General features: G+C 38.3%; 5 protein-coding genes and 1 long non-coding RNA gene across 10 annotated transcripts; 4 read left to right on the plus strand and 2 right to left on the minus strand.

Moving 5' to 3' along the window:
• The first annotated feature begins 20,853 nt into the window (after positions 1-20,853).
• Positions 20,854-42,329, plus strand: fscn2b (fascin actin-bundling protein 2b, retinal). 3 transcript variants are annotated; one of them, XM_058621596.1, is made up of 8 exons: positions 20,854-21,016; positions 21,400-21,463; positions 27,498-27,596; positions 28,549-29,275; positions 39,824-39,980; positions 40,686-40,807; positions 41,255-41,422; positions 42,124-42,329. In XM_058621596.1, the coding sequence occupies exons 3-8, from the start codon at positions 27,504-27,506 to the stop codon at positions 42,327-42,329; spliced, it is 1,473 nt and encodes a 490-aa protein (XP_058477579.1). In that variant the 5' UTR covers positions 20,854-21,016; positions 21,400-21,463; positions 27,498-27,503. The 3 variants fall into 3 exon arrangements, with proteins under 3 accessions (XP_058477579.1, XP_058477581.1, XP_058477580.1); XM_058621598.1 differs by lacking the exons at positions 20,854-21,016; positions 21,400-21,463 and adding an exon at positions 26,282-26,378; XM_058621597.1 differs by lacking the exons at positions 20,854-21,016; positions 21,400-21,463 and adding an exon at positions 26,394-27,251.
• A 5-nt stretch (positions 42,330-42,334) lies between these two features.
• On the minus strand, positions 42,335-50,781 carry faap100 (FA core complex associated protein 100). 2 transcript variants are annotated; one of them, XM_058621595.1, is made up of 9 exons: positions 50,522-50,781; positions 50,304-50,422; positions 48,641-49,521; positions 48,281-48,431; positions 47,298-48,213; positions 46,632-46,754; positions 46,254-46,340; positions 45,255-45,397; positions 42,335-42,451 (listed from the first exon to the last, which is right to left on the minus strand). In XM_058621595.1, exons 1-8 carry the CDS (start codon positions 50,675-50,677, stop codon positions 45,266-45,268), a joined length of 2,565 nt encoding a protein of 854 aa, XP_058477578.1. In that variant the 5' UTR covers positions 50,678-50,781; the 3' UTR covers positions 42,335-42,451; positions 45,255-45,265. The 2 variants fall into 2 exon arrangements, with proteins under 2 accessions (XP_058477578.1, XP_058477577.1); XM_058621594.1 differs by lacking the exon at positions 42,335-42,451 and having other exon boundaries at positions 45,143-45,397.
• A 386-nt stretch (positions 50,782-51,167) lies between these two features.
• Positions 51,168-53,386, plus strand: birc5a (baculoviral IAP repeat containing 5a). The gene is made up of 4 exons (XM_058621600.1): positions 51,168-51,360; positions 52,297-52,406; positions 52,899-53,016; positions 53,142-53,386. The coding sequence occupies exons 1-4, from the start codon at positions 51,253-51,255 to the stop codon at positions 53,232-53,234; spliced, it is 429 nt and encodes a 142-aa protein (XP_058477583.1). The 5' UTR covers positions 51,168-51,252; the 3' UTR covers positions 53,235-53,386.
• A 1,270-nt stretch (positions 53,387-54,656) lies between these two features.
• Positions 54,657-61,906, plus strand: tmem235b (transmembrane protein 235b). Its single transcript, XM_058621985.1, has 4 exons — positions 54,657-55,103; positions 56,080-56,160; positions 56,515-56,652; positions 61,132-61,906. Exons 1-4 carry the CDS (start codon positions 54,923-54,925, stop codon positions 61,389-61,391), a joined length of 660 nt encoding a protein of 219 aa, XP_058477968.1. The 5' UTR covers positions 54,657-54,922; the 3' UTR covers positions 61,392-61,906.
• A 649-nt stretch (positions 61,907-62,555) lies between these two features.
• On the minus strand, positions 62,556-69,265 carry LOC131449041 (uncharacterized protein C16orf52 homolog B-like). 2 transcript variants are annotated; one of them, XM_058621988.1, is made up of 4 exons: positions 69,113-69,264; positions 68,518-68,881; positions 64,842-65,054; positions 62,556-63,614 (listed from the first exon to the last, which is right to left on the minus strand). In XM_058621988.1, the coding sequence occupies exons 2-4, from the start codon at positions 68,621-68,623 to the stop codon at positions 63,430-63,432; spliced, it is 504 nt and encodes a 167-aa protein (XP_058477971.1). In that variant the 5' UTR covers positions 68,624-68,881; positions 69,113-69,264; the 3' UTR covers positions 62,556-63,429. The 2 variants fall into 2 exon arrangements, with proteins under 2 accessions (XP_058477971.1, XP_058477970.1); XM_058621987.1 differs by having other exon boundaries at positions 68,518-69,265.
• Positions 65,049-68,609, plus strand: LOC131449042 (uncharacterized). The gene is made up of 3 exons (XR_009234250.1): positions 65,049-66,220; positions 66,928-67,126; positions 68,483-68,609. It is a non-coding gene; the product is annotated as an uncharacterized LOC131449042 (long non-coding RNA).
• Positions 69,266-105,128: the final 35,863 nt, after the last annotated feature.

The following is a 105,128-nucleotide window of genomic DNA, read 5'->3' on the forward strand; positions in this document are numbered from 1 at the left end:
AGACAGCCAGCGATATAATTGCACCTCATTAGCCGTACAGATTGGCGCCTTCCACTCCCTCTCCATTCCCCTCCGCTCCGGACGACCCCATAGGACGACTGCCACTGCGAGGAAAGTCATTAACCAATCACAGTGTGGCGTTTGTCACTGGGGGGAGAAAATAATGATAATCATAATCCTTATAGGATCTTCCCAGATAACTCGTTTATTTCATTTAAAAAGCCAAATTACGGTGCTCGAATGCGGCGCGGGCCAAAGAGGCACTCGAAGCCGCCGCCGCCGCCGCCGCTGCCGCCGCCGCCGCCGCCGCCGCCTCGCGTCAGAGAGGAATGAGCGACACGTGGCGTCTTTATTAACTGTGCGAGAGGGAACTAAAGACTCGGCGCGCAATTAATGCAACATCACAGCGCTGGCGTTTATCTCGCGCCCCCACACACACACACACACACACATACACACAGAGACTGCTCATTACGCCAGTGCAGGTCTGGTCTCCATGGTCTGGGTGATGTGATGGGGGCTTTGTGAGCAGCCTCTGACACACACACACACACACACACACACATCTAGCTTTACCTGTTATAAGGGATCCGGATGAGGGAAACCTCTGATTCACCACCTTTTATCTCAGACACACACACACACACACTGTCTCTCTCTCTAACACACACACACACACACACATGCAGTGGAGTCATATCTTGATTAGGCGGCTTAGGTGGTCTCGGGGAAACACACTCGTCTCTGTCTGTCTCTCTTCCTCCACCTCCTCTGGCATGTTGTTATCTACCAGGGTCCAAATGTTTGGAGATATCTTCACACACACACACACACACACACACCTGATGGCAAACAACCTCAGTCATCTCCCCAGCCTGTCCTCCTCTTCCTCCTCCTCCTCCTTCTTCCTTCTAACGGGCTCCTGCAGCCTTGACTGGACCCCGGTTACAAAGGGTCGGCAAACATGCTATTTAGCCTTGTTTGTCAAAACTGGGAGAAAAGTAAAGGTGAAGGCAGAAGCAAAGGCGCTGAGCTTGAAACAACCACAATCCTCTGGAAAATTGGATTTCGGACCGGCTGAGAGACTTCATTTACATTTTTTTTTAAGGTGTGTAAGGAAAAGAGAGAAACCACTGCTGTGCTATAAAATGAAACAAGTTAAACCCAATTGTGTTACTGCAAAAATAAAATAACTCTCCTCATTTTTCCAACACGTTTGGAGGGGAATGTTAATGTTTAAAGAGCAGCTATAGTATCTAAGATGCGTAATGTCGTACTGGGTGTGGCCCTACTTTTAATATTGGATTTTTAAACACTAGAGGACAATTACTCTAGATTTCAGTCTCGATCTGGCCCTCCTGACAATCGTGGGTGTCTTCCCAATTTTAGGCTGGTTTATAGAGATTATCTGGCCAAATTATCCTGTAGTGTGAGGGATTAACAGACGTTGATTCCATCTTCTCAGCCATGACGTCACAGTTGTTGTTTTTTTGTGCATTATATTACATTACATGTCATTTAGCAGACGCTTTTATCCAAAACGAATGTTGACTCTGGAAGGTTGTATGTTCAATACGTGGCTCTGCTACTGAACTATTTGTACTTTGTTGCAATTGCTGTATTCACACTGTTTTAAGTAGATGACAAAACTGTCAGTCCACACAAAGAAAAAGTTGGACTTTCCAAAAGACTTAATTTGACCGGCAACACCATCATTAATCAGTCGGTTTGACAAACATCAGAACACAGATCGCCGTTGCTCCCGTTGAACGTGTGAATGATGATCCACAGATGTGTAGGAACAGATAATACAGAAATAAACGAACAGTATATGCAAAACTGTCAGAACGGGTTCCGGGGGTGGGACAGCCGGCTGATTTACAGTCAGGTGTGTTTGTGCAGGGAGGTGTTTCTGTGTGATCAAAGGAAAGTTTAGTCGCGCCCCCCCTCCCACCACCACCATGTGAACTTTTAAAAGATCATCAGACAACAGAAGAGTTGTGTTCACATGAAATGAGATGATTGTCTTTTATTTATTTAAGTTTTTTTTATGTACTCTGTGCAGTAACTGTCACGTTACACTGCACCTTGTGTTTATTCTTCTCATATTTGCGTTTGTTTTTGGTGGAATACAGTTTTTAAGCTATAGGTAGGAACGTGTACAGAGACATGGCCAAAATGTTTGCTCATTATATTACTTACCAGTGACAATAGGAGCACTCTTTGTCACCTGTGTATTTACAAACTTGCACCTGAAATGTTTACATTCACCTGCTTATAGCTATTACTATCTTACTGAAACATGACGACTTTCATCCTGACTTGTTAAAATGTCGCTGAGATAGATAGATGTGACTTGGTGTAACCGTGTTAGATTAAAATTGCCACCAAATCCATAATCTGGATCAGAGCCGCATGATACTTGGTATGTTGGTAGAGTGGCTGATCCTACATGCAAACACCAAATTTCGTTCAAATCCGAAAAGTGTTAACAGATATGAAAAGATACGTCAAAAACTGTAGACAGGAAGTTGCTACCAGAAGGACAAATATACAAGATTAGGGTTAGAGTTAGGATTATGGAGATGGTATGTGATTGTGATGTGAAACTTGTTGGTAGAGTGTCTGGTCCAATATAAAAATACCAAATTTTGTTCAAGTCTGACGATTTTTAACACATATATAGGTTGTTGTTTTTTCCTAGTTTTGCCCATTATAAAAAATGGGTATTTCTTGAAAATGTTACCATTTTGTAACATCATCAGTGGGTAGATTCTTACCGAAATTGAATGGAAACATATTTGGGTGAACACCTATCCATTGCAAAAAATTCAGATTAATCCATCAAATACTGTTGCTAACAGAAGGACAGATTTACCAGATTAGGATTAGGGTTATGAAGATAGTAGGGGATGCGGCGTGAAATTTAGTATGTTGATAGAGTGTGTGATTCTACATACATATTCCAAATTTCTTTCAAATCTAACAAGTTTTAACAGAGTAAGGAGTTGTTTTTTTTTTTTACTGTGATCACCTACCCATTGCATTGAAATGGGGATTTCTTGAAAATGTTGTCAATTTGTGACGTCATTAGTGGAGTAGATTCTTACCAAATTTTAATGGGAACATACTTGGATGATTACCTACTCATCACAAAAAAATCAGAATCATAAGGCCAAAATTACATAATGATTTCCTACATTGTTGTATTTGCATCAATATGCAACGTTCATATGGAACGTACATGAATTCTAAATACACACACCGTTTCATATTTCAAAACAGAATATAGTGTCAAAATCTGTTTTTAAAAAGCCAACATTCATGTATCCATCAAATATCAATGATAAATTAGGCAGCAATAATTACGGGTGTTTTTTAATCACATAATGAAGCAATTACAGGACACAATAACACAAACATGTTTCCATGTGAAGCTTTTCAGATCACAGCGTCAGCGTTCAAGGCTGAGCGAGACTTGATAGATATACAGCTCGTTATTTTCACAGGACACAGGAATTAACCTTGACTACCCAACCATAATCCTCACTGTAGGGTACACACACACACACACACAGCTGTGTGAGACTGTAAGTAAACGAGGGTGAGGAAAATTCATGCAGCAATTAGACGGAAAGATGAGTGACATGAGTTTATACACACACACTTCTTTTCATATCTTCGTGAGGACGCAGCATTGACATAAAGTATTCACTAGCCCCTTACCCTAACCTTAACTATCACAATTAAGTGCTTAAACATAAAACCAGGTCTTAAAAAAAAGCCCTTTAAAGTTGTGGGAGCAGACAAAATGTTCCCACAAAGATAGTTCTGTACCTTTTTTGGGACCTCACACAGATATAAATACAAGTATACGCACACATTCACGCACACTTGTTTTTATATCTTAGAGAGGACACATGCCTAACCCTTAATCTGACCCTAAAACCAGTTCTTAACCCTACAAAAGCCCTTTAAAGTTTTAGGGCGCAGACAAAATGTCCCCACAAGGTCAGAATGTCCTCACAGAAAACACATAGGTTTGTGCAGGTATGCTTTTAAGGACTCTGTGTTGACTTTCATTCATTCATTTGGCCAACCAAACCTTAATGACAGAACTTAACCTTAACCAACAATTCAAATCTGAGTCCTAAACTTAGACCTAAACCAGTTCCTCTGAAAAGGGGTTCTGCCCCATTAAGACCGAGTTTTGGTCCTTACAAGGTTAGTGTTTATGCCAGAAAAGGTCTTTAAGAGATAACAAATACGAACACACACACACAGACACAAGTATGTCAACTTTGCAGGGTTAGAAAAATAAAAGTGTGTGTGTGTGCGCATGTGTGTGTGTGTGTGTGTGTGTGTCCGAAAAAACGATTGCAGACACGTTTGAAAGTGAGTTTGAGGAGGAGATGTTCAATTTGTCATCTGACTGGCTGTTGAAAGCCTGAGCTGCTTGTGTAAATACACGCAAACACACTAACATGTTCATCACACACACGCACACAATTATGAAGCTTTTTTTAATAAGTACTATTCACGTACACATTTATAAACGTAGGGCCCAGGTCGCAAAATACCGGAATCCCACCTTTAACCAGTTCCTCAGAAAGGAAGTTCTGCCTCTTTAGGACCAGCTTTTTGGTCTCCAGGAGGACTACTGGTCCTGACAAGGTCAGTGTTTCTGACAGAAACTGTCTTAAAGAGGTTACAGATACAAAAACACACACATACACAAACTCAGACTTGAAGAAATTTGCGCGACTTCATCCTCAAATTTCACACACAAACAATGACACAAAGGCACACACACACACACACACACACACACACACAGGAGGAGGTATATCATACATTGTGGGTCTACAGTGCCGAGGCGTTCAGTAATTGAAAACAGGGCTGAATAATCTGAGAGAATGACAGCCCTGAAAGATTATGTGAACTCAAACATTAACACAATTAAGTGTGTGAGCAGTGGAGTGTGTCGCAGCCTCAGACACCGTCTTAATAGTCCCCGCAGCACAAAGACAGAGGAATGTGGGCATATATATAAATGTGTGAGTGTGTGTGTGTGTGAGAGAGAGAGACAGTGCATGCGTGACAACTGATTTCACCACGGCACCGTGAAATAAAGACCAGAAGCAAAGCAGTGACTTTGGTTAAAGAGCTCAAATGTTTGCAAAAAGACAAATGCCGCTTTAATTTGTTTACAAAGACAGAAACACAGCGATAACAAATAGTCCCCCCCGCTTTTTTTTTTTTTTTTTTTTTTATACAACAGTGATCTGGTTGTTAAAGACAGATGCTTTATCCGACAGTGAGCAAATGATTCAATTGTCTCCCCGGTGATTCCACGCCTTAGCAACAGCCGCCGGGTCGTTTCGTGGCGACGGCCCAGTTCTGATTTATCTCGCGAGCCGGCGCTCAGGTGCTGTTTTGTTAACAGGATTGCAGCCATTTATAACTGTGTTTCATTACTGTACTAAGAGCCAATAAGATGATCACTCACGCAGTCGCACACGCAGTCGCACACACACAGGCGCTAATTCAATCCGCTGACAGCCAAACATGGCAAACAACATCCATTATGGCCCCGGAGCTAATTGGTAATGGTGGAGGGAGGATGGGCGGAGGTGAGAGTGGAGTGCTGGGTGCCAGGGACCCGGGGTTTTGTGGAAGGGGGGGGGGGGGGTTCAATGAGATACACCTTTGGAGAATATTTCCCTCTCATTTCCAACACCTATTTACTGTAATTATTCACCACCATTATTTACCCTTGTTCCCTAAGTCTAAGATGTCTTTTTTTGACATGAAACTTGACCGATCAGTCATCTGCACCAAAGTCCATAGAGAAAATCATCGTTTTTAGCTCACAGGAACTCAGGAGGCGCTAGTCTACTGCTGCCACTAGAGTAAGTCCAACTGAAAGATTCAGTTTCCAGCCAGAATATGCTTTTATGCTTTAGGAGATAAAGTGGTGAACTTTTACTCTTATGATGTTGTAGAGTTAGACAGGTGTAGATTTGTATCAGGTGAGCCTTTTGTAATGTGACTGAACTCAGTTTTTCCTTGGTTTTATGAGGTACCGACACGAGCAGGTGTACATTTTATTAGTTCTCCCTTATTCCCTAAGTCTGAGATATATTAAGAATGTGCTTGCTGACTCATCACAGCATTTTTTTGGCGTGAAACTTAACACATCGCTCATCTGCACCAAAGTCCATAGAGAGAATCAACGTTTTTAGCTCACGGGGACTCAGGAGGTGCTAGTCTACTGTTCTGCTGCCTTATTTGGTACGTTTGTGTCACTCAAGTAAGTCCGACTGAAAGATTCCAAACACAGAAATCATAAACTGACACATTTTTATTTCACTAGTGGAGGCAGCAGTGGATCAGTAACTCCTGTGTGCCATGATGCTAAAATTGCTGTATTTCTCTATGGACTTTGGTGCAGGGAATGGGCGATTTACAAAAAAATGACTTTGAACGGTGGAGATAAAGTGGTTAACTTACTCTTAAGATGTTGTAGAGTTAGCAGGTGTAGAATTCATCTAAAATCTGTTTTTCCTTGTGTGCCACTATCTCTCTCCCAGACTTTGCTGAAAGCGTGTCAATACCTCATCAAAACCTGAACTTTAAAACAGTGTAGGGCCTTTTCTTAGTACATCTTTCCTCCTTTCCTTCTTCCTCTCCTCTTACCTTGCTGCTGTGAGGTAAAGTGAAAATGAAAATGCCTGCCAATGTACAGCAATCACACGCATCCACGTGACCGGCAGCAAAACAGACATAAGATGGCATCTTTGCCCCGGGTGGCATCACACGACTGGTGACATTTAATAATTCCCTCTCTCCCACTAACCCTCTACCCTCCCCCCTCCCTTCTCCTCCCTCCCCCTCCCACCTGACTCACTACCACAATTGGAGATAAATCTTCTCCTGTGGGCAGAGGGAGCAGGTACAGAGAGACAAGGTAGTGATGAATTACCGTCATTCATGCAAAGACAAGATCTTTTAGGATTCCTGGTTTTGGCTCTGTTTATTTACCTCCGTCACTGCACCACATCAGCAACAGATCGATGGTAGACAGATGGGAGTCGCGGGGGGAGAAATAAATAACGCCACTCGTGGTGTTTTGAGAAACGGAGAAGGGGTAAATGTTTTTTTGTTCTTTTTTTTTAGAAAATGACAGAGGGGGAAGAGGGAAGAAGAGGATTTGAATGCCCGGGGAAGAGAGAGGCGTGTGGAGACAGAAGAGGCAGAGAGCGATGGATGAGCAGATTTAGAGGGCAGGAGATGAGAAGAGAGATAAAAGCATGGAGGAAGAGGAGGAGGAGGAGGAGGAGGCTGCAGCGGCATGCAATGTTTACATGCACCACTACGTTGTTAAACATGTTTGCTTACTTATGTCATTAACCTGAGCTACTGAACACACATACACATACACATACACAGAGGAGGAGGAGGAGGAGGAGGAGAAGTGAGAGTGATGTACAAAAGTACTTGTTTTAGCAGGTTAGTTACACCCCGTCCACGTCCTAATCCTGTAACTGTCAGTTTCTCACTGTCCTAATGAACAAAGTCGACACTCTCATAAATCCTGACATAAAAAATAATAAATAACAATACATTTTATTTGTAGGCGCCTTTCAAACACTCAAGGTTTACTTTACATCTTATATACGAAGATAAATCAAACATGAAAGATGAAATAAAACATAAAAACATACACAGTTATAAAGAAATACAAAAATAAGTGTATTATTTTATCTTCAATTACTGCCAAATTAAAATGCCAAATTAAAATTGCCCTTTAATCAGCATTGTGCGGACTCATATGATTGTTTAAAAGTTGCACATGATTTTTATTTAATGACATATTGGCCTTAAACAGTTGAACTCAGCTGTACCTAATAATGTGGCCACACTAAAACCTTCCTCGTATAATCTATAATCTGCGAAATAAACACTGCATGTTCTTGTGAACAACTGGAAGATCAATCAATGTATGGTTGAGGACAGTCGCATGCACTAAGACCATGGTTCTCAAAGTGTGGTGTGTGTACCACCAGTGCTACGCAGGCTTCTTCTAGTGGTACTGCTCTAATGCGTATACCAGAGTGTGTGTTTGGAGTGGAGCTGAGGAACTTGGTGCATAGAAAATGAAACGAATAACAAAATTATCATAAATTAGACTCACCATATCTCTCGCTCCATCTTAATCTAATTTCATGATACCAGGGTGAGAAGTATATGTGAGGAAGATGAGGATGACGAGAGAACAAATTATCTTATTGGGAATAAATAAATCTGCCTCCTGTGAAAAGTGTGTAACTGACTTTGCTCGACCTATTTACACCACTGTATTTTAACATTGGTGATAATGTTGTTACTTCAAGAGCTCAGTATTTTCCTCAGGTGGTACCACTGGTCTAGAACATCTCAGATTATATTGTATCATGTGTAAAGACATCACTTTCACCAAGTTTTTTTGAACATTTTCTGGACCGAAAAACAATTACAACAATTACAACAATAATAGTGTTACATTTTGGCTGGATTAAGGATTTCCACCACCGTCATGAGAAAAGCGAGTGAGATGGACGGAGCTGAACGAGCTGAAAGTCAGTGTCTGAAAAACACTCACTGGTCCCGGAGACCATAGCTTTCATGTCAGTTTAAAAAGGACACTGATGTTACAGAATGAAATAAAACCGCACTTCAGAGCCTGGACAGGGACGATTTATCACCGCGTGTCACAAACAAAAATGTGACCTGGCTCTGGCTCGTACGGCCCGCCACATTTTCAGGACGGGGGGGACGGGACGGGCGAGGGGGGGTTACAGACTTTTTGGCCGATTTGGAACAACAAAATCACTTTGGTCCAGATTCATCAAGCGTACCTGAGCCAATGCTGTCGCGACATTCATCACCTGCTGACACAAATCTGGCAACCCACCTGTCCAGATTTACACCACAGCTGGGGAAAAAGAAACACCTCGCTTCATGTTATAAATAGCAGATAAGAGAAAAGTTTTCGTGACACTTTTGTGCAAAGCCATTATCACTTGAGGCAACTACTTACTTAGCTGTGAAAAGAAAAATTGTGGTAATAATAATAATGATGATAACACATTTTATAACATTTTAGTGGAAGTTGTAATTGATATTGTCCATAGCAATTCTGTCATATTTGTTCCACAGTAAATCCGTCGTACACATAGTACACGTTACATTTTTATCCGTGCATATGTTGCTATGCTTATGCTATATTGATAACCATGGCTAGCCCAAGATATGTTTGTATTTTTTTTTTTTTTTTTTACCCCAGACTTTTCAACTAGAACGCAGTCAACTCGCAATTCGTGATGTAATTCCCACTTCCAGCCTCTGAGTTACGATTTAAATGGAACACACCATTCTTAAGTCTCACCATTAGAGGTCACTAATTCTTTCACAGTGGACTTTAGAGGTTAGAAATTATGAAAGGATTAAAAAATTCACTATGTTGAATTGTGGCTGTGTGGGCATAGAAAACAAAAAAAACTTCTGTCACCAAGACACTTAAATCTTATGTTTCTGATAATATTACTTATTCATACGTTAATAAAACTTACTTTCCATCTCTCCCAGTTGGTACTTTCTCAATGACACCACAGTATTTGACACTGAAATTAACTCATCTGATATTTCCTTACATTTTAAATTAATTTGTGAGAAGTTATCTGTAAAATGCAGTGAGGAGTGATATAAAAAAAAAAGTGTTCGACCAAAGGAAAGAAATGTGACTCAATTTAGATAGATAACAAGATAAACCAAGAAATTAATTACACTTTTAACACCAAATGTAGAGTTGCTGATTGAAAGATGTAATAAGAAATTTTCACTTTCAATTGTTTGATTCATTCTGAGTTTAAATTCCTCCACAGGATTTGCATGACAGAACTATTCTCTCACACTGCTTCCTCTGCTCTTACACAGTACCTGAAAAATATTTGTGTTTTAAAGTGGAAATATGCAGGACTTTTACCCTAATATAACAGATTCAGAGTCAGTGTGATGGTTAAATGTCTGAGATTGGGGGCTGTCTCTACTGCCCCCTATTGTCTGTTAGCAGAAAACCAGCCTTGCAAAGGTCAGGGCCTCCGACCTGGACTTGTCAGAATCAGGAGGTCTCGCAAATTGCTTCACAGCACTACACTCTGGCTAGGTACCGGCTGTAAGATCAAGGTAGCATGCACAGTTTAATCAAGCTAAGGCTGTAGTCCGACTATAGGCAATCGGACAACTTGCAGAGTCTGGGTATATTTGGGTATACTAGAAAAACCTTTTTATTGGCTGTGTACCTCTGACTCCACCTCTGTAGGTGGCGCTGTATCTCGCTAGTTATACACTAGTGCGTTTCATTCAGTTTCCTGTTGACCTTTACGTTACAGAAAAACAAACAGAGAACAGCTAGATGGACGTGAGATGGATCGTGCTGTGGTTCTGTATGTTTCGTAATTTTTGTTGTATGCACAGAACACCAAGTCTGACTCTAATCCGACTAAGCATATAGTACATGCAGGAGTAAGCGGACTAAGACTAGCTCGACTTTAGTCGGACTAACGTGTCCGGGCTAAACAGAATTATTGTCTTAGTCCCACTTAAATCGGGCTTTTAACATGCATGTAAGTGAGGATAAAGTGGTCGACAATGGATAGATGTTTACGGTGGTGTCGTAAAAATAGACTCCCCCTCCGAAACTGTAGGGGGAGCTCCATAGAGAAAAAAGACAAAAAAAGAGACCAGCTTTGCAAAGTTGTGCTCTATATTTGGACTTGGGATAACAAAGCCTCCTGTTCCCTGAGACATGACAAAGACTGATGTCCACACTGAGACTACAAACAGATGGATGGTACTCATGAATCCATTCTTCATTTTCTTCAGGAGAAATGATGCACTTAAACGCCCTTGTATTCTTCAAGGCAGCACTGGACTCTGCTGCCGACTCCCATTCCACCTATAAGAGAAACACGAGGACAGTCGATTAGATCATCTTACTCCTGTCCATCGCTTGAGGCTCCGGGGTTTTTGTGGCCCGTGCACCGGCTGCGTCTTTGTGTGTTGGCCTCGGTAATGGGCGTCTTGTGAATGCCAGAGCTGAATACCAGCTTTGTGATGCTCGCGGTGCACACTGTCGGTTGACACCGTGACACAGAAGGGTTGAGAGGTTGATTAAAATCTGCGGTCAGTTTTGACACTGTATTTCCTCTGTTTAGCAGCTTTCCTGTTGCAATAAATGTTTGCGGCTCAGCTTTGACCCAAAACCACTTTAACTCTTGGCCCTTTCTTCCAGTAAATAACTGCGTGTAGGAATTTCACTGCTGCTGTGAGTGCTGTGCGGGCAGTTATGAAAACCTCAGCAATCATCAACTCTCAACATGGTTTTAATTTATGAATGACTTATTATTGGGTTTTGGAAAAACTAAGGTTTTCATGCTCAACTAATAGGGAATAGATTTAACTCTTTAAGTAAAGCACATTTTAGTTTCATTTATCAGATAATTCTTTTCATATTACTAAAGTTTGAGTCAGGGATTAATCATATCCATTCAGACAAGCACATGGCAGCAACTGGGTGCATTTAGGCATGTAGACGTGGTCAAGATGACCTGCTGAAGTATTCCAGAAACTGCTGATCTACTGATATCAGACTCAAACTGTTGTTTCGTGATCAGATTGTATTTGTATTGTATTTCAAGTTTGCCATTTCCCCAATATCCAATGCAGAGATTTTCAAACAGTATCTGACAGATAATTATGCTGCATTCCATTTGTAGTCTCGGAAACTCTGAATTATCGCGATCAGCGTGCATTCCTGTAGAGGGAGCACCTCCAGAACTCGGATTTTAAAAATCTTGGCACAACATCATGTACCCCGAGTTACAAAATCCAAGACAAACAACTTAATAGCACTTCTGTCTTATTTGTTTTTACAGTAAATAAGTCGTATTTTTAACCATAGACATGTTGCTATGCTGTTTGTGGGCACAAAATACCACGTAGGGTGCAGAGCCGTAGCAAGGGGGTGGCCAAACCAGGCAATTGTCTATGGCCCTAGATACCACCAAAAGGGGGCCTTCACTAGTGTGTTGTCGGAGTCAAGAGTCTGTGCTAGTATATCTATGAGGACAATCTATGTTCGTCTTTGAACTGTGGTGGTAAAAAGAGGGCCCCCAATGTCTCTCTTTGCCCCCAGAGACCCTAGGAACATCTCTGGTAGAGCATTGTTATGGACTGGTATTGCTAACAATAGCTAGCTTGAAATACTTGAATGTTTCTGACTTCTCAACTGGAACACGGTGAATATTACTCCCAATTCCAGTTGTAAATGGAATGCTGCATTTGTACCTCTAATAAATGGACACATCTGTCTGTTACCCCTCTTTGTGTCCTGAATGGTTGGATCCAGGTGTGTCCTCACGGCACTTTGGGCTTATTCACATCTACAGAGCTTTAGCAACAGTGATCCAATCACTCATTTCAATTCAGCCAGTGTATAGTGTGATGATGTAGCGTTGGCACGCACAGCAGCTGATGATGCACACACAGCGTCCTGTCTTTTACACGGTCTAACCCCGGAGTGGTTTCAATTAATTACTGTGTCAGTGTCCCACATTAACCCACTGGCCAGAAAACAAAGGTTCCTGCGCAAACAAATAAAAACCAAGAATAAACCATTGAATTAATTTATTCTTGGGGCGATGGCAAAGTCAAAGCCATGAAAACAGAACCAAACGCTAACCATTATTCGGAGCAGGAGCTTAAGCCATCTGGTTCGAGTTTATATTCCGATGTGCATGTAATTTGTGCTGTAGTTGTTTCCGAGTTCTGTGTAAACACATTTTAATACACTTCGGGGGGGAAAAAGAGAGGGAAGAACATCAGGAAAGAGTGGAGAAATGTGTTTCTCCCTGTCTTTCCCTCCCTCTCTTCAATACTTCTGCAATGTTGATGGATAAAGCACACTCAGCAATATTTCAAGGCATGATAGAGGTGCAAAGGAGAGAAAGAAAAAAGGCCTTTCACGACAAAGCAAACAGGCTTGGAGCTGCTTATGGGCTTGTGTTGACAAATGGAGAGGCAGCATTAAGTACAGTCAGAAAATGGCAACGTGAATCCCCCGAAGAATAGAGAGGGGGAAAAAAAACGGACTACTTGGTTAGACCATAACCATAACCATAAGGCCGGGTGCGACGCAGAATGTCATATACACACATCGTACAAATGCATGCGGGCCTTAAAAGAGCCAGAGGCCTCGAGGGAATAATGGTTAGCAACCTGAAAAATGCCCTGATCACAAAAGGCCTCCGACGGTAATAAATGAAATAGTTGAACCACGCACATTAATCCATGCCAGTTCTTCTGTGTGTGTGTGTGTGTGTGTGTGTGAGAATGAGAGAACGTCAGAGAGCGAGGGACGGGAAAAAGCTGCCGTGTCCCTTGTAATTTAAGAAAGTGAGACTCTGTCAGAGCAAATTCTCCGTCTGTCTTTCCGCTGAGATAACGTGGGAAACTGTGATCACGTGTTGCGTTCCCTGACAAGCCAACATATAAAACCAGATTAATGACGCCACCTGCATCAGCGCTGAAAACTCGTCTTTCATCGTTAGGCATAGTTTGACATTATAAAACCACAAAACCTCTTATTATAAAAACTGACAAACCAAGTGTGTGACTTTGGCACAGTTTGTCGTTTGATCTGGTAATTTTTTTCTTTTCTTTTTTTTTTTTTTGTTCCTATTTGCCTTTAACAAGCAACAGTTTCTTTTGTCCATGACCACAATCTTTCCAAACATAACAAATTTGTTTGACGTGTTTGGAAGGGGGAAAAAAACCAAACAAAAAACCGCTCATTTGCATCTGTCAGTTAGATGATAAGACGGATTTGTACAGTAAATATAAAGCTCTTTTCACATATTATTTCAGAATAACGTCCACAGAATTGGGTGTAGACATCGTCTGGACTTTGACATTACATTCATGAGGCGGCAGATTTGATTTGTTTGCAAAATTTGTGTTTTTAAAAGTGCTTTATAATTACAGTTATTGCAGTTATTGCTTTTATTACTTTTTCACTCGCTGTGATTTTCCCCACTGCATTTTCACTTGGACATTATCCAGAGATTTGACTGGTTAGCTAGCAGGACACGTTTCAGTGGATGTCTACAGCAATGTTTACAGTTATTTGTGTTCTCTTATACATCCACTAGCATGTTTGGACATTTAGCACATGTCTGAAAGCAACCAGCCAGTGAGCAGCCAACTGGTTTAGCTGTTAGCTGCTTTTAAACATGCCCTAAAAGCAGCTAACAGCCAGTTAGCTTATCTTAGCATACATATCAGACAACTTGCTTGGGTCGGTACTTTCCGGTCCATTTATTTGAACTATTTTCAGTACCGGCAGTATTATTAGTTAAGGTTATCTGTCCAATTTATTATTGTGGCCCAGAATAATAATTTTTCACATTTTTTATGTGATGTTCAGAGAGTTTACTGTTTGTTTTTAGTGTCTTTAGAGTTTTTATTTTTACTGTTAAACAAGAAAAATATCTATCAGATATTATTGTAGGAAATGTTAAGGAAAATGTGTACAAAATGTGTAACATAGGTCCAGTTTTTAGTTATTCTAATATAGACTAAATATTTAAATAAATCATAAACATCACCGACCTCTTCTGGTATCTTTTATTTACTGAAAATGTTCATAATTTAGTGTTTAATGATTTAGTAATACAGACAGACAGACATGCCTCATATGGAATTTTTTTTCCCACTTCACACACTGGTTTTGTCTAAAATAAAGAGTTTTAGGGTGTGTTTGCTTGTACCTACCTCTCTATCTATCTATCTATCTATCTAACTAAAGCAGATCCAAATCAGCACAAGTTAAAACACAACACAGAGCGAAGTGATGGTTTCAAACATCACAACAATTTTAAAACTAAATAATGCGTATAAATTGCATTAAATAAACAAGACTTTGGCAAAAACCAAAACAACACACAAAAAACAATAAATCCTGAAGGACTGTCACCTTGGTCAACATGGATTTTTATGAGGCCATTTTTTTTTATTATTTTGTCATATAATTTTCTTTTTACTTCACTTCTGGGAGTGTAGATGATTTCCAGTACTATATATTTTTTTTTATTCTAGCTGCTGTAATTACCCCAACCATAACAACAAAAAAATTCAGCTTTTGAAAAATGATGTGCACCTGTGACCTGTCTCCTAATTACCACACTCTTGGACTCAGTGGCAGCGTCTTACTGAGTCACTGATGAGTCCAAAAATTTTACTCCAAAGGGAAAAAAAAGTCCCATACACAGTGTCTTTTTATTCGTGAGTAAACCCATCCTACATTGTGTGGACGGTGTCCAGTTGCAGCATGGGTATTGTCTTGGATTTCCTGCCATATCTATTATATTATAATACACTGCGCACTGTTGTCTTCCTCGTTTTTCCCCCTCAACTCTTATCGCTTTCCAAACTGTTTACATTTCACACACAACTGTGTATTTTTAGTCTCCATTTGGCTCACCTTGTTCCTGCATTCATTCCCTCTACCTTTGCTCTTTGTCTCTCCCTCTCCAAACTGTGTGTATTTGGGTCTGTCTGTGGGGAGTCAGAGGTCATTATTAATCTTGCTGGCTCTCCTAGCTTCAGGCGTAACAGCAGGGCAGCATCCGTGTGTGTGTGCGCGCATGTGTGTGTGTGTGTTTAAGTGAGGGAAAAGAGTGGCTTCAAATGAGTCAGTTACGCTCTTTGAGTATAGGTGTGGAAGAACATGTTTTTTGTGAGTGCACTGTCTGTAAGTTGTTTAAGTGTGTGCGTGCGTGTGTGTGAGAGAGAGAGAGAGTGCGCATGTGTGTGTGTGTGTGTGTGCGTGTGTGTGTGTGTGTGTGTGAGAAGGAGAGGGAAAGTGCATTTTGCCATGATGGATCATGAGAGACCCACATTCTTAATGCACACTCGCACAAGACAGACACCCATGAGAAATGAAGGGGAGAGTGAGAGTGAGAGAGAGAGAAAGAGAGAGGGGGGGGGTGAGCGAGCATGGAGGGGTGGGAGGGAGTGAGAGTGAGAGAGGTGAGGAGGAAACAGAGTGAGAGAGAGTGACAGAGAACGGAGAGGGAGAGACCCTGTTCCTCCTGAACTCATTAACCGTTGTCCTCTCCGCCCTCCCTCCCGCACTCCCACAATGCCAAGCAGCGGCGTGCATCAATAACGCTGGTGACAGCACGAGGGGGGGACGGGTCAGACAAGCAACCGCCATCTCCCTGGCAACCACCACTATGGCCACCATCGCCACGACAACAATTGCAGAGCACACGCAGGGGGTTTCCCCCCTCCTTTCCCGCTGGCTGCAGCTCCCCTCCCGCAGTCGTCACACAGCGAGGGCCGCCGCGCCTGCTGCTGCTGGATCAGAAGAAAACTAAATCCACAGCACGGCTCCGGCAAAGGATGAGGCACGGGGGGGGGGGGAAAGAGAAAGCTGAGTGATCTTGATTCTGAGGTTAACTGAATGGACAGGAGATTCAGTCTCGGAGGAGGAGGGGTATCGTCGTAGGGTGTGTGAGGCCCACAGAGCCACTACCTGCACAGAAGACACACATTTTCAGATTGTTGGGCTGTGTAATTTAGGCCTCATTCACATTAGTTTCCTTTAAAGGTACAGTGTGTAACATTTGGGAGGGTTTACAAGAACTGGATTTTGTACCTGGTCATTGAAACAGGGGAAGCTCAGACTTCCCTCGCACAATCCCTCACACAGGACTGAGGCAGAAAAGGCTCCGCTGTTGTCGTGTATGTTTCTTCAACGCTGTCAATCAGAAACTGGCTCCACCTTTCAGATACTTCCTCCAATCATCACACAGAAGCCCAGCACCCGCACCCGCCCCCTGCTCCAGTGACTCCCAGAGAAGCTGAGCTTCCGTGGAAGTGACGTTTTTGCCACATTTGTCCAATCACCGTCTGGCCGACGGCAAGTATGTGACCTCATCCGGAGAATCCAAACACAATTGACGCGTGGTGCCGTTAGCACAGTTTGCGCCGCTCAGCCCGGCCGACACTTCTGTTGCTTGCTTCTACTCACATCTGTGTATTGACTTTGCATGTAAAGTATCTCTATCAGCTGACAAACAACAGGCTTGTTGATCCTTGAGTCCTAAGTTTTGCCATCTCACCATTAGATCAGTCACTAATTCCTAACCAAAAAAAAACGAATTTCTTCTCCATTACCTCGGTATTTTAGAGCTTTGAAAACAGAGACATTTTAAAATGCTGCTGTTTGTGTTCTATTTTGAAAACTCAGCGGCGTTGTGTTCAGTTTAACCGGTTCAGAAAATGATCATTTTGGAAACAATGACGCAGCTACCCGTATCCACTTCCTGACTCGTTTCTATTGGCCACAACTCAACTAGCTGTGAATAAAAAAGCTCCATCAACACTAACAAATTCAGTTTCAACATGCCTCGTAATAAAACATCCTGTTCAGGTTCTTTTGTACTTCCTCGTTCTTTCTTTTCACCGTCATTGTCTCTTTTCTGCAACAATGAAACGACTGCAGATGATTCATGATGGTTTACTTTGGCAGGTACACATGCTGAGTGTACCTGAGTGTTTACCTGACGTGCATTTTCAGGTGTGTTTGTACCGTCTATGCAGAACGTCTCGTTCTGAGCTGAAACACTCATCCAGACAGATCTGAAAAATGCCGTTTTTCAAATAAAAACATGGCTGTAGCGTGAGGTCCAGGATACAGTTGGAAACAAATGTGTTTCCTATTGAAATACGAGTCATATTTGTTGTTTTGTTGACGTCGCATGTTTTTGTTAATGGTTAAAACACCATTAGTTCGAGCTGTTTGAAGTGAACAATGTCTGGAATTGCTGTGTAATGTGAAACAGGTTACTCGTGGTGCTAAAGTCATGGAAAAGCTATTCCCATCTCTGCAGATCTCCGAGGTTTTGACCTCTCTTAGCTCTTTGGTTTCACTAACCACATCTTACCTCTGTGGGCTGCTCTGAAAAAAACAGAAGCTCTGATAGACTCTACACTGAGCAAACGGCAAAAACTGAAAGAAAACCATTTGACAAGCTTAAGGTGCGTGCAAGCACGTTCATCAGGTGACCAAAAACAGGCTTTTCTTAAGCTGGGGACACACTACAAGATTTTACCCACGATCCACGGTTGTGTGTGAGGGGAACAGACCCGAACTGACCTCAGTCGCAGTCAATAAAACATGTTTGGATTTTTGGAGACGACTCTGGACGCATTCAGGTCGTGTGTACTGATTACCGACACAACTGCAAACACATGTTTCCAACAGCCAATGAAAAACAGGAGGTGGGACACAGGAAATAAGGAAGTGATGAAGTAAGGAAGTTTGTTGTCCATGTTTGTTTACACTTTAAGCCAGGTGGCATGTCCAAAGTCTGGCCCGCAGGCCGATTTTGTACGGCCGCAGCTTCGGTTTTATAATGGTTCGCAACCCAGCCACGATTCATCTCCTTTTATGTTATTGTCTGACTCCAGATGTGAAAAAAGGCCGAATTGTTCACTTTTTATTTGCTCAGATTTGGTTACATTACCATTTCAAAATGATAATTGTGACAATGAAAATAAAATGATTATAAAACAGTGCATTTGTATGTAGCTAAAAAACCTCCGAGTTCCAATGTCAATTGAACGCAGCGTCAACTACACTATGACGTGTTGGTTTGTTTTGTTATTTCTGCCCCCTGGTGGCAAAACAATGTCTCACTTGATCATGAAAAAACTGAGGACAAATTACCTCGCCTCCACCTTTTGTCCATTTTTAGAATCGCACCTCCTTATAAATTATTAACAAATTGTAAATTGATCAATGCTATATGAAAAATTAAGTGTTAAGAAGAAAATACAGAATAAGAGGAGGAGAAAAGATGTTACAAATATGAAGAGGAGCCAAGCAGAAATGGAAAAAGTTTTTTTTTTAAAAATGGACAAAGAGAAATGTTGTTCTCTAACGTTGTTTATTACAATGTTTTATTGCAACTTTTTCCTTAAAAGTTGAACATTGGGTACCTTAATTTGGACTTTTAGATGGACATTTAGAGATAGATAGATAGATAGATAGATAGCTGGGGCCACAGGCTATATTCAAACACTAAATTTGATTTAGCTTCCTTGCCTGTTCATCTTTAGTAATATAATTGATTCATTAAAGGTTAACGGTCCTGCCATTGCAATATGTGACTGTAGACTGTGTGTGTGTGTGTGTGTGTGCGCTCATTTTTGTTACCTCTATGACATTTTCTGGTATAAACACTCAGTAAGTTTACACAAGGTTAGAAAAAAAAATCCAATTAATGTGTGTCAGACTTTTAAAATACGCGTAAATATGTTAGTCTGACTGGAACTGTCCTAAATCAAAGTCATTTAAATAGTAACTAAAAACCAAAAGAAAAGAAAAAAAGAAAGGGGACATTACGCCACCTAGCATAATAGAGGGACACAAAATTAATTGAATAAATTGTTGCTGTGCTATGTTTACTGGGACAAGGACAGTCGTCCAACTGGACCAATAATCCTAATGAGGCAGAACCTCATTTCCGAGGCTCTGGTTAAAGTTAGAAGGGATTAAGTTAAGGGGTTAGACAGTCCAAATTAATGGGTGTCGATGCAGTGTCCTTAGAAGAATAGCTGCGCAAACCTGTGTGTGTGTACTTGTATTTGTGACATATTTAGGACCTTTTCTGTCATAAACACTGACCTTTGTCAGGACCTGTAGTCCTGATGGAGTTCTGATGGAGACCAAAACCTGGTCCTACTGAGGCAGACCCTTATTCCCAAGGAACTGGTTAAACTCAGATTTGAATTGTGGTTAGGTTAAGGTTAGGTGTTAACTGGTTATGGTTAGGATAGTGCTTTTAGTCTGTCCAAAATGAATTAAAGTCAATGCAGAGTCCTAGGAAGAATAGTTGTGCAAACCTGTGTGTACTTGTATCTGTGACATCTTCAGGACCTTTGACAGGACCTGTAGTCCTCATGGAGACCAAAACCTGGTCCTAAGATTTGAATTGTGGTTAGGTTGACTGGTTAAGATTAAGTTTAGGGATTGTGCTTTGTTCAGACGATCCAAATAAATGCAAGTAAACGCAGAGTCCTAAGGAGAATAGCAGTGCAAACCTGTGTGTGTCTGTGTGTGGCGTGTGCTCCCTTTATGAAGAGAAAATGAAGAAACACAGAGACAGACAGACTGAACATCTCGGGGAAAATTGGCAGTAAAATGAGTGGAGGATCTACTGTCGACATTTCCACTAATGTGCGCTTTTATTTCACGTGTTTTCGTGCCGTTAAAAGGATCGGAACGTCAGATGTGTGTCCGCGCAACTCTTGATAGACGTGAAGCGGCAGCGGCGGCGGCGGCGTCGCGGCAGTCCTTGCTGCGCCAGCCTACGGAGCTCGCGTGAGGGATATTTCCTGTCCTCGCGGACGGAAAAACAAGGCGAGGAGAGGCGGAGATGAAGGGGGAGGAGCTTACAAAGGCGGTTCGACCAATGCAGTAGTGGTAGCCTCGGTGGGCGGGTTCGCAGCGTGAAGTCTCAGCCAATGAGAGCGCTGATGAGCCCCTGTGGTTCCACGTGGGTGCTGAGCTTTGAGCGACAACCACGGCGCACCGGACCAATCACAACCGCGCGAGGTGTTAATCTCACCGCTGATTGGCTGCGTGCTGCTCACTGAGCCCCTCCCTCCTCCTCACTCATCACGTTCAGCTCGTTTGTTGTTAACCCTTTCCTACCACACACACACACACACACAGGAAGCAGCAGCCGCTGAGCCCATAAAACACAAGCTCGCGCTGTAATGTAACAGCAAAACGTGAATTAATGAATGATTCAGAGGCGGTTTGTTTTTAGAAACGCGATACATCAGTTAATCCCGACTGTTTCTAAGCGTCGCTTCTGACAAAGTTAAAAGAAAAGCGAAGGTAATAATAATATACTGCCGAACTGTAGAGGAGCACATGGGGCGACCACAGAGAGCAGCTTTTTTTTTAACTACGTGTGTGTGTGTGTGTGTGTGTGTGATAAAAACACAAACCTACACATTTTTATACCCGCATTTTAAAGGTATACTATGTAAGAAATGCAATACGTCATAAAACAGCCATTATGTGTCATCAGAGATTAAGGAAACATGTTAAATTTAAATGCATGACTTCTCTGATAACAATGGTTCAGCCATAGAAATGTTCTTTAATGTCCAAAAACTCATGTCATACAGCCCTATAACAAAGCTCGTAGCACTTCAAACACAGTGACGCCGCAGTTTTAATGTGACCAAAACTGAAACTCAAAGGCCTCATTACAGAAACATCTGAACCAGAGGAGAAGACGCCTGAAAGTGCCAATGTGGATGATTTTCACCTGTAAAGGTAAGCAGTTTAGCTTTAGACAAGATCTCTGTCCATGTTGTTGGTCAATATACTGCACATGGTGCGTTCCATTTACACCAGAACTCGGAAGTCGGAACTGTTGAATCGTCATAACCCTCCCCCCAATTCCCCCCGCCCTGCCTTTACAGTGCCCCTGTGTGTGTGTGTGTGTGTGTGTGTGTGTGTGTCCCTGACCATAATCAAATCAACATGCAAGAAAACCAATGAGATTAAAAGCACATGATGAATGCACACAGTTAACAGTGAGGTATAACCCACATTCACACATGCAGCAGCCTCTAAAAGTGTGGCTCGGGCTCTTGCTTCTGTTTCATGGCGGCCGCCGCCACTGTCACTGCCTGTGGATGATTGAAGCGGCCCCCTCTCCTTTTAATTGTGCTGATGTTTCAGAGTTGATAAGGCTTCACGTGTTGTTGACGCCTTTCAGTTTCTGCAAAAGTCCCCCCCCACAAACACACACACACACACCACCACCACCACCCTAAAAAAAAGAGAAGACATTAAAAGCAGCCATTTTAAATAGCACCAAAGTCCTTCCCTCCTACGCTATGCAGTCACACAGGCACCAACAACGTTACACCAAGCATCAATCTTCTCGCTTTTTTTAACCTCCAAAAAAAAAGAAATATATATATAGGCAAACGTCCCATAAGGGAGCCGGAGAAGAAGGCTGATGTCGCCCCTTAGTGACGGATTTGGGTATTACAGCTCTCCAGCATGAGCTCGTCCAGGCCTGACACCAGGAGAAAGCGACTGAGGGTGGTTTTAAAAGTAAATGTGAATTGTAAGATAAAATGAACTATAAAACATTTTTAACATTATATGAATATACGTAGGCTTCAAACATAATTGATAGTGACACCAGAATTCTGACTGTTCTTTCTGTAGCTTTTGAAAGTAACTACAGTAGAAAATTGTTGTTTTCTTACATTATTTACAACATTATTATTTATCCTTAAAAGGAGAGGCAGGGTTCATTTATGAATTCATTCATTTATTTCGAAATAATGTACTTATAAAGAAAGGGTTTGCACAAACAACAATATCAACTGTTAATTAGTGGCTTAATAGTTCCCCTTGTTTTGGATTTCTCATTAAAATATAAAGTAATAAATCACTTTGTAATGTAGTGTTTTTATTGTTTTATTGTTTTATTGTTTTTATTATTGTACAGTCATTTTAAAATAACAAAAGGTTCTATTACGGTCTCTGTGGCGCTTGTAATCCTTCTTTTACATGAACTATGATGTGTTCTTATACTTCAAAGTCAAAACAAAAAGGATCCCCTGAGGTTTGTTTTTGCCCCGTGGTCCCCGAATTCCCTTGGAAAGCCCCTGGTTTCTAATGATATTCTAATGACGACTATGATTTCATGTTTTCTCTTGCGAAAAAAATGTGACAAGGTGGTTTAAAGATGCTGCTTTGTGCGCCAGGTTGTTCACATATATACATATAAAAAACACAACAGGATCCTGATGGGAGAGGAGATATTTGGGTCCTCATAGAAGTTGATTTTCACTGAAATACATTTACAATTTGGCCCGGGAAACGAGGGACAAAAGCAGGCAATGAAGTGTAAGATGGCACTAAAAGTATATTATACAGCTTGTTTTTTCTGCATGATTTTTATAAGAGCAACTATCAGTGAAAACACTGATCTCTTCTTCATTTAGTTCCCATCTTGTTGGAATTGAAGACGGGGGAGACGGAGAGAATGAGAAGAGGAGGAGAAACACAAATACAGGGGTGGGGGGGTGACAGGAGGAAGAAAGTGAAGAGGAGTGAAAGTGTGTGTGTGTGTGTGTGCGGGGGGAGGGGAGGGGGGCGTCACTGTGGGGTACGAGGCAGCACCCTGCAGTCCCAAGTAATGGCAGAATAGAACTTAATAGGGTAGAAAAAAGGCTGGAGGCTGTTAACTCAGAAATGGTCATTTTGAATTCCCCATTCTCTCCCTCTGTCGCTCCCCTCTTCCCCTCCTCTCCCCCTCTCCTCCTTCCTTTCTTCCGTGCATGTTCTATGTATATCTTTAACTTGGTTTTCCCCCCCTCCATCACCCTCTGTGTCATTTACTGATTTCCCCTCCATTTCCCTCCACCCTTAACCTGCGTCTGCCGCCATTCACCTTTCAGCACCCTCTTCACCTGCTCCTTTCCCTCATCTCCTGTCTCGCAGCCTTGCCTCCTCCGTCCGTCCATACATCCTTCCCTCCTCCTCCTCCTCCCTTCCCTGCCTGACCCCCCCCACCCTTTTTCCCTCCTCCTCCTCCCTCCTCTGTGTCTTGGAGGAGGTGTAATGATAGCTATTTGAGTGTCATCAGAGGACCGCTGTAATGGCTTCTAAAGTACCATCCCACGGTTGCCACGGTGAACCTGGCACAGCCGCGGTCCCAGAAGAAGGGGTGGGAAAAAGGGTAGATAGATGGAGGGAGAGAGAGAGAGGGAGAGAAACATCTGGTTGGCCGTGGACAGGCGTCACCGTGCCGATGGCAGCAGGAGTGCTGGCACATCAGCAGACGATGACGCAGCCCCCGGGGGCCACAGAGAGCGAGCTAATGATGCGTGGGATAGGATACATATGAGGAGGAAGTACAGTAATAGTGATAATAGTGATGCTAATGAAAATAATAGCACTGATAACAATAACACTATATGACTTTTTTGATTTGTGAACAGTGTGTGTGTGTTCGAGTGAAAATGTGTGGTTGAATTGAAGAAAAAGAGACAAATGTAGGGAGAGATAGTGTGAGCACACACACACACACACGCTCTCTCTCTGTTCTGTTTTAACGATAAGGAGTGGCGGCCACTTTATTAGGTACGCCCATACATCCAACTGCCTGTTCACATCAATATCTAATCAGATTGTCACATGGCAGCAACGTAATGCGTTCAGACGTGTAGACATGTTCAAGACGAGCTGCTGAAGTTTAAACTGAGAATCAGGATGAAGAATTATTCTGTCATGTTTTGTTTGGTCCATGAAATGTGAAAAAATGTTCATTGATGTTTATCACACCTGGAAACGATGATGTTCTCCAATGTCCTTGTTTCATCCCACAAACCAAAATGATTCAATTTTTAATCAAAATCAGAGAAAAATCAGGGAAACTTGTTTTAATTATTGAAAAAAATAGATTACAAAATAGTTGACAATTAATTTAGTAATCAATTAATAATCTTACCTTGTATGTATTATGTGATTTCTTTGGAGAAAAAAGGTTTGCTTGTTGTTAACCTTTAGAACACCTTTTACAATTACTATGTTAAAACATATATACAGAGGCTATAAGAATGTGCAATGTAGTGTCATTTATATATATATGTGTATATATATATATATATATATATATATATATATTTGTGACTTTTTGCACAATAATTGCTACTCTCGTTTTTTGCGATTTAAAAACAAGTCATAACTTTGACTCAACAACACATAAAAGACACATTTTTTTAGTCTGACAATGTGACCCACACACTCCCAGCATGTCCATGAAAGCAGTAAGGGTTAATATAAGTATACAGGAAGTGTCTTGGGGGACAATTACAACACATGTCATGTCCTTCAGTATCAGTGTGTGTGTGTGAATTTGTGTGTTTGAGGTCCCCAATTTTCCTTCTGCACTTTATTTTCAATTCCATACAATTTTATTTATATAGCGCCAAATCACAGCATACATTATCTCAAGGCACTTTAGACAACGTTACACAAAGCAGAGAAACCCAATAATTCACACGATAAACAAACACTAGGCATCAGTGGAGAGAAAAAAAAACTCCCTCTTAACAGGAATAAATCTCTGACAGAACCAGACTCAAAGATGTGCATCCATCTGCCTAGACAGGTTGAGGTGAAAGGAACAAATTGGGGCACAGAGGAGAGGCAGGGTAGAGAAAGGACAAGAGGGAGGTGAGATAGAGACAGAAGAAATAGACCAGGCACATTTAGGATTTCTGTCCCTAAATGACATGCTGAAATTGTCTTTTCTCTTGTGCACTTCACCTGTAACTGCCATCACACACAAGACGATCTTAGTTAGCACACACTGCTCAGTCATGATTGCGTCAAGATCCAATACCTGGCTCCCACATCAGTTGAGTCCAAGGCGTCCGGTGCTCGGCCTCAGCGTTTGAGATTTAGGCATTTTGAGCAACTCTGAACTCCAACCCTGACACAAAAAACACAAATATTTTGAGGAATTTTGTCACTTTTTAAAGGCATGTTTGCTCCAGATAGCTCACAAAAAACCACATCCTCACACTTCGTTGCTCCTCCTCCCCATCCTCCCCGTGTTTATCACATTTTGCATTAAAAACACTGCAGTTCAAGTCTGGGTCAGGAGGAGTAAATCTTTGGGCGGGAGATGTTTACTATGAACCCCCGAGACCCTCAAATGACCTTTCCCTCTGTGTGTGTGTGTGTGTGTGTGTGTGTGCAATGACATGTATATTGCTGTGGGTCAGCGAGTCTTTGTGTGTGTTTATGGCCATTGACAAGAATAAGAGGGTGGGTGTGTGTGTGTGTGAGTGAGTGAGATGGTAGATTAGCCAGGTTGGGATGATTGGTTTGAGGATTAGATGGATTCAGGAACAGACATGTCTGTTTACTCTGCAAAGAAGACTTATAATAGGCTGATTGGCGAGGTTTATTACACACACACACACACACACACACACATGCCAATCCACTCACTGACCACACACACACACTCATCCATTCACAACCATCCATATGTTGATTAGCTCATTACCGCCACCCTTTACAACACCTGCCATCGTCGTCCCTTTGCTTTCTTCCTTCCACATTCAGACACTGAAGAGAAGTCCGAGGTCCTTCAACCTCGCAGACACGTTTCCCATTCGGCTCTGACCCAGAGAGTGTGCAATCAGAGAAGGTGTGTAACCAAATCCCCCAGCATAGGTACGTAAGAGGAGCTGCACTCAGGCAACTACCCCAAACGCAGTGCTCTGGTTACCCCCGGGCCACTGTTTGCGTCTACTTACCTGTCTTTATGTGTCACATAAGAGGTGAAGTGCAGCACTGAGGAGAGGCAGAGAAAGGTGGGATTATATACATGGCAGGTTAAAGGCGCAGACAGGGAGGAAGGAGGACAGGATGGGAGGAAAAAGCGACAGGGAGAGGCTTAAGATTACAGAGGAGAGCTTCCCCTTTCTTGCCCAGTTCGGTTGTGATGCCTGATAGTTAATGTTCATGTTCATGTTCAGAGTCTCTTGTAAAACCTCCAGGATGTTCTTCCACCACTGATCAAACTCTCGCCTGAGAATCGAGGAACCCCCAGACTTGAAGGAAGGTGACGCAGAAGTGACATCCAAGGACTGGTGGGCAAACAAGAATCCCAGAGAAATCTAATCTGGACATGGGACCAAGAGATTGAGTCCCAGCAAGGCAAACAAGAGCAGGTGTGAGGCCGGACAAGTGTTCAACAGGAGAGCAGAGAGAGAGAGAGAGAGGGGAAGTGGCAGATGGTGGACAAACAAAATTAGCAGCCAGTGCGAGAGCCTGTACCGAACAACTGAAGAGAGATCAAGGTCGCTCCTTCTAACCTCATTAAAAGAGAGGTGCGTAGTCGTTGGAGGTTGATCTAGGAGACCCGATCAACAGAAGAGACGGAGAGAGAAGGGAGAGAAGGGAGAGAAGGGAGGGGAGAGGAAGAATTACAAGAGGGCGCATGTTGAAAGAAGCCTCTTAAGTCTGGGAGCAGGAATTAGAGCCACAGAAACGACAGAGGGGAAGCCACAAAACCACAGTAAGTAAATTAGGAGGCTGTGGTTGGAAAACTGTATAATAAAGCTTCAGGCCGGGGGAAGGAATTTGTGGTTTTATATACTGTACCTTAATGAATTGATTTCCCGTCTTTAAAGCGCTTACATCACATCGTTCTCCATGACATCAATCTTTCCCCACACCTTTTTTATTTTTTTTAACGCTTTGTTTCACTCTGCTGCATGAAAACCCCTCATTTCTTCTCCATATGTCTCCTCTGAATCCACAGGTGAAGATGCCGGCCAACGGGAATCGTCCTCTGAAGCTGCAGTTTGGTCTCATCAACCACGAGGGTCGTTACCTCACAGCCGAGGCCTTTGGCTTCAAGGTACAACCAAATAATCTAATATAAGGAAAAGTGATATTTGTTTTGGGGACGAATTCCCCTAGGGATTAAAGTCATCTCATCTTTTTCACTTATTTAACACTTAACAACATTTTTGAACACATATTTAACCTTTATCATGACAGTTTTAGGGTATTTTGGTTCTCAAAAGTTAAACTTACAGTTTGAGTGTGGTGGTGTTGGTGGCAATGGTGAAAATTGGCATCCGCACCCCTTCAAAAAACTAAAAAGTGAAGCCAGTGATATTTCTATAAAACTGTCATAATAAAATTGTAAATGTCATAAATGTAAGTTTGTTTATTTTAATATTTTAGAATACATTTTATGTGGAATAAATGTGAGGTAGAGGCAACTGGGAAACTTGCAATTAAAAGTACAGATGATGAAAACTTCTGAATAGAATCAGAATCTATGAAACGGTGTACAAGTAGACGTGAAAATTTGCACAGAAATGTATATTTTTCTCGTTAAAGTTATCTGGAAGTGTTTGTTTGCTTGTCAAATTATAGCAGTTTTAAACAGCAAACAACTAAACTGTCTTTTTGTGAAATGATATGTATCATCAAGCTTAGTTTAGTGACATTTTTAAGCAGCAGGTGAACCTTTAGTGGATTATAGGGCTGCAACTAATGATCATTTTCATTATGGATGAATCTGTCAATTTATTTTTGATGGTTTTTTTGTCCTTAAAATGTCAGGAAATGTTGATCTGTGTTTCCCAAACCTTTGAAATAACTGTTCTCAAATGTCTTGTTATTCCATTTAAATGATTCCTTTGTCGTATGGAGCAAAGAACCCAGGAAATTATTAACATCTAAGAAGCTGAAAAATCAGAGAGATTATTTTAATTAGTAACAAAAGCACTCAGACTGATGAATCGTCTATGAGAATAGTTGACAACTGATCCATCATCGCACCTCTCTTGTTTTCTCAGGTGAACGCGTCTGCTGTCAGCCTGAAGAAGAAGCAGATTTGGACTCTGGAGCACGACTCCCAGGACTCCCAGGTCATCTACCTGCGCAGCCACCTGGGCCGCTACCTGGCCTCCGACAAGGACGGCAAGGTCACGTGTGAGGCTGACGGCCACAACTCCGACTGCCGCTTCCTCATCGTGGCTCAGTCGGACGGCCGCTGGGCGCTGCAGTCTGAGCAGCACCTCCGCTTCTTCGGCGGCTCGCGGGACTACCTGTCCTGCTTCGCCCAGGTCATCACAGACGGCGAGCTGTGGGCCATGCACCTGGCGCTGCACCCGCAGGCCAACATGCTGTCCGTGGCCCGCAAGCGGTACGCCCACTTGTCCTCAGAGGACGGGGAGATTGCCGTGGACATGAACATTCCCTGGGGGGTGGCGGCGCTCCTCACTCTCGTCTACCTGGATGGGAAGTACTGCCTGAAAACCTGCGACGGCCGCTTCCTCGGCAACGACGGGAAGCTGTTGACGCAGAGCGGCAGGTCCACGGCATACAGGCTGGAGCTGAAGTGCGGGAAGTTGGCCTTTAAAGACTGTGAGGGGAAGTATTTGTCTCCCATGGGGCCCACGGGAACACTGAGGTCAGGACGCTGCTCCAAGCCGGGCAAAGATGAACTGTTTGACCTGGAGGAGAGTCACCCGCAGGTGGTTCTGATGGCGGCTAATGGGCGATACGTCTCCATACGACAAGGTAGGACAAACACAAACACAGGTTGCCTGGTTTTTCCGTTCATATGTATCATACATTTTTACAGAATTTAAACAAAGAAAATGCACATTCACATGTGTTTCTATCTACCGCTCATAAGCGAATGTTAGGAGTCTATTGGAGGATAGGAAATAAAGAGTAAACAAAGAGCAGCAGTAGCTTCAATCTAACATTCTACTTGTCTTTTCTTCTTGTATTAAGTCGAGGGATGTTCTCTCGGCTCTACTCTACTCAGTTCACATCGTTTTCCATTACGTCATAGTTCCTCCTCAATGTGGGTGAGGTCGTCATAGCACAAATGCGCAAAACTGCCGTGACATGGTTTTATACACCCAATAACACAAACTAGTGTCTTGTAAAGCAGTTTTCCATCTAACTGAATCATTAGAATCAATTAATTGAAAAGATTTGTTCATAGAATGGTTCAGTACTTCCTGCATGACCGGAAGAACATGTCACTGAACTGAAATACCACTCAACCGGTCGTGATTCGGCTTATGATCGCCGGCTTTCAGCAGCGCTATCGCTAAATACACCAGACTCCAGCTCGCTTGGCACTTTGCCTGAGTAGAGTTGAGCCAAGTCGTGTTTTCATCACTTTTCCTTTTAGCAAAACGCCGACTTGTCCACCTCCGTGTCTTTTACTTTAATTTTGTGTCCCATATATAGTACAGGGTTTTTTTCTAACACGGGGCACTCTGCCCTCTGACTTTTCTCATGCAGACCTATTTAGTGTTAGATGCTATTCATTACTCTACTTTAAACAATTTTCCTATTTACTGGAAAATTACTCCAAAAACACCCAAATCCTGCTAAATAGACAGTCAGACGTCTTAAACAGCTTTGAATTCACGTAAACTCCGCTGCCCCCATGTTGTGTCTTTGCTATTTGAACTTACCCTCTCACCTTTAAGGAAAAATGCCTTAGAATGGCCATTTTTCCACCTCAAATATTTAAAAGGAGACCCTTGCCCTTATACTTATATCACATTTGCATCTTCTGTAGCATAAATTAATTTCATAGAGTATATATATGTACATGTGCCAAATAAATCCCAACAATAAGGCAATGGTATGAAACAGAAGCAGAAGATTGTTGCTTTTCTCTAAATCACATTGTGTTTTTAAATACACAAATTAAAAATGTGTACAAAAACAGACCCCATATTAAAACGACACAACATTTTCACAGATTTATTTTAACCTGAAGCTGAGTTTTACATGAAAACTTTAAAAATAGACAAAGTTTGTCCTCAGGTGCCACAGAGTGTGCGGTCACACAAGCCTTTATCTGACATATATTCTGACCTGCACACATGCATAATGAAGCTCAGACCCAGAGAATACTACTACAGTGACTACAGCTACTACTACTGTCTCACATACATGTACATGTCCCGAGAAAACTGAGCTCACGATTCACAGGAAGTAACATTAACATGTGGATCTGCTGAATATGCAGATGCCCACGTTAAAGAGAATGGGCCACTCTACGGTGATTGACAGCTGATAAGAGGGCTGCATGGTAATTATGGGTAATGTATTCCTCGCATTGGCGTGCGCTGACATCTGATTGGACAGTTGGATGTCATGAGGGAAGCAGGACAGACGAGGCTGACATGGGAGACTATCAGCCTCATCGGGGGGAGAGACCTGAGACGAATGTGTTTCGAAGGCTGCAACTGATTTGGGTTGGACCGCTGTCCCTGCAAAGCTTTGTCCTCACAATTTAATGTTTTTTGTGTGTCCATTATGAGAAAAAGCCATGAATGAGGAAAATTAAGGTTTGTTCATGTAGGGTTGTGCATCTTTAATGGCCACATGAGTGCAATTAACAAATTAAGGCACTCTAAAGTAAACAGTCCCTACCAGTTTCATTCGCAGACGTCGCTGCGTAATGTCTCCTGAGGGTGGCGCTGCTCGCATGAATGAAGGGGAAACTTGGGTGGAAGTTATCTGGCTGAAGAAGAGGGAGTTTACAGTGCAACTAATGATTATTTTCATAATCGATTAATCTGGTAATAATTGATTCATCAAGTAATTGTTTCAGCTCTAGTTAAAAGATGCTCCATCCATGTTCAATACATTGTGAATAAACAGTCAATACAATCATTGTATTGTGATATTATTGGTGTCATGGACCATGTATCACGTATCGTATCATGAGGTACCCTTTGACTCCCACCCCTAATTCACACAAACGGATCTGTTTTTGAGATGAAAAAAAAAAGTTGCATAATTTCTGTTAACTCGCACCAAACGGAGGCGGAATAATAACATCAACAATAACAACAAAAAACATAAAAAGACGCACTGCACCTTTGAACACACATCTACTTTTTCAACCATTTTAAGCAGTCAGATAAATACTCCCCTATTATTATAAATAATATTTTCAACTGGAAAATCAAGCACCTTTATGTCCAAGCAGGTGTTTCTCTTGAAATAGTAAAAGCCTTGTTATAAAAATGCAGCAAATTTATCAGACAATATGTTGTTTTTCTTTCACTTTTTTCATGAAATTGCGTGTCATAAATAGTGATAAATGAGGAAAAAAAAGCCTTCTTCATTGCTTCTCAGATGTTCTCCCTGGCTTTGCTGGGTAATGTTCACACTTTATGTCTTTGCCCCATGGGCCTCACTCAAACAGCTGCTTGTAACATATACACGCTGTACAGTAATGCACTGTTGATACTGTCTTATGTATTTACTCGTCTGTCTTGTGATCGCGGGTCTGTGGGGTTGGGTTATTTGATCGGCGTGACATCACAGCACTGACGGGCGACACCTGCTCCACATTACAGCTTCAAAGTTGTTTCCTCTTAAATATGACGTTGGGTTTCTTTGATCGGTTTAATATGAAGTAGAATAAATGTCATCGTATCGCGTTACCATGAAGTACCCTGCAAGTACTTGCCAAGATATTCAATTGGTGATGGAGGAAAAGGCTTTGCTGGTCTGATTTGAAAATGGATTTAGGGTGGATTAGTCTACAACAGCAGTGCTTGTCAGTGTACTTGGACGTGGCACCCTAGCACAGGCTGCAGATTCTTGTCTGCGGGGTCGAGTTTCTGCGGCACGCATGTAATTATGTTCAGACTTTAGACACCTCTTGTCAAATATTATTTTGTGTCTTTGCTTATAATTGTTTGGTTTATGCAACATTTATAATCCACTTAACAAAAGCTAGCGTGCTAATATGCTATTGTAAATGAGTTGTTCAACAATGTTAGCTGTTGCTGCGATTGGTCATAACAAATAACAAATTAGCACGTGCCATCATATTAAATCTAATTTGCTAATGTTACCATGCTAACATGCTAATGGACAATTTGTTGTTCAAATATGTTTGCTGTTGCTGTGATTGGTCGTAGTGGTTGACCAAATGTCGCATAACATCAAATCTTATTTGCTAATGTTAGCATGCTAATGAACATTTAGTTTAGCTTTTGATGTCTTTGGTTATAATTGAGCGCCAAATATAATTTGCTGATTTTAGCATGCTAATATACAATTCGAATTTGCTATTGTTAGAATGCTAAAATGCTACTTTACAATTTGTTGTCCAATATGCCATCATATCAAATCCAAGCTAATATGCTAGTGTGCAGTTACTTGTTCAACAATGTTAGCTGTTGCTTTCTTGGATTATAATAGATGGCCGAAGATCTCATCATATTTAATCTAAGTTGCTGATTTTAGCATGCTAATATTCTAACATACAATTAGTTGTTCAAAAATGTTAGCTGTTGCCGTCTTTGGTTACTGATGACCAAATATATTATAATATCAAATCCAATTGGCAAATGTTAGCATGATAATATGCTAACATGCAATTAGTTACTCAATGTTAGCTGTTGCTGTGATTGTTGATTGTGGTCAACCAAATATCTAATCCTATCTAACATAATTTGTTCATGTTAGCATGCTAATATGCTAAAATATGTCCTCTTTTTAAAAGTGTTAGCTGTCGCTGTGATTGTTGATTGTAGTCGACTAAATATCTAATCATATCTAATTTCATTTGCTAACTTTATCATGCTTATATGTTAACGTTAAATGGATTAGTGGACAGCAGCAGTGTTTGTCAGCGTTCCTGGTCGTGTCACTCGTGCGCAGGCTGCAGATTCTTGTCTGCGGGGTCGGGTTTCTGCAGCACGGGCCCCGGGGTGCTGTAACTGAATCTCTATCGCCTCATTGTTCCTGGTTAGCATTGGGAGCTTCAGGAAACCAAAACGACTGACAGGAGAAGGATAGACATGGCGGTGCACGCGCAAACCACACATACACACCATGAAAAGGGTCATAAGGTATACATGTATACAGCGTCATTTCTCTCTCTCTCTCTATCGCTCTCTCTTCCCACACTCGTTCCTGCACAAACAAAAAGCTTTATCTTCTCCCCGACACACTCGCCCACTCACACAACCATGCCGTCCGTCCTGCTGCGGCGAGTGCTGAAGTGAAGTGTGTTGAATTATTGATGAAGTTGGCCCCTGTTCCTGGAAGGCAAGGGGGGAGTCTGCTTTCAGAAACCCAAGCTGCTTCTCACCTGGGGCATAGATTCTAACCCACTAATCTAACCCGCTAACCCCAGCCTCGCTCTGTGCCTGCACATACATGTGCTGCTGGAAAATCAACAGAACAAACCGTCAAACTGAGTCAATATCCTGTATTTAGATACATATCATACTGCAAAATACATCATTACATTCGCACTTTACAGTATTATCAAAGAAGGATATCAGAGATTAACTCACATAATCTGCACCCTCCAGACAAACAGAATATTTTATATTTAGAATAAAACATCAACATGCCAGATTATAGCTAGTACAAACATACAGACACAACATGAAAAAGAAAAGGAATTATTAATGTTTTTGTACCTTCATTACTATATATATTACATTTTTTGTTGACTAAGTAATGGTCACCATGTCAAATATAACACATTAGCTCACCTTCCATGGTTTGTCAATATCCATATATATATATGGATATTGACACATATATATATATATATATATATATATGTATATATGTATAAGTATATATATGTAATGATAATCATTCACAACACAGAAAAAGAAAATCTATATTTGTGAATTGTTGTTTGACTTAAATTGGTGTCAAAGGTTAAAGATTTAGATGCCGGTGTTTCAGAATTGTTCGGTACTTGTGAAAATACACATAATTAACTTCTGCCTCTGGGTGTGCCGTGATGAGTAAAGGTGAAGGAGGAGACAGCGGAGAATTTGGGACACAGTCAGTACATGTAAATTATCACCACCACTGTTCATGATTGCAACATTTAGTGCAGTCATTTTTTCCAGAGAGTGTTGTTTATTTTGGGTCGCTAATTAAATTTGCAGAATTTTCTCCAGCCATTTATCTAACTCATTTCTCATGGAAATGTCTGGTTTACCCATTCAAATTTTATATATTTTTTATATATATATATTTATTAGAAAATTTGCTATTTAAAGATTTAAACAGTAATTTAGTGAAGAGGAATTACCCTGTTGATATTCTAGACAAATGTGCAAACCCATCTAAGTTGTGAGGATCAGACAAAATGTCCTCACAACTTTAAAGGGATTTTTAAGACTTGAGTTAAGACTAGGGTTAGAATTATGTTTATTAAGTTTGTATGTACTTGTATTTGTATCTCTGTGAGGTCCAAAAAAACATACAAACCCATCTTTGTGGGGACGTTTTTTTCTGGGCCCCACAAATTTAAAGGGCTTTTTCAAAGTTAAGATTTGGTTTAGGGTAAGGGGTTAAGGGATGCCTTATGTCTATGATGTGTCCTTACTAAGGTATAAATAGTGCCATTGTATTTATATCTTTGTGAGGTCCAAAGAAAACATACAGACTGATATTTGTGAGGACATTTTGACCTTGTAGGGCCATTTTATCTGGGCCCCACAACTCTAAAGAGCTTATTCAGGGTTAAGACCCGGTTTTAGGTTTAGAATTTGGTTTATGGTAGGGTTAGGCATTTAGTCGTAATGGTTAAGGTGAAGATAAGAGGTTAGGGGATGCATTATGTCTATGATGTGTCCTCACTAAAATAAAAACAAGTCTGCGTGTGTGTGTGTGTCAGCGGTCTTGGTCGTATGAATGTAGATCTATCATGACATCGCTCATCACCTCCTAGTGTTCCTCTGGTCTAAGTGGTCCACTCTGCCCTGAAAGGGGAGACAAGATAATTGTACTAAGATGTATACTTTCCAATAACACAAATCCATATACACACATCTCGAGAAGAGATAAGGGAAAATAAAATTAAAGGAATTAATAATAAAATACAAAAAAAATAGGGGAAAGTGCAGTTGTGGAGGGGGAGGTTTGGGAGAAGCATCTGAATGAGGAAGATGGGGGGACAGTGGCATCTGCTTACACTTAATAATAGATGTCAGAGCCATCAATCGCTGATGGATTAGTTAGGCCTGCCCCAGGCCTGCAGGTGGGACAACACCGGAAAGCGGAGCTGGATCTGGGGTCCGATCCAAAATGTGGCACCACCGGAGGTACAGTGTCCACTGCTGAATAGTTCATTAGCAATCATGGCTGTGGCAACAACAACAACAACGACGCTGCCTTATTTTGTATGCGTGTCAAAGATTGTCATCAACAACACAGCCGTTAATATCCGCACATTGGCTGGCATGGATTTCACTGTATCTAATCTCCGTCTACGCCCCCCCGTTCTCCCCTTCTTCCTTTCTCTCCCTTCATCCTTCTCCTCTTCCTCTGTCTCCGTCCCCTCTCATCTATCAGATAACGGTGGCGAGGTCCCAGCTGAGCCCCATCTGAAGATCATTTCTAGGTTGAATTAGTGTGAAATGGACACATAGACTAGGTAGACAAAGCATGACATTGAGATGGGATGAGAGAGAACGAGAGCGATGGGCCCCCAGGCGTCGGTGCCGAGTCGAGCGGCTGAAATTTATGCTTCAGATGCACTTAAGATCAATGATGATTTAACCAGTTGTAAGACCTTGTGATACCTATTTTATTGGGTGTGAATAAGATGTGATTAAAGCAGCAGTAACCATGACATCTTTGTCGCACGTCATCCCCTTTTTCCTCCCATCCCTGGTCTCTAGATATCAAATTAAAGAAGAGGAAAAAAAATCTAACAGATGGGATTGTCTGTTTTAAATCATCACTGAAGCCTGAACAGCCATCAGATAAAAAGAGATATGCAGGACAAGCAATATCAAATGTTGTGTTGTAACAAGGCCCTTTTTGAATCTGTGTTAGTGTTGGATTATGCAGATGTCATTTATATGCATGCATCCATCCATCAGTGGCCTTAAACCATTAGAGTGTAGCACAGGTTTAGGATTAGTGATTTACCAGGATCACATCACCATGAAAACATGTCACGTACAACAATGTCTTTGTCAGCCATTGTATTTCTGCTCGTATCAAAAATCCTGGACGTTTCAGACATTAGCAAACCATCCTTATGTCAGATATTTATTATGGTTTTTGTTCTTGAACTAGTTTGGTTTCTGACCAAATATCTAATCACACATGAATCTAACTAGCAAATGTTAGCATGCTTATATGCTACAGTATGAGTAGTTGTTCAATAAAGTTAGCTGTGGCTGTGATTGGGTTGTTATGTTATTAACCTGCATATCTTATCTAATTAGCAAATGTTAGCAAGGTAGCATGCTAATATGCAAAAATACACTTGGTTAACAATGTTAGCTGTTACTGTAGACATGTTAGCTGTAGCTGTGATTGGTCATAATCATAAAAGTTTACTAAACTAATTTGCATTTGTTAGGTAGCTAACATACAATGAGTTGTTTAATTATAATAGATGTTGATGTGATTGGTCATAATAGGTTTGGTTTATGACCAAATATCTAATTATACTTGATCTAACTAGCAAATGCCAGCATGCTAATATGCTACTGTTGCCGTGGTATGATTTTCTCTTACAACCAAATACCTGCGTATCCATTATTAGCTTTAGCCATGCTAGCTGTAGCTGTGACTGGTCGTAATACTTGACCAAATATCAAATCATGTGACATCTGATTTGCAAATGTTAGCCAGCTAATATGCTAGGGAAAATGTGTTGTTTAACAATGGTAGATGCTAAAGTACGATTATTTGTCCAGCTTTTGCTTCAGTTTGTCAAAATACTTTTGTGTATGACCAAAAATCTAATCATATCTAATATGCTTTAGTGTCTGAAGAGTTGAAAACAAAGTTAGCTGATGCTGTGAGCATTAGCAGTGAAAATTACATTTTTTTCTTTTTTTCTTTTTCTTAGCTAAGCAATTACATCTCCGATGAGTTTAATTAAGTTGTAATAACAAAACGTGAACGGCCCATTGATTCTTTGGTATTGCTGTGGTTTAAGTGACCCTTTAATTAAAATCCAACAACTTTATTGTCATGGTTCAAGCAGACACGACCACATTACACAAAGTGCTCCTCGTCACATTGAATCAACAAAGGAAAATGCATTAATAATGAAAACTAAATGTTATTGTTCAGTAAAGTAAATATCAAGCCCATTCTGTATATATTCTGGTTACGTCTGTAAAGTTTATTCTAATCATTTTAATAAGCGTAATAGTCAATATCTTAAAAATACATTTTTTACATGCATGTTTATCATCTATTACATTTACTATCTTTGCTTTTGTGACACTGTGAAGTTTCCCCAATTGAATGTAAAATAAGCAATAACTCCCTTCATGGCTGAAATAATAGCATTACAATGCTTTGTCTTCTAATATTAATAATCACTGAGTTTTCTGTCAATAAGCTCAGATTCTTAAAGGCAACACTGTCGTTCTAGACCACATATTGATTTTATCAAAATATGTTTTGTTGGGTCTTTTAAGCTATTCATAATTAAATTTTTTATGATTTGTTCTCACTCTATATTGGATTATTCAGGGTCTGAGCGAGGCTGGTAATTATCTGTACATCCTGCTAAGTGTGGGCCCTCAAATCCTCGGGTCTTTTCCGGTTTTTCCTTTTATTCTTTTATTGAGGGGATTGAGGGATTGGGCAGGAGGCTCTTGAAAGCTGATTATATCAGATCCCTGCAGTGAAGAGGGCAGAGAGCCAGGGCCGGAGGTGGAGCGTTAGTGGGGAGCGTTTTTTTTTTTTAGGGGATCAGGGGTGTGGAGCGGAAGGTGGAGAGGGATGACCAGAGGAGGGAGATGGGTGAGGAGCGTTGTTATAGGATTAAGAAGAAGGATATTCTGTGAGGCATCTAATGTAGGATTTATCTCTCTGCAATCTGTCTGTTAGTGGAGTTACAGCAACACATGGGAGAAAAATTGTCCTCATTAACTACAAAGGCATCTACTGTATGTATGTGTGTGTGCAAAAGACTGAGTCTGGACACGCAGATTTTTAGCAGGTCAGCTAAATGAATTCTAATGATTTCAGAGGATCTGCAGTACAATTCTGAGCCACATGAGGGAGCTTGTTCATTTCCCACCACAGTAATCTTCAATTCAGCAGTGGGACACCAGAAAAGGATGCTTGGTGCAGCTGAAGAAAAGATGACAACTTAAGTTAAAGTAACATAAGTTTGATTTTTTTGTTTTCATAAAAGATAATTCACAGCAATCACAGACCAAAAGCTGCACCCGAGATGTATTTGGTCACATCTCAGGTGCACATTTTGTCCATAAAATGTCAGAAAAACATTAAAAAGTGTTATTCAGTGTTACCTGAACATTTTGTTTTCGGTTTTGTCCACAAATCAAAATAATGCAGTTTTAATGATTTCTTTGTTATATATATAAAATTTCATGCACTTTAGGCCTCCAAATGTGCGATTTCTTTCACGTTCCCAACATTTTTCGCAATGGCTGACGTGTTTGCAATATTTCATGACTTTTTATGCACGTTCAGAACCTCAAATTTGTGATTCTTTTGGGAAACATCAGAATATTAATCCCTTCAGTTTTCAATAATAATGACTAATAACTAATAATAACTCCTTCACTTATGGACCCAAACAAAAGTGAGTGCAACATGAAAACTGTAATCTGTCAGACAGACAATAACGAATATGGAATAACTGCAACATGGAGCTGTGCAATCTGACAAGACAGAAGCATTTATTTGACCTCAGGAAGGTGTTTGTTTGTTTTCCACATCAAACCAAGGTCACAGATTTGGATGCATTAAAAAAAATAACCCATAATCCTGAGTTTAAATGTGATTATTAACTGTTTATTATGAAAATTACAACCTGATCAGCAGCTGCAGGTTTCTAATCCAGAGCAGAAGTAACAGATTAACAGGTTCCATTATTATGAGGATTTAACACTAAATTAAATCAGATTTCTTAGTAAAAGGCACATAATTCACTTCACTGTTGTATCGTCAGTGTCACTGAGCGAAAAGGAAAGTAGCTGATGAATGCATGAATGCATGCATGCATGCATGGATGGATTTCTCCAAACACTAAACAGTCCTCAGGTTGTTGTGTGCTGTGCTCAGGTATTAATGACAGGATGTGCCCTGCAGGGGTCAGCCTCGCGGCCAATCAGGAAGATGAGACGGACATGGAGACGTTCCAAATGGAGATTGACAAGGAGAGCAGGAAGTGCACTTTCCGAACCAGCCAGGGGAATTACTGGGCACTGGTGGCTCACGGAGGAATCCAGAGCACGGCCACGGAAGTGTGAGAGAAAAACTCTTTATGTTATGTTATGTTTTGCACTAAAAGTCTCCAAAACCTCATGAGTTGACACCAAATAAATGATGCAATACCTTGTTACATTACAGAAGATGCCGATTATTTTACAGCTGTTTTTAAACAATGAAATCTGTTATGACGATAATTTGTTAAATAGTTAAAAACCTAAAAAATATTCACATTAAGAAGCTGAAAAATCTGAAAACTTGTTTTAATTATTTAAAAAAAAACAACACTAAAACTGATTAATTTATTATCAAAATAGTTGACAATTAGTTGTCGGTGTTGCAGCTTTAGTTCATACCATATATCAACATTGCATTACATGACGTATATGTTATGACAGATTAAAGTTTTCCACTTTAGCTGCATGCAGATTTCTGCTCAAACGCTCAAATTCAGGATTAAATCAAAAAGTTCAAAAGTATTACATTAACGCATTAAAAGGTGTGCAATTAGATGTACCTTTACTGATATTTAAGCGACTTTGATTTCAACACAACAGAACAAAGAAGAAGCAGAAATTAAAAGGAGAAATAACTGTAAAAATAATAATAATATAGAGAGATAATGTGAACATGTTTATATGTAAATGCACGTGTTATATGTCAGTAAATTAAATATATGTCTCTCCCTCTTGTTTAAAAAAATGTAAAAGCATCTTCTTTGTTTCTTTCTTCTTGACTGCAGGTCAGCAAACACTATGTTTGCAGTGGAGTGGCTCGGCCACAAGGTGGCGTTAAAAGCCAACAATGGAAAATACATCTGCACCAAGAAGAATGGACAACTGCTGGCTGTTAGTGACTCCGTAGGTGAGAGACATTTTTGACTTTTTGGTTTTTCTCTTTATTCCACTCATGAATCTCATCAGTTAAAACTCCTCTTTATTTTATTTCTTTACAAATGTTATTGTTATTCTAACAAGACAAAAAAGCAACAGGAAACTGATTCAGTATGTTTATAGAGAGATACTCCACCGTCAGACGTACAAGTGCAAGTTGTCCGATTGCCTGTCTTAGTCGGACTATGGCCTTAGCTCTATTAAACATGTACCATGTAAGCGTACTGGCAAAAACAAGACCAAAGTTAGTTCTTGCCACTTCAAATTTCTGCCCAGATGATGTGTCTTCCAAATGACGGAGAGAGAACAAGTCTCTCTGTATGTATGTACAGACCTCAACTTCTCTCATGCTCCACCCTGAGGTGTCTTTCATGTTTGTGTGTGTGTGTGTTTGTTTTGTCTCTGTCCGTGTCCTCAGGTGAGGACGAGCTGCTGACCCTGAAACTGATCAACCGGCCCATGTTGATCCTGAGAGGAGAGAACGGCTTCATCTGCCACCACAAGAACTCCAACACGCTGGACGCCAGCAGATCGGTCTACGACATCTTCACCCTGCAGTTCAGCAACGGCGCATACCACATCAAAGGTCAGGACACGCCCACTCTCACAGAATCCTCACAACTGTCAGGGCCCCGAGCGCAAACGCTAGGGGTTGTAATGGCTCCTGGCACGAATTTCTGCAAGGAGCCAATTGTTTTCCTTCAGATTAATGTTATTATTCTGTGCAGCCATTTGTGAGCGGGTTAACGTGCATAAAAATCCTTGAAACCTTGCACTGAGATCAGGTCTTGCGAAAATGAAATATTGGCATTCGACTCGGACCCCTGTGTTGCACCAGGGCTCTAAAGCGCCCCCTAAGGTGAAACGTGGCTGGAGCAAGGCAAGATTAAGTTGTACCGAATTTCACGAAACTTGGTGGGGACTTGTATTTGCCCAAGACGAACAAAAAAATCCATCGGGACCATGGCCTCAACTCGACAGGAATTGAGCCATTTTGTATTTTGGCGTCCATCTTGGCAATGTGCAAGCCATTTTGCCATGAAACAGGAAGTGCCCTATAAATTGGTCGACTGATCTGCTCGAAACTTTATACGTGAGACCAGGGGCCCGTCCTATGTATTGCTGCATGCCATGACCTGCACAAAGGAAGTAGGTCTTTAAAAACCGGAAGTGACCTGTAACTCGCCTAATAAATGAACAAACTCGTCTTAGGCAAAAGGTTTTCATTTTCTATTTATTTGACTTTTGGACTTTTGTGATGATGTGTTTGTGTTTGAAATCCTGCAGGGGTCACCGGTCACTTCTGGTACGTGAACAGCGCCGGGCTGGTGTGCGCGGACGGGGAGGCCCCGGAGGATTTTGCGATCGAGCTGCTCGAGCACGGTCGCCTCGCTATACGCGGGAAGAGCGGCAAATATCTGCGAGGAGACCAGGGAGGGACGCTGAAGGGGGACGGACTCAGCCTGAGCGGCTCGGCTCTGTGGGAATATTAGAAAACAATCCAGGGGCTGGACTCTTCGTCACTGAGGTGATCTGACGTTCATCACGACTCATCTACAGTTTTTAAATTCACGTCCACGTTTGTCCTAGTCGGTTCTGCTGTAGCAGAAATAATCTGGAAAAAGACACATGAACGTGGATTATCAGATGAGAGAATTCTTTAAGACTTTGTGTTTTTGTCCAGGAAAAGTTTGCTGCAAGAGGAAACTATTTCAATTTCAGAACGTACATCCATCAGTGTGATATACAGTCAGGCTGCAACGATTAATTAACAATTATTAATCAATTACTTCATTAATCCTGAACTATTTTGATAGTTTGAGTGTTGTTTTAAAGGACTAAAACATGAGAGCACATTAATGAGCACTGAGCCCAAACTTAAACAGATATGAAGTGTTAATATGGGAAGAAAATCACATATAACATAAGACACTTTCATTTTAAACTAATAATACTAAACAAGCGCAATAATGGCAATAAAATTAGGATTAAAGTGTAAGGTTGCAACTTGAATCGTCAACTATTTTGATAATAGATTCAGGGTTTGAGTGTTTTCGAAATTATTAAAACAAGTTTCTCTGGTTTTTCAGATTCCTAAATGTGAATATTTTCTGGTTTCTTTGCTCCGTTTAACAAAGTGATTAAAAAGTGGATCATTTTGGTTTGTGGACAAAACAAGATATTTGAGAACAAAATTATTTTGAGATCAACATTTTTATGGACCACAGATTACAACAGATTAGGACAATAATAATTGGTTACATTTTGACCAGTTAGATATTAGTTAGGCTGGATTAAGGATTTAAAGCAATGAATGGACAAATGTGTGTTTAAATTACGATTATGGCTCCAAACAATTACAAAAACAAAAGAATCGAAACAAAATGTTAGTACAAAGTGAGGGCTTTTATTCTGAAACATAGGCTTTTAATGTTGTAATTGTGTTTGACTTCCTGTCCAGCAAAAATAGTGGAATCCCTGGGTTAAATACGCAATTATTTAGTTATTTTGAGGTCAGTTCAAAAGGTTTGTTTTAACATTTTTAGTACATGCAATAAATTTAAATTATTTCAAGAGTTAAGGTTATTATTATCCTTTTTTACATAATTGAGCAGCCTTAACGTTGACAAAGCTGAAGAATCATCTTCTGAAAAACATGACATCGGAGAACATCATCGACAACTTGTGCAATTTAAGGTGAATTATGTGACAGAAAATTAAATCAGCAATAATCCAAAAGAAAAAATTGGAAATGTATTCTATAAACTCCCTTAAAAGTGCAGGATAAAATGTACCTTAACTAATTTTTAATGGAAGTTTGACTTAAACACAGCAGAACAAAGAAGAAGCAGAAAAACTGAGATCACAGCTTTTAATGGACATTTTGAGGACACATCGTTTTGACATTTTCTGACATTTTATGGACCAAACGACTAATGGATTAATCAATTGTGGGAAAAAATCGTTAGCTGCAGCCTTATTATCCCATATTCATCTTCCTTCCGCGCCTTCTACAGCGAGTTAGTATTGCAGGTGTCACAGTGTTAGTGAGTGTAGGCGGTGACTCAGTGTGCCATTTGAGACACAGACATACTGTATGAGTGAGGTCACCGTCGTTAACATGGTGTTTGCTGCCGGACGTTGTTCATGATCACCTGAACAAAACAGTAAGACAACACTAGAGTTTACATGTCACCCGTAGTAATAGCATCATTTCAACCTGTTAAGTGTTATTTCATTCCAATTTTTCCACAGGATCCTCTGTTAATAATTATATTTTTCTCTCTCTTTATTAGCATGAAAATGTGGTAAAAAAAAATAAACATGTATGGCTGGTAATGTTGGGTTTGTGATGCTCATTTAATTTAATCCCCTTCTTTGTAAAATTCTCCCAGGTTTTATACATGTTAACAGGTTTCCTGTTAATTGTTTTTCTGATTTTCCTCCTCATACCACCAGAGGAAGCTCACGTACCACATGTACCATAGTTTGAGAACCATGGGGGTTAGAACCTATAGCTTTAATGGACGTTAACCACAAAATAGATTTGAAGGTTTTCTGCAGTAGCTGGTAGCGACGGGACTTGCCTGGCGTCTACTTCTGATCCGCTTTGTTTGAATAGCCCAGACCTATGGTTCTCAAACTGTGGTATGTGTACCATTAGTGGTGCGTGAGCTTCCTCTGGTGGTACTTGGTATAAAAAGTTTGAGAACCACTGGCCCAGGAGCATAATATTGGATTAGCCGCGCCCATTAACGGCAGCTCATCTCTCATGATTCTGGCTTAACTTTGAATCGTTGGGCTCTGAGCAGCTGTCAGGGTTAAATGCCACTTTCAAGCAAGCTTCATCTGAATATTTAGTCGCCAAAGGGTTAGTGACAGTCATTTTTAAGCACGCTAATTGGTAAAATTGTGCAATTTGCAGGCTCACACCTCTTTCAACAAGTGGTTTCCAACATAATTAACACTTACAACCCACCTGCCCTTTAATAAATGATAATATTAAAGGAATAAACTGCCACTTTATTAGCTACACTAACAGGCTGTGAGAACTGGAGAATGCACCATGTTTCAGAAAGGTCCTTGTACTTTCTGGATCCGTATAGAACTTTACCTGCTTTTAGATGTTACAATCTTACATAAACATGGCAAAATTCATCGTCGCTAAGATTTACACATCTGTTACATTTAAACTGCCGCCATTTTGTGTCTCTTTCTTTACCTCCTGTGAAAAAAGAAGTTGTTTATAATGTCATTGCATGTAGATCATTAGGTAGTTTGTAAAATTAAACATTGAGCAAAATAATGAGGATAAAAATGTGATTTATTTTTACAGAACCGGTTTCAGCCTTGGTTTACGTAACACAGAGCAGAGGGTTAAAGGGTTAAAGGCAGAGCTGCGTGGGTCGGGTTTGAACCTTCGAATGTTTTAAAGGATGAGTAGAGGGTTTTTTCTCAGTTCTGTGTAAATGGCGAGAAGAGACGCGGTCGTCTGCCCCGAGGACACGCCCACACCAAACGCTCCCGAGACTCGTGTTTGCTGGATCTGATGCAGCAGGCACTGATGTGAGAGGAGGAGGGAAAAAACAAACAAGAAAGGGACGTTAGATTAAAGCGGAGTAAAGTACACTGTCCTTCAAGTAAAGTCCTGAAGGTTCATTCATGTGGTTCATTTAATGCAACTGCTTAATTTAAAAAGAAAAAGAAATATCAGTATGTATTGAGAGTAAATGTCAATTAAGACGCAAGCATGTCCTCAAATTTAACCAAATATGTTGTTATTTGTTCTCACAGGAAACATTTTTTGGACAAAAAGTGCAAAAAAACAGGTGCAGAAAAAGACCCAGTATGACAGAAACTCCGTCTCTGGGGACATCCTTGTCTCTCAATAGTCATTTTGTCTCTTTGACAACATTTTGTCTCCGAGGACACCCCTGTCTCTTCATAATTTTTTTTTTGTCTCTGACAACATTTGTGTCTTTTTATAGTCATTTTGTGTTTTTTGAGGCATATCTGTACATAATGTAGCAACTTCTTTACAGCTACTGTCAGAATAAGAATTTGTAAACTAATCATTTCGCAGGGATGTTTGTTAAATTAATGATAACTTGATTCTATACATGTTATTTAAAACTTGTACACATACTTGTGCACATCCGAAATGATAGGTTGGGAAAATTCAGGAAATTTGTTTGGGGATGAGATGCATTCAAGGAACCTTGTAAATGCCATCACTTCTGTAATAAAATGTTAGCAGCAGTTTTGTATCTTTACACTGTGATGATGAATAATCACATTAACTGATTGAAGTTATTAAATATTCATGTCCGTTCCTCATAGGAAGGATCCGACATTAGCCCCTAAAACACTATAAAAACAGAGCATTACCCGGTAACCCAGTAACCACGGTTACTAACCTCAGCTCGCTGCAGTGCAGGTCTTAAACCTAAACTCTGGAGCCTCTTTGTGGACGCACTTCTCTGGGGAGCACTTAGCATCAGAGCCTGTGTCCATGAACAGAGCGACACAAATTTCACATCAAACTCTTTCATGTGTTCATCTGAAAGCAAGTGAATGTCAAGCCGGAAGACGACGAACTAAGTCTAGACACATCTTTAATCTTTATTAAACATAACTCAGTTATAATCACAAAACCAAATCCTTAATTTTCTACTACACTGTAATGACGCAGGTCTTTTGAAATAAAACAAATCCATTTTTGGAAGTGTTGAATCGATCTACATCAGTCGGCGAGTAAATTTGGCCTAGGAACAATATTTTGTGTGTGTTTGTACCTGTATGCGTCTCAGCACAGCATGATGGAGTCCACACACTGCTGCTATAGACGAGCTCTCAACCTGAACGTCTACAGTGCTCAGGGAATCTTCCTTTCCTGTGTCCTCCTCTCCTACCTTTACCTGGAGAACACAGGAGCTGTCATGAAACACACGTCTGCTTTATTCAGATGCATACAGTACATAATATGTGTAATATAAAGTACAAGATTCTGATCACTGATCTGTCACATGAATCCAAAACAGGCTAAAATATGGTGTTATTTATATATAAACACAATCACATCATGTTCATGAACTATTAAGTAGGTTCCTGAAAGCTCTGAGTGGTGTTGTAGTCAATACCATATTAAAAGACCAAAGACTGGAGACCAAAACAGGGGACAAGGACAAGACAAGCCCACTACATACGCCCTTGACTTGCCCTTGTCTCAATTGTCAGCTGAAGGCGACTCTCTGGAATTACCTCCTCAGAAAGTTTGTTCTTCAGCTAAAAAGGCTTCAGACAAGAAGAGAGGAAAGACCAGGTCTGGCATTTCCAAAATTATTGGGAGCCAGTCGTCCTCAACTTTAAGGTAAATTGATTTTTGTCTGTTTTCCTAAGGTGATTGCCTAAAATAGTCTTGACTGTGCTTTTACTGTCACTAACAACACTCAATGATTTACCTCCATTGCCGTGAGTTTGACTCTGGCTCCATTTGGACCTCGAGCATGGACAACTGAGCTGCTCAGGTCAATCTTGTCTCCTTGGTGTCCCCCTTTTCCTCCTCCAGGACCTTCAGACAGAAGCCAGTCCAGAAGAGACAGGCAGAGATCTGACTTTGAACCCTGTGGATTCAAATCTGACCCCAACGTGTCCCTCAGAAGCTCTGAAGACACGCGTATACTCGCTGAGAACAGTTCCTGCTCAGTCTTTGAAGGTCCTTCTCTTCCTCCTGTCTCTACTTGTCTTCTGAACTCAGTCCGGCGTGAGTTCAGAAAAGCTTGAATCGGATCTGCTTCGATGTAGAAGGAGTGAGATGTGGTGTTTTTGTTGATGTCCACCTGCAGAACGTGCAGCCAGTCCACTGTGAGAGTGTTCAAGGGCAAACTGATACAGCTGCTCTGCAAACCAGGGAGGTGCGTGATCTCCTGCTCTCCCAGGAGACTGGAGAGCGAGAAGAGGAGGGAGCAGCTCACCCTCATGGGAAAGGAGGCATCGCCCGCAGCTGCTAAAGGCAGCGACACGTCCAACGTTTCCCCAGGACAGAGATTGTGGAATGGGAATGAAAAATTAGTGGAGGAGCTTTCTTTTCCAGCAGTGAGTGAGGAGGAAACAGGAAACACGGTGATGCTCAGCGTCCAGCCTCGTTCCAAAATAAAAGAACTTGAGTTTTCCAGGACACACGTCAGGTTCAGGGAGTCTTTTTGGAGCAGCCGGCTCCATCTGGTCCTGGCGTGACATCTGATCTGCTTCTCCTGCTTAGGAGGTTGATCTTCAGTGTTTGCGTGTTCGATCAGGAGGAAGCTGATGTTGAGAACCTGATTGAGGTGCTTCAGGATTTGGTTTTTGGATTTGATGGCAGTTTTCAACGCAGAAACTCTAAAAAAGGTAAATCAGATTATCTATAATTTAATGTCAATAAAAAGGACATAGCTGTTGCACGTACCTTTCACAAACGTCCCCGATGGCCGATAGAAGATCCCCGGCGCTGCGACAAACCTGCGCTGAAGGATGACTCGACAAATCTTTCCTCTCCTCGGGTAAGAGAATCTTCTGCAGCTGCCCTCTGACAGACAGACTCAGCAGCTGAACTCCTCCTGTTATCAACAGTTAGTTAACCAAAGTTAGTTAGTTAGTTAATGACAAGACAGAGACAAAGAGGCAGTTAAGAGACTTTAAAACAAACACGGGCTCCGTCAAATCAGGACAGAAGATGAATCTCTCAGTAAATACTCGTCTCACACCAGTATTTTCAAATTCTAACCAACTACATACAGTCTGAAACTGTTCACTTTTTTTCACTCACCTGTTGCGACACGTGAAGGTGCAGCCAAAGCCGAGACTCTACACACCTTCAGACTGGTGGGACTGTGGACGACAGCAGAGGACTTCCTGAACGACTCCTCGTTCTTTTCCTGACCTTCTCTCCCGGGCGATTTCTCTGACAGATCCAGCATCAGCATGTCTGAACCAGTGCTGTAGTAAAGATGCTGTTTGTCCACAGATCCACACACCACAGGACCTAGCACACACGTCTCCAGAAAACCAGCAGCTCTGTCTCCTCCCTCTGGATTCTCAGTCTTCATCAGCAACACTCTGCCTTGTTCTCCCACTGCCACCAAACACTGAGCGTGTCCTGGAGCCGTTTCCGTGACGACAGATGCTCCAACAAATACAACTGGCTGCTCGAGGCTGTGCAGGACTCGGAGTCGTGATCCTGGGAGACGCAAGGGGAGTGAGCACAGGCGTCCGTCTGGCAGGCCACAGAGGACGACCGGTGATTTGGCGAGGGCGGCGTCGACCCCAAAAAGGAGTTTGAAGAGGACAGACTCCAGGTTGTAATGACTGTTCACTGAAGTCTCCTCTGATGGAGACGTGGACGCAGAGTGGACACAGATGAGGACCGGCCTCCTTCTTGTTCCCATCTTTGCCTCATCGTCGTCACATACAGCAGCCAAGACGAGAGGCAGACTGAACGAGCCGAGCAGCTCGCAGCTGCCGGACTCTGCTGGTTCTGGTGTTTTGTACAAACTCAAAAGCCACAATGTGTCTCTGTGAGAGAGGAGCAGGAGGACAGAGCCGACGAGGAGCAGAGACAACACTCCTTCCTCCCCAATGACGAGGGAGTCAGAGGAGATCTGCAGCTCAGCTGGACCAGAGGACACATCAGCTGGATGGTTCTGAGTCCTGCAGAGGTTAAAAGGTCACAGTAAATGTCCAGTCGAGCTTTCTTCAACTGTAACATCTCTCCAAGATCAGCACAACTGGAGGAATCTGAAACTGATATACATGATTTCACTCTGTCTCTAATTGGGATTATTGTGATTCACTCTATACCTAAAATTAAAGTTAGAGTGTGTGTTTATTACATAAATTAGAGATTATACAAAATTCAGCAGTCAGACTCTTCACCAGAGGCAAACACCATTTTAACAAAATTACTTAAAACATCTTGAAATAACAAATAAATACATCATTCATTCAAGTATTTATCACAAATTGTTTAATCCATATTTCATATAACTATCTGTTCTGTTTTATGAGGTTTTTCTAATATATTGGCTTATTGTGACAGATGTATTGTTTTAATTACATCCAAGAGGGTATGTTATGTTTGTCTGGAAGCAGCATAATTCAACATATAAAGGATGACATTTTCTGGACATGCAGGTTATGTTCAACGGAATAAATTGTTATACCTGAGCAGCCTTGGTGGACGAGTGCTTTCTCTACTTGTTGTTAGATGATCTGACTTTATTACCACTTATGTTATAACTGCAGTATACTTTAAGTTTATAAAAAATAGAATATAGTGGTGTATGTGTGGAAATTTCACATTTTTTGTTGCTTTTATAGTGGGTGGGACACCAATTGCAATCTTGCATCAGTCAACAAAATGGCTGGAGCCTGTTCACCAACAGTCTATACTGTATGTATGTGTGTGTGTATAAATACATTATAACACAAACCTGGACAGCAGTAATTGTGGGCTGACACAGTAAACTCCACTGCTGCAGGACACATAGATGAGCTGTTTGTCTGGACTCTGAACCAGATCACTGACAGGACCAGGAAACTGGAGAACGACCTGTAAACAACACAACAGACAGAAAGTTATCTTCACCACCTCCTGTACACTTGTTCTGTGTATAGTGAATAATTGTGCTGTCAATTTAACTTCACTTACAGTGAGTTTTCTCTCTTCACTATTAAAAACATAGACTTCATCACTGCCTGTAAGGACGAACAAGTCTGGCCCAAAACCAGGAGTAATTTTCGGCGTGAATGATGCGTCTAAAAAGCCAAAGTCTGCCAAAGTCTCAACAGAACACCGACCTTCCATAACAACAACACTGGAGAAGATGGAGTAGGAGACCGTCAGGTACTGTTGTTAGCCTCTTAGCATGTTCACCCTGGTCTGAGCCTTTATATATATCTATGGTCTGAGCCGGTTGTTTACAAAGTACAGGAAACTCGGACTGAACTTCCGCGCGTCACGTTGTGGGCCAATGACAGCAGAGGAAAAAGAAAACTACATGACCCATGAGCATTAGCGAACTCAAACGCGTGGGCGGTGGGTGTAGTTTTACTACGCATTAGTACAACTCCAAAACCAAACTACGGTATCACAAAATATGGTAAAACATATTATTATTTCATATTGCGTGTATATAACTTGACAAAGTTGTACTTTGGTCGCTTTTCTTTAACATCTAGAGCCAAATTAGTCCGCTCGGTGAAGACCGCTAGGTGGCAGACTTCCGGAGAGTCCATGTCACTCACATAGCCAAGAAGAAGAATCACTGGTCCAATCAGAATCCTCGAATTGAACCGTGGGCTGAAATTTGAAAACGTTAGACTTTGGTTGTTGGCCTGTCTGTCGTCGTCAGAGGACGTATTATTTTAACACTGTACAAAATGGATGCGCTCGCTGCAGAAGAGACAAAGATGTACTTTTACGAGAACAGACTGAAAACGTTCTCGGGCTGGCCGTTCGACGAGGACTGCATGTGCACACCGGAGAACGTGAGTGAACGTGAACGAACGAGATACTTCTATCTGACGGCTAGCTAGCGAAGCTAACACAACAACAATTGGCTCGGGAGCCAGAAAGACATCAGTTTTAAAATAAGACATACACTACAAACTTCATATTTAGCTGCTCCAACTGCGGGGTCAATGCTCATTACTACTTATTGTTTCGTTAGCATTATCACAAAAGTGCTCAGGTGAGATTTCATGTTGGGATATTAGCTTAAAGTGTCGTAGAGGAGCTATAGGTTAGTTTAAGTCTTATTATAAAAATGTGCGGTTTAGATGTTGCTGTAGTTGTAGAACAAAAAGTGCTAATAACTGAGGTGATGACTGTGTATTTTGTTGGCTTTCACTTAGGGACCGTCACCAAATCCCCCATTTGAGTACATGGCTGCTAATAACTTAAAAGTCATATGACTCGCACCAAATTAATGCCAAATTGTACTATTTAAAACATATTTTATTTGTCAACAGTGTCTGATGTTTTTTTGTCTGAATTTTCATAATGTACATGTCAAGTGACTCAAACACATACCAAATATTGTTGCTACCTACTATTGTTATTTTAGTGCTTTTATGTAAATGTTTACATTAAAAAAAAACACATTTTCTTCTGTAACTTACCTGACCCACAGTCTCTAGTGAAATCAAGTAAAGTCCAACTTTTTTGAGAAAAAGACATCGAAATAATAATATTTATGATGATATTTCACATCGTTTCAAAATAAAAGTTTGTTTAAATGTAGAACGACAAATAGTTCACAATATAAACATATTTTTATGATACAAAATGAATCTCTTCATTCAAAAACATAAGGAAATAAAATAAATACTTAAGGAATAATCAACTTGCTGGTTAATTTTCTCTCTGTCAACTTGTTGTTTAATGAACACGTTTCATGAAAATGTTTTTATTTGTTATTGCAGATGGCCAAAGCTGGCTTCACTCACACGCCTTCAGAGAACAGCCCAGACATCGCCATGTGTTTCTTCTGCCTCAAAGAGCTCGAAGGCTGGGAGCCAGAGGATGATCCAGAGTAAGACATAAAACCTTATGTGGCTCACATATTCAGTGCAACAGGGTGGAGTTTTTATAATCTAATATTAAAATAATTTCATTTTATAACATACTGCCATATAAATATGTTAAAATAATTTATCAGTATGAAAGATTAATGAAGCCTTCCATCATTTTTGTTCAAGTTATGGGTTGTTTGTCATTGTTTGTTTTTTTGACGATGAGGCTTTAAAAACGCACACATGATCATAGTTTGTCACAATGTGAAGCCCTAGTGTCTTTATAGAACTTTTTTTTTGTTTGTTTGTTTTTTACAAACTACTGCCAACTAGTTATTATAGTAATATAAATCTTTATACAAATTGCAAATTGTTATGTTCTTGATTATTTTTACTACCATTCCTGTAACACCTTTATATGCTGTATCTTGTTTATTTTACATGCTTTTAGAGCGATGTGTAAGCGATCTCCAGAGAAATAAAAAATATAATATATCTTGTCTCTCCATTAGAAAGGAGCACAAATCTCACTCATCTTCCTGTCACTTCATCAACCTTAAGAAGAAAGTGGAGGATCTGACTGTGGAGGAATTCTTTAAACTGCAGAAGGAGAGACACAAGTTCATCATTGTATGTTCATGTGTGACTTTCAAAATTACTGACTCACTTTTTTGCAGACATTTCTGGTGAAATACAGACTAGTCACTGCAACATGAGCGACTCATTCAGGTTTAATTTTTCCCCTCTAATTGCAGAATAAATCCTGCAACGACACCATCACAAAGTTTGAAGAGGCAGCCAAACTGAAAAGAGCCGACATCATAAAGACGGCCATGGGAGAGGAGTGACTACCTGGCTGCAAATTAACCCGTGTGTCTGAGAGAGAGAGAGTGTGTTTGTGTGTCTGAGAGAGTGTGTGTTTGTGTGTCTGAGAGAGTGTGTGTTTATGTGTATGGATTTTAACGTCTGTTTTTAAATAAACTTGTCCTTAATTTACAGATTTAACGAGTCTGAAACTATGTTGCTAAGAGCTGAAACGACGATATGTTTAATCAATCAACCTATGATATTTTCTGTCCAGACGTCAATGAAAAAAATACTTTAAACAGGTTTTTCCATTTAAACTTTTAAAACCTAAATCTTCGTAAAACAATCCGTGCGACTGCCAAATCAGTGACTCATTATTTCAGTTTAAATAATTGAAATGTTGATTGTTAGAGCTGTTTTAGTAAATGATTAACCAGTTTGAGTGTTTTTTTTTTTTTTTTTTAATAGTTTAAACAAGCTCTGATTTTTCAGCTGATTAAACGTGAGTATTTTCTGGTTTCTTTGCTCCACTCGACAAAGAAATCTGAATCATTTTGGTTCCTGGACAAAACAAGACATTTGGGAATATTGTAATTTTTCAGGTTTGGGAAACACAACTCGTACCACCTTGTCCTTTGTGTTTCCATGCCAATTTTCTGTTTTTGTGCATCTGAATTTTGGACAGTTTAAATGTTAAATCTGGCATTACATTACACCAGAGCATAATCACATGTAGTATGGTGATTATTTTGTCAGAGGTAAGTGATATTAATATGGTAATAGCATTTTATTTGTAATGCAATTTCCACTGTCCTAATGTCTTAACAAGGAGATAATGTTACATTTATAGCATTTTATTTCAAAAACACTCCAATTATGGCTTAATAATGAGATTATTAAAGAATATTACCAGTGTAGCGCCAATTCTGTCAATCCTAATTAATAATTACTGGATTGAGTAAATATCTCTTTTTTTTTTGTCCCCCACATATTTTCCATTGTTTTACCAAGCTATTATTTACTACTATAAAAAATAAGTAATGTACATTATAGTACAAGTTACAACATTAATACTACATTAGTACTGTTTTATCCAATATATTTGCTTATTTGTTGTTGATCACAGCTCAAAATGTTAACAAATTAAATGTTTAGCCAGTGTTTCTGGTGTTATTAACACAATATAATGTTTAGATTGTGTTTACATGTTCACAATAATTTCGTATTTAATCACAAATTGTATTAATCCGGTCGAGAAGGATTGCTTTTTGGGATTAAAAACAAGTTAATGAGGACTCATTGATGCGTAATTTAAATAAATTTTTTGTAAATGTTTGTTTCCAGCCCCACAGTGTCTCTGTGTGCGACCTTTGTGTTAATCCCATTGTTTATTTTTCTTCGACCATTTCATGCGTAAAATTGCGCGTCGCACTGGTGAAGACAAGTCCCTCCCAGACTGGAGCTGTTGCTCCTCATTCGGACTCACTCACTCAAACCTCAGTGGGTCTCTGTCTTAATCTAATTTTAATCCTGATCGTCCTCACATGCACCGCTGGTTACTGGATAAGGAAATTTAAAACCTAGGTGGAGATTTTGGCACACGCTGACGCACCATCCTCTATCATCCTGTGATGAAGGAGCGCGTAAAAGGCTGAAGATCTGGATCTTCATCGTCATCATCCTCTTCATCACACCGAGCTGCTACTGGTGAAGAAGCTTTCAGAGCAGGATGAAGGTAACCTTCGGTTCTCTGGTGATCGCAGCAGGGATCTGTGGACTCCTGAGCTTCGTCTTGTTGGCCACGTCCCTCGGAACCGAGTACTGGTACATCATCGAGATGAACCCACTGAACAACGCGAGCGATTTTGAGGACATGAGCTCCCACTCGGGACTGTGGAGCATCAACGAGGGTTGAGTACCAGTTTTGTTTAGTTTTTTCCCCTCATCTTAAATGTTCCTGTTTTAAATAAACAATATAGTGTGAAAATGACACGTATTTAACCATTTTTTTTAGCCTCAGCCTCTGTATGTTTTAAAAAAAATCTATTTAAAGCCCACCTGTTAAAAACAAACCGCCAGTGATTAAAGCTGTAGTGTGTAACTTTTAAATATAAAAAAATATCTCTTAGATTAGAGCCATTGAACCATCAAATGAGTTTACTCAATGTTGATGAAACCTTTCAGCTTCACATGACTCACATGTTTTGTTCGTGTCTTTGGAGACACAGAGTGATGCGCATATTCGGTCATGTTTTTTTTTAAATTTTCGTAGTCATGTAAACAGATTAGAGTGTTGACACTTAATGCTTTTTCAGTTTTGGCATCGTATCCATTTTTAATTTTTGTATGAATGTTCAGGCAGAGCTTTGGGTTAAGAAACTCACCCCAGTTCTCTGAAACACAAGTGCAGTGAAGGGGATGTCAAAGAGAGCTTTAGGTTGAGGAATTAACAGTGGTTCTCCGAAATCTAACCAAGGTGGAACTAATGTTAAAAATAGAACTTTAGTTTAAAGAGTTGACTCCAGTTCTCTGAAAACACGAGTGAGGTAGGGAGATACCAAAACAGATGTTTAAAGAGAGCAGTGTTTGGGTGACTGAAGTTACATACTGGAGCTTTAATCACCCATTGTTTTGTCTGTTTACTTATAGGGTTTAATTAGGGCTGGTCAATAATTCAATAACAATACATTTCATCAATATCAATATAACAAAGACATTTTATTGCAATAATTACTAATACTGACTGAGTGAAACCATTTATCCATTTAGCCGGAATCAGTTCTTTTAACTGCTTTGTTTTTAATGTTTGCACATTTTGTATTTGTTAGTAAATGTATTATTTCTACTATTATCATCATCATTATTATTATTGTGTTTTACATACAGGTGGGCAGATGTACGCGTACACCATTGACTCCTTCAAAGACGATTTCTCCAGATACACAGACACTGAGCTGCACTTGCTGAGTAAGTCTTTCCTCCTCCAGCTTTGATAAAGTCCAGGGGGCGTTTAAAAGGATTTTGGGTAATACCGAGCTATAATAATATATAATAATTTATTCCCAAACTGAGCTTGGCCATGTCTACTTGATTAACTGCCATGTGATTGGCTGATTAGATATCAGGTGTACCTAATAAAGTGGCAGGTTTGTGTTGATTTATTTACAATTCTACTATGGGGAAAGTAGATCCACAGCTGTGAGGTGCTGGAAAACCTTGAAAGGGGACCTTGTATGTGTTTGAAGGTGCTTGAAAATAAGAACCACAAGGTGTTTTTTGCTTTACTTATCCTGTTGTGTATGTGTGTGTGTGTGTGTACAGACATGCATAGGGCAGTGGTGGTGCTGCTTCCTCTCAGCCTGGTCCTCCTGTTGTTTGGTGGTGTCTGCGGCCTGGTCAGCTCTCTGACTCGCAGCCATGTTCTCCTCACCAGCACGGCCTCCTACTTCTTCATCTGCAGTAAGTTCAGCTTCACTCCTCCATCACTGACCCTCCTCCGTCTATCACAAACCGCGTCAGTGTGACCTCATACATGACGTCACAGTCTTTATTACTGTTTAAAAAAAAAAACCTTGGGGGTTTTTATGTGAATGCACTGAGGAAATTTCACTTAAAACACAAAAAAGAGAACACCCCGAGTCGTCAAGCCAGTTTAGTAGCAGTTTACCCACCATTACTGGCTATATGCTTAAAAAGATTCCACATAACGACAGTTTGTCTAAGTTCAAGAGAGCGAGAGAAAGTTCTCCACTTATCCTCCGTCTCTGCTCTGCATCATTTACCTCTGTTTTTAAATGAAGCCAGAGCCATTAGCCGCTGGTATTAATGAAAGCAGAGTTGATAATTATGACGATTGTGTTGATGATTATTTCACTTAAATGGCGGCGCGTGCAGCGAGGGAACGGGATTCAATCTCAGGAGAGAACACTGCGATGTTTTGTTTCTGTGCAACTTCACATTCGCTGTAAACCGCGTTTAGTTTCTTAGAGCAGAGGTTCTCCAAAAAATAACTTTTTACACCAAGTACCACCTGAGAAAGAAAATACTGAGCTCTTGAAGCAACAACATTATCACCAACGTTAAAATACAGTGGTGTAAGTCATGTTCTCTCATCTTCCTCGTCCATACAGATTGATCTTTCAGTTGTTCACAAGAAAATGTAGTGTTTATTTCACAGATTGCAGATTATGCAAGGAAGTTTTATTGTGGCCACATTATTAGGTACAGCTAATATAAAATTACCACACTGGTTCCAAATGATAGAACAGTCACTAAGACAACCAGTGGAAGAACTCACCAGTCCTGACACTTTCCTAATAAAGTGTCCAGTGAGTGTGTAAGGAGGTCAGTGAGCTGAGGCTAAACTGAGCAGACTGTAACACTTCATGTGCAGGGGCTGAGAATTGATCTCATGTGGTCAAAAGCACTAAAGTTAATTATCACCTGAGTTTGATTTGGCCATATTGAGTAAGTTTGCATGAATGGGCCGGTGTGTGTGTGTGTGTGCACGAGCATGTGTGTGTGTGTGTGTGTGTGTGTAAGGCCGTTTTGCCTCATTTCGTTGCATCAGAAGAGCTTCATCCTCTTCATGCTCTCTATCAGATGGGTTATGAGAGCTTTTATCGGTCTGTGGGGAGACACCGCAGTGAAGCAAAAATTGCTTTGGAAACCATTCAAACCAAAAATCTGCATCTGCCTAATGTTCTGCATTCATGCCATACTCCCTGTATTTCCACATTTCCTCTTTGGGACGGCGGAGGACATACAATTCTTGTTAAGTTCTCTGGAAATAGAAAAGAAAAAAATGGAAAAGGGACTCTCATGTGGCGGATAAAGTGGTAGAAAATGGATGAAAGAAATCAAAATCTATACTTTTATATGTGGTTGTAGGAAGGAACAACAAATGTTCCTAAGTACATCCAAATCACCAAATCATCCAAAAGTTATTAGCTGTGAAAATGGTATAGGGCCCAGAATAGACCCTTGTGGAACCCAGTGTTTGATATTAGTGAATGAGTATGTGTAATTATTAAGTCAGAAATTGTGATAATTGGTTTAAAACGGTAGTGGAAATGCAACACCCAGTGCCTCTAAAGAATGTCATGGTCCTTTCCTCCTGCCCTATCACCTAGTAAAGTATTTAAGTCATGTCATTTGTTATGTTTAGTGATTCACATGGATGTGTTCCCATCTCAGCACTTCTCACGCTGACCTGTTTTCCTTGTAATGAAGAAGACACCAGCATTTATTAAGAAAGACAGAAAGACTTTTGACGCTAAATTGCACCAACAGGAAAACAGCTGTCTAACCAGATTAAGACAACAGTCCATAAATCTGATTATCTCATCCAAGTGTCATAATCTGAACAAGCAGAACGTCATTAATGGAGCTAAATTCATCACCACTCTTTAAAATAATGGTCTTGTTTCTTTTAGTGTGCGTTATTGATCTAGAATTTTAAAAATAAGTCTGAATATTCTGTGATTAATTATTTTCAGCTGCCCACACACACTGATACAGGTAATTACTGGCACATTTTTAGACGTAGAGCTGCTTCTTCTTCTTCTTCAATCTTCTTTCTCTGGCACGTTCTCAGACGTTCTCCTGCCAACAGCTCATGACCTCCATAAAGAACATCTTTGTGCATTCATCAAAACTTTCCTAAATGGACTCTTTACACTCTCGCTTTAATCAGCAGCACATGGCAACAAACATGGAATCAAATCAAGGCCTGAAGTAGACTGGAGTGGTCGTGTGAACTTGTTAATAGGACAACTTTGTCCAAGTGTGTTATTGTTGTTGAGTTGTTCAGGTCTTTAACTTTAACTTTAACACTTAGTGCTTATGTGGCGCAGATACAGACCAAAATAACAACTCTTCTTCTTCTTCTGATTTTATTCGGTAGTAATGGGTAACAAAGATAGCTTGAGGAAATGTAGTGGAGTAAAAGTTGTTATTAGTATAAATAACAAAGTACAGATATGTGAATTTTGCACTTAAGTACAGTAACACAGTATTTGTACTTTGTTACATTACAACACATACGTTTTAACAAAGTAATGGTAGAAAAAAGCCACCTAAATACTCTGTGTTCTAAGTGTTAACAGACTAAAACTGTTAACTGTGCCCATTTCTATCACGACCAATATATTCATCTTTCTACAATAGGAGAAAAATAAAATAAAGGACATTTTTCTTGTTCAGAAAGCTCTTCCCACAGACTTTTTTGACTAGCGTCTACATTTATCAGTTCTTTTTCTGTTCTTTTTTTGGGGTGTTTTTTGTCTCCTGTCACTCGTCTTTGTTCCGGCTCCTCTGCTCGGCACAATGAACATCATAAAAATAAAAAAATAAATGAGAAACTGCTTCCTCATCATGTTCCGAACCCGCAGCACCTCGGGGTGTAATTGTAATAAGAATGATTATTAGTCCCACACTGGGTATCCTTGGCGCTCCAATTACATCCCGTTAAAACCAGTAGCAAGCTGTCAAAATTAAAAGCGTTTCCAATGGCAACACTGTGAAAGTTGTGTGTGTGTGTCAGTCGGTCGGGTCTCTGTTGATTTGGATGTTGTGTGTGAGGACAAGTCATGCGTCAGTGTATTTCCTGTGTCTCATAATATTAGACTGCGCTTGGCTAATGGCTCGGCATTATTGTTGGTTTTATTGATGAGCCCTGGGCTCACAGCACTGACTGCTGTGAATGTGCACTCTGTACTTGCTGTAGTACAATGACGGCTGACCTGAAAAAACAGGAATACATTCAATGTTTTCCATTGAATAAAAGCATTTGAGCTCCACTGTTTACACCCACGGGGGAAGAGTTTAATAAGTTAAGCAGCACTTTTAAAAATGAAGATTTTAATAGAATTTCTTGACCTGAGGAGATTATTATTATTGAAGTGATTGTTCAGTGTTTGTTTTTCTTTTTCTTCTGCTCGCAAAGTGCAGTGTAATGCTGCCCTCCACGGTTTGAAGTTCAGAATTGTGTGGCTTTATGAGATACTAACACTTACAACTTGGAATTTGTGAGGATTTCCGTTTCGGAAACTTGGACCAAACTCACCTTGACACACTTACACTGCTACTTTTACCGTTAATAGCCCTTTTGTTGTATTTGCATCAGTTGCACACATAGTACTGTTTAATTTGTAACAGCTACACTGTTTGTGTGAGCTAAAATACCATGTAGAGCTTTGTCATTGACTAGTGTTGCTTACAGTGGCTATGTTTGTGTCAATGTTTTTTCCCTGGCCTCTTAACTGAAACGTGGTCAACTCGGGGGTGACGTCACTGTAAATAGAATGCACCATTTGGCGTTGACTGTACCCCTGGTGAACCTCCTACAACGGGGACCAGCTTTTGCTCACCGAAAACATGGCTGAAAACTTAACAAAAGGCTTAACTAATAAAAATGTACACCTACGGTATCTTAAGAAAATGTTTGCTGGTTTGTCCTCACTGTTAGACGGCCTCTACCACCTGAAAACCCCCCACACCAAAGTCCATAGAGAAAATCAGCGATTTTACATCACAGCACACAGGAAATGTAAATCCACTACATGACATTTTTAAATATATCAAAAATGTGCAGGAAAGTGATTGCTTGCTTCATCTAGGCATCTTCAACTGTTGAATTATAAGAATGATTCTTCCTGTTGCAATTTTTTTTGTTCTTTTCCAGTGTTGCGCTGTTTTTGCTGTCGTCTCAGTAGATTACACACAGAGAGAAAAGACTGAAACCATTCACAGGAGCATTAAGTGAAAACGCTGCAGGACTCATTATGCTCTGTCAAGTGAGAGTTTAAGAGAATAGCTTGAATAAACCCTGGCATCTGTGATTTCCTTAATGTAAACTTCTCCTTTAAATACATAAATCAAACATTGTTTGAAAACCTGACTCTGATTTAATGTTTTTCCTCTTTCTCTATGTCCAAGGTCTGCCGACCTTGAGCGGCGTCAGCCTCTACATCCTGTACTCGTACGAGGCGCTGGCAGAGACGGAGAGGCTGGTGGAGCCCGAGGACCTGGCGTCCGTCCGCACCTCCTTCGGCTGGTCTCTGGGCCTGGCCTGGCTCTCCTACGGCCTGGAGCTGGTCACCGGAGCTCTGCTGCTCACGGCTGCACAGATGGTCAAGCAGCAGCGCAGCGGTCTATCCAGGGCCGAGTGGATCCAAGGCAATCATGAAAGGCACTGAACTGTACTGAACTGTGTGTGAAGGAGTGAGGAGGAGCAGTCAGGTATGTTGGTAGGTTCAGACACAAAACCTGAATTTAATTGAATTTTCTATTAAATTAGTCTAACAGAGTTTAGTTTTGAATAGATTCATGTCCGGTGACTCTTGATAAATTAAGGTGTAGTCTGACTGGTCTGACTTTCATCTGACCAGTGTCGCCCCCTTGTGGTTTGAAGAGAAGTGTCTCTTCATATCCACTCTCCATAATCATGCTGATTATTAATTGAATCTGTGCCAAACATGGGTTAGGGTTAACATTTTACATTTTGACGTAACATTTACATACATTTTTATTCTCGGAGCATGTCACGTGCACGTGATTGATTTCATGCTATTTGTATAATGTTATTGTTCAAGGTGTAAAGGTCACATGTGTATAGTTGTTGCTGTTTACGTCATTTTATGCCCTGTTGACTGCGTGTTTTTCTATAAAAGAAATGTGTAATAAATGTTGGTGCAGCGTCACAGCAGCTTCACTGCGGCATTACGTTTTTTATGAGCTTATGCTTTTGGGACTGAGACAAAAACTGCATAGACTGAGTGATAATTTATGTGACGTGATTATTTTTACTTATTCAGGATGAATTTTATTCTGTAATCTGATTTATTGTTCCCTCACCAGCCATGTTTCAGAGTAACTGTTTATTGTGTTTATCGTTTTACGAGCCACTTGCTTGAATGACACCAGTACAGGAGCACTGATGACGTCAAAAAATAAGGTTACTATGGAAACAGCAGATGCAGCCTTCAGTTTTTAAATAAATACTATAATTTCTCTTTTGTCACTTCGCCCCAATTAGCTTTAAAAAATAAATAATATTCTGGTCTGTTTTGACGTTGATTGGCCCGAAAGTTGAACTACAGGCAAAGTCTGATCATATTATGTACTTACACTCGCTGTCCACTTTATTAGGTACACATGTCAGCCAATCACATGGCAGAAACTTAATGTGTGTAGCAAAAGACAAAAAACCCCACTGGGTGACACAATGTTATGTGTCCTGTGTACCTAATAAAGTGGCCAGTGACCAAATTTTTAACTCAGATTCTGTGTTTTTACCACTAATATCTTATATTTCAATCTTAATTCATTGTTTTTACATAAGTGAGTCAAGAATACAACTGTAACGTTTATATTCAAATGTCCAGTGAGTCATTTTTAATGAGATCTTCCAACATCACAGTGCTTCTAGAAAAACTCACACAGCCTGGCTGTCCGTTCATTCACACACACACACACACACACACACACACACACACACACACACACACACACACACACACACACACACACACACACACACACACACACATATGATGAGGCATCGGCGCTGCAGCAGAATAAAATAAACAAGTCAAAGAGTCAGTCATTTCTCTACACAGTGTCTAAACAACAGGTGACGCTCAAAACAAAAAGGTGAATAAATTGCGGAGGCAAAGCTGTGACAAGGGACTAGATTAACACAACAACCTTCAACTAAAACTCAATAGTGTTGTTATTTTGAGCTTTTACAGCTCTTTAAGGCAAAGTGATGATCCAATGGCAGACAGACTCTGAGATACTGTATTAATAAAAGATATATTATATACAAAACAAGGTGGAACTGAACAGATAAATAAACAAATGTCCCCCAAAAATGATCATATACAGACAGTTCCATGGAGCTGTGGTCAGGGAAGAAGCGTCATCATAAAAGATCTGACACTGGACTCCACACAAAGTCTTCATGTGATGATGAGTAAAATCCTTTAAAGTCAACAGTAAACGTAGCAGTGTGGATGTTAGCCAAAGCTCGTCACACCTTCTCATTCTCTGAACGAGGAGATGAACAGATGGATCGAACCATTTCCAGCTCCGGTTACGAGCACAGAGAAAAACAAATACACATCAGTCTGCTCCTCAGGGTTGTTAGACACTTCCAGTGCTGCCATACGGAGGTGAGTCCTGACACAGTTAGCCTCCGGTGGTGGGTGGTGTTTCTCCAACAGGTGGTGCGTGTCAGCCGGGTAAACACACCTTCCCGGCAAACAGGAGACCCACGATGGTGAAGAATATGGACAGGACGAAGAGGACGTAGGACGAGCCCACCACTGTGTTGTTGGGCAGCTTGTACGGTTGTCCTCCAACCTCGTTCATGTAGAAGCCGATGGGGAAGATGAGAGCAGCCATGCAGAACAGCACCACTGCGAGGGAGACGAGAGAACTGCATTAACATCGCACACTGAGACAAATAGTGATGAATGAAGGCTACGCGGTGTGACAGCGGCGAGCATTGTTGCCCCAAAAAGCAAGAAGCTCACCAGTTGGGACTCAAAACCCCACCATTTTGGCAGGAAGACACACTGTTGTACTCCATAGATGTATAAGACAGTTTCTATGTCAGGGAACTTGCGGCTTTTCTAAAAAAGTGAAGACGGTGGAAAGTTGTTTTGACCCGGGAGGAGAGAGTGATGGGAATACAACGGGAACAGATTCCACTTCATATCAGGTACAGAATCAAAATCTAACTAAATTTAAAATCTTGTTTATTTTACACGCATTTATTCCAATGTGTAAGCGTACTTTAACAGAGAATGAGTGAATGTTTATCAGAAAATTGAAGATGTCTGAAGACTGCGAGAATGGAATTGTGTCTACTCTGGCTGTTTTCATACTCGTGAAAAGCACCAGGGGGCAGCATAAGGGTCTAAGATATAAGATATATTCAGTCTGTTAGTTTCTGCCATATTTTGCTTGATCTAAGTGGATTGATGACAATGACGGCTTGATACCGTTTATTTTTGCAGAAGATCTTCCTGCCAACATGGCAGTGTAAACAAAACGGTGTTACATCTCAGGTACTAAACCGAGTTTGAAGAATTCACTTACATTCTAAAAACATGTGCAACTATAAACCTGTTTGCAGCACAGACTCTTCTTCTGTCTGTTGCCGAAACGTCTGTGTTCTTCTATAAATAGAGTCGTGTGAATCCAGGCTCCTGCTCCCGTGCTCACGTATACAGACTAATTTTATCTCTGTTGTCTAAAAATAGAACCTGGTCCATCTGTTCGAGCTCCTCTGCAGTCATTTTGTCAAGATGCTTAAAATGAGGAAAGGAAGACAGAAATTCTGGTGTCTAATAAAGGCCTTTTCTCTTACAGGATATTTTAAAGCTGTGTCTTAATTTCACAGGATTTTTTTTTACAAAAATGTTTGCAGTTTTGACTTGAGAAGCAGTTATTTTCTGGCCGCTAAAAAACATTCTGCTTTCAATTTTAGGTTCATCCCTGACAGAGTCCACGTACACTGAGGAACAGAAAGTGCACACGGACATGGAGGTTTTACTCAAACTGGAAATTAGTGAGTCAAATCCTGGCTGATCGTTTCAGTGGGTGAACACTTCACATGTGAAGACATAATGAACACGTACTCCCCGTGAAGGCGATCCAGCGGGCGTATCGAGTGGCCTCGCGGTGCCACATTGACATCACCAGTAGACCACAGGTGACGGTGAGGGAGATGATGCCCAGTATGATGAAGAAGAGCGTGGCGATCCACTCCGGTGGCAGCTGCGGCAGGATGCAGGTCCGGTCCCGACTGTGGATGGTCTGGCACTGTCTGACCAGACCCACAGTCAGAGAACCTGGATGAAGATGGATGGAGAGCTAGGTTAGTGAAAGGTCTCACTCACTCATCTTTTACTGCTTTATCCTCCACATGAGGGTCACAGGGGGCGCTGGTGCCAATTCCAGCTGACATTTATCCGCAAAACCTTTCGACAACAAATTGCCTGTCGGTACGACAAACACTCAGACAAGTTCACTCATTTACGATCGACTTTTTTGTTCGTCTTGGGCTATAACCTCTTCCCACCGAGTTTCGGTGAACAGTGGGTCCAGGTCCAGTCGAGGGCAGCACAGATCCCACTGGGTCTGAACAACACCAGGTGCCACTGCTGTCCTGTACCTAATAAAGTGGCCAGTAATTGTATATTTTCTGTATCCATTCTCTACAGTGACCAGGAGCAGGAGAACCGCTGAATACGGACACATGTTGACGGATGACGTGTGCTGATGTCAACAACAACAAAGCCCTGTGTTTGGTGTACAGTATGTCTTCAAACGGGGTCAGAGCTCTGAAGAGCTAAGTGTCTCCTAAAGCCTGAAGACTGCTGGTACGCGAGGTCACACGTCTATGACGTCAAACACACACACACACACACAAGCACGCACCGAAGACGACATCCGCCCACACCTTCATTTATTCTTTTGTCTCCCTTCCTTTTCTTGCTTTTTCCACAGAATTATCTGCAGCGAGCAGGCACAGAGAAAGAGGATCTTTGTGCATTTGATGGACTCATTCAGAGCAATTTAAACACAGTGAGTGAGGAATTAGCATAATTGTCAGGAGGGACAAAAAAAAATGACAAACACAGCAGGGACAGCGATCAGGAGGAAAATATGAACAACATCCATTTACATTTACACGTCACATTTCACCATGTTATATCAAAAACAATAAAAGTTACAAAGAAGAAGAATCACTTCACGTCATAACAACATAACGCTTCTCCTCGTAGCCCTCGTTGCATGAAAATATAACGAGCTTTTAAATATTTAATGTTGGCATGGAAACGCCATTCCCATGTCCGTGGATCAAAGATAGAGCTGAGTGATGACACCAGGACCAGAACCCACTGCCCCGCCCCCCCCCCGCTCTCAGGATATATCAGGATATCCTGTTCCCTCTCAACACATCCTTTCATACCGCAGAGGGGAAGAGGACGTGGAGGAGGAGGGGACGCTGTAAGTAAGTAATCCAATCATAGTCCTGCAAACTGGACTCCAAAACAAACAGAACACAAGTCTGAAATGTGCTTTTCATATTTAGGAATGATAAATAGATTATAGAAAATAGTTGGTGTTTTATTTAGTGATCAATTCATTGATTAGGTGTTGTTGTTGCAGCCTTACAGGACACCAGTGTGTGTTTTTCTTCTAATCCAAACTGTCAAATCTTTTTAATTTAATCTAATCTACAGTACATCTTTAGTTTAACTTCTACCAAAGTCATTTTCATGTAAGATACTTAGTAGCCCTACAAATATCCCTTTTAGGTACTTTAAAGGGACCTAACCCATGGGGTTTAAGTGTCTTGCTCAAGGACACATATAGACTTGGAGAGCCAGGAATTTAACCCACAATCGTCCAGTCCAAAGACCACTCGCCCAACCACTCAATCCTAATTCCTCACTTTTTTAATACTTTTACTTCTAAAACTTAAGTACATTTTATATTAGGAAAATTACTTTTGATACAGTACAGTAAATGTCATATACTTTAAGACTTTTACTTAAATAATATTATGAAGAAGAGACTTCAACTTCTACCAAAGTCATTTTCTTGTCATAACTTGTACTTTCACTCAAGTATCCCCTTACAAGACTGCTGGTGGACCAGTTTTGGTCCACGGGCCACCAGTTGCCAACCACTGACATAGATGTGTGTGTGTTTCAGGCAACCTGCAGACCCACACAGAATAAAAAGAGTGATTCAAACGTTGACTCTCAGCAGAACCACGGTACGTCATGACTGTGCCGCAGGAATCTGAAGTTCTCCAGGTGGAAAACATTTCTCTCTGTCTTGCTCTTGTTGTCGGGGGACCTCATTAAAAGTCACACGTCCACATTCCCGCGTCAACACTTCCTGCCTTCAGGTAATTACGACTCAGCTAATTAAACAGGAACAAAAGGCTTTAGGCGGAGTACAGCACATTTCACACCACTGTTAGATGTAATTAAAAAAACAAAACCTCAGAGTCTGAGCTTCACTCCATTCCTGGACGATGAAGATAGAAGAGGGGAAAACAATACGTGGTGTGTACACACTCATTTAATTACGCAACACAAACACTACATTTTTGTTGTTGTTCATTTTAACGACAAATGAAATCCTGTAATATCTCCACTGTAGCATTAGCACGGAGGCTAACAGCTGTGTTTACACTTTTTGTCACTGTTTAGTTTTGTACTTTGCATAAATTGAATATTATTAACTCTATAATCAGTGAATCACTGCATTCAACACTTTACTTAACTGTAATTTTAACCGCACTAGTCATTTAAATCCTCACTACAGATAATTATTAGTGATCAATAATCATTTAAATACAATTATTAAGACGGATGATGAAAATGATTAGAACAGGATTAGGGCCACATGTGGGAAATGTTGTAGGAAGAAAATGTTTTAAACTAAATAAGACCGAAATCAAAGTCAGACTTCTGAGATTAAAGATGGAATTCTGAGATTGAACTGATTCATATCTCAGAATTCTGGGGGGATTAAAATCAACAACCTGACTTTAATCTCAGAATTTCAACTTTTTCCTTTAAAGTCAGGTGTCTGAGTTTTGGGGAAATGACCCAGAAGTCTGACTTTAATCTCAGAATTCTGAGGAAAAAAATGGGAATTCTGATATTAAAAATAGACTCCAATCTTGGAATTCTGGGATTAAAAGATGAATTCTAAATTTTCTCTCAGAATTCTGAGATTCTTAGACAACTAAACTGAATAATTATTAAACTCAAATTTCATTAAAAATAATTAACCACAAATTTGACTTCTTGAGTGCCCAAATCAAAATTCTAAATGTGTTTACAGAAGTTGTAAAAGATCACACTGTTGTAAACCTTTAGCATGACTTGGCAGAACACAGTTAGAGCTGTATGTTTTGTATTTAAAATAGCTGGTTATGTCTCTGTGGTAAATGCATCAGTAAACTTTTGTTAAAGCTAAAGAAAAAGACTATATCGGTCTGATATCGGTATCAATATCTAAGTTGTGATATCGGCTTAGGTATCGGACACAAAAATCTCTGTTTATTTCAACAATCCAAGTAGCATAAAATGTAAAACAGGTCAGCTAAATGTCAAATTAACTTTTTGAATACATTTTAAGTTGTTTAATCAGTGCTGTTTATTAAAAGTAATTAACTGTCTACATGTAGCAAATAAACATGAATAAACCCTAGTTTGTGTTTAGTAGATTTCGTTTTCTTTGGTCCCAGCAGGTCAGAAGTCAAAGGTCAGAGGAGAAGAACCTTACCGGCTGATTCTCCAGTGTTGATCCAGTCCGGGTTGACGATGCTGGCGATGGCGAAGATGTCCGCGGCGAGAAAGAGGCATCCTGAAATCACGGTGAGTTTATCCATGTCTGTGGACTGGACACGGGTGGCTGGGGGTCCGCGGGGACACGGGACATTTAGAAGTCATCCATCACGTGTCCTGTCCCATCATCCCTTCCACCTGTGGAGTAGGTGATGGAGACAGGTTGGTCCACTGTTTGTCCACGCATCTCACAGGAGGAACCCACGGGCGAACAACAACAACAACAGCAGCAGCAGCAGCAGCGGGTCCTGACTCCTCTTCTGCCCGGGAAATGAGGCTCACAGCCCGGCGTCAGTGATCACCTAGAGCCCGGAGATCCACAACAACATCCCGGTATGTTATAAAAGAATAAGTAAAACTTTATTTTTTTTAAATCAAATCTTCACTCGTGAATTCCACTCATCCACTTATTTTCCGAGTCCTCTCCACGGATCTCCCCCCCGATTCCTTCTCCTCTGTGGACGTACACAGACACGAACGGCGCCACCACTTTTCACAGCGGAACATTAAAACATCCACGTGAATCCACTCACTTTTGTCATTTCGCCTCTTTAGACCTTTTTAAAACACGGAAACTTGGCTTTGTTCCACGCGATGCTGTCCTGAGTGTCCTCATTCCTCTCACTCTCAGCTGCTGGTCGCCCCTCTTTGCCTGCCTCTGTGTGTGTGCGGTGGGCAAATCTCGCGAGAAAACCCGTAATCTCAACTGCCACCTTTGTGGCATCATAACCAAGTGGTAATCATTTAAAGATGCTGTATGTAAGACACGGATTATATTTAAATGACCATGATATATAAAAGGAAACATGTTAAATGTAGGTGTTTCACTGATAACAAATGTATTTTTTCATTGTTCGTCATCACCATTACAACATTCATTACAAAGTTGCACATGAAAAATAACATTTATAAATAAAATGTTAACTAAATTTAATGCTCCTAATTTTTTATTTGGTGCAAGAAACAGTTTTGGAAGCCTTACTGTAGTATACCTTTCTTATCTTATTTTGGATGACATACTATGACTTTTTTGAGTGACTTTTGGGTGACATACTATAGTATGACTTTTTAGAGTGATTTTGGACGACATACTTTAGTATGACTTTTTAGAGTGATTTTGGACGACATACTATATTTTTGACAGATTATGGACGACATACTATACTATGACTTTTTTGACTGATTATGGACGACATACTATAGTATGACTTTTTTGAGTGATTTTGGACGACATACTATAGTATGACTTTTTTGAGTGATTTTGGAAGACATAATATAGTATGACTTTTGACAAATTTTGGACAATGTACTATAGTATGACTTTTTTGACTTATTTTGGATGACATACTATAGTATGACTTTTTGTCACAATTTGGACGACATACTATAGTATGACTTTTTGTCACAATTTGGACGACATACTAACCTATGACTTTTCTGACTGATTTTGGACGACATACTATACTATGGCTTTTGACAGATTTTGGACAACGTACTATAGTATGACTTTTTTGACTTATTTTGGACGACATACTATAGTATGACTTTTTGTCACAATTTGGACGACATACTAACCTATGACTTTTCTGACTGATTTTGGACGACATACTATACTATGACTTTTTTGACTGATTTTGGACAACATACTATACTATGACTTTTTTGACTGATTTTGGACGACATACTAACCTATGAAGTTTTTGACTGATTTTGGACGACATACTATAGTATGACTTTTTTGACAGATTTTGGACGACATGCTATACTATGACTTATTTGATAGAGTTTGGACGACATACTAACCTATGACTTTTTTGACTGATTTTGGACGACATAATATACTATGACTTTTTTGACTGATTTTGGAAGACATAATATACTATGACTTTTTTGACTGATTTTGGAAGACATACTAACCTATGACTTTTTTGACTGATTTTAAACGACATACTAACCTATGACTTTTTTGGCTGATTTTGGACGACATATTATACTATGACTTTTTGACTGATTTTGGACGACATATACTGTGACTCTTTTGACTGATTTTGGACGACATACTAACCTATGACTTTTTGTCACAATTTGGACGACATGCTAACCTATGACTTTTCTAACTGATATTGGAAGACATACTATAGGATGACTTTTTTGACTTATTTCTCACGACATTCTATAGTATGACTTTTTAGAGTGATTTTGGACGTCATACTATAGTATGACTTTTTTGACTGATTTTGGACAACATACTATAGTATGACTTTTTTGGGTGAATTTTGGGTGATTTTGGACGACATACTATAGTATGACTTTTTTGACTAATTTTGGACGACATACTAACCTATGACTTTTTTGACTGATTTTGGACGACATACTATAGTATGACTTTTTTGACTTATTTTGGACGACATACTATAGTATGACTTTTTTGACTGATATTGGACGACATGCTATACTATGACTTTTTTGACTGATTTTGGATGACATGCTATACTATGACTTTTTTGACTGATTTTGGACGACATACTATAGTATGACTTTTTTGACTGATATTGGACGACATGCTATACTATGACTTTTTTGACTGATTTTGGACAACATACTAACCTATGACTTTTTTGACTGATTTTGGACGACAAACTATACTATGACTTTTTAGAGTGATTTTGGACGTCTTAATATAGTATGACTTTTTTGATTGATTTTGGACGACATACTAACCTATGACTTTTTGTCACAATTTGGACGACATACTAACCTATGACTTTTTTGACTGATTTTGGACGACATACTATAGTATGACTTTTTTGACTGATTATGGACGACATACTAACCTATGACTTTTTTGACTGATTATGGACGACATACTAACCTATGACTTTTTTGACTGATTTTGGATGACATACTTTAGTATGAATTTTTTGACAGATTTTGGACGACATACTATAGTATGACTTTTTGGACTTATTTTGGACGACATACTAACCTATGACTTTTTTGACTGATTATGGACAACATACTATACTATGACTTTTTGTCACAATTTGGACGACATACTAACGTATGACTTTTTTGACAGATTTTGGACGACATACTATAGTATGACTTTTTTGACTTATTTTGGACGACATACTTACCTATGACTTTTTGTCACAATTTGGACGACATACTAACCTATGACTTTTCTGACTGATTTTGGACGACATACTATACTATGACTTTTCTGACTGATTTTGGACGACATACTATACTATGACTTTTTTGACTGATTTTGGACAACATACTATACTATGACTTTTTTGACTGATTATGGACGACATACTATACTATGACTTTTTTGACTGATTTTTGACGACAAACTTACCTATGACTTTTTTGACTGATTATGGAGAACATACTATAGTATGACTTTTTGTCACAATTTGGACGACATACTAACCTATGACTTTTTGTCACAATTTGGACGACATACTAACCTACGACTTTTTTGACTGATTATGGACGACATAATATACTATGACTTTTTTGACTGATTTTGGAAGACATACTAACCTATGACTTTTTTGACTGATTTTAAACGACATACTAACCTATGACTTTTTTGGCTGATTTTGGACGACATATTATTCTATGACTTTTTGACTGATTTTGGACGACATATACTGTGACTCTTTTGACTGATTTTGGACGACATACTAACCTATGACTTTTTGTCACAATTTGGACGACATGCTAACCTATGACTTTTCTAACTGATTTTGGAAGACATACTATAGTATGACTTTTTTGACTTATTTCTGACGACATACTATAGTATGACTTTTTTGACAGATTTTGGACGACATACTATAGTATGACTTTTTTGACTTATTTTGGACGACATACTAACCTATGACTTTTTTGACTGATTATGGACAACATACTATAGTATGACTTTTTGTCACAATTTGGATGACATACTAACCTACGACTTTTTTGACTGATTATGGACGACATTCTAACCTATGACTTTTTGTCACAATTTGGATGACTTACTAACCTATGACTTTTTTGACTGATTTTGGAAGACATACTATAGTATGACTTTTTTGACTGATATTGGACGACATGCTATACTATGACTTTTTTGACTGATTATGGACGACATACTATACTATGACTTTTTTACGTGATTTTGGACGACATACTATAGTATGACTTTTTGGACTTATTTTGGACGACATACTAACCTATGACTTTTTTGACTGATTATGGACGACATACTAACCTATGACTTTTTTGACTGATTATGGACAACATACTATAGTATGACTTTTTGTCACAATTTGGACGACATACTAACCTATGACTTTTTGTCACAATTTGGACGACATACTAACCTACGACTTTTTTGACTGATTTTGGACGACATACTATAGTATGACTTTTTTGACTGATTTTGGACGACATACTTACCTATGACTTTTTGTCACAATTTGGACGACATACTAACCTATGACTTTTCTGACTGATTTTGGACGACATACTATACTATGACTTTTTTGACTGATTTTGGACAACATACTATACTATGACTTTTTTGACTGATTATGGACAACATACTATAGTATGACTTTTTGTCACAATTTGGACGACATACTAACCTATGACTTTTTGTCACAATTTGGACGACATACTAACCTACGACTTTTTTGACTGATTTTGGACGACATACTATAGTATGACTTTTTTGACTGATTTTGGACGACATACTTACCTATGACTTTTTGTCACAATTTGGACGACATACTAACCTATGACTTTTCTAACTGATTTTGGAAGACATACTATATTATGACTTTTTTTTTTTGACTTATTTCTGACGACATACTATAGTCTCAATTTGGACGACATACTAACCTATGACTTTTCTGACTGATTTTGGACGACATACTAACCTATGACTTTTTTGACTGATTTTGGATGACATACTATAGTATGACTTTTTTGACTTATTTTGGACGACATACTAACCTATGACTTTTTTGACTTATTTTGGAAGACATACTATAGTATGACTTTTTTGACTTATTTTGGACGACATACTATAGTATGAATTTTTGACTTATTTTGGACGACATACTTACCTATGACTTTTTGTCACAATTTGGACGACATACTATACTATGACTTTTTGATTGATTTTGGATGACATACTAACCTATGACTTTTTTAAATGATTTTGGACGACATACTTACCTATGACTTTTTTGACTGATTTTGTCGTCCAAAATCAGTCAAAAATATCATAGGTTAGTATGTCGTCCAAAATGTGACAAAAAAGTCATAGGTAAGTGTGTCGTCCAAAATGTGACAAAAAAGTCATAAGTTAGTATGTCGTCCAAAATGTGACAAGAAAGTCATAGGTTAGCATGTCGTCCAAAATCAGTCAAAAAAGTCATAGTATAGTATGTCGTCCAAAATGTGACAAAAAAGTCATAGGTTAGTATGTCGTCCAAAATCAGTCAAAAAAGTCATAGTATAGTATGTCGTCCAAAATCAGTCAAAAAAGTCATAGGTTAGCATGTCGTCTAAAATCAGTCAAAAATGTCATAGGTTAGTATGTCGTCCAAAATGTGACAAGAAAGTCATAGGTTAGCATGTCGTCCAAAATCAGCCAAAAAAGTCATAGGTTAGAATGTCGTCCAAAATCAGTCAAAAATATCATAGGTTAGAATGTTGTCCGAAATGTGACAAAAAAGTCATAGGTTAGTATGTCGTCCAAAATCAGTCAATAATATCATAGGTTAGTAAGTCGTCCGAAATGTGACAAAAAAGTCATAGGTTAGTATGTCGTCCAAAATCAGTCAAAAATATCATAGTATAGTATGTCGTCCAAAATCAGTCAAAAAAGTCATAGTATAGTATGTCGTCCAAAATCAGTCAAAAATATCATAGGTTAGTATGTCGTCCAAAATGTGACAAAAAAGTCATAGGTTAGTATGTCGTCCAAAATCAGTCAAAAATATCATAGGTTAGTATGTCGTCCAAAATGTGACAAGAAAGTCATAGGTTAGCATGTCGTCCAAAATCAGTCAAAAAAGTCATAGGTTAGTCGTCCAAAATCAGTCAAAAATGTCATAGGTTAGTATGTCGTCCAAAATGTGACAAAAAAGTCATAGGTTAGTATGTCGTCCAAAATCAGTCAAAAATATCATAGGTTAGAATGTCGTCCAAAATGTGACAAAAAAGTCATAGTATAGTATGTCGTCCAAAATATGACAAAAAAGTCATAGTATAGTATGTCGTCCAAAATGTGACAAAAAAGTCATAGTATAGCATGTCATCCAAAATCAGTCAAGAAAGTCATAGTATAGTATGTCGTCCAAAATGTGACAAAAAAGTCATAGTATAGCATGTCATCCAAAATCAGTCAAAAATGTCATAGGTTAGTATGTCGTCCAAAATCAGTCAAAAATATCATAGGTTAGTATGTCGTCCAAAATGTGACAAAAAAGTCATAGGTTAGTATGTCGTCCAAAATCAGTCAAAAATATCATAGGTTAGTATGTCGTCCAAAATGTGACAAAAAAGTCATAGGTTAGTATGTCGTCCAAAATCAGTCAAAAAAGTCATAGGTTAGTATGTCGTCCAAAATGTGACAAGAAAGTCATAGGTTAGCATGTCGTCCAAAATCAGTCAAAAAAGTCATAGTATGTCGTCCAAAATCAGTCAAAAATGTCATAGTATAGTATGTCGTCCAAAATCTGTCAAAAATGTCATAGTATAGTATGTCGTCCAAAATGTGACAAGAAAGTCATAGGTTAGCATGTCGTCCAAAATCAGTCAAAAAAGTCATAGGTTAGTATGTCGTCCAAAATCAGTCAAAAATGTCATAGGTTAGTATGTCGTCCAAAATCAGTCAAAAAAGTCATAGTATAGTATGTCGTCCAAAATGTGACAAAAAAGTCATAGTATAGCATGTCGTCCAAAATGTGACAAAAAAGTCATAGTATAGCATGTCGTCCAAAATCAGTCAAAAATGTCATAGGTTAGTATGTCGTCCAAAATCAGTCAAACATGTCATAGTATAGTATGTCGTCCAAAATCAGTCAAAAAAGTCATAGTATAGCATGTCGTCCAAAATCAGTCAAAAATATCATAGGTTAGTATGTCGTCCAAAATGTGACAAAAAAGTCATAGGTTAGTATGTCGTCCAAAATCAGTCAAAAATATCATAGGTTGGTATGTCGTCCAAAATGTGACAAAAAAGTCATAGTATAGTATGTCGTCCAAAATCAGTCAAAAAAGTCATAGTATAGTATGTCTTTCAAAATGTGACAAAAAAGTCATAGGTTAGTATGTCGTCCAAAATCAGTCAAAAAAGTCATAGTATAGCATGTCTTCCAAAATCAGTCAAAAAAGTCATAGTATAGTATGTCGTCCAAAATCAGTCGAAAAAGTCATAGTATAGTATGTCGTCCAAAATGTGACAAAAAAGTCATAGTATAGCATGTCATCCAAAATCAGTCAAGAAATTCATAGTATAGTATGTCGTCCAAAATGTGACAAAAAAGTCATAGTATAGCATGTCATCCAAAATCAGTCAAAAAAGTCATAGTATAGTATGTCGTTCAAAATGTGACAAAAAAGTCATAGTATAGCATGTCGTCCAAAATCAGTCAAAAAAGTCATAGGTTAGTATGTCGTCCAAAATGTGACAAAAAAGTCATAGGTTAGTATGTCGTCCAAAATCAGTCAAAAAAGTCATAGTATAGTATGTCGTTCAAAATGTGACAAAAAAGTCATAGTATAGCATGTCGTCCAAAATCAGTCAAAAATGTCATAGGTTAGTATGTCGTCCAAAATCAGTCAAAAATATCATAGGTTAGAATGTCGTCCAAATGTGACAAAAAGTCATAGTATAGTATGTCGTCCAAAATGTGACAAAAAAGTCATAGTATAGCATGTCGTCCAAAATGTGACAAAAAAGTCATAGTATAGCATGTCGTCCAAAATCAGTCAAAAATGTCATAGGTTAGTATGTCGTCCAAAATCAGTCAAACATGTCATAGTATAGTATGTCGTCCAAAATCAGTCAAAAAAGTCATAGTATAGTATGTCGTCCAAAATCAGTCAAAAATGTCATAGGTTAGTATGTCGTCCAAAATCAGTCAAAAAAGTCATAGGTTAGTATGTCGTCCAAAATCAGTCAAAAAAGTCATAGTATAGCATGTCGTCCAAAATGTGACAAAAAAGTCATAGTATAGTATGTCGTCCAAAATCAGCCAAAAAAGTCATAGTATAGTATGTCGTCCAAAATGTGACAAAAAAGTCATAGGTTAGTATGTCGTCTAAAATCAGTCAAAAATGAAATCAGTCAAAAAAGTCATAGGTTAGTATGTCGTCCAAAATCAATCAAAAATATCATAGGTTAGTATGTCGTCCAAAATCAGTCAAAAATGTCATAGGTTAGTATGTCGTCCAAAATCAGTCAAAAATGTCATAGGTTAGTATGTCGTCCAAAATCAGTCAAAAAGTCATAGGTTAGTATGTCGTCCAAAATCAATCAAAAATATCATAGGTTAGTATGTCGTCCAAAATCAGTCAAAAAAGTCATAGGTTAGTATGTCGTCCAAAATGTGACAAGAAAGTCATAGTATAGCATGTCGTCCAAAATCAGTCAAAAAAGTCATAGGTTAGTATGTCGTCCAAAATCAATCAAAAATATCATAGGTTAGTATGTCGTCCAAAATCAGTCAAGAAAGTCATAGCATGTCGTCCAAATCACCGAAAACTGTCTAGGTGTCTGTCAGGAGTAGGATTCGAACCGGTGACCCCTGGGGGAAGCTGGCAAATAAATTAAAGTGTCATAAACCACTAGGCCAACGGAACTTACGGTATTGTATACAATCTAGTTAAAATAACAAACACTTATGTAAAACTTTGTAGACACTCTCATAGGTCGTCCAAAATCAGTCAAAAAAGTCATAGCATAGCATATCGTCCAAAATCAGTCAAGAAAGTCATAGCATGTCGTCCAAATCACCGAAAACTGTCTAGGTGTCTGTCAGGAGTAGGATTCGAACCGGTGACCCCTGGGGGAAGCTGGCAAATAAATTAAAGTGTCATAAACCACTAGGCCAACGGAACTTACAGTATTGTATACAATCTAGTTAAAATAACAAACACTTATGTAAAACTTTGTAGACACTCTCATAGGTCGTCCAAAATGTGACAAAAATATCATAGGTTAGAATGTTGTCCGAAATGTGACAAAAAAGTCATAGGTTAGTATGTCGTCCAAAATGTGACAAAAAAGTCATAGGTTAGTATGTCGTCCAAAATCAGTCAAAAAAGTCATAGTATAGTATGTCGTCCAAAATGTGACAAAAAAGTCACTGTATAGTATGTCGTCCAAAATCAGTCAAAAAAGTCATAGTATAGTATGTCGTTCAAAATGTGACAAAAAAGTCATAGGTTAGTATGTCGTCCAAAATCAGTCAAAAAAGTCATAGTATAGTATGTCGTCCAAAATCAGTCAAAAAAGTCATCGGTTAGCATGTCGTCTAAAATCAGTCAAAAATGTCATAGGTTAGTATGTCGTCCAAAATGTGACAAGAAAGTCATAGGTTAGCATGTCGTCCAAAATCAGCCAAAAAAGTCATAGGTTAGAATGTCGTCCAAAATCAGTCAAAAATATCATAGGTTAGAATGTTGTCCGAAATGTGACAAAAAAGTCATAGGTTAGTATGTCGTCCAAAATCAGTCAAAAATATCATAGGTTAGTATGTCGTCCGAAATGTGACAAAAAAGTCATAGGTTAGTATGTCGTACAAAATCAGTCGAAAATGTCATAGGTTAGTATGTCGTCCAAAATGTGACAAGAAAGTCATAGGTTAGCATGTCGTCCAAAATCAGTCAAAAAAGTCATAGGTTAGTATGTCGTCCAAAATCAGTCAAAAAAGTCATAGTATAGTATGTCGTCCAAAATCAGTCAAAAAAGTCATAGTATAGTATGTCGTTCAACATGTGACAAAAAAGTCATAGGTTAGTATGTCGTCCAAAATCAGTCAAAAAAGTCATAGTATAGTATGTCGTCCAAAATCAGTCAAAAAAGTCATAGGTTAGCATGTCGTCTAAAATCAGTCAAAAATGTCATAGGTTAGTATGTCGTCCAAAATGTGACAAGAAAGTCATAGGTTAGCATGTCGTCCAAAATCAGCCAAAAAAGTCATAGGTTAGAATGTCGTCCAAAATCAGTCAAAAATATCATAGGTTAGTATGTCGTCCAAAATGTGACAAAAAAGTCATAGGTTAGTATGTCGTCCAAAATGTGACAAAAAAGTCATAGGTTAGCATGTCGTCCAAAATCAGTCGAAAATGTCATAGTATAGTATGTCGTCCAAAATCAGTCAAAAAAGTCATAGGTTAGTATGTCGTCCAAAATGTGACAAGAAAGTCATAGGTTAGCATGTCGTCCAAAATCAGTCAAAAAAGTCATAGGTTAGTATGTCGTCCAAAATCAGTCAAAAAAGTCATAGTATAGTATGTCGTCCGAAATGTGACAAAAAAGTCATAGTATAGTATGTCGTCCAAAATCAGTCAAAAAAGTCATAGTATAGTATGTCGTTCAAAATGTGACAAAAAAGTCATAGGTTAGTATGTCGTCCAAAATCAGTCAAAAAAGTCATAGTATAGTATGTCGTCCAAAATCAGTCAAAAAAGTCATAGGTTAGCATGTCGTCTAAAATCAGTCAAAAATGTCATAGGTTAGTATGTCGTCCAAAATGTGACAAGAAAGTCATAGGTTAGCATGTCGTCCAAAATCAGCCAAAAAAGTCATAGGTTAGAATGTCGTCCAAAATCAGTCAAAAATATCATAGGTTAGAATGTTGTCCGAAATGTGACAAAAAAGTCATAGGTTAGTATGTCGTCCAAAATCAGTCAAAAATATCATAGGTTAGTATGTCGTCCGAAATGTGACAAAAAAGTCATAGGTTAGTATGTCGTCCAAAATCAGTCAAAAATATCATAGATTAGTATGTCGTCCAAAATGTGACAAAAAAGTCATAGTATAGCATGTCGTCCAAAATGTGACAAAAAAGTCATAGGTTAGTATGTCGTCCAAAATCAGTCAAAAAAGTCATAGTATAGTATGTCGTCCAAAATCAGTCAAAAAAGTCATAGGTTAGCATGTCGTCTAAAATCAGTCAAAAATGTCATAGGTTAGTATGTCGTCCAAAATGTGACAAGAAAGTCATAGGTTAGCATGTCGTCCAAAATCAGCCAAAAAAGTCATAGGTTAGAATGTCGTCCAAAATCAGTCAAAAATATCATAGGTTAGAATGTTGTCCGAAATGTGACAAAAAAGTCATAGGTTAGTATGTCGTCCAAAATCAGTCAAAAATATCATAGGTTAGTATGTCGTCCGAAATGTGACAAAAAAGTCATAGGTTAGTATGTCGTCCAAAATCAGTCAAAAATATCATAGATTAGTATGTCGTCCAAAATGTGACAAAAAAGTCATAGTATAGCATGTCGTCCAAAATCAGTCAAAAAAGTCTTAGGTTAGTATGTCGTCCAAAATGTGACAAGAAAGTCATAGGTTAGCATGTCGTCCAAAATCAGTCAAAAAAGTCATAGGTTAGTATGTCGTCCAAAATCAGTCAAAAATGTCATAGGTTAGTATGTCGTCCAAAATCAGTCAAAAATATCATAGGTTAGTATGTCGTCCAAAATGTGACAAAAAAATCATAGTATAGCATGTCGTCCAAAATCAGTCAAAAAAGTCATAGTATAGTATGTCGTCCAAAATCAGTCAAAAATGTCATAGGTTAGTATGTTGTCCAAAATGTGACAAAAATGTCATAGGTTAGTATGTCTTCCAAAATATGACAAAAAAGTCAAAGTATAGCATGTAGTCCAAAATCAGTCAAAAATGTCATGTTGTCCAAAATCAGTCAAAAATGTCACAGGTTAGTATGTCGTCCAAAATCAGTCAAACATGTCATAGTATAGTATGTCGTCCAAAATCAGTCAAAAAAGTCATAGTATAGCATGTCGTCCAAAATCAGTCAAAAAAGTCATAGGTTAGTATGTCGTCCATAATCAGTCAAAAAAGTCATAGGTTAGTATGTCGTCCAAAATCAGTCAAAAAAGTCATAGGTTAGTATGTCGTCCAAAATCAGTCAGAAAAGTCATAGGTTAGTATGTCGTCCAAATTTTGACAAAAAGTCATAGTATAGTATGTCATCCAAAATCAGTCAAAAAAGTCATAGTATAGTATGTCGTCCATAATCAGTCAGAAAAGTCATAGGTTAGTATGTCGTCCAAAATGTGACAAAAAAGTCATAGGTTAGTATGTCGTCCAAAATCAGTCAAAAATATCATAGGTTAGTATGTCGTCCAAAATGTGACAAAAAAGTCATAGTATAGCATGTCGTCCAAAATCAGTCAAAAAAGTCTTAGGTTAGTATGTCGTCCAAAATGTGACAAGAAAGTCATAGGTTAGCATGTCGTCCAAAATCAGTCAAAAAAGTCATAGGTTAGTATGATGTCCAAAATCAGTCAAAAATGTCATAGGTTAGTATGTCGTCCAAAATGTGACAAAAAAGTCATAGGTTAGTATGTCGTCCAAAATCAGTCAAAAATATCATAGGTTAGTATGTCGTCCAAAATGTGACAAAAAAGTCATAGGTTAGTATGTCGTCCAAAATCAGTCAAAAAAGTCATAGTATAGTATGTCGTTCAAAATGTGACAAAAAAGTCATAGTATAGTATGTCGTTCAAAATGTGACAAAAAAGTCATAGTATAGCATGTCGTCCAAAATCAGTCAAAAATGTCATAGGTTAGTATGTCGTCCAAAATCAGTCAAAAATATCATAGGTTAGAATGTCGTCCAAATGTGACAAAAAAGTCATAGTATAGTATGTCGTCCAAAATCAGTCAAAAAAGTCATAGTATAGTATGTCTTTCAAAATGTGACAAAAAAGTCATAGGTTAGTATGTCGTCCAAAATCAGTCAAAAAAGTCATAGTATAGCATGTCTTCCAAAATCAGTCAAAAAGTCATAGTATAGTATGTCGTCCAAAATCAGTCAAAAAAGTCATAGTATAGTATGTCGTCCAAAATGTGACAAAAAAGTCATAGTATAGCATGTCATCCAAAATCAGTCAAGAAAGTCATAGTATAGTATGTCGTCCAAAATGTGACAAAAAAGTCATAGTATAGCATGTCATCCAAAATCAGTCAAGAAAGTCATAGTATAGCATGTCGTCCAAAATCAGTCAAAAAAGTCATAGGTTAGTATGTCGTCTAAAATCGGTCAAAAATGTCATAGGTTAGTATGTCGTCCAAAATCAGCCAAAAAAGTCATAGTATAGCATGTCGTCCAAAATGTGACAAAAAAGTCATAGGATAGCATGTCGTCCAAAATCAGTCAAAAATGTCATAGGTTAGTATGTCTTCCAAAATGTGTCAAAAAAGTCATAGTATAGCATGTCGTCCAAAATCAGTCAAAAATGTCATTGGTTAGTATGTCGTCCAAAATGTGTCAAAAAAGTCATAGTATAGCATGTCGTCCAAAATGTGACAAAAAAGTCATAGGTTAGTATGTCGTCCAAAATCAGTCAAAAATATCATAGGTTAGAATGTCGTCCAAAATGTGACAAAAAAGTCATAGTATAGTATGTCGTCCAAAATATGACAAAAAAGTCATAGTATAGCATGTAGTCCAAAATCAGTCAAAAATGTCATGTCGTCCAAAATCAGTCAAAAATGTCATAGGTTAGTATGTCGTCCATAATCAGCCAAAAAAGTCATAGGTTAGTATGTCGTCCAAAATGTGACAAAAAAGTCATAGTATAGCATGTTGTCCAAAATCAGTCAAAAATGTCACAGGTTAGTATGTCGTCCAAAATCAGTCAAACATGTCATAGTATAGTATGTCGTCCAAAATCAGTCAAAAAAGTCATAGTATAGCATGTCGTCCAAAATCAGTCAAAAAAGTCATAGTATAGTATGTCGTCCAAAATGTGACAAAAAAGTCACAGGTTAGCATGTCGTCTAAAATCAGTCAAAAATGTCATAGTATAGCATGTCGTCCAAAATCAGTCAAAAAAGTCATACTATAGTATGTAGTCCAAAATGTGACAAAAAAGTCATAGTATAGCATGTCGTCCAAAATCAGTCAAAAATGTCATAGTATAGTATGTCGTCCAAAATCAGTCAAAAATATCATAGGTTAGTATGTCGTCCAAAATGTGACAAAAAAGTCATAGGTTAGTATGTCGTCCTAATCAGTCCAAAAAGTCATAGTATAGCATGTCTTCCAAAATCAGTCAAAAAAGTCATAGGTTAGTATGTCGTCCAAAATGTGACAAAAAAGTCATAGGTTAGTATGTCGTCCAAAATCAGTCAAAAATGTCATAGGTTAGTATGTCGTCCAAAATCAGTCAAAAATATCATAGGTTAGAATGTCGTCCAAATGTGACAAAAAAGTCATAGTATAGTATGTCGTCCAAAATGTGACAAAAAAGTCATAGTATAGCATGTCGTCCAAAATGTGACAAAAAAGTCATCGTATAGCATGTCGTCCAAAATCAGTCAAAAATGTCATAGGTTAGTATGTCGTCCAAAATCAGTCAAACATGTCATAGTATAGTATGTCGTCCAAAATCAGTCAAAAAAGTCATAGTATAGTATGTCGTCCAAAATCAGTCAAAAATGTCATAGGTTAGTATGTTGTCCAAAATGTGACAAAAAAGTCATAGGTTAGTATGTCGTCCAAAATCAGTCAAAAATATCATAGGTTGGTATGTCGTCCAAAATGTGACAAAAAAGTCATAGGTTAGTATGTCGTCCAAAATCAGTCAAAAATGTCATAGTATAGCATGTCGTCCAAAATCAGTCAAAAAAGTCATACTATAGTATGTAGTCCAAAATGTGACAAAAAAGTCATAGTATAGCATGTCGTCCAAAATCAGTCAAAAATGTCATAGTATAGTATGTCGTCCAAAGTCAGTCAAAAATATCATAGGTTAGTATGTCGTCCAAAATGTGACAAAAAAGTCATAGGTTAGTATGTCGTCCTAATCAGTCCAAAAAGTCATAGTATAGCATGTCTTCCAAAATCAGTCAAAAAAGTCATAGGTTAGTATGTCGTCCAAATTGTGACAAAAAGTCATAGGTTAGTATGTCGTCCATAATCAGTCAAAAAAGTCATAGGTTAGTATGTCGTCCAAAATCAGTCAAAAAAGTCATAGGTTAGTATGTCGTCCAAAATCAGTCAGAAAAGTCATAGGTTAGTATGTCGTCCAAATTTTGACAAAAAGTCATAGTATAGTATGTCATCCAAAATCAGTCAAAAAAGTCATAGTATAGTATGTCGTCCATAATCAGTCAGAAAAGTCATAGGTTAGTATGTCGTCCAAAATGTGACAAAAAAGTCATAGGTTAGTATGTCGTCCAAAATCAGTCAAAAATGTCATAGGTTAGTATGTCGTCCAAAATGTGACAAAAAAGTCATAGTATAGCATGTCGTCCAAAATCAGTCAAAAAAGTCTTAGGTTAGTATGTCGTCCAAAATGTGACAAGAAAGTCATAGGTTAGCATGTCGTCCAAAATCAGTCAAAAAAGTCTTAGGTTAGTATGTCGTCCAAAATGTGACAAGAAAGTCATAGGTTAGCATGTCGTCCAAAATCAGTCAAAAATGTCATAGGTTAGTATGTCGTCCAAAATGTGACAAAAAAGTCATAGGTTAGTATGTCGTCCAAAATCAGTCAAAAATATCATAGGTTAGTATGTCGTCCAAAATGTGACAAAAAAATCATAGGTTAGTATGTCGTCCAAAATCAGTCAAAAAAGTCATAGTATAGTATGTCGTTCAAAATGTGACAAAAAAGTCATAGTATAGTATGTCGTTCAAAATGTGACAAAAAAGTCATAGTATAGTATGTCGTCCAAAATGTGACAAAAAAGTCATAGTATAGCATGTCATCCAAAATCAGTCAAGAAAGTCATAGTATAGTATGTCGTCCAAAATGTGACAAAAAAGTCATAGTATAGTATGTCGTCCAAAATCAGTCAAAAAAGTCATAGTATAGTATGTCGTCCAAAATCAGTCAAAAATGTCATAGGTTAGTATGTTGTCCAAAATGTGACAAAAAAGTCATAGGTTAGTATGTCGTCCAAAATCAGTCAAAAATATCATAGGTTGGTATGTCGTCCAAAATGTGACAAAAAAGTCATAGGTTAGTATGTCGTCCAAAATCAGTCAAAAATGTCATAGTATAGCATGTCGTCCAAAATCAGTCAAAAAAGTCATACTATAGTATGTAGTCCAAAATGTGACAAAAAAGTCATAGTATAGCATGTCGTCCAAAATCAGTCAAAAATGTCATAGTATAGTATGTCGTCCAAAGTCAGTCAAAAATATCATAGGTTAGTATGTCGTCCAAAATGTGACAAAAAAGTCATAGGTTAGTATGTCGTCCTAATCAGTCCAAAAAGTCATAGTATAGCATGTCTTCCAAAATCAGTCAAAAAAGTCATAGGTTAGTATGTCGTCCAAATTGTGACAAAAAGTCATAGGTTAGTATGTCGTCCATAATCAGTCAAAAAAGTCATAGGTTAGTATGTCGTCCAAAATCAGTCAAAAAAGTCATAGGTTAGTATGTCGTCCAAAATCAGTCAGAAAAGTCATAGGTTAGTATGTCGTCCAAATTTTGACAAAAAGTCATAGTATAGTATGTCATCCAAAATCAGTCAAAAAAGTCATAGTATAGTATGTCGTCCATAATCAGTCAAAAAAGTCATAGGTTAGTATGTCGTCCAAAATCAGTCAAAAAAGTCATAGGTTAGTATGTCGTCCAAAATCAGTCAAAAAAGTCATAGGTTAGTATGTCGTCCAAAATCAGTCAGAAAAGTCATAGGTTAGTATGTCGTCCAAATTTTGACAAAAAGTCATAGTATAGTATGTCATCCAAAATCAGTCAAAAAAGTCATAGTATAGTATGTCGTCCATAATCAGTCAGAAAAGTCATAGGTTAGTATGTCGTCCAAAATGTGACAAAAAAGTCATAGGTTAGTATGTCGTCCAAAATCAGTCAAAAATGTCATAGGTTAGTATGTCGTCCAAAATGTGACAAAAAAGTCATAGTATAGCATGTCGTCCAAAATCAGTCAAAAAAGTCTTAGGTTAGTATGTCGTCCAAAATGTGACAAGAAAGTCATAGGTTAGCATGTCGTCCAAAATCAGTCAAAAAAGTCTTAGGTTAGTATGTCGTCCAAAATGTGACAAGAAAGTCATAGGTTAGCATGTCGTCCAAAATCAGTCAAAAATGTCTTAGGTTAGTATGTCGTCCAAAATGTGACAAAAAAGTCATAGGTTAGTATGTCGTCCAAAATCAGTCAAAAATATCATAGGTTAGTATGTCGTCCAAAATGTGACAAAAAAGTCATAGGTTAGTATGTCGTCCAAAATCAGTCAAAAAAGTCATAGTATAGTATGTCGTTCAAAATGTGACAAAAAAGTCATAGTATAGTATGTCGTTCAAAATGTGACAAAAAAGTCATAGTATAGTATGTCGTCCAAAATGTGACAAAAAAGTCATAGTATAGCATGTCATCCAAAATCAGTCAAGAAAGTCATAGTATAGTATGTCGTCCAAAATGTGACAAAAAAGTCATAGTATAGTATGTCGTCCAAAATCAGTCAAAAAAGTCATAGTATAGTATGTCGTCCAAAATCAGTCAAAAATGTCATAGGTTAGTATGTTGTCCAAAATGTGACAAAAAAGTCATAGGTTAGTATGTCGTCCAAAATCAGTCAAAAATATCATAGGTTGGTATGTCGTCCAAAATGTGACAAAAAAGTCATAGGTTAGTATGTCGTCCAAAATCAGTCAAAAATGTCATAGTATAGCATGTCGTCCAAAATCAGTCAAAAATGTCATAGTATAGTATGTCGTCCAAAGTCAGTCAAAAATATCATAGGTTAGTATGTCGTCCAAAATGTGACAAAAAAGTCATAGGTTAGTATGTCGTCCTAATCAGTCAAAAAAGTCATAGGTTAGTATGTCGTCCAAAATCAGTCAAAAAAGTCATAGGTTAGTATGTCGTCCAAAATCAGTCAGAAAAGTCATAGGTTAGTATGTCGTCCAAATTTTGACAAAAAGTCATAGTATAGTATGTCATCCAAAATCAGTCAAAAAAGTCATAGTATAGTATGTCGTCCATAATCAGTCAGAAAAGTCATAGGTTAGTATGTCGTCCAAAATGTGACAAAAAAGTCATAGGTTAGTATGTCGTCCAAAATCAGTCAAAAATGTCATAGGTTAGTATGTCGTCCAAAATGTGACAAAAAAGTCATAGTATAGCATGTCGTCCAAAATCAGTCAAAAAAGTCTTAGGTTAGTATGTCGTCCAAAATGTGACAAGAAAGTCATAGGTTAGTATGTCGTCCAAAATGTGACAAAAAAGTCATAGGTTAGTATGTCGTCCAAAATCAGTCAAAAATATCATAGGTTAGTATGTCGTCCAAAATGTGACAAAAAAGTCATAGGTTAGTATGTCGTCCAAAATCAGTCAAAAAAGTCATAGTATAGTATGTCGTTCAAAATGTGACAAAAAAGTCATAGTATAGTATGTCGTTCAAAATGTGACAAAAAAGTCATAGTATAGCATGTCGTCCAAAATCAGTCAAAAATGTCATAGGTTAGTATGTCGTCCAAAATCAGTCAAAAATATCATAGGTTAGAATGTCGTCCAAATGTGACAAAAAAGTCATAGTATAGTATGTCGTCCAAAATGTGACAAAAAAGTCACAGGTTAGCATGTCGTCTAAAATCAGTCAAAAATGTCATAGTATAGTATGTCGTCCAAAATCAGTCAAAAATATCATAGGTTAGTATGTCGTCCAAAATGTGACAAAAAAGTCATAGGTTAGTATGTCGTCCTAATCAGTCCAAAAAGTCAGAGTATAGCATGTCTTCCAAAATCAGTCAAAAAAGTCATAGGTTAGTATGTCGTCCAAAATGTGACAAAAAAGTCATAGGTTAGTATGTCGTCCAAAATCAGTCAAAAATGTCATAGGTTAGTATGTCGTCCAAAATCAGTCAAAAAAGTCATAGTATAGTATGTCGTCCAAAATCAGTCAAAAAAGTCATAGGTTAGCATGTCGTCTAAAATCAGTCAAAAATGTCATAGGTTAGTATGTCGTCCAAAATGTGACAAGAAAGTCATAGGTTAGCATGTCGTCCAAAATCAGCCAAAAAAGTCATAGGTTAGAATGTCGTCCAAAATCAGTCAAAAATATCATAGGTTAGAATGTTGTCCGAAATGTGACAAAAAAGTCATAGGTTAGTATGTCGTCCAAAATCAGTCAAAAATATCATAGATTAGTATGTCGTCCAAAATGTGACAAAAAAGTCATAGTATAGCATGTCGTCCAAAATCAGTCAAAAAAGTCTTAGGTTAGTATGTCGTCCAAAATGTGACAAGAAAGTCATAGGTTAGCATGTCGTCCAAAATCAGTCAAAAAAGTCATAGGTTAGTATGTCGTCCAAAATCAGTCAAAAATGTCATAGGTTAGTATGTCGTCCAAAATCAGTCAAAAATATCATAGGTTAGTATGTCGTCCAAAATGTGACAAAAAAATCATAGTATAGCATGTCGTCCAAAATCAGTCAAAAAAGTCATAGTATAGTATGTCGTCCAAAATCAGTCAAAAATGTCATAGGTTAGTATGTTGTCCAAAATGTGACAAAAATGTCATAGGTTAGTATGTCTTCCAAAATATGACAAAAAAGTCATAGTATAGCATGTAGTCCAAAATCAGTCAAAAATGTCATGTTGTCCAAAATCAGTCAAAAATGTCACAGGTTAGTATGTCGTCCAAAATCAGTCAAACATGTCATAGTATAGTATGTCGTCCAAAATCAGTCAAAAAAGTCATAGTATAGCATGTCGTCCAAAATCAGTCAAAAAAGTCATAGGTTAGTATGTCGTCCATAATCAGTCAAAAAAGTCATAGGTTAGTATGTCGTCCAAAATCAGTCAAAAAAGTCATAGGTTAGTATGTCGTCCAAAATCAGTCAGAAAAGTCATAGGTTAGTATGTCGTCCAAATTTTGACAAAAAGTCATAGTATAGTATGTCATCCAAAATCAGTCAAAAAAGTCATAGTATAGTATGTCGTCCATAATCAGTCAGAAAAGTCATAGGTTAGTATGTCGTCCAAAATGTGACAAAAAAGTCATAGGTTAGTATGTCGTCCAAAATCAGTCAAAAATATCATAGGTTAGTATGTCGTCCAAAATGTGACAAAAAAGTCATAGTATAGCATGTCGTCCAAAATCAGTCAAAAAAGTCTTAGGTTAGTATGTCGTCCAAAATGTGACAAGAAAGTCATAGGTTAGCATGTCGTCCAAAATCAGTCAAAAAAGTCATAGGTTAGTATGATGTCCAAAATCAGTCAAAAATGTCATAGGTTAGTATGTCGTCCAAAATGTGACAAAAAAGTCATAGGTTAGTATGTCGTCCAAAATCAGTCAAAAATATCATAGGTTAGTATGTCGTCCAAAATGTGACAAAAAAGTCATAGGTTAGTATGTCGTCCAAAATCAGTCAAAAATATCATAGGTTAGTATGTCGTCCAAAATGTGACAAAAAAGTCATAGTATAGCATGTCGTCCAAAATCAGTCAAAAAAGTCTTAGGTTAGTATGTCGTCCAAAATGTGACAAGAAAGTCATAGGTTAGCATGTCGTCCAAAATCAGTCAAAAAAGTCATAGGTTAGTATGATGTCCAAAATCAGTCAAAAATGTCATAGGTTAGTATGTCGTCCAAAATGTGACAAAAAAGTCATAGGTTAGTATGTCGTCCAAAATCAGTCAAAAATATCATAGGTTAGTATGTCGTCCAAAATGTGACAAAAAAGTCATAGGTTAGTATGTCGTCCAAAATCAGTCAAAAAAGTCATAGTATAGTATGTCGTTCAAAATGTGACAAAAAAGTCATAGTATAGTATGTCGTTCAAAATGTGACAAAAAAGTCATAGTATAGCATGTCGTCCAAAATCAGTCAAAAATGTCATAGGTTAGTATGTCGTCCAAAATCAGTCAAAAATATCATAGGTTAGAATGTCGTCCAAATGTGACAAAAAAGTCATAGTATAGTATGTCGTCCAAAATCAGTCAAAAAAGTCATAGTATAGTATGTCTTTCAAAATGTGACAAAAAAGTCATAGGTTAGTATGTCGTCCAAAATCAGTCAAAAAAGTCATAGTATAGCATGTCTTCCAAAATCAGTCAAAAAGTCATAGTATAGTATGTCGTCCAAAATCAGTCAAAAAAGTCATAGTATAGTATGTCGTCCAAAATGTGACAAAAAAGTCATAGTATAGCATGTCATCCAAAATCAGTCAAGAAAGTCATAGTATAGTATGTCGTCCAAAATGTGACAAAAAAGTCATAGTATAGCATGTCATCCAAAATCAGTCAAGAAAGTCATAGTATAGCATGTCGTCCAAAATCAGTCAAAAAAGTCATAGGTTAGTATGTCGTCTAAAATCGGTCAAAAATGTCATAGGTTAGTATGTCGTCCAAAATCAGCCAAAAAAGTCATAGTATAGCATGTCGTCCAAAATGTGACAAAAAAGTCATAGGATAGCATGTCGTCCAAAATCAGTCAAAAATGTCATAGGTTAGTATGTCTTCCAAAATGTGTCAAAAAAGTCATAGTATAGCATGTCGTCCAAAATCAGTCAAAAATGTCATTGGTTAGTATGTCGTCCAAAATGTGTCAAAAAAGTCATAGTATAGCATGTCGTCCAAAATGTGACAAAAAAGTCATAGGTTAGTATGTCGTCCAAAATCAGTCAAAAATATCATAGGTTAGAATGTCGTCCAAAATGTGACAAAAAAGTCATAGTATAGTATGTCGTCCAAAATATGACAAAAAAGTCATAGTATAGCATGTAGTCCAAAATCAGTCAAAAAAGTCATAGTATAGTATGTCGTCCAAAATGTGACAAAAAAGTCACAGGTTAGCATGTCGTCTAAAATCAGTCAAAAATGTCATAGTATAGCATGTCGTCCAAAATCAGTCAAAAAAGTCATACTATAGTATGTAGTCCAAAATGTGACAAAAAAGTCATAGTATAGCATGTCGTCCAAAATCAGTCAAAAATGTCATAGTATAGTATGTCGTCCAAAATCAGTCAAAAATATCATAGGTTAGTATGTCGTCCAAAATGTGACAAAAAAGTCATAGGTTAGTATGTCGTCCTAATCAGTCCAAAAAGTCATAGTATAGCATGTCTTCCAAAATCAGTCAAAAAAGTCATAGGTTAGTATGTCGTCCAAAATGTGACAAAAAAGTCATAGGTTAGTATGTCGTCCAAAATCAGTCAAAAATGTCATAGGTTAGTATGTCGTCCAAAATCAGTCAAAAATATCATAGGTTAGAATGTCGTCCAAATGTGACAAAAAAGTCATAGTATAGTATGTCGTCCAAAATGTGACAAAAAAGTCATAGTATAGCATGTCGTCCAAAATGTGACAAAAAAGTCATCGTATAGCATGTCGTCCAAAATCAGTCAAAAATGTCATAGGTTAGTATGTCGTCCAAAATCAGTCAAACATGTCATAGTATAGTATGTCGTCCAAAATCAGTCAAAAAAGTCATAGTATAGTATGTCGTCCAAAATCAGTCAAAAATGTCATAGGTTAGTATGTTGTCCAAAATGTGACAAAAAAGTCATAGGTTAGTATGTCGTCCAAAATCAGTCAAAAATATCATAGGTTGGTATGTCGTCCAAAATGTGACAAAAAAGTCATAGGTTAGTATGTCGTCCAAAATCAGTCAAAAATGTCATAGTATAGCATGTCGTCCAAAATCAGTCAAAAAAGTCATACTATAGTATGTAGTCCAAAATGTGACAAAAAAGTCATAGTATAGCATGTCGTCCAAAATCAGTCAAAAATGTCATAGTATAGTATGTCGTCCAAAGTCAGTCAAAAATATCATAGGTTAGTATGTCGTCCAAAATGTGACAAAAAAGTCATAGGTTAGTATGTCGTCCTAATCAGTCCAAAAAGTCATAGTATAGCATGTCTTCCAAAATCAGTCAAAAAAGTCATAGGTTAGTATGTCGTCCAAATTGTGACAAAAAGTCATAGGTTAGTATGTCGTCCAAAATCAGTCAAAAAAGTCATAGTATAGTATGTCGTTCAAAATGTGACAAAAAAGTCATAGTATAGTATGTCGTTCAAAATGTGACAAAAAAGTCATAGTATAGCATGTCGTCCAAAATCAGTCAAAAATGTCATAGGTTAGTATGTCGTCCAAAATCAGTCAAAAATATCATAGGTTAGAATGTCGTCCAAATGTGACAAAAAAGTCATAGTATAGTATGTCGTCCAAAATGTGACAAAAAAGTCACAGGTTAGCATGTCGTCTAAAATCAGTCAAAAATGTCATAGTATAGTATGTCGTCCAAAATCAGTCAAAAATATCATAGGTTAGTATGTCGTCCAAAATGTGACAAAAAAGTCATAGGTTAGTATGTCGTCCTAATCAGTCCAAAAAGTCAGAGTATAGCATGTCTTCCAAAATCAGTCAAAAAAGTCATAGGTTAGTATGTCGTCCAAAATGTGACAAAAAAGTCATAGGTTAGTATGTCGTCCAAAATCAGTCAAAAATGTCATAGGTTAGTATGTCGTCCAAAATCAGTCAAAAAAGTCATAGTATAGTATGTCGTCCAAAATCAGTCAAAAAAGTCATAGGTTAGCATGTCGTCTAAAATCAGTCAAAAATGTCATAGGTTAGTATGTCGTCCAAAATGTGACAAGAAAGTCATAGGTTAGCATGTCGTCCAAAATCAGCCAAAAAAGTCATAGGTTAGAATGTCGTCCAAAATCAGTCAAAAATATCATAGGTTAGAATGTTGTCCGAAATGTGACAAAAAAGTCATAGGTTAGTATGTCGTCCAAAATCAGTCAAAAATATCATAGGTTAGTATGTCGTCCGAAATGTGACAAAAAAGTCATAGGTTAGTATGTCGTCCAAAATCAGTCAAAAATATCATAGATTAGTATGTCGTCCAAAATGTGACAAAAAAGTCATAGTATAGCATGTCGTCCAAAATCAGTCAAAAAAGTCTTAGGTTAGTATGTCGTCCAAAATGTGACAAGAAAGTCATAGGTTAGCATGTCGTCCAAAATCAGTCAAAAAAGTCATAGGTTAGTATGTCGTCCAAAATCAGTCAAAAATGTCATAGGTTAGTATGTCGTCCAAAATCAGTCAAAAATATCATAGGTTAGTATGTCGTCCAAAATGTGACAAAAAAATCATAGTATAGCATGTCGTCCAAAATCAGTCAAAAAAGTCATAGTATAGTATGTCGTCCAAAATCAGTCAAAAATGTCATAGGTTAGTATGTTGTCCAAAATGTGACAAAAATGTCATAGGTTAGTATGTCTTCCAAAATATGACAAAAAAGTCATAGTATAGCATGTAGTCCAAAATCAGTCAAAAATGTCATGTTGTCCAAAATCAGTCAAAAATGTCACAGGTTAGTATGTCGTCCAAAATCAGTCAAACATGTCATAGTATAGTATGTCGTCCAAAATCAGTCAAAAAAGTCATAGTATAGCATGTCGTCCAAAATCAGTCAAAAAAGTCATAGGTTAGTATGTCGTCCATAATCAGTCAAAAAAGTCATAGGTTAGTATGTCGTCCAAAATCAGTCAAAAAAGTCATAGGTTAGTATGTCGTCCAAAATCAGTCAGAAAAGTCATAGGTTAGTATGTCGTCCAAATTTTGACAAAAAGTCATAGTATAGTATGTCATCCAAAATCAGTCAAAAAAGTCATAGTATAGTATGTCGTCCATAATCAGTCAGAAAAGTCATAGGTTAGTATGTCGTCCAAAATGTGACAAAAAAGTCATAGGTTAGTATGTCGTCCAAAATCAGTCAAAAATATCATAGGTTAGTATGTCGTCCAAAATGTGACAAAAAAGTCATAGTATAGCATGTCGTCCAAAATCAGTCAAAAAAGTCTTAGGTTAGTATGTCGTCCAAAATGTGACAAGAAAGTCATAGGTTAGCATGTCGTCCAAAATCAGTCAAAAAAGTCATAGGTTAGTATGATGTCCAAAATCAGTCAAAAATGTCATAGGTTAGTATGTCGTCCAAAATGTGACAAAAAAGTCATAGGTTAGTATGTCGTCCAAAATCAGTCAAAAATATCATAGGTTAGTATGTCGTCCAAAATGTGACAAAAAAGTCATAGGTTAGTATGTCGTCCAAAATCAGTCAAAAAAGTCATAGTATAGTATGTCGTTCAAAATGTGACAAAAAAGTCATAGTATAGTATGTCGTTCAAAATGTGACAAAAAAGTCATAGTATAGCATGTCGTCCAAAATCAGTCAAAAATGTCATAGGTTAGTATGTCGTCCAAAATCAGTCAAAAATATCATAGGTTAGAATGTCGTCCAAAATCAGTCAAAAAAGTCATAGTATAGTATGTCTTTCAAAATGTGACAAAAAAGTCATAGGTTAGTATGTCGTCCAAAATCAGTCAAAAAAGTCATAGTATAGCATGTCTTCCAAAATCAGTCAAAAAGTCATAGTATAGTATGTCGTCCAAAATCAGTCAAAAAAGTCATAGTATAGTATGTCGTCCAAAATGTGACAAAAAAGTCATAGTATAGCATGTCATCCAAAATCAGTCAAGAAAGTCATAGTATAGTATGTCGTCCAAAATGTGACAAAAAAGTCATAGTATAGCATGTCATCCAAAATCAGTCAAGAAAGTCATAGTATAGCATGTCGTCCAAAATCAGTCAAAAAAGTCATAGGTTAGTATGTCGTCTAAAATCGGTCAAAAATGTCATAGGTTAGTATGTCGTCCAAAATCAGCCAAAAAAGTCATAGTATAGCATGTCGTCCAAAATGTGACAAAAAAGTCATAGGATAGCATGTCGTCCAAAATCAGTCAAAAATGTCATAGGTTAGTATGTCTTCCAAAATGTGTCAAAAAAGTCATAGTATAGCATGTCGTCCAAAATCAGTCAAAAATGTCATTGGTTAGTATGTCGTCCAAAATGTGTCAAAAAAGTCATAGTATAGCATGTCGTCCAAAATGTGACAAAAAAGTCATAGGTTAGTATGTCGTCCAAAATCAGTCAAAAATATCATAGGTTAGAATGTCGTCCAAAATGTGACAAAAAAGTCATAGTATAGTATGTCGTCCAAAATATGACAAAAAAGTCATAGTATAGCATGTAGTCCAAAATCAGTCAAAAATGTCATGTCGTCCAAAATCAGTCAAAAATGTCATAGGTTAGTATGTCGTCCATAATCAGCCAAAAAAGTCATAGGTTAGTATGTCGTCCAAAATGTGACAACAAAGTCATAGTATAGCATGTTGTCCAAAATCAGTCAAAAATGTCACAGGTTAGTATGTCGTCCAAAATCAGTCAAACATGTCATAGTATAGTATGTCGTCCAAAATCAGTCAAAAAAGTCATAGTATAGCATGTCGTCCAAAATCAGTCAAAAAAGTCATAGTATAGTATGTCGTCCAAAATGTGACAAAAAAGTCACAGGTTAGCATGTCGTCTAAAATCAGTCAAAAATGTCATAGTATAGCATGTCGTCCAAAATCAGTCAAAAAAGTCATACTATAGTATGTAGTCCAAAATGTGACAAAAAAGTCATAGTATAGCATGTCGTCCAAAATCAGTCAAAAATGTCATAGTATAGTATGTCGTCCAAAATCAGTCAAAAATATCATAGGTTAGTATGTCGTCCAAAATGTGACAAAAAAGTCATAGGTTAGTATGTCGTCCTAATCAGTCCAAAAAGTCATAGTATAGCATGTCTTCCAAAATCAGTCAAAAAAGTCATAGGTTAGTATGTCGTCCAAAATGTGACAAAAAAGTCATAGGTTAGTATGTCGTCCAAAATCAGTCAAAAATGTCATAGGTTAGTATGTCGTCCAAAATCAGTCAAAAATATCATAGGTTAGAATGTCGTCCAAATGTGACAAAAAAGTCATAGTATAGTATGTCGTCCAAAATGTGACAAAAAAGTCATAGTATAGCATGTCGTCCAAAATGTGACAAAAAAGTCATCGTATAGCATGTCGTCCAAAATCAGTCAAAAATGTCATAGGTTAGTATGTCGTCCAAAATCAGTCAAACATGTCATAGTATAGTATGTCGTCCAAAATCAGTCAAAAAAGTCATAGTATAGTATGTCGTCCAAAATCAGTCAAAAATGTCATAGGTTAGTATGTTGTCCAAAATGTGACAAAAAAGTCATAGGTTAGTATGTCGTCCAAAATCAGTCAAAAATATCATAGGTTGGTATGTCGTCCAAAATGTGACAAAAAAGTCATAGGTTAGTATGTCGTCCAAAATCAGTCAAAAATGTCATAGTATAGCATGTCGTCCAAAATCAGTCAAAAAAGTCATACTATAGTATGTAGTCCAAAATGTGACAAAAAAGTCATAGTATAGCATGTCGTCCAAAATCAGTCAAAAATGTCATAGTATAGTATGTCGTCCAAAGTCAGTCAAAAATATCATAGGTTAGTATGTCGTCCAAAATGTGACAAAAAAGTCATAGGTTAGTATGTCGTCCTAATCAGTCCAAAAAGTCATAGTATAGCATGTCTTCCAAAATCAGTCAAAAAAGTCATAGGTTAGTATGTCGTCCAAATTGTGACAAAAAGTCATAGGTTAGTATGTCGTCCATAATCAGTCAAAAAAGTCATAGGTTAGTATGTCGTCCAAAATCAGTCAAAAAAGTCATAGGTTAGTATGTCGTCCAAAATCAGTCAGAAAAGTCATAGGTTAGTATGTCGTCCAAATTTTGACAAAAAGTCATAGTATAGTATGTCATCCAAACTCAGTCAAAAAAGTCATAGTATAGTATGTCGTCCATAATCAGTCAGAAAAGTCATAGGTTAGTATGTCGTCCAAAATGTGACAAAAAAGTCATAGGTTAGTATGTCGTCCAAAATCAGTCAAAAATGTCATAGGTTAGTATGTCGTCCAAAATGTGACAAAAAAGTCATAGTATAGCATGTCGTCCAAAATCAGTCAAAAAAGTCTTAGGTTAGTATGTCGTCCAAAATGTGACAAGAAAGTCATAGGTTAGCATGTCGTCCAAAATCAGTCAAAAAAGTCTTAGGTTAGCATGTCGTCCAAAATGTGACAAGAAAGTCATAGGTTAGCATGTCGTCCAAAATCAGTCAAAAATGTCATAGGTTAGTATGTCGTCCAAAATGTGACAAAAAAGTCATAGGTTAGTATGTCGTCCAAAATCAGTCAAAAAAGTCATAGGTTAGTATGTCGTCCAAAATCAGTCAAAAAAGTCATAGGTTAGTATGTCGTCCAAAATCAGTCAAAAAAGTCATAGGTTAGTATGTCGTCCAAAATCAGTCAAAAAAGTCATAGGTTAGTATGTCGTCCAAAATCAGTCAGAAAAGTCATAGGTTAGTATGTCGTCCAAATTTTGACAAAAAGTCATAGTATAGTATGTCATCCAAAATCAGTCAAAAAAGTCATAGTATAGTATGTCGTCCATAATCAGTCAGAAAAGTCATAGGTTAGTATGTCGTCCAAAATGTGACAAAAAAGTCATAGGTTAGTATGTCGTCCAAAATCAGTCAAAAATGTCATAGGTTAGTATGTCGTCCAAAATGTGACAAAAAAGTCATAGTATAGCATGTCGTCCAAAATCAGTCAAAAAAGTCTTAGGTTAGTATGTCGTCCAAAATGTGACAAGAAAGTCATAGGTTAGCATGTCGTCCAAAATCAGTCAAAAAAGTCTTAGGTTAGTATGTCGTCCAAAATGTGACAAGAAAGTCATAGGTTAGCATGTCGTCCAAAATCAGTCAAAAATGTCATAGGTTAGTATGTCGTCCAAAATGTGACAAAAAAGTCATAGGTTAGTATGTCGTCCAAAATCAGTCAAAAATATCATAGGTTAGTATGTCGTCCAAAATGTGACAAAAAAGTCATAGGTTAGTATGTCGTCCAAAATCAGTCAAAAAAGTCATAGTATAGTATGTCGTTCAAAATGTGACAAAAAAGTCATAGTATAGTATGTCGTTCAAAATGTGACAAAAAAGTCATAGTATAGTATGTCGTCCAAAATGTGACAAAAAAGTCATAGTATAGCATGTCATCCAAAATCAGTCAAGAAAGTCATAGTATAGTATGTCGTCCAAAATGTGACAAAAAAGTCATAGTATAGTATGTCGTCCAAAATCAGTCAAAAAAGTCATAGTATAGTATGTCGTCCAAAATCAGTCAAAAATGTCATAGGTTAGTATGTTGTCCAAAATGTGACAAAAAAGTCATAGGTTAGTATGTCGTCCAAAATCAGTCAAAAATATCATAGGTTGGTATGTCGTCCAAAATGTGACAAAAAAGTCATAGGTTAGTATGTCGTCCAAAATCAGTCAAAAATGTCATAGTATAGCATGTCGTCCAAAATCAGTCAAAAAAGTCATACTATAGTATGTAGTCCAAAATGTGACAAAAAAGTCATAGTATAGCATGTCGTCCAAAATCAGTCAAAAATGTCATAGTATAGTATGTCGTCCAAAGTCAGTCAAAAATATCATAGGTTAGTATGTCGTCCAAAATGTGACAAAAAAGTCATAGGTTAGTATGTCGTCCTAATCAGTCCAAAAAGTCATAGTATAGCATGTCTTCCAAAATCAGTCAAAAAAGTCATAGGTTAGTATGTCGTCCAAATTGTGACAAAAAGTCATAGGTTAGTATGTCGTCCATAATCAGTCAAAAAAGTCATAGGTTAGTATGTCGTCCAAAATCAGTCAAAAAAGTCATAGGTTAGTATGTCGTCCAAAATCAGTCAGAAAAGTCATAGGTTAGTATGTCGTCCAAATTTTGACAAAAAGTCATAGTATAGTATGTCATCCAAAATCAGTCAAAAAAGTCATAGTATAGTATGTCGTCCATAATCAGTCAGAAAAGTCATAGGTTAGTATGTCGTCCAAAATGTGACAAAAAAGTCATAGGTTAGTATGTCGTCCAAAATCAGTCAAAAATGTCATAGGTTAGTATGTCGTCCAAAATGTGACAAAAAAGTCATAGTATAGCATGTCGTCCAAAATCAGTCAAAAAAGTCTTAGGTTAGTATGTCGTCCAAAATGTGACAAGAAAGTCATAGGTTAGTATGTCGTCCAAAATGTGACAAAAAAGTCATAGGTTAGTATGTCGTCCAAAATCAGTCAAAAATATCATAGGTTAGTATGTCGTCCAAAATGTGACAAAAAAGTCATAGGTTAGTATGTCGTCCAAAATCAGTCAAAAAAGTCATAGTATAGTATGTCGTTCAAAATGTGACAAAAAAGTCATAGTATAGTATGTCGTTCAAAATGTGACAAAAAAGTCATAGTATAGCATGTCGTCCAAAATCAGTCAAAAATGTCATAGGTTAGTATGTCGTCCAAAATCAGTCAAAAATATCATAGGTTAGAATGTCGTCCAAATGTGACAAAAAAGTCATAGTATAGTATGTCGTCCAAAATGTGACAAAAAAGTCACAGGTTAGCATGTCGTCTAAAATCAGTCAAAAATGTCATAGTATAGTATGTCGTCCAAAATCAGTCAAAAATATCATAGGTTAGTATGTCGTCCAAAATGTGACAAAAAAGTCATAGGTTAGTATGTCGTCCTAATCAGTCCAAAAAGTCAGAGTATAGCATGTCTTCCAAAATCAGTCAAAAAAGTCATAGGTTAGTATGTCGTCCAAAATGTGACAAAAAAGTCATAGGTTAGTATGTCGTCCAAAATCAGTCAAAAATGTCATAGGTTAGTATGTCGTCCAAAATCAGTCAAAAATATCATAGGTTAGAATGTCGTCCAAAATCAGTCAAAAAAGTCATAGTATAGTATGTCGTCCAAAATGTGACAAAAAAGTCACAGGTTAGCATGTCGTCTAAAATCAGTCAAAAATGTCATAGTATAGCATGTCGTCCAAAATCAGTCAAAAAAGTCATACTATAGTATGTAGTCCAAAATGTGACAAAAAAGTCATAGTATAGCATGTCGTCCAAAATCAGTCAAAAATGTCATAGTATAGTATGTCGTCCAAAATCAGTCAAAAATATCATAGGTTAGAATGTCGTCCAAATGTGACAAAAAAGTCATAGTATAGTATGTCGTCCAAAATGTGACAAAAAAGTCATAGTATAGCATGTCGTCCAAAATGTGACAAAAAAGTCATCGTATAGCATGTCGTCCAAAATCAGTCAAAAATGTCATAGGTTAGTATGTCGTCCAAAATCAGTCAAACATGTCATAGTATAGTATGTCGTCCAAAATCAGTCAAAAAAGTCATAGTATAGTATGTCGTCCAAAATCAGTCAAAAATGTCATAGGTTAGTATGTTGTCCAAAATGTGACAAAAAAGTCATAGGTTAGTATGTCGTCCAAAATCAGTCAAAAATATCATAGGTTGGTATGTCGTCCAAAATGTGACAAAAAAGTCATAGGTTAGTATGTCGTCCAAAATCAGTCAAAAATGTCATAGTATAGCATGTCGTCCAAAATCAGTCAAAAAAGTCATACTATAGTATGTAGTCCAAAATGTGACAAAAAAGTCATAGTATAGCATGTCGTCCAAAATCAGTCAAAAATGTCATAGTATAGTATGTCGTCCAAAGTCAGTCAAAAATATCATAGGTTAGTATGTCGTCCAAAATGTGACAAAAAAAGTCATAGGTTAGTATGTCGTCCTAATCAGTCCAAAAAGTCATAGTATAGCATGTCTTCCAAAATCAGTCAAAAAAGTCATAGGTTAGTATGTCGTCCATAATCAGTCAAAAAAGTCATAGGTTAGTATGTCGTCCAAAATCAGTCAAAAAAGTCATAGGTTAGTATGTCGTCCAAAATCAGTCAGAAAAGTCATAGGTTAGTATGTCGTCCAAATTTTGACAAAAAGTCATAGTATAGTATGTCATCCAAAATCAGTCAAAAAAGTCATAGTATAGTATGTCGTCCATAATCAGTCAGAAAAGTCATAGGTTAGTATGTCGTCCAAAATGTGACAAAAAAGTCATAGGTTAGTATGTCGTCCAAAATCAGTCAAAAATGTCATAGGTTAGTATGTCGTCCAAAATGTGACAAAAAAGTCATAGTATAGCATGTCGTCCAAAATCAGTCAAAAAAGTCTTAGGTTAGTATGTCGTCCAAAATGTGACAAGAAAGTCATAGGTTAGCATGTCGTCCAAAATCAGTCAAAAAAGTCATAGGTTAGTATGATGTCCAAAATCAGTCAAAAATGTCATAGGTTAGTATGTCGTCCAAAATGTGACAAAAAAGTCATAGGTTAGTATGTCGTCCAAAATCAGTCAAAAATATCATAGGTTAGTATGTCGTCCAAAATGTGACAAAAAAGTCATAGGTTAGTATGTCGTCCAAAATCAGTCAAAAAAGTCATAGTATAGTATGTCGTTCAAAATGTGACAAAAAAGTCATAGTATAGTATGTCGTTCAAAATGTGACAAAAAAGTCATAGTATAGCATGTCGTCCAAAATCAGTCAAAAATGTCATAGGTTAGTATGTCGTCCAAAATCAGTCAAAAATATCATAGGTTAGAATGTCGTCCAAATGTGACAAAAAAGTCATAGTATAGTATGTCGTCCAAAATGTGACAAAAAAGTCATAGTATAGCATGTCGTCCAAAATGTGACAAAAAAGTCATCGTATAGCATGTCGTCCAAAATCAGTCAAAAAAGTCATAGTATAGTATGTCGTCCAAAATGTGACAAAAAAGTCACAGGTTAGCATGTCGTCTAAAATCAGTCAAAAATGTCATAGTATAGCATGTCGTCCAAAATCAGTCAAAAAAGTCATACTATAGTATGTAGTCCAAAATGTGACAAAAAAGTCATAGTATAGCATGTCGTCCAAAATCAGTCAAAAATGTCATAGTATAGTATGTCGTCCAAAATCAGTCAAAAATATCATAGGTTAGTATGTCGTCCAAAATGTGACAAAAAAGTCATAGGTTAGTATGTCGTCCTAATCAGTCCAAAAAGTCAGAGTATAGCATGTCTTCCAAAATCAGTCAAAAAAGTCATAGGTTAGTATGTCGTCCAAAATGTGACAAAAAAGTCATAGGTTAGTATGTCGTCCAAAATCAGTCAAAAATGTCATAGGTTAGTATGTCGTCCAAAATCAGTCAAAAATATCATAGGTTAGAATGTCGTCCAAATGTGACAAAAAAGTCATAGTATAGTATGTCGTCCAAAATGTGACAAAAAAGTCATAGTATAGCATGTCGTCCAAAATGTGACAAAAAAGTCATCGTATAGCATGTCGTCCAAAATCAGTCAAAAATGTCATAGGTTAGTATGTCGTCCAAAATCAGTCAAACATGTCATAGTATAGTATGTCGTCCAAAATCAGTCAAAAAAGTCATAGTATAGTATGTCGTCCAAAATCAGTCAAAAATGTCATAGGTTAGTATGTTGTCCAAAATGTGACAAAAAAGTCATAGGTTAGTATGTCGTCCAAAATCAGTCAAAAATATCATAGGTTGGTATGTCGTCCAAAATGTGACAAAAAAGTCATAGGTTAGTATGTCGTCCAAAATCAGTCAGAAAAGTCATAGGTTAGTATGTCGTCCAAATTTTGACAAAAAGTCATAGTATAGTATGTCATCCAAAATCAGTCAAAAAAGTCATAGTATAGTATGTCGTCCATAATCAGTCAGAAAAGTCATAGGTTAGTATGTCGTCCAAAATGTGACAAAAAAGTCATAGGTTAGTATGTCGTCCAAAATCAGTCAAAAATGTCATAGGTTAGTATGTCGTCCAAAATGTGACAAAAAAGTCATAGTATAGCATGTCGTCCAAAATCAGTCAAAAAAGTCTTAGGTTAGTATGTCGTCCAAAATGTGACAAGAAAGTCATAGGTTAGCATGTCGTCCAAAATCAGTCAAAAAAGTCATAGGTTAGTATGATGTCCAAAATCAGTCAAAAATGTCATAGGTTAGTATGTCGTCCAAAATGTGACAAAAAAGTCATAGGTTAGTATGTCGTCCAAAATCAGTCAAAAATATCATAGGTTAGTATGTCGTCCAAAATGTGACAAAAAAGTCATAGGTTAGTATGTCGTCCAAAATCAGTCAAAAAAGTCATAGTATAGTATGTCGTTCAAAATGTGACAAAAAAGTCATAGTATAGTATGTCGTTCAAAATGTGACAAAAAAGTCATAGTATAGCATGTCGTCCAAAATCAGTCAAAAATGTCATAGGTTAGTATGTCGTCCAAAATCAGTCAAAAATATCATAGGTTAGAATGTCGTCCAAATGTGACAAAAAAGTCATAGGTTAGTATGTCGTCCAAAATCAGTCAAAAAAGTCATAGGTTAGTATGTTGTCCAAAATCAGTCAAAAATATCATAGGTTAGAATGTCGTCCAAAATGTGACAAAAAAGTCATAGTATAGCATGTCGTCCAAAATGTGACAAAAAAGTCATCGTAAAGCATGTCGTCCAAAATCAGTCAAAAATGTCATAGGTTAGTATGTTGTCCAAAATCAGTCAAACATGTCATAGTATAGTATGTCGTCCAAAATCAGTCAAAAAAGTCATAGTATAGTATGTCGTCCAAAATCAGTCAAAAATGTCATAGGTTAGTATGTTGTCCAAAATGTGACAAAAAAGTCATAGGTTAGTATGTCTTCCAAAATCAGTCAAAAATATCATAGGTTAGTATGTCGTCCAAAATCAGTCAAAAATATCATAGGTTGGTATGTCGTCCAAAATGTGACAAAAAAGTCATAGGTTAGTATGTCGTCCAAAATCAGTCAAAAATATCATAGGTTGGTATGTCGTCCAAAATCAGTCAAAAAAGTCATAGTATAGTATGTCTTTCAAAATGTGACAAAAAAGTCATTGGTTAGTATGTTGTCCAAAATCAGTTAAAAAAGTCATAGTATAGCATGTCTTCCAAAATCAGTCAAAAAAGTCATAGTATAGTATGTCGTCCAAAATCAGTCAAAAATGTCATAGTATAGTATGTCGTCCAAAATGTGACAAAAAAGTCATAGTATAGCATGTCATCCAAAATCAGTCAAGAAAGTCATAGTATAGTATGTCGTCCAAAATGTGACAAAAAAGTCATAGTATAGCATGTCATCAAAAATCAGTCAAGAAAGTCATAGTATAGCATGTCGTCCAAAATCAGTCAAAAAAGTCATAGGTTAGTATGTCGTCTAAAATCGGTCAAAAATGTCATAGGTTAGTATGTCGTCCAAAATCAGCCAAAAAAGTCATAGTATAGTATGTCGTCCAAAATGTGACAAAAAAGTCATAGTAAAGCATGTCGTCCAAAATCAGTCAAAAATGTCATAGGTTAGTATGTCGTCCAAAATCAGTCAAAAAAGTCATAGTATAGTATGTCGTCCAAAATGTGACAAAAAAGTCATAGGATAGCATGTCGTCCAAAATCAGTCAAAAATGTCATAGGTTAGTATGTCTTCCAAAATGTGTCAAAAAAGTCATAGTATAGCATGTCGTCCAAAATCAGTCAAAAATGTCATTGGTTAGTATGTCGTCCAAAATGTGTCAAAAAAGTCATAGTATAGCATGTCGTCCAAAATGTGACAAAAAAGTCATAGGTTAGTATGTCGTCCAAAATCAGTCAAAAATATCATAGGTTAGAATGTCGTCCAAAATGTGACAAAAAAGTCATAGTATAGTATGTCGTCCAAAATATGACAAAAAAGTCATAGTATAGCATGTAGTCCAAAATCAGTCAAAAATGTCATGTCGTCCAAAATCAGTCAAAAATGTCATAGGTTAGTATGTAGTCCATAATCAGCCAAAAAAGTCATAGGTTAGTATGTCGTCCAAAATGTGACAAAAAAGTCATAGTATAGCATGTTGTCCAAAATCAGTCAAAAATGTCATAGGTTAGTATGTTGTCCAAAATCAGTCAAAAATATCATAGGTTAGAATGTCGTCCAAAATCAGTCAAAAAAGTCATAGTATAGCATGTCGTCCAAAATCAGTCAAAAAAGTCATAGTATAGTATGTCGTCCAAAATGTGACAAAAAAGTCACAGGTTAGCATGTCGTCTAAAATCAGTCAAAAATGTCATAGTATAGCATGTCGTCCAAAATCAGTCAAAAAAGTCATACTATAGTATGTAGTCCAAAATGTGACAAAAAAGTCATAGTATAGCATGTCGTCCAAAATCAGTCCAAAAATGTCATAGTATAGCATGTCGTCCAAAATCAGTCAAAAAAGTCATAGGTTAGTATGTCGTCCAAATTGTGACAAAAAGTCATAGGTTAGTATGTCGTCCATAATCAGTCAAAAAAGTCATAGGTTAGTATGCCGTCCAAAATCAGTCAAAAAAGTCATAGGTTAGTATGTCGTCCAAAATCAGTCAGAAAAGTCATAGGTTAGTATGTCGTCCAAATTTTGACAAAAAGTCATAGTATAGTATGTCATCCAAAATCAGTCAAAAAAGTCATAGTATAGTATGTCGTCCATAATCAGTCA

This window comes from Solea solea, chromosome 21 (genome assembly GCF_958295425.1).
Source record: "Solea solea chromosome 21, fSolSol10.1, whole genome shotgun sequence".
NCBI lineage: Eukaryota > Metazoa > Chordata > Actinopteri > Pleuronectiformes > Soleidae > Solea > Solea solea.

Excerpts from the sequence above, each read along its gene's own strand:
- faap100 (XM_058621595.1), bottom strand. The coding sequence starts at position 50,677 with ATGGAAGGTCGGTGTTCTGTTGAGACTTTGGCAGACTTTGGCTTTTTA. Across the intron at positions 49,522-50,303 it reads CCACAATTACTGCTGTCCAG|GACTCAGAACCATCCAGCTG; the intron begins GTTTGTGTTATA and ends TAACCTCTGCAG. Across the intron at positions 46,755-47,297 it reads TCAAACTCACGGCAATGGAG|GTAAAGGTAGGAGAGGAGGA; the intron begins GTAAATCATTGA and ends TGTGTTCTCCAG.
- tmem235b (XM_058621985.1), top strand. The coding sequence starts at position 54,923 with ATGAAGGTAACCTTCGGTTCTCTGGTGATCGCAGCAGGGATCTGTGGA. Across the intron at positions 55,104-56,079 it reads ACTGTGGAGCATCAACGAGG|GTGGGCAGATGTACGCGTAC; the intron begins GTTGAGTACCAG and ends TTTTACATACAG. Across the intron at positions 56,653-61,131 it reads CTCCTACTTCTTCATCTGCA|GTCTGCCGACCTTGAGCGGC; the intron begins GTAAGTTCAGCT and ends TCTATGTCCAAG.
- birc5a (XM_058621600.1), top strand. The coding sequence starts at position 51,253 with ATGGATGCGCTCGCTGCAGAAGAGACAAAGATGTACTTTTACGAGAAC. Across the intron at positions 51,361-52,296 it reads GCATGTGCACACCGGAGAAC|ATGGCCAAAGCTGGCTTCAC; the intron begins GTGAGTGAACGT and ends TTGTTATTGCAG. Across the intron at positions 52,407-52,898 it reads GAGCCAGAGGATGATCCAGA|AAAGGAGCACAAATCTCACT; the intron begins GTAAGACATAAA and ends TCTCTCCATTAG.
- LOC131449041 (XM_058621987.1), bottom strand. The coding sequence starts at position 68,623 with ATGGATAAACTCACCGTGATTTCAGGATGCCTCTTTCTCGCCGCGGAC. Across the intron at positions 65,055-68,517 it reads CAACACTGGAGAATCAGCCG|GTTCTCTGACTGTGGGTCTG; the intron begins GTAAGGTTCTTC and ends ATCTTCATCCAG. Across the intron at positions 63,615-64,841 it reads CTGGATCGCCTTCACGGGGA|TGGTGCTGTTCTGCATGGCT; the intron begins GTACGTGTTCAT and ends TCTCCCTCGCAG.
- fscn2b (XM_058621596.1), top strand. The coding sequence starts at position 27,504 with ATGCCGGCCAACGGGAATCGTCCTCTGAAGCTGCAGTTTGGTCTCATC. Across the intron at positions 27,597-28,548 it reads CCGAGGCCTTTGGCTTCAAG|GTGAACGCGTCTGCTGTCAG; the intron begins GTACAACCAAAT and ends TTGTTTTCTCAG. Across the intron at positions 29,276-39,823 it reads ATACGTCTCCATACGACAAG|GGGTCAGCCTCGCGGCCAAT; the intron begins GTAGGACAAACA and ends TGTGCCCTGCAG.